At 35.7% G+C, this 121,896-nt stretch overlaps 1 protein-coding gene and 1 long non-coding RNA gene across 3 annotated transcripts, besides 2 other annotated features; both read right to left on the reverse strand.

The window, feature by feature from the left end:
* Window positions 1–42,835: 42,835 nt before the first annotated feature.
* On the reverse strand, window positions 42,836–96,950 carry LINC01945 (long intergenic non-protein coding RNA 1945). Of its 2 annotated transcripts, none has more exons than NR_146485.1 (7): window positions 96,838–96,950; window positions 96,359–96,525; window positions 63,161–63,283; window positions 53,991–54,037; window positions 53,459–53,630; window positions 52,779–52,880; window positions 42,836–43,393 (listed from the first exon to the last, which is right to left on the reverse strand). It is a non-coding gene; the product is annotated as a long intergenic non-protein coding RNA 1945 (long non-coding RNA). The 2 variants fall into 2 exon arrangements; NR_146484.1 differs by having other exon boundaries at window positions 96,359–96,541.
* Window positions 73,304–73,805: an enhancer, noted in NCBI's record as "NANOG hESC enhancer chr2:132771827-132772328 (GRCh37/hg19 assembly coordinates)". NCBI's record gives its function as "activates a minimal SCP1, AML or CMV promoter by ChIP-STARR-seq in naive H9 embryonic stem cells {active_cell/tissue: H9 hESC(naive)}" and the evidence as "EXISTENCE:reporter gene assay evidence [ECO:0000049][PMID:30033119]".
* Window positions 74,735–75,291: an enhancer, noted in NCBI's record as "NANOG hESC enhancer chr2:132773258-132773814 (GRCh37/hg19 assembly coordinates)". NCBI's record gives its function as "activates a minimal SCP1, AML or CMV promoter by ChIP-STARR-seq in primed H9 embryonic stem cells {active_cell/tissue: H9 hESC(primed)}" and the evidence as "EXISTENCE:reporter gene assay evidence [ECO:0000049][PMID:30033119]".
* Window positions 85,419–100,772, reverse strand: LOC124908048 (extensin-like). Its single transcript, XM_047446884.1, has 4 exons — window positions 100,634–100,772; window positions 96,838–98,006; window positions 96,359–96,525; window positions 85,419–88,228 (listed from the first exon to the last, which is right to left on the reverse strand). Exons 1-2 carry the CDS (start codon window positions 100,770–100,772, stop codon window positions 97,048–97,050), a joined length of 1,098 nt encoding a protein of 365 aa, XP_047302840.1. The 3' UTR covers window positions 85,419–88,228; window positions 96,359–96,525; window positions 96,838–97,047.
* Window positions 100,773–121,896: the final 21,124 nt, after the last annotated feature.

Here is a 121,896-nt window from a genome sequence, read left to right on the forward strand (position 1 = left end):
ATTGTATTTGTAGCCAGCAAATATTGTAAAATTTGAATATATCATACTGAGATACAGGTTGAACATGCTAGATTTGAAAATTTGTAATTCTGAATGCTCAGTTTAAAACTTTTGAGTATTGAAGTGATGCTCAAACAAAATGCTGAGTAAAATGCTTAAAGTATTTCAGATTTGGGATGCTCAAACAGAATAATGCAAATATTTCAAAATCCAAAAATCCCTAAAATCCAAAACACTTCTGTTCCTTAGCATTTCAGATTAAGGATACTTATCCTGTATTAATTTTCAAACCGTTTGGCTAATTTCAGATCAATTTGCTAATTATTTGCAATTTAAAACCATGACAATATTTGTACACAAAACTTACCTATGTAGTGCCTAAGATGAAGAATAAGCCTAACTGGGTTTGAAATCAGGCAAATCTCTTTCAATAGCTGTGCAAACTTGAGCAAATTATCTCTCTGAGTCCAGTTTCTTTACTCATCCACATAATAGGATAATAATGGTACCCACCCATTTTATTGTTGTGAAGATCAACTTAATTTTTATATATCTTTGGTATGTCAATTAGGACCATTCCTGGTGGATAGCACATTCTCAGTGTGTATGTGTGTGTGTATGTGTGTGTTTATGTGTGTATGCATGTGTGTGAATATTGCTTAGAATTTTAATTTATATATATATTTACATATGTAAACAATGCTTGTTGAATAGTAAGTCCTTATTTGACTGAAAAATGGAAATATAAAGCAACTGTTAATAATGGACCCATAAGCCAGGGGTGGTGGCCTACGCCTGTAATCCCAGCACTTTGGGAGGATGAGGTGGGTGGATCACCTGAGGTTAGGAGTTTGAGACCAGCCTGGCCAACATAGTGAAACCCAGTCTCTATTAAAACTACAAAAATTTAGCTGGGCGTGGTGGTGGGCACCTGTAATCCCAACTGCTATGGAGGCTGAGGCAGGAGAATCACTTGAACCTGGGAGGTGGAGGTTGCAGTGAGCCGAGATCACACCATTGCACTCCAGCCTGGGAAACAAGATCAAAACTCCGTCTTAAATGATGATACTACTACTACTAATAATAACATACCCATAAAAAGGTCACTGCTGAAATTCATATGAAGAAAAATGCATAAACCAAGGCAGTGGTCATCAGAGCAGCATGAAGTACATCAGGAAAGAGACTTATTTTTTCTTTTCTGAAATTGGACACCACTTAAGAACCTTAAAATCACACGAAGTTATATTCAATGCTTATTCTTTACTTCAATGAATGAAAACTAGAAAAGAAAATTGAAAAGAGAATGCAGAACGGCACTTACTCAAATAGTTTTGATGATTTCTGCTTCACTGGCTGATTTTGTAGTAGGTGGCTGGAAATTACAGTGGGATCTTTAAATAAGTTTAAAGTCATATCTCTGACTTACCCTGAGTAATTTTTGACACAGTAAAGCTGTTTTTTTTTTGGTAGGCTTAAAAATTCCACTGAGATTTTTCAGTCACCCACTCACCCACTTCCAAATGAATCAGAAAAACAGAAATCATCAAAACCAGTAGAATAAATGTTGCTCTGTTTTAAGTTTTCTTTTCCAGTTCTCATTCACTGAGATGAGAGTAAACATTGAATAAAACTTCATGTTAAAATGTCCATACTATCCAAAACAGGGTATAGATTCAATAACATCCCTATGAAAATCCCAATGGCAAGTTTTTACAAAAATTGAAAACAATTATAAAATTCATATGGAACCACAAAAGACCCTGAGTAACCAAAGCAATCTTGTGAAAGAAGAACAAAGATGAAGGCATAACACTACCAGGTTTCAAAATACATTACAAAGCTACAATAATTAAAACAGCATAATAGTAGCATAAAGCAGACAGATACACCAATGAAATAGAATAGAGAGTACAGAAATAAATCCATACATATATTGTTATGTACTGTCACATATACTTGAATTTTGACAAGTGCGACAAAAATACAAAATGGGAAAGGGATAATGTCTTCGACACATGGTATTGGAAAAACTGAATAACCTCATGCAAACAATGAAATTGGATCCTTATCTTACACTATACAAAAAACATCAACTCCACATGGATTAAATTTTGTAATGTAAGACCTGAAACTGTAAAACTCCTAGAAAAAATATAGAAAAAATGCTTTATGATATTGGTGTTGGCAATGATTTCTTGAATGTAATAGCAAAAGCACAGGCAACCAAAACAAACATAGACAAGCAGAACTACATTAAACTAAAAAGCTTGTGCACAGCAAAGGAACCAATCAACAGAGTGACAAGGAAACATATGAACTCAGGGAAAATGTATGTTTTTCCAAACCATGTATCTGTTAGATGTTAATATGTAAAATATATGAACTACAATGCAATAATTAAAAAAAGCAGATCAAGCCATAGGCAAAGGACTTGAATAGACATTTAGCCAAAAAAAAAAAATACAAATAGCCAACAGCTATATGAAAAATATGATAATCATCATCACTAATCAGCAGGGCAATGAAAATCAAAACCACAATCTTTTCACCTCAAACCTGTTAAGATGGCTATTATTTTTAAAAAATTCATTGATAAGGATATAGAGAAGTTGAAACTTTTCTGTACTGTTGGTGGGAATATAAAATGGTGCAACTGCTACAGAAAACATTAAGAAGGTCTCTCAAAAAAATAAAAATAGAACTACCATGTGATCCAGCATTCGCAGTTTGGGGTATATATAATAATTAAAACCAAGATCTTGAATAAGTATCTGCACTCCCCTGTTCACTGTAGCATTATTCACATGAGCCAAGATATAAAAACAACCTGAATCTCCATCAATAGATAAATGGATAAAGAAAATGTGTCTGCATGTGCAATGGAATATTATACAGACTTACAAAAGAAAGAAATCCTGTTATAGGTGACAAAATGGATTAACCTGAAGGACATTATGCTATGTGAAACAAGCCAGTCACAGAAGGACAAATGCTGCTTGACTCCATTTATACGAAATATCTAAAACCGTCAAACTCAGAAACAGAGCAGAATAGTGTTTATCAAGGACTGTGGAGAAAGGAAATGAGAGGTTGCTACTTAATGTGTACAAAGTTTCAATTATGCAAGATAAATAAGACCTAGAGATCTACTGCATAACATCATGCCTATAGTTAACAATACTATACTATGCATTTGAAAAGTTGACAGTATGTCTTAACACAACATAGACAAACAAAATATTTTCTTTGGCAGATTCACATTTTATTATTTGATTTTAATTGAAATATCTTAATTTCAAATATTTTATTAAGTGCTTTGTGTCAAAAAACTTTCTTTTTTTTTTTTTTTTGAGATGGAGTCTGGCTCTGTTGCCCAGGCTGGAGTGCAGTGGCGTGATCTCGGCTCACTGCAAGCTCCACCTCCCGGGTTCACACCATTCTCCTGCCTCAGCCTCCCGGGTAGCTGGGACTACAGGCGCCCACCACCACGCCTGGCTAATTTTTTTGTATTTTTAGTAGAGATGGGTTTTCACAGTGTTAGCCAGGATGGTCTCAATCTTCTGACCTCGTTATCCGCCCGCCTCGGCCTCCCAAAGTGCTGGGATTACAGGCTTGAGCCACCGCACCCGGCCAAAACACAATTATTCTTAAAAACAATCATCTAACAAGCAAATCTCCATTTTTAGTTAAATTGAGGCTTCTTCTTTAATAACAAAAAAAAGAGTGCACTGTGGTTGAAAAATATACAATTCTTTAGCCATATAGTGAAACCTTAATAAATGTTCAGGTTTCTTTCCAACAAATCAACAAATACAAGTATAAAGGCATTCAAGAAATATAGCTCATCATGTACATTGACTTCAATCACTTCATTTTTATGAAGCAAAGTTAACCTAGCTAACTAGTCTTTTACATACCGTGAATACTTAATATTAATTATTCAAAGATATTTCATTTAAATCACTGTTAACAAATTGAGATTAAGTCAGGCTGTCCATTTTAAAAACAGTAACTGCTGTAATAAAATATTAATCTGAGTTGGAGACTCCAAGAGGACAAAGAACATTAGAATATATACAAGTGATTTAAAAGTAACAAGCATGCATTTGTTCCTGAGCACATCTGTACTTTGAAGCTTCTACTCAGTGTTGTGTGGAACTAAAACATACTTTCCACTTACAAATGGAATAGGAGACCTGACACAATCCTTATACACATTTTAGCCTGGAAATGTGCTAGTTTCATGTTTTCCATTTCCTCTGACCTTTTCCCTTCCATCAGAACTATAAATGGTGAACAGTATGCTTATTTGTATTTGTTTTACTGTTTGAGGCTTTTTGATTTTCAAGGAAACTCATTTTGTGCATAACTTTTTAAGGCAAAATTAAGGAATATGTTTTGATGAGACAGGAAGGTATAATTAAAGGAAATAAATGAGTTTAATTAAGGGATTTTAGGATTTCAAAATCAAGAAGAGAAGTAGGAGAACATAAAAATAATAAATAAATCAGCAAATAAAAATTCCCAGACACTTCTTTGAGAGTGTTTACATATTTCAGTGAAAGTAGGTAAAATATAAAAATAGTATTTAGAAAAATCTAATATATTTATGCAAGTAAATAAAGACCAATTTATTTTTGAACATTTCAAGATAAGGAAAGCACAATATACAGAATTTCAAGTTATTTAGAGACAATAACTGCAATTATTTAGAGACAATAACAATGCAAGTTATTTAGAGACATTTTCAACGCACTAGCAAGACATTACGTTAATACCTGTTTGGGAAGTACATTTTCAGAAGACTATTAAAATAGTATTACGAGAATTTTGCTATAGATGACAACACCAAATAAGAAAATTAAAAGTAATTTGTGTTAATTAGCTCTATAATATCCATTCAATGAAAATTATAATTTATGTATAATTTCAAATAATAATGAAATAACATTATACTATAGTGTTATATAAAAACATAAGGTTTTCTAATATATAGCATTCAACTCATTGGGGTGTGGGGAGGTGAGGGGAAGCAAATTTCAGAACAATGTGTGCTAAGTGCAAACATTTGTGTAAAAAGCTTCTGTTACATGTATAGAGTTTCTCTGGAAGAATTTATAAGTGCATATAACACATATTCAAACCTACAAACACAGAGTTGTTTCTATCGGTTGATTCCTTGGTTGGCTGGAGGAGAAAGGTAAAAGAATTTTGATTTTTACTTTGTATTCTCTTATGGTCTTTTACTTTTCTTCTCAATGCACATATTACCATTTTTAACAAATAGATTAAATTTTAATAATGTTGCTACCAACATACTTGTGTTTATTTCACTGTCAAAATTGTGAATAAATTTTCAAAAGCTTAGCTTATATTTTATAATTATAGCTAACTACATATTATTAATAGTTTTACAGAACAAAAATTACAAAAATATATTAATTTCTATAAATTATATCCTCTAATATTAATTAGAAGAGCTATCTGATCAAAACACATCAGGTGATTTGTGGGGAGACAAATATATTTGCAAAATACAGCATCCTCATTAAACTGTGTATCAGGCCATTCTTGCATGCTGTAAAGAAACATCTGAGAATGGGTAGTTTATAAGAAAGGAGGTTGCATTGACTCACAGTTCTGCAGGTTGTACAGGCAGCATACTGGCATCTGCTTCTGGGAAGGCCTCAGGAAGCTTCCAATCATGGCAGAAGGTAAAGGGAGAGCTGGCACGTCACATGGTAAAAGCAGGAGCAAGAAAGAGAGTGAGCAGAGGAGGTGCCACACACTTTTAAAGGACTAGATCCCATGAGAACTCACTATCATGAAGTAAGTACCAAGTCATGAGAGATCTGCCTCCATGATCCAAACACCTCCCACAAGACCTCACCCCAGCACTGGGGATTACAATTCAACATGATATTTGGGGGATATCATTCTGAAAAGTATATCATTCTGCTCTGGCCCTTCGCAAATCTCATGCCCTTTTGACATTTCGAAATGGTATCATGCCTTCCCAACAGTCCCCTAAATTCTTAACTGATTCCAGCATTGATTCAAAAGTCCCAAGTCCTGTCTGAGACAAGGCAAGTCCCTTCCATCTATGATCCTGTAAAATAAAAAACAGGTTATTTACTTCCAAGATACAATGGAGGTATAGGAATTGGGTAAGCATTCCTGTTCAAAAAGGGAGAAACTGACCAAAAGAAAGAAGATACAGGCCCCAAGCAAGTTTGAATCCCAGCAAGGCAGTCATTAAAACTTAAAGCTCCAAAATAATCTCTTTTGATTTCGTGTCCGACATCCAAGTCATACTGGTACAAGGAGTGGACTCCCAAGTCCTTGGGCAACGTGATTTCTTAGTTATAGTTAAAAATGGATTATGGATATTTACAAAGCTAGCTCACATGTCCTTGTCTGACTCTCTCTTTCTTCTTTCCTTCCCTCCCACCCTCCCCCTTCCTTCCTTTCTTTCTCTCTCTCTTTCTTTCTTTTCCTTTTTCTTTCTTTTTCTTTCTTTCTTTCCTTTATTATTTATTTATTTCTTCTTTCCTTCCTTCTTTCCTTCCTTCCTTTCTTCCTTTCTTTCTTTCTTTCTTTCTTTCTTTCTTGCTTGCTTGCTTGCTTGCTTGCTTGCTTGCTTTCTCTTTCTTTTTTTTCTTATAATGGCTGATCAATAATTCATTTTTAGAGAAATATGAGTTGATGTATGGATTTTTAAAATTCATTGATTAGTCAATAAGTAAATACTTTGCTATCAACTGTGACATGCTAAGCATATTAGGTGAATCGTACAAAATGTTGAGCAAGATGCCCTTGGTCCCTTCCTTCGAGAGATTACATTCCCATAGGAGGGTGGTAAATTCAGAAATACATCAATATAAATCGAGTATATAGGTAGGAATCTAGACAGTGTGATACATGTTCTCATAGTTTACAGAAACACAAGAAAAGTATCTGTAACCTGGATGTAAGTGACAAAGAAAGGAAGACTGCCTATGCCGAAGGATTCTTGGATACCATTCTAGGCCTGCTTCACGGCTTGTTTCTGTCCACCCTTCACAAGGCCAGGGAAACTTTGTTCACCATCATGGGATATGGTTGAGGTATCAAGTGCCTCTAAGAAGGACCACATTATCCCCAAATTTTAGAAGGGTCTTCTGTTGAAAAGACTTCTTTCTCCAGTGCATTGTCTGGGCAACCTTTTATATATATATATATGTATATATTTATTTATCTTTGTACTAATCCTACAATGCCTTGATTAATGTAGTTTTACAGTAAATTTAAAATCAGGAAGTCAGGATCTTCCAACTTCAATCTTTTTCAAGATGATTTTGGCCATTCTTGGTCCTTTACATTCCTTATGAATTTAAATATCACCTTGTCAATTTTGAAAAAGGAAACTTGGATTTTGATAGAGAATGTACTGAATCTGTAGATTATTTTGAAAATTTTACCATTTTAATAATATTAATTTTCTTACACATAACCATCAGGTGAGGTGGCTTACCTTTTATTTAGTTTCTTTCAACAACAGTTTTTAGTTTTCAGTGTACATGACTTTGATTCTTTTGTTAAATTTATTCCTAAGTGATTTTAAATTTTAGATGTTATTTTAAATGGAAGTGTTTTCTTAATGTTTGAATTTTTCATTGAAAGTGTATAGAAATACAGCTGCTTTTGGGGTAGTCATCTCATATCTGGCAGTCTTACTGAATTCATTTCTTAGATTTAAGAGGGTTTTATGCAGATTCATTAGAATTTTCTATGTCCAAGATTATGTCATCTGCTAATAGAGATAGTTGTATTTCTTTTTTTCCAATCTGGATGACTTTTATTTCTTTTTCTTGCCAAATTGTCTGGGCCAGATCCTTCAGTACAATGTTGCACAGTCACTGTGAGAATACCCATCTGTCCTGAACTTAGGGGTAAATCATTCAGTCTTCACTATTAAGTATAATGTTGGCTTGGGCCTTTTGTAAATAACCTTTATTTGGTTGAGCTAGTTTCCTTCTATAACTAGCTTCCTGGGTCTTTTTTTTTTTTTTTTTTTTTTTTACTTTTTTGTTTTAAATAGTGTGTGATTTTGTCAAATGCTTTTTCTGTATCTATCATGTATTTTTTTGTCCTTTATTGTATCGAGATGGTATTTTACCCTGACTTATTTTTGAATGTTAAAACAAGCTTGTATTCCCGGGACAAATCGTTGGTCATGGAAAATAATCAGTTCTTTTCTATATATTGCTGGATGTAGTTTGCTAATATTTTGTTTAGAAATCTTGCATTTATATTCATAAAGTATTTTAGTGTGCAGTTTATTTTCCTATGATGGCATTGTTTGGTTTTGGTATTAAGGTAATTTTGGCCTCACAGAATAAGTTGGGAAGTGCTTGCTCTACCTTTTAATTTAATTTTATTTTTGAATAGTTTGTGAAGGATTGATATTACCATTTCATAAACATTTGGTAGAACTCACCAATGAAGCCATCTGGGCTTGGACTACCCTTTGTGAAAATAATTTTATTACAAATACAATTTCTTTAATTGTTATTGGTTTATTTAGATTTTGTATTAATTCTTGAGTCATTTAAATTAGATTATGTCTTTGAGGAGTTAATTTCATCTAGGTTATATAATTTGTGGACATACACCATTTTTAGGTACCTGAAAATTTGTTAGTGCTGCTATTCCTTTTCATTCCAATTTTAGTAATTTGAGTCTTTGTTCTTTGTTTTCCTATTTCATCTATCTAAAGGTTTGTCACTATTTGTTGACCCTCTTGAAGAATTACACATCTTTTATTTCCTGGTTTTCTCTATAACTTTTCTAATCTTTATTTTATTTATTTCTACTCTAATTTTTATTATCTCCTTCCTTCTGCTTTTTTGACTAGAATTTGCTCTTCTTTTTCTAGTTTCTGAAGATAGTCATATTATTGATTTGGATTTTTAAAAATATGGACATTGGCAGCTATACTTTTTCCTCTAAGTGCTATTTTATCTTTATCCTCTAAGTTTTGGTATGCTTTGTTTCTATTTTTTTAATCTCACAATATTTTCTCATTTTTCTTTAACTTATTCTTCAATTCATTTGTTATTTAGGGAGTTTATTAATTTTCACATATTTGGGATTTTTCCAAATTTTCTTCTGTAATTGATTTCAAATTTCATCCCATTTGGGCCAAAGAACATACATTGTATGATCTCAGTCATTTACATTTATTGTGTCTTGTTTTGTAAGCCAATGGATAGTTTAAGAATGTTCCAGGTATGGTTGTTCCATGGGTGTCTTTCAGTTCTGGTTTGTTTTTAAGATTGATCCTTGTAATCTTCTGCTTAGTTGTTCCATCTACAACTGAGAGTGAGGTACTGAAACCTCCAACTATTGTTGTCAAATTGTTTACTTCTCTATCATTTCTGTGTATTTTTGCTTTATGTTTTCAACTTATTTTTTATTTTTTGATTTTTTGATACACAATAGAAGTACATTTAGAGTAAACGATAGTCACTCTCCTTATCTCTCAAAGAGTAGATCTTATTTCTTCTACCAAACTAAGTATTTGTACCCACTAATCAACCTCTCTTTGTTACTCCTCACCCTCTATCTTTCCTGGCCTCTGGTAAACCACCAATCTACTCTCTACCTTCATGAGATCCACTTTTTTAGCTCCCATTTATAAGTGCGAACATATGACATTTGTCTCTCCGTGTCTGGCTGATTTCACTTAACGTAATGACCTCCATTTCTGTCCATGTTGCTGCAAATGGCAGGATTTTATTCTTTTTTAAGATTGAATAATATTTTATTGAGTGTATATACCACATTGTCTTCATTCTTTCATCTTTTTATGGGTGATTAGATTGATTCCATATCTTGACTATTGCAAATAGTACTGCAATAGACATGAGAGCACAGATACTTCTCTGATGTATTGATTTCCTTTAATTTAGATACATAGTCAGCAGTGAAATTGCTGGTTCTTGACCCTAACTTGGATTTAAATAATGTAAAAGAAATCTTATTTTTATCTTATAATTGGCACTTATTATCAAGTGCTGATAAAAATATTTTCATTTCAGGTGATATTAAATTCTACTCTAATGCAAAAGATAAAGGAATGGTATCAATGAAAATGACGGAGTGAGGGCATCAGCAAATTACGTCCTCCATAAAGGCAATTTTAAAAACTGGCAAAAATAATCAGGGTCAACATTTTTAGAACTTGAAAAATTAGCCAAATGCTTTGAGGAATCCACAAAGTGTTTATTCAAAAAACAAACAAAAAAGGTGGAAGTTTGGTAAGAACTGTAAGTGGCTGTACTAATTTATAGTCCCACAAACAGTAAATGAGCATCCTTCTTTATCTACATCCTCAGCAGTATCTCTTATTTTTTCTTTTTGAAAAAAAGAAATTCTCTAACTAGGGTTAGAGAATATCTCATTGTTTTGATCTGCATTTTTCTGATGATCAGTCATGTTAAACCTTTTTCATACACCTATTTGCCATTTGCATGTTTCCTAGTGAGAAATGTCTATTTAATCTTTTGCCCAGTTCTTAATCAGATTTCTTTTCTATTGGACTGTTTAAGCATCTCATATACTCTGGTTACTAATTACTTGTCAGATTGACAGTTTGCAAATACATTATTCAACTCCATGGCCTTTATCTTCAGTTTGTTGATGGTCTTGTTTGCTAGACAGAAGCTTTTTAGCTTAATGTAATCCCATTTATCTGCTTTTGCTTTTGCCTGTGATTTTGAGGTCTTAAAAATAATCTTTGCCCAGACCAATGTCCTGGAGTGCTTCCCAAAAGTATACTTCTAGTGTCATAGTTTTATATCTTAGATTTAAGTCTTTAAGTCATTTTGATTTGATTTTTGTATATGGTAAGAAATAAGGGGTTAGTTTCATTCTTCTGCATATGGTTATCTGGTTTCCTAGCACCATTCATTATAGAGACTGTCCTTTTCCCATTGTGTATTTCCAGCATCCTTGTCAAAAATGAATTGGCTCATTTGCGTAAATGTTGTAAATGCGTGATTTACATCTGGGTTCTCTATGATGTTTCATTAGTCTGTGTTTCTGGTTTTGTTTGTTTGTTTGTTTGTTTGTTTTTGAGATGGAGTCTCGCCCTGTCGCCCAGGTTGGAGTGCAATGGTGTGATCTTAGCTCACTGCAACCTCCACCTCCCAGGTTCAAGAGATTCTCCTGCCTCAGAATCCCTAGTAGCTGCGATTACAGGTGTGTGCCACCACACTAATTTTTTTTATCTTTAGTAGAGACAGGGTTTCACCATGTTGGCCAGGCTGGTCTCAAACTCCTGACCTCATGATCCACCCACTTCAGCCTCCCAAAGTGCTGGGATTACAGGCATGAGCCACCGCACCCAGCCAATGTTTCTGTTTTTATGCCAGGAACATGTTGATTTGGTTACTATAGCATTGTAGTAAATTTTGAAGTCATATAGTGTGATGTCTCCAAGCTTTGTTCATTTTGCTCAGGATTGCTTTGGCTACTGGGTTTTTTGTGGTTCTATATCAATTTCAGGATTTGCTTTCTATTTATGTGAGAAACATGAGTATTTTGATAGGGAGTGAAATTGATTTATAAATTGTTTTGGGTAATATTGTCATATGAATCAAATTAATTTTTCTAATTAATGAGTATGGAATAGTTTTCCTTTTTTCTGTCCTCTTCAATTTCTTTCATCAATGTTTTACAGTTTTTCTTGTATAAATCTTTTACTTCTTTGGTTAAATTGATTCCTAGGTGTTTCATATTCTCTGTAGCTGTTGTAAATGGTAATTTTTTTATTTCTTTTTCAGATCATTCTCTGTTGGCATATATAAATGCTACTGATTTTTGTATGTTTATTTTCCATCTTGCAACTTTACTGCATTCATTTATCTGTTCTAAGAGTTTTTTCATGGCATCTTCAGGGTCTTTTTTAAGTATAACATTATGTCATCTGCAAACAAGGATAATTCAGCTTCTTCCTTTCCAATTTGGAATATTCTTTAATTCTCTTGCTTAATTGCTCTTGCTAAGACTTTCAGTACTATGTTGAATAAAAGTGGTGAAAGTAGGCATCCTAGTCTTGATCCAGATCCCAGAGGAAAGGCTTTCCATTTTTCTCCATTGAGTAAGACGCTAGTTGTCATTTGCCATATTTGGCTCTTATTATTCTTAAGTATGCTCATTCTATACCCAGTTTGTGGAGGGATTTTATCTTAAAGAGATGTGGAATTTCACTGAGTGGTTTTTTTAGCATTTATTTAAATGATCGTACGTTTTTTGCTCTTGCTTAGTAATGTAATTATTGATTTATATATGTTGAGCCATCCTTGCATCCCTGGAATGAATCCCAGTTGATTATGGTGTAAGATCTTTTTAATGTGTTGTTGAAATTGGTTTGCTAGTATTTCGTTGAAGATTTTTGCGTCTATGTTTATCAGTGATACTGCTCTGTAGTATTCTCTTTTTGTGTGTCCTTGTCTGGTTTGGGTATCAGAATAATGTTGGCCTGGTAGAAGAGGTTGGGAAGTACTCACTCTACTGCAATTTTTTAAAAGAGTTTGAGAAGAATTGGTATAATCTCTTTTTTAAATATTTCATAGAATTCAACAATAAAGCCATAAGGTCTTCCTTTGATGGGAAAATTTTTATTATGACTTCAGTCATAATAAAGGTACTCATAATAATATTATTCACTATTGGTTTGTTGAGGTTTTCTATTTCTTCATGGTTCAAACTTGTAGGTTGCATGGGTTCAGGAATTTATTCATTTCTTCTAAGTTTTCAATTTATTAATTTATAGATGTTTGTAATAGTCTCTAATGATTATTTGTATTTCTGTGGTCTCAGTTTTTATGACTCCTTTTTTGGTTTCTGATTTTATTTAGGTCTTCTCTCTTATTCTGGCTAAAGATTTGTTGAATTTGTTTGTCTTTTCAAAAAACAACTTTTTTTAATTGATCTTCTGTATTATTTTTAGTCTAATTTTTATTCATTTCTGCTAAGATTTTTATCATTTGTTTTCATTTACTCACTTTGGGTTTTGTTTATTCTTGCTTTTCTAGTTCCTTAAGGTGCATTGTTAGATTGTTTATTTTGTTTCTGATTTCTGTAGCTAGGCATATATACATTTATAATTGTTATAACTTCCTGATGAGTTGAATCACTCATCATTTTATAATGTCTTTGACTTCAGTAACAAATTTTGTCTTAAAATATATGTGTCTGTATTAGTATATCTAGCTCTATTTTGGCCACTCATGGTATATCCCCTTCCTTCACTTTAATTTCAACGTATTGTGTCTTTGAATATAAAGTATCTCTTTTAGAGAGCATATAGTTAACCATACTTTTAACCATTCTGCCAATCTCTAAATTTTTAATTTTTGTAATATTTTTATTAAATGTAATTATGATGATATAATTAAAAATAACCAGGATAAATTCAATGGGATAAAATCAAAACTACTTGGAATGGCATATTGATCAATTAAAATCAATATTTCATAATTCTGTTTTATTTCCTTTTTGTTTTTTTTCCTTGGGGTATAATGCACATAAAATAAAATTTGATATCTTAATTATTTTACATATATCATTTAGTGGTGCCGATTACATTTGCAATGCTATGCAACCATCATCATTATTTGCAAAACTTTTTATCATCCTAGGGAGAAATTCTCAACTCAGATAGAAACTCATTAAGCAAGGTGAGTGCTCTTGTTAAAAATCGGTTTTCCATAGATGTATAGGTTTATTTCTGAACTCTCAATTTTATTCCATTGGCCTGTATGTTTATCCATGTACCAGGACCATACTGATTTGATTAACTGGCTTTGTAGCAATTGGGTAGTGTGAGTTCTTTCAATTTTTTCTTTTATTTTTCAACGTTTCCCTTCATTTGCCTTCACCCCAGCCTATGGTAGCCTCTCCTCTATTTTATGTCCCTATAATATATATTTTATATAGGTGGAATCATACAATATTAATACTTTTGTGTCTGGCTTATTTCACTCAGCATAATGTTTTCAAGGTTAATCCATGTTTTAGCATGCATCAGAACTTCATTTCTTTCTATTGCTGAATAATATTTTATTGCAGTTATATAGAATATTTTGTTTACCCATTCATCTGTGGATAGTTACTTGGGTTGCTTTCACCGTTTGACAATTATGAATAATAAATATTGGTATACAAGTACCTGCATGAGACTTTGTTTTCCATTCTTTTAGTCATATACCTAAGAGAGAAGTTGCTGGGTCATATGGGAGTTCTATTATTAACATCTTGGAAAACTGCCAAACTTTTCTACAGCATCTGCACTATTTTACATTCCCATCATCAGTGTCTGAGGGTTACAATATCTCCACATTCTCACCAAGATTTATTATTTTTCTTTTTTAAAAAAATTATATAATTATCCTGGTAGATACGAAGTAACAACTCATTGTGGCTTTTATTTGAATTTCCCTAATGGCTAAAAATGTTGGACGTCTTTTTTGTGTGCTTATTGGTCGTTTGTATAACTTATTTGAGAAACATCTATTCGGACGGAGTTTTGCTCTTGTCGCCCAGGCTGGAGTGCAATAGTGCGATCTTGGCTCACTGTAACCTCCGCCTTCCAGGTTTAAGCGATTCTCCTGCCTCAGCCTCCCAAGTAGCTGGGATTACTGACACCCACCACTTCACCCGACAAATTTTTGTACTTTTAGTAGAGACGGAGTTTCACCACTTTTGCCAGGCTCGTCTCAATCTCCTGACCTCAAGTGATTCACTCGCCTCGGCCTCTCAAAGTGCTGGGATTCCAGGCTTGACCCACCGCGCCCGGATGGTTGTGTGCATTTCTGTTGTTGAGTTGTAGGTCTTCCTTGTAGATTCTGATTATTAAACCCCTATTAGATATATAATTTGCAAATATTTTTATCCACTTCTATACGTTATTTCACTTTATAATGTCCTTTGATAAACAATATATTTAAATTTTGATGAATTTCAATTTGTCTAACTTTTCTTTTGTTGCTCATTATTTTAGTTTTACACAAAAATAGATTAAATGCCAAATTTAAAAATCATGTAGATTTACTCATGTTTTCTTCTAAGCATGCTATAAGTTTAGCTCTTATATTGGGTCAATGAATCACGTTGAAGTAATTTGCTATATGGCATAAAACGCAGACCCAATTTTATTCTTTTAAATGTAGAAATACAGTTGTCCCACACCATTGTTGCTAAGACTATTCTTTTCCCCATAAAATACACTTGGTGCTTTTATTAAAAATCAGTGTTCCATAGATGTATGGGTTTATTTCTGGACTCTCTGTTTAATTCTATTGGCTTGTATGTTTAACTGTTTGCCAGGGCCATACTGATTTGACCATCTAGTTTTGCAGTAATTGGGAAGTGTGAGTCCTTTCATTTTGTTATTTTCTTTTTCAGCATTGTTTGGAGTATTCAGATCCCTTTGCAACTCCATATGAGTTTGAGGACTGGCTTTTTCATTTCTGCAAAGGGGCTGTTGGAATTTTGATAAGAATTGCTTTGAACTTGTAGATCACTTTGGGTAGAATTGGAAACATAACAATACTAAGTCTCTCAATATTTTCATTTATGTAGGTCTTCTTTAACTTTTTTAGCAATGTTTTGTAGTTTTCAGTGTACAAGTCTTTCACTTCCTTGTTCAAATTTGTTCCTAGGTATTTTATTCTTTGAGATAATATTATACATTGGAATGCTTTATTAATTACTTTTTTTCTGCTTGTATTCATAGGAAATATTGTTCTGTAACTTTCCGTTCTTTGGATTTCTTCAGCTGACTTTGGTATAAGGATAATGCTTGTCTCATGTAATGACTTGAGAAATGCTCCTTCTTCTATTTTTTGGAAGAATTTAAGATGAATTGGTATTTATTCTTTTTTACATGTTTGACAGAATTCACCAGTGAAACATCTGATACTGGGCTTTTGTTGTTGTTGAGGAGGAGTTTTGATTACCGGTCTATTCTCCGTACTTGTTGTAGGTCTGTTAAGAATTTCTTCTTCTTCTTGAATCACATTAGGTAATTTGTGTGTGGCTAAAACTTTGTCCATTTCATCTAGGTTATCTAATTTTGAGGTGTACAGTCCATTTCACCTAGGCTGTCTAATTTTGGGGTGTTCACAGTATTTCTTTACATTTCTTTCTGTCGTTAGAGACAAGTATAATTAATAAATATAAAATATGGTATTCTCCTGTTTCCACAATGATCAAGAACAAATTCTTCAATTTTATGTTTTTATTATGTCCTCTCTCCCGAACTTCACTCCTATCATTTTCCTTTCTTGGGAATCTTGGTGAAGGAGTTTTGCAAACAACATTAAATTTCAGAATCTGATTTTGGAAATTGTTGACAAGATTCTGGCTAGTTTCAGACATTTGAAAGCTTTGTTCTGAGTGAAATAATTTACGAATCCTCATCTTTTACACTAGTTCATTGGTATTTAAAACCAATAGGATTAAGTGATGCCCCTTTGTTGGTGGCCAAAGATGAAATCTGGAATTAAAGATATTTTTACCTTTCCTCCACCATTCAGGGACCAATGAAAATTATAGATAATCTGGGATAAATCTCTCATAACGTTACTATTTGATTATGTATTACAAGCTTCCCCTGCTTTTCTCTCTCTCTGTCTCTCTGACACACACACACACACACACATTCTTTCCTAACCAGCAATCAGTGTCTTAACACAATAAAAACTGTTCTTCTTTTCACGGTCTTTAGTTCTAATGCAGAAAGATTTAACACTATGTATAGAGAGTATTTCTTTCTCGAAAAAAATGTGGCAGCATTTTTTATGATGTTGATATAGTTACCTATTTTAGAAATGTTAAGACCAGTCTTGATATAGATTTGAAATAGTAGTTAAATAATACACTAAACATATATATCCATGAATGTATTTCCTCAGGAATGTTAATAATAGAACATTTACCCTGGAACATTGGATAGATAACTCTGCGATAAAGATCATTAGACATTCGGCTGCAATGATCTTTGCCTACCTAGAGAATTTGTTCAAATGCTTATGTATGCATCTGTAGAAGATCCTGCAATGTTGCTAAACTGTTCAAACCCAAGGTGACCAGTACATTTTCCACTAAGTGAAAAATACTGAACTGGATGATGACTCAGATTTTCTCTCAATCTTAAGTCTCTATCATTTAAAATAAGTCTGGGCGTCTAGGGTTATGAGATCAAATTGTGTTTCTTTGTCACTGGAAATCCCCACTTCAAACCTTAAGAACAAGCCATTCAAAAGCTTGCACTGAGGCAACACACTTAATAGGAAAGCATGACTTTATTTTGGCATGATTCATCTTCAAATCAGGTCAGTGATTTAGATTTGAATGAGTGGATTGTTCATGGGCACCGGATCAAATTAGACTTTCATTTATTTTAAGAAATTCATTAGACCAATTATGACAACCACAGAGGGATGTCTTATGACTGAGAAGTGAAAATTATAAGAACAATAATATCCATTGTTAAGTGTGAGATGAAAATTTCTGTGTAGCTTGCTCATTAACATCTGCTTCCTTTTACAGAAATGATTTTTATGTAATGTAAATGGCAGGTAAAAAACACTGAACCAAAACATAATTACCGAGTTTATAACATTCTGGTAAATGCAAATCGTTTATAAAATAAAATCAGGTCAGAAAATTTAAAGGAAACTGAAAATACCAAATTTATTTTTTAGCATTATGTTATATATTGTGGAAATACACTAATTAGGTTTCAAATAAATAGAAACAAGAATCAAATTATTATATAGTTGGCGTTTTTATAGCCACACACTTACATTTTAGATAAAAATACTTACTAAACACTTTATGAAAAAGTGATTGGGATTTGGAGTCTGACTCATTTATATCTGACTCCATTACTGTTTTTCTTTGGGCAGCTTCCATAGATTATGGTCATCTTAATTTAATCATTGGTGAAACAGAGGCAATTGTGCTTATTTTTTTAACAATTCAATTAAAAATGATATGTGTGAAGTGTGAAGTATTTTGCATACTATGTATTCTCTTTAAACTTTAGTTAATTTAATATCATATAACATAATTAGGCACAATTTTAGAGAAAAATAATTGACATTCTTTTTTTTTTTGGCAAACCTTTCGAAATACAGCAATGCAAAGGTACACTACTCACAAAACAACTTTTCATTTGTTGTGGTTCACCATTCCCTTGTAACTTAACTCTCTCCCTCCATGAAAAGCAAAGAATACAAAAGGATTTTAACAAACAATATTAGTATTAGCTTCCTTAGAGTTTATATTTTGTTATGACTGAAATGTTCCATTCCAGCAGAAATATTTAATCATTTTTTTTCAGACTGAAAAACAACCTACTAACAAATCTGCAGCCCTCTCAGGAGTGTTATATAGTTTCAGAAATTTTTTTTAAATTTGGTTTAGCAATTCATGTTTTTTCATGCTTATCACATCCAAGCTACTGAGACAACTAGAAAAAGAAACTTTTGAGTGGCCTCATTATTTTCCCTTAGCTAGTATGTCAGATTATGGAAATGGCTTGATACTTGGCTGGAATTAAACTATCTAATAAAAAATATACATTACTATACATATTTCTCAATTCTGGTGATGTTAGTGAAAATGTTTGTACAAACAGCTCTTGTAGTACAATTATATTGTATATAGTTGAGTTGAATAATCTCATAATCTGATTACTAGGTTTATAAATCTGATTACTATGTTTTGTTTTATCATGAAGAAGAAAAACTAAACAGCCAATAACTATATAAGTTCAAGTTACCGAATGAGGTAGCACTGGTTTCTCACAAATACTATTCTGTGATTGAGTGCATATCATTCTGTCAAGACTACATTTATAAAATCATCAAAATTTATATAAATATTTTATTAATATTAATCTAAAGGAGGCTTCACAATTAAAGAACAATATGATCTCAATCACAGGTTCAAAGGGATTGAACTGCCATCAGCTTAAATTTTTCTGAAACTAAATAAAATTAGAGCTTTGTTGAGGATGATAGTGATTGATGATGATCATGATAGAATTGTTAGATGGGCCACATATAAAAAGAAAAAAAAATTAAACAGAGACTATTTGTGCTCCTTTTACAACTGTAGACAACTGTTCAACTTCCTTTTCCTTAATGTGCTGTTTATGAGTGAGTCAATAACAGCCATCACTGACTTCTGAGTCCTTTACAACTAACAAAGAAGCTGTGGTTTTCATTGATCCTACCCTTGGGTAAGCCTGTGAAATTGGAAAGTTGTTTAAAAAAATTCAGTAACACCAAAAACTGCATAAGTAGCCAAGGCTATAATCAGAAATCACATTTGCATGCAGGTTTCTCTACTGGATTAACTTGTCAAGGCTGTACTAAAAACCAACCTACACACTCATGGATCTTTTCATAGGAACTGAATAGTATCTTTAAACAAACTAGACTCAGCATCCCTGTTGTACCTTAGAACTTTGTCTAATTACTTGTAGCAAAAGAAGACAAGGTGGGACAGACCAGAGGATCAAGACCCTACACTCGGCTGGGCACTGTGGCTCATGCCTGTGATCTCAGTGCTTTGGAAGGCTAAGGTGGGTTGGATGGCTTGAGGCTGGGAGTTCATGACCAGCCTAGGCAAAATGGGGTAAACTTCTCTACAAAACAGTTCAAAAGTTAGCCAGGCCTGATGGTGTGTACCTGTAGTCCCAGCTACTTGGGAGGCTGTTGGGATGATTAGTTTGGGACTAGGAGGTCAAGGCTGCAGTGAGCCATTATCATGCCACTGTGTTCCAGCATGGGCAAGGAAGTGAAACTCTGTCTCAAAAAAAAAAAAAAAAAAAAAGACCCTACACCCTGTAGAACAGAAAACATTGCAGAGACACCACTACTTCAGATAAACAGTTGGAAACTCTAAGACAGAGTAGAGAGTACTCTAGGAAGAAAAAAAAGGATATTAGCCAAGAATACAAGGCCACAGAGAGACTATGAGTCTCTTCGTAAATGTTATAAGACAGACCAATTGAGAAAGGAAAGTTGTCCCTCCTCATTATAGGACAGGGGTGCTCAGCACTTTGCAAAAATAGGACCTCAAACATAAGGCTTACAATATAATTCAAGGGCAAATTTAAAAATTGATATGCTGCCTTCTATGCCATTGCTGATGATAGAGGATTTCATATTTGCTATAATTTAGACAAGGGGTCAGCAAATTTTTTCTATAAAGAGCCAGAGAGTAAATATTTTAGATTTTGTGAGCCATATTGTCTCTGCCACCATAGACAGTTTGTAAATGAATGGACTTGGCTGAGTTCTGATAACATTTTAGTTACAAAAACTGGAGAATGGACCAGGTTTTGGCAGTGGGCTATCCTTTGCAGACTCCTGATTTAGGTGCTAGAACATAAATTTTACTAGTCATATGATGACTTAGATCAATATTAGTTAGACTGATGTGGTCAGCATAATTCTGTGCTCGATTTTAGATCCAGTGGAAGTAAGTGCCAGGATTGGGGGCTACCACACCCTCTTTCTTCTCTGGCCTCATCTCCTACTGCCTAACCTCTTGGTTGCTCCATTCATTCACACTGGTTGTACTGTTTTTCAAAGATCCAGGCAAGATATGATTTCTTTAATAGATCTTGGTGTTACTTCTGTCCAAAACAGTCTCCTCTGAGATATCCTCCCTTAAATATTTGTTTAAATGTCCTTATATTTGTAAGGGATGCATCAGAAAACAGATTTCATCCCAGACATTCAAATGGATATAATTTAATCCATAAGATTAGAGAAAGATGTAAAAAGTGGCACAAGAGCAGGAAGCAAGGCTTAGAGGTAGAGTCACAGTACTCTGGGATGAGAGACCAAGGGGAGAGTCACAGTAGTTGAGTGCAGATTAAGAGCGGAATAGACAGTGGTGAAGGGGTAGAAAGGTGTGAGATATCTTTCTTCACACATCATAGGTCATGGCTGTCACTCCTGTAACAAAAGACAGAGATTAACAAGAGAAAAGGATAGCAATTTATTTAATCAATTTTTTACATGACACAGGAGCCTTCAGAAATGAAGACCCAATGACCCAGGGGGAACTGTCTATTTTGATGCTTAGGCTCCTGAAGAATGGGTATCCACGTAGAATGTTGACTGGACAAAAGTGTATAATCCGTTGGTAACAGACTGAAGGGGGAAACACAATAATGCCTTTCTATTCAAATATTTATTAGCCTCTTTGTGTAGGGTTTCTTCCTCCTAGGTATGGGCAGGACCTTCCTAGAATAAGTGTCTTCAAGGGAGAAGGGAAAAAAGTTAGAACGAGCCTTCTAGGTTTTATGGCTTGCTTTGGAGAAGAATTTTTGTTTCCATGATGTGCCTTGGGAAAGAAGAATTTTACTTTCTATGATCCACCTTGGAGAAGAGGAATTCTGAGTTCCATGACTGACTTCAGCAAAGAAAGAGAAGAAGGAAACAGGAGAATAAGAAGTCAGAAAGACCTTGCTTCTGAGGTCCTTCCAATCTCCTGTAGTTCAAAGTACTCAGCACACCAGGTACCAAATTTTAGGGTATTGTGTTCAGAGCCCTAACACTGACCTCGATTTGGGAAAAAGTAGTGTAGATGAACACGTGGAATCAGGTGGAAAGAAGATGTATTGTTATCTTACATCAATGCCCATCAGAGAACACCTACTGAAGAGCAGACACTAAACAACAAAGTGGATGGGATGTCTTTTATCCAGCAAATGCCAGCTAGTATCTCTCCTTAGCTGCTCATAGTGGAGGCGCTCATAGTGGATGTAGCCAAGGTGGCTGCTGGCAACCCAACAGCATAGGCTCCCTCTCATCCAGGTTTCTATTGTGGCTGCAGAATATCCATCCTGTCATCATCAGAAACCATGACCTCAACAGGACACTGTTCTATGGGGAGGCCAACCAGCCACTTGGTTGCAAGTTGAGCATTTAGGATCATTCCAAAAAGGGGAGCAGTTGGTTTTGAGTAAGGCTCATGTAAAATTTGCTTTTCTTGCTAACAATGGCTAGGACCACACTACTACTTAAGGATAGTATTGTTCACAGATATATTGACATGGGACCCTGTATTATATACTCACAGGCAAAGAAACCTGTTTTATGGTGAAAGAGGTGTGTTAATGGACACAAGACGATTGCATACTAAACCCCATATCACCCAAAGAGGTGAGGCCTGAGAAAATTTAAAGTGAAGCTAAGCATAAACTTGGAAATAATATGCATGGGATTGTAGTGTTGTCCTTTGAGATGCAGAATGTGTGTTGACCTGACGGTCATTTAACCATTAAGATAGACTGTATGAGTCCAAGAACCAAAGAGTAAAAAGTGGAGTGACCTTATTTTCATGACTCTGAGAAGCCCAGTGCTTAAGCTTCCATGAGCCAGCCAGGGACTAGTCCGGAAAATAGATATTTCTTGGGAATGTGGAAGGTTTGAGCAATCTCATCTATTGGGTTAACCCTCCTTTGCACAGTTATTTAGAAATGTAGAGGTAAATACCAGGTGAACACCAAAAAAAAAAAAAAAAAAAAAAGAAAGAAAATGGAGACGCGTTTGCTTTTATGTGATAAAACTAAGGAAATGGAAAGGGTTCAGCACAGTACTCCTTGTGTAGGTAATAATTCTTATAAATGACAAAGCCAGAAGGCATTAAGTTTTAACCATACATATATGCAGTTATGTGTTTCTCTAATATACATACTCTACATTATTTTCTCTTGCATATTGTTGATGTAAATTAACATCTTCTTTAAAATGCTCTTCTTTCTTACCATAATTAAATTTAAAAGAGAAAAAACAGTTCCCATGCCAAATTATTTTAATATGTTTACCACACTAGCAATTTTCTAGATGTTTTCTCATTGCTTTCTTCATTCTGCTTCCATTTATGCACAATATATTATTTTTATGGAAGGCCAAAACCATACTTCAGCACTTTAGCATGTGTCAAAACTTTTCCGAATATTTTTAAACAAGTAATCAATGTGTGCTATTTAATTAATCTTCATTAAATATTGGTGTCCTATGCTTTTTAAGCAAAATTGCTTAGATATTTGATATTATCAACACTAAGTTACAAAAACCTTTTTAGAAAATAAGTATGTTGTTAGAAAGTGTGTCAATAGAAAAAAATTCCATTCGAAGTCTTTCTTTTGGCTAAATGCAACCTATAATCTAAGACTCTGCCACACTACTTGTCAGAATGTCAAACATTTGCAACTGAAAAGACACTAGTTATGTAGAAAAATAAAAGTAATGAAAATGTAGCTATGTAAATCATACTGTCAGAAAAAGTCTTTTGTTGTTTTTTTACTAGCATATCATTTTTTTTGCCAGCAAATTTTATTTAGCATTAGATAATAAAATATTCATTTGCCACAAAGGAAAGCAGTGCTTTTGATCTCTTCACAGTGAAAAGTTTCTATTCTGTAATGGAGTAAAGCTCTAACTAGATTCCACAAAAGTATTATGAAAGTTTGTTCATGTCCATTTTAAATTAAAAAAAGAAATAGAGAACAGCTATTGTGGCTTGATGACATATTTTTAAATTTTTTTTTATAATTAGCAATTATTATTTTACAGTCTTTTTCTCGTTTTGTAACATTTATTCAGCCTTCTCTAAGAATAAAAAGACTAAAAGAAACGGGCCTTCATCATTTTAATATTTATATTCAAATGTGAAAAAATAAGGCTGAAACTTTTGATGATAACACACAATATTTTAATTCTGCTGCTATGCATTATGGTACAGGTCAAAATAGATTTCTAGAGCCAAATATTTATTGCAGAAAATAGTTTTGTCCTAATTCCAAGGACAGAAGTTCTAATGATATACAGACTCATCTAATTGCTATAAAATGCTAAAACTTACACACATTGAAAAAAACAGGTAGGTTTCTTAAGAGAACAGGATTGCTGGCATGTTGAATAGTTTTGTATTTTTTTGTTCTTTTATTTTTATTACTTTTGAAATTAATTGTTTCTTTCTCCCAGGTATTCACCTGGTATCTAAGCTAGTGAGTGTAATAAGAATAAATACAAGCTTGAGGCAATAAACGAACTCTGGGAAACTATAAATGCTGGCACGCCTTTACTTCTTATGAAAGCCAACCACCTGAATGATTAACTAAACCACCTCAAAGCAAGAAGAGAAATATTTATTGGAATTTCAGATGTAAAATGTTATCACAGAAACAGCAAATGCAATCCCCGTTTAGTTCAATGTACCATATCTTAATTCCAAAAGGTTTCCTTCATGGAAAGAAAAAAATAACCACTTCAGATATGTTACAGAAATTAAATCTCCAGTAACCAGTGACTTCATAATGCCAAAGTTTGTGAAGAGTGAAATTATTTTCTTCTGTTAGTGTATGTTTTAATAAATAAATGATTTTTCTTTTCATTTGGCAAGGCAGGTGAAAGAAGCATAAAATGCAACTTAGGAAAATAGAGCCAAATGAAATTTACATAAATGAACAAAAAAGCCTCCACTGTTGACCAATATTTGTGAAATAGTTTAGTATAATGTCATTCTGTTCTTGTTTCATGAGTCTCTCGGAAGAAGAAAATTATCTCACTTTATTTCCAGGAAGAAAATATTCATTTTTATTTCAGGACATTGGATTATTACAAAATGTAGGCAAGCAAACAAGTATTTTCTGGTATTATTGAGTTGGCTTTGGGGTCATGAAAACGACTGATGCAAATTAATATCACTAGAAATCATTATAAAAAGCAACTTGACCATGTCACTGTGCATAGTAGTGTTGCAGCAAAATAAATATAGCTTTGCTTAACTCTTACAGATTTTTTGTATCTTTTGACAAATAACTACAGCAGGAAACAAGGAAGGAATTCTTTTCTTTTCTTTTTTTTTTTTTTTTTTTTTTTTTGAGACGGAGTCTCGCTCTGTCGCCCAGTCTGGAGTGCAGTGGCGCCATCTTGGCTCACTGCAAGCTCCGCGTCCGGTGTTCACGCCATTCTCCTGCCTCTGCCTCTGGAGTAGCTGGGACTACAGGCACCCGCCACCACGCCTGGCTAATTTTTTGGAGTTTTAGTAGAGACGGGGTTTCACCGTGTTAGCCAGGATGGTCTCTATCTCCTGTCTGGATCTCCTGACCTCACGATCCGCCCGCCTCAGCCTCTGAAAGTGCTGGGATTACAGGCGTGAGCCACCGTGCCTGGCCAGGAAGGAATTCTAAAATAACATTTACTCTTTCTTATTTTACAACATCATGACAGGTGACAACGTGCTAGCAGCCCTCGCTCGCTCTCCGCGCCTCCTCGTTCTCCATGTCTGCTCTGGCCGCGCTCCAGGAGCCCTTCAGCCCCCCGCTGCGCTGTGAGGGCCCTTCTCTGGGGCTGGCTGAGGCCTGAGCCGGCTCCCTCTGCTCTCCGGGAAGTGTGAAGAGAGAGGCGCGGGCAGGAGCTGGGGCTGCGCGCAGCGCTGGCCGGCCGGCGTGGGGTCCGGGTGGGCGCGATCTCGACACCTGCTGGGCTTGATCGGAGGCTGGGTCCCGTGCGTGGACCGCCCTTCCCTCTTAGTGGGGTCTTTGGCCACGCTGGCGGCTCTCCGTCTCTTTCTCGCTTCCCCTCTTTTCCTCTTGATTGTCTGGGAGGAGCTTCCTCTAGGCTGCGGGAGTGCCCGGGCTAGGTGCGGCGAAGTCCTGCAGCCAGTGCCAGTGAGAGGTGAAGCCAGCTGGGCTTCTGGGCCGGGTAGGGACTTGGAGAACTTTTCCATCTAGCTAAAAGATTGTAAACGCACCAATTAGCACTCTGTGTCTAGCTAAAGGTTTGTAAACAGACCAATCAGCACTCTGTCAAAATGGACCAATCAGCTCTCTGTAAAATGGACCAATTAGCTCTCTGCAAAATGGACCAATAAGCAGGACGTGGGTGGGACCAGATAAGGGAATAAAAGCAGGGCACCGGAGCCAGCAGCGGTAACCCTCTCAGGTACCTTTCTAGGTTGTGGTGGCTTTGTTCTTTTGCTCTTTGCAATAAATCTTAATGTTGCTCGCTCTTTGGGTCTGTGCCGCCTTTATGAGCTGTAACCCTCACAATGAAGGTCTACAGCTTCACTCCTGAAGCCAGCGAGACCATGAACCCACGGGGAGGGTCGAACAACTCTGGATGGGAGGAATGAATAACTGTGGACACCACCTTTATGAACTGTAACATTCCCCTGGAAGGTCTGCAGTTTCAGTCCTGAGGCCAGCGGGACCAGGAACTCACCGGAAGGAACGAACAACTCCAGATGTGCCACCTTTAAGAGCTGTAACACTCACCGTTAAGGCCTGCAGCTTCACTCCTGAAGTCAGCGAGACCATGAGCCCACCAGAAAGAAGAAACCCAGGACACATCTGAAAATATGAAGGAACAGACTCCAGACACACTATCTTTAAGAACTGTAACACTCACTGCGAAGGTCCGCGGCATCATTCTTGAATTCAGCGAGACCAAGAACCCACCAATTCTGGACACAATCACAAAATTAAACCTCCTCAAATAGAGATTGACAGTAAATGTAATCTGTATTTCTGTTCATGCCATCATTGGTAGTGAATTATTTAAATATATAAAACATTGTCGAATAACTCGTAACAGGACAATTACCTATCTAATTTTTGCTCATTATAAAATGAAATGTAATCTCCGTCTAATAATTTAAATTGTTTTTACAAGCTGGTCTAACAGGAATGTTTCTTATTCTTCCATATGTTCTTAACAGACTTACTTTGTTTTTACTCTTTGTCATCTTTATAAAATCACAAATCTCTACATTATGTATTTATGCGAAACATACACTTCTCTTGGATTGTCAAAACGAACTTTCTCCCATAAAAAACATTGTAATATTTAGCTTTAATAGCCTCTCCCCAGAGTGAAAGAAAACCTTATTTATTTCTTACTATAAAAGCAAGAATGTGTCTATGCCTAATTTCTTTAATAACTGGGACCAGTTCTCACTGTCTTTATATGAACCGAGGTCAAGGGTTCATGAGGTTTAATAGCACATAACATTCTCTCCTAGGGAATAAAACTGTGAAAAGGTATCCTGAGTGGAAAATCCACTTTACGATTACTTTCAAGGTAGTTTTGATAGTATATTATCCTTTTCCCATCAATCAGGGATAATATAGATGTTTATATTGATTTTATTTACACTGAATTACTCTCAAATTCTACTTCATAAAAGAATGTCATAATTCATTTTGTTTTGCTTTTGAAAGCTCACATGTACATTCCAAAGCATACCTCTTATCCAAGGCAGCCACTGAAAGACTTGGGGAATCAAGTAATAAAAGGGAAATAATATTTAAATTATTTGTTAATTGAGCATTAGGTTTCTCTCAAACTTTCTCATAATGGTATATGAATTAACTCAAATTAAATATTTCAAACTTGTAGTAGTTACCAATAGTCTAAAAACCAGTCTTCTGATCATCTTGATCAGCTAAGAAAATTGAAAGAGACAAAAAAAATTATATATATTATATAGATAGATAGATAGAGCTAGAGTGAGTGAACTAACAATTGTATTTTGCTGCATTAGCAAAATATATATTGCCCAGGATGCTACTACTCCATGAGGGTAATTAATTATCTACTTTATATTTTGACTAGGAAGAGTTTCCGAAATTTTTGCTTGCTATTTCCAAATATCTATTTTAGACAGAGTTCTCCAGAGAAACAGAATCTATAACTATATAAAAATATATAGAAAGATAATTATTATGAGGGATTGGGTCATGTGATTTTGGAGGCTGAGAAATCCCATCAACTGCTGTTTGCAAGCCAGAGGCCCAGGAAGGCAAGTAGTGTAGTGCCAGTCCAAACCTCACGGTCTGAGAACCAGGGGAATCAATGGCAGAAATTCCATTTTGAGTCCAAAGTCCAGAGAACCAAATAACTGATGTCCAAAGAAAGAAAAAGATGATGTCCCAACTCAAGCAGAGACAGCCAGTTCTCCCTTCCTCTGCCTTTTTGTTCTGTTTGGGTCCTCAATGCATTGGATGAGCTCCACCCACATTGGTGAGAGCAATCTTTACTCAGTCTATCAAAATGACACCTTCACAGACGCAGCCAGAAATAATGTTTTACCCGCTATTTGGGCATCTCTTAGCCCAGCCAAGCTGACCTTAGAAAAATTAACCACCACATTTTCTATGCATGTGCACACTTCAAAGTCTCCAAGTCCTGGAGGAATGAGTTGTCTTTTCTGTAATCACGTCAGATTAATTCAATAGGGAATCTCTCTTTTACTACTAATATGTTTAGTTTGAAGCCCTGGTTAACCTCCACACAATTTTAGGAGTAGAATTAACAAATAATACAGTGAGGATGCAGAAATGGCCAGAGAGAAGTTGTTTGATGGAGTTCTAGATCCACCTTTTCCACAACCACCCCAATTATGGGCTTAGTACTTAAAGAAGATTGCAAATAGGGGAAAAACATTTTCGTCTATTCTTCCCAAAGGCTTTTGAGTATGAGAATTGGTGGATTTAAATAGCACATTAATAGCCATACATCTCTCCCACCAATCCACACTTCCTCCACCACCACTTCTCATATGGGATTCCTTTCACTGACCTATATCTAGATTCTTTCTGCCTATGTGGCTCTCAGGAAGCTTCAGGATTTTTAACAGTTTATGTATCAGGACATTGTGCTGGGCTGCTCTTGGCGATCTTTCAAGTTAGACAAACTCCAAACAAAATTTTATAAATCTTATTTTTCAATGATTTCAGACTCCTCGTTTTGAAGTGGTAACTTTACAATAATATTTATGTTATTATAATATATATCACACATAATACATAATAACATTTAACAAAATAATTGTTGCCATTTATTGAATCTATATGTATAGGAGTAGGTATGGTGTGTGTATAAACATGTAAGTATATATTAATATATACCAGGTACTATTAAACATAGTATAGGCATGCTTTTATTAATACTCAGAGCGGCCGGGCGTGGTGGCTCATGCCTGTAATCCTAGCACTTTGGGAGGCTGAGGCAGGCGGATCACGAGGTCAGGAGATCGAGACCATCCTGGCTAACACGGTGAAACCCCATCTCTACTAAATATACAAAAAATTAGCCAGGCGTGGTGGCAGATGCCTGTAGTCCCAGCTACTTGGGAGGCTGAGGCAGGAGAATGGTGTGAACCCGGGAGGTGGAGCTTGCAGTGAGCCAAGACCGTGCCACTGCACTCCAGCCTGGGCAACAGAGTGAGACTCCGTCTCAAAAAAAAAAAAAAAAATACTCAGAGCAACTTTGTAAAGAAACTATTGTCCAGAGGCAGTAAGTCAATCATGAGAAATGAAAGTTCACAGCTGTGGTAGAGATGTACGTGGCCCGGTCCTTCTGAAGAACTTCTTTCTCCAGCTACTGGGAGTGCTGCCAGCATAAAACTCTCAGCTGTCAGCTTTCTCCAGAAATTGTCCTCAGCTGAAGAGTGCAATCTTGTCAAAGAGCACTCCCTTTCTTAGGGCCGGACCTCATATGGTGAGTGGGATGATACAGTGGTATCATGGCTCAGAAATTCTTGTTCCAAATGGAACAACTCCAAAGTGTCATTCCAGCTTCCAAGGTCCCTGTGGGGTTTGCTGAGGCTTTTGTTCTTCCCCTGGCCAATCTTGATTTTTTTTTACCCCCTAAGGTGTAGATCCAGAAAGTGTTCCCCAATTAACTTCTGGCAAGCTCATCTGTGACTTCAGAGTCAGCTTCTTGTAAAACCCAACCTTCAACGGTGACCATCTAATCTATTGTCAAATCCGAGATTTTTTTTTTTTTTGTAAGTGAAAGAGTGTGCTAATTGGATGCAATGCAGGTGCAATAGGCACAGACTACAATAGTCCCAGGTGAATTGAGATTTTGTGGTCACTCCAGGTTTCAGGTAATAGAAACATGGGTTCAATACCACCTTACTAGTTGTGGAATGTTGGGCTGATTATTAACCTTGCTAAGTCTCACTCTTCTCATTTGTAAATGCAAGATAATAATACCAGCTCTACTGGAGAATTGGAATATTGGGAAGATAATATGTATAAAACGTTGATATATTGCCCAGGACTTAAATGGGAGATGTTATCATTATACTCAATTTATAGATGATATGAAGCTCAGAGAGATTAAGTAAGCCCAAAGTTCACACATCTCATTACATGGAGCAGTCAAAACTCAAACTCAGTTTTCTAATTCTAAAAACCATCTTGATAATCTATCAATTTGTTACACTATTTTTCTGGTCATTTTAAGAATTTATTATTTGAAACTCAAAACACTACTCCTTAACTATCTGATGTATTGAGTACTCTTTTGATTATAATTGACAAAAACACACACATTCAGACAAGCTTAATCAACAAAGAAATTTATTCACTCATGTAGTAGAAAACCTCAGGGGGTGCTCTGTGTACAAGCCTGGCTGCTCTCATGCCCTGCAATGGTAATGTAAGAATTTTGCCTCTCTCATTCCATATTTGTTCTATTATTTTCCTTGTTAACTTTGTTTTCAGTCTGACTTTTCTACACATTTGGAAAGATGGCTGTTAGCAGCTCCAGGCCAATATAGCATGCAATTCCAGATCTGAGAAAAGCAAAATTCTGTCTTTTCCACCATTCATACTAATCCCTTAAAAGAGTTTTTGGGTCCTACCTGGGACATGTACCTTTCTGAGGTACACTTTGACCTCTCTTCTTAAACCTCCAAATTTTTCTGCCCTTCCTCTCTCAGCTAATATTCTTGTTTTTCATTTTACAGGGAAAATGAAAGCAGCCAAAAGAGAATTTCCTGATGCTCCCACCATCAAATCCACCAGCATACCTGCATCTGAAATCACATTCTTTGCTTTCCTTCCTTTGAGAGTGGCTGGTCTGTCAGTATTTCTAGCAAAGACCACACCACATCCTATCCTCTTACCAGAGAGCATTTTCCTGAAAATGACCATTTCTGCATTCCCCCTTATGTTTTCCCCTATACTGAATCATTCCGATTATCATTTGTTTCAAATGAAGAATTATAATTCAAGTATTTCTTTTAGTGCAATGAGTGAGAGATAAAGGTTACATTTAACATTAAGATTGGTTCAGGACATAAAAGTTCTTTTTGCACCGTGTTGGAAACTATTGAAGTACTATCTTCACAGCGTAACTCTCCATACATGCACTTCATTGCTCCTCAATTTTTCTGCCTTTCTCCAACACAATACCTGGTACTGCCCTACTTTCTATTCTCTTGTATCCTTATTTTTTTCCTAATTGAGAGAGAACAGTGATGATAATTAAACAATTGAGTGAAAACCAATTCCTGCGATAGTGCTAGATGCTTAATAGGTAACATCTTCTGCTCGAGTTACTGAGACTTCACCTACTTTGAAGCTACTGATCTCAAAGAAGCTTAAGGAATAATTATGGAGGAGATAATTTTAGGTAAATTTGAATTTATAAGGAAATGTTGTCCAGGAAAATTATAGGGTCCATTTTTTACCAGGCTTGAGACATATTTGGTACAGAGAGTATTAGGGAGTGGTTAGTCAGAATGGCTGCTTTGGAAAATGAATTTAACTGTAAGAAGTCTGTTGAGTACATATAACAGTGGAATTAAATGGTGGTGGAGGTGAAAGATCAGTTCATATGATACATTTTGACTTCAAATTTCTCGTCTCTGAGGATTAAGAAGGTACCAGTGAAGAAAGGTTTGATTTTCAAAGAGAAGCAGCCAATGTCCCATGACACCATTAATAAAAAAAAATAGATAACACTTTAGAGTTTGCAAAGTTCATTTATTTTGATTATCTAATTCAAAAGTGACACAATCTTATGAGGTAGCAATTGCTATACTTTAATAAGGAATGGAAACTAAGAGAAATTAAGTGAGATTTACCTTGGATTTCCAAGGTAATCCCATAAGCGAGTCAAACCCAGGCTATAGGCAAAGAAATTGGCCACTCAGTTCTACAATATGTATGTTCACCATTGTAGAGTGCTGCTGTCTTTTGAAAAATGGCCCTGAGTGAAACATGCTGTCCAGTATTCACATTTTGTATAGTTTTTAACCAAAATAAATGAGGGCTTGCCCTATGTAAACAATAGAATGTGGCGTTTTTCTTTTTCTCTAGGAATGTGTAGTCTGTAGGAAGCCAACTTTCTGAACATGAAGTTCAAGCACTCTGAGGACTCTAAGTTTGAGGAAGCCCAAGCTAGCCATATGGAGAGTCCACAAAAAGAAAAAGAGCTATAGTGTCTGCTCTTTTAGCAATCCCACCTGAGGTGTCAGACATGTGAATGAAGATACTTTCTTGGTTGTCCAGTCTAGTTGAACTTTCAGATGACTCTAGATTCTGCTACCATCTGACCGACACTCCAGGAGATATCTCAAGTGAGAAATAACCAGTTGAGCTCAGTCAACACACATTACCATAAATAATTATTTTGGATTCCAAGTTTGGGGGTGACTTTTTGTGTAGCATTAGATAAACAAAACCCTGCTTATCTCCAAAGTTGGGGAAGGGGAGAAACAAAAGAATCACATAAGGTAAATAAGGGGCATTGCTTTGCAAACTTTGAAAAATACTATATACAATGCATGGATGTAGTGAAATACATAGAGACTCAGAAGTCATAAGCCCTGAGTTTGAAACCTCCTCTTGATATTTTCTCACTCTGTGACTCTTGGATAAATCACACTCAATTTCTCCTAGTCTAAATGTGATTATCAATAAAATTATGATAATAAGGCCTTGCTCTGTTTAGAGTCTTAGGTGAGAAAATGCGGACTGTAAATGATTTTGTGAATTTTATAAAATTATGCAGATATATTTCATATTGCTATTATTATAATTAAAAATACAGAGTCAGGATAATTTCATCCTGTGCACAAGAGGCAGATTATGTTTGAATTAATCAAATAGAATTTGAGCACAGGAGTCATTCACCCCTTCATTCAACATGCTATTTAGCACTGAGTATACATCAGAAACTGTGCTCAAATCTTGGTATCTGACACTGAAAAAAACAGATAAAAAAACTGACTACGTGGAGCTTACACTCTAACACTTACCAAATAAATGATGTCCATTTAGTTGGCTTCTATTAACATTATAGGAATCAAATTATGCTCTGATTATTCTCAGTCATCATAGTGCTGGTGGTGGCAAAGTGACAAATTTTGTGGAGATAGTGGCAGAGAATTTTTATTTTGAAACAGTAATAGAATAATTAATTGTTAATTCTTGTGAGAATGACGGAAAATTCTATCACACTGTTTGGCAAAGGGAGAAGGGGAAAGTCAGCATCACATTGTTCTTGGAAAATAACAATTTCCTAGGTTTCTCTAGTTTAAAAATAGTGAAATATGAAATTTGATGTTTCTTGCGGAAATGTAGTAAAACAGACACTCATCTGAAAAGGTTACTTCCCTCCTAGTGTAAGCATTTGAGGACTCAAACATGGATCAGTTTTCCATGAAAATAATTTGCTTTAAATTATTCCAAGTGCCTGAAAGGGAAAACTATATTATTACATAGGCCTATCACGTAGAAAAATACAAAATCCACAAAGTGGACATCTGAGTACTGCCTTTCTAGGTTTACAGCTTGAAATGTCAGAAATAATAGCATTTGAAAAGATACGAATTTAGAATGGTGTGATGTAGCCAAAGTGAAAAGTATCACTTACATGCTTACCAACAACCTGCAGGTTTGAGATAAAAAGGAATCCTGTTTCAATTCCATGAGAGATGGTGTGTCTACTATACATCATGTAAATGAATTTCTAAAAACTTATATGCTTAGAAGTTATTTCATGATTGCTAACCCTCAGAAAGAAGATGACCACAGGAGTCAGATAATTCTAAAACATAAGGGAGTTGAGGGAAAAGACATTTGTTGAATGAAATGGGTAAGGAAAGGAAATGGATCCAATTGTTTACAGCTACATTGTGTTATTTAGGAAGGAACCACTACCTTCTGAATATTGAAAAGCATTTCTGAAAAGGTCAAGTTTAAGGCTGAATCTTGATCTTAGCAAGTGCTCATGAAAATATTTTTATTTCTAGTGATATTACATTTGACCATAATATGAAGAAGAAGAGTGATAGCAATACAAATGATGATGTGAGGGCATATGCAAATTATCTCCCCCACATAAACAATTAAAAATGTGCAAAAATAATCAGAATCAGCTCTTTTAAAACTCTTAAATAATTTATTTAATAAACAAAGAACCAAAAGAGAAAGAAAGGTTAAATTATGGTAAGAGCTGTAAGCTTTGTGGTATTTTAGGCTGCTTATTCTCATCACCCTCTCTCAAGTTACACAGTCACCTTGAAAATAAATATCTCTCAATCGCTGACTACTAGCAATCTGGCAGCCTTCAGCTTAGTTCCCTGAGAATTATTGTTTGACCTGGAACATGGCTTACTGCAAGATACCACTTATAAAACTGTCTTTATTTGACCTCATTTGTAACTGGCCCATGAAAGTCTTTTTAACTAGCATACTTATTGAAAACATTGAAAGGCAACTTTTTTAAATCATGGTAGACTAAAGTGGTAGATAACAGTTAGGGCAAATAATATGGTAGCTGGAAAACTTAAAAAGCTAGGAAATATAAATAGGAGTTTTGAAGACTTCTGACATATTACTGGCACTATAAAAGGTCACTCACACACGTATGATTGTGCACATTCTAAGCACAATGCTTATTCTCAAGAAAAATATGAGAAGGCCCTAAGCTTTCACCTCCAGATGACCATGAAGCTATGGGAAAGCAGAATGTGAAGACTAAGGCAGAGTTGTCAACCAACCGGCTGGGTGTTAAAAGTGTGCCCTGAAATGCACACAGAGCCACTCAGCAGAGACCGGAAGAGTTACGGGTTCCAGGTCTTTAATGAAATTTCTGTCTATTCTTTCACTGACTACTAAGTTAAGCAAACAGAGACTTCAGTGTTCAAACATGATGACAAACAAAAACTTTAGACAATTAGTTCAGAAAAGTCACTAAAGAAACAAATGACAAAAACAAATAGCAAAATCAACAAAATTTGAAGGGAGTAAAATATAATTTTCAGAGTTGTCACATTTTTATTATTTAAAATGTTCAGTTTTCAACAAAAATTTATAAGGCATACAAAAAGTAAGACAATATGTATGGCTCACACACAGGAACAACACGCAATCAATAAAACCGTCCATGAGAAAGCTCAGGTGTTTGGCTTAGTAGACAAAGGTTTTTAAATCCACCATGATAAAAATTTGTTTAATAACTAAAATAAGCTATTTCTAAAAAGCTAAAGGAACATTTGAGAATAAATGTCTCACCAAATAAATAATACTAATAAGCAATTCTATAAATAATATATATTAATTACAGAATTAAAATGTATAATAACTGTATAAAAATGTACTAGAGTGACTTAACAGCAGATTTTAGAAAGCAGGGAAAAGAGTTAGCCAACTTAAATATAGGTCAATGAGATTATCTAATGCAAGAAACAGAAGGAAAAAGAAATAAAGACAAATGGACAGACTCAGAGATATCATCAAGCATAGCAAAATATGTATAATGGAAGTCCCAAAGGAAGAGGGAACAGAAGAGAAATGGGGCATAAAAATATGTGAAGAACAATACAAAACATACTTAAAAACTTCCAAAATTTGACAAAGAATATTAACTTGCACATCCAAAAGATCTATGACTCCCAAGTAGGATAAACTCAAGAGATTCACATTTTTAAAAAATTATAATTAAACAATCAAAAGAAAATGACAAAGAAAGAATCTGAAAACAAAAAAAGAGGAGCAACTCTTCATGTGCAAAAGAGTCTGAATAATTTTTCACTGATTTTTCATTAGAAACCATGGAAACCAGAGGCAGAGAGATGACATTTTTAAAGTTTTGAAAGTAAATGACTATCAACGAATAATTTCATAACCAACAAAACTATACTTCAAAAATGAAAAAGAAGTGAAAATATTCTCACTTATTCTCTGAAACCAAAACTGACAGAATCTCTTACTAGCAAAGTTTCCATGCAAGAAATATTAAAAGAGGTATTTCAATATGAAATAAAATTACACTTGACAATATCTAGAGTCCATATAAACAAATGCAGAACAATAGAAAAAGCAAAAATTAGAAATATATGAAAGAGAATGTAAATTTATTTTTTGTAACTATTTTCTTTTCTCCTACCTGATTCAAAAATAAACTGCATAAAGCAATGGTTATAAGTAATACAATGAATAAAGATGTAATGAATAAAGATGAATACAGTGAATTCATACATTGAATAAATATGTAATATGTATAGTAATACAACAAAGGAAGGAGAGAACAATGCTATTTAGAATCAAAATTTTTGTATGCTATTAAAATTAAGTTGATAGTAAATCTAACTAGATTTTCAAAAATTAAGATACTACTTGTAGCCCATCAGGCAACCCTAAGAAAATAACTTACAAACTATAATAAAATCAGTGATAAGGGGATTAATACAGTGCATTAAAAATATCTATTGACTAAAGAAAAGGCAATCTTAGAAAAATAGAGAAATAAAAAAGCAGAAGACATATAGAAAACAACTGGTAAACTGGCAAACATAAATTCTATATATCAGTAATTACATTAAATGTATATAGATTACAAACTCCATTTAAAATAGAGTTTGCAGATGGGTTTAGAAAAAACATAATCCAACTATCTGTTTTATTCAGCAGACACACTTTATATTCAAAGACACAAACAGTTTGAATACAAATGACTGAATAAGATAAATCATTCAAACAGTAATCAAAAGAGACCTGGTCATAATAACACACAAAACAAACTTCAAGAGATAAATTGTGATTAGTGAGAAAGAGTATTTTACAATTATAGAAAGGATTAATACATCAAGAAAACATAACAATAAGCACATATGCATCTGTCAAGATAATCCCAAAATACATGAAGGAAGAAATAAAGTAGGCAATATAAAACTTCCCTCCACCAATACGCACATAATCCCTAGAATAGATGGCTTTACTGATACATTCTACCAAATGTTTAGAAGAGTTTACACTAATTCTTCACAAACACACTCAAAAAATAGAAAAGGAGGGATTATTTTCCAACTCTTTTTATAAGACTAGTAAAACCAGACAAATACATCACAAGTAAAACAAATTAAGAATCCCTATTTTTTTTCCCAAGGTGGCAGATTAGAGGCTTTTATGATGCCTCAGCCACTTGGAAGTAGTAAAATAGTGCATAAAGATCAACTCTGTGAGCTTTAATTCAAGAAGAAAATGGGAAACCATCAGAATTGTGAAGGGCACTCCAGATCCTGTGGAGAAAGAACACTGACAGACAGTCCCCATGATGGTATCTGTCTGGTAAATGTGATTGAAGCTCCAGGAGGATATGAGAGAAGCAGAGAGCCTCCCCATGTGACTCATTTTTCCAGTGGGAACTCAAGCGACCCAGGTCGAGAAACAGCACTGTCTTTCTCCCAAGCCCTAGAGCCAGCATGGGGAGAGGCTTGAAGATGTTGTGAGGGAAAGACACTGGGAAAAACTGCAGACATTTTCCCAGACCTGGGACCAAGAACAGCATACCATTTTTAATCCAGGCATACAAAGTCAGGCATTCTTTGGCAACTTGGCAGCATGACCACTCAGGAATTTTATTCTTGAGGCAGAGATTGGGGGGGCCTGCTCTAGAGTGGGATAAGGGCCTCCACAACCAGAGCTATGGAAAGCACATCCAGAGAGGACACTGAAATTGTGCTTTCCCTTGTCACAAGCCTGGGGCAGGAGGAGTGCTGCTACAGCTGCAGTTTCTTCCGGGTAGTGAGATTTGCAGCCAAGGCCAGCCTAGTGACCTGGAATTGGTCTGTGTGTGCCATTTCTAGATGTCTCCATCTGCTCTACCAAGATAATAGTGCAGTGAGTTCCTCTGCTCAAACCTCAGGCAAAAATTCAGGCATTTGGCGCAGCCGCTTTCCTGGACTAGCAGCCTTAGCCACTCAACTCTTCATGAACATAGATTGTGGTGCAGAGCAGCCCCCTACACTTTATGCCAAGGCAGATCTCCAGGCATTAGGAGCATCTGTTCACTGGGTTCAGAGCCTAACCTGCTCCACCCTTCCTGTACAGAGATCCTGGTGCAGTGGGGCTTTCTCTGCTCCATACCCAGGCAGGCCTCCAGACATTTACTCACTTGAATCAGCAGCCTGACTCACCACTATTCTTTCTGTTCAGAGCTACTGGTGCAGGGAGGCCTTCTCTGCTTCATGCCTGGGCAGATCTCCAGGCAGTTAAAGCACCTGTTCTTCTGGTTCAGCAGCCGGAGCCACCCAACCTTCCTGGACATAGATCATGGTACAGAATGGCCCTCTCTACTCCACACTCAGGCAGACCTCCAGACATTCAGAGCACCAACTTGCCTGGATCAGCAGCTTGATATGCCCCACTCTTCCTGGTTAGAGGTCTTGGTGCAGGGGCCTTTGCTGCTACATGTTCAGGTAGATCTCCAGGCATTCCAAGCTTCTGCCTGCCTGGTTCAGCAGCCTGAATCACCCCACCTCTTCTGTGCAGAGATCTTGGTGCAGTTGGTTTCCCTACTCCTAATTCAGGAAGGTGGGTGCTCTGAATGCCTGGAGAACTTCCCACAATCCTGTTGTATTAGTCTGTTCTCAGACTGCTAATAAAGACATACTTGGGACTGGGTAATTTATAAAGGAAAGAGGTTTAATTGACTCACAGATCCACATGGCTGGGGAGGCCTCACAATCATGGTGGAAAGCAAAGGAGAAGCAAACACGTCTTACATGGCAGCAGGCAAGAAAGAGTGTATGCAGGGGAACTCCCCTTTATCAAACCATCAGATCTCATGAGTCATGAGACTTATTTACTATCACAAGAACAGCATGGGAAAGACCCACCTCCATGATTCAATTACCTCCCACTGGGTTCCTCCCACAACACATGGGGATTGTGAGAGCTAAAATTCTGGATGAGATCTGAGTGGGGACACAGGCAAATCATATCATTCCACCCATGGCCCCTCCCAAATCTCATATCCTCACATTTCAAAACCAATCATGCTTTCCCAACAGTCCTCCAAAATCTTAACTCATTTCAGCATTAACTCAAAAGTCCACAGTCCAAAGTCTCATCTAAGACAAGGCAAGTCCCTTCTGCCTATGAGCCTGTAAAATCAAAAGCAAGTTAGTTACTTCCTAGATACAGTGGAGATACAGGCATTGTGTAAATACAGCCATTCCAGATGGGAAAAATTGGCAAAATGAAGAGGCTACAGGCCCCATAGAAATCCAAAATCCAGCAGAGCAGTCAAATCTTAAAGCTCCAAAATGATCTCCTTTGTCTTCATGTCTCACATCGAGGTCTCACGGATGCAAGAGGTAGGCACCCATGACCTTGGGCAGCTCTGCCCCTGTGTCTTTACAGGGTACAGCTCCCTTTCTGGCTGCTTTCATGAGCTGGCATTGAGTTTCTGCAGCTTTACCAGGTGCATGGTGCATGTTGTCAGTGGATCTACCATTCTGGAGTCTGGACGATGGTGGCCCTCTTCTCACAGCTCCACCAGGCAGTGCCCCAGACAGTGCTTGACTCCACATTTCCCTTCCACTCTGCACTAACAGAAGTTTTCCATGAGGACTCTGCCCCTGCAGCACACCTCTGCCTGGACATCCAGACATTTCCACAAATTCTCTGAAATCTATGTGGAGGTTCTCAAACCTCAATTCTTGATTTCTGTGTACCTGGAGGCCCAATGCCACATGTAAGCTGCCAAGGCTTGAGACTTTCACCCTCTGAAGCAATGACCTGATCTATACACTGGCTCCTCTTAGCCACAGCTGGGATGCAGGGGAGCAAGTTGGGAGAGTGCTCAAAGCAGCAAGGCCCTGGACCCAACCTATGAAGCCATTTTTCCTCCTAGGCCTCTGGGCCTGTGATGGGAGGGGCTGCCATAAAGACCTCTGACATGCCCTGGAGATATTTTCCCCATTGTCTTCATGATTAACATTTGACTCCTTATTACTTATGCAAATTTCTACAGCCAGCTTGAATTTCTCCTCAGAAAATGAGTTTTTCTTTTCTATCACATCATCAGGCTACAAATTTACCAAACTTCTATGATCTGCTTCCCTTTTAAACATAAATTTCAACTCCAAACCATACCTTTCTGAATAAATAAAACTGAATGTTTTTAACAGTACCCAAGTCACTTCTTGAATGCTTTGCTCCTTAGAAATTTATTGCATCAGACGCCCTAAATCATCTCTCTCAAGTTCAAAGTTCCACAAATCTTTAGGGCAGGGGAAAAATGCTGCCAGTCTCTTTGCTAAAGTATAACAAGAGTCACCTTTGCTTCAGTTCCCAACAAGTTCCTCATCTCCATCTGAGACCACTTCAGCCTGGACTTTATTGTCCATATCACTATCAGTATTTTGGTCAGAGCCATTCAATAAGTCTCTAGGAAGTTCCAAACTACCATGTCATTTTTTTTCTATAAAACCAGAAAAAAACTATTAAATAATTCATATGAAACTCCAAACAGCCAAAATAGCCAAAGTAATCTTAATCACAAAGAACAAAGCCAGAGGCATCATGTTTGCTGACTTCCAAATATACTATCAGGTGATGGTAACCAAAATAGCATGGTACTGGTGCCAGAACAGCATGGTACTGGTACAAAAACAGACACATAGACCAATGGAATGGAACAGAAAACCCAGAAATAAAGCTGCACACCTACAGATATCTGATCTTTAACAAAGTTAAGAAAAATAACCAACAGGGAAAAGACTACTCTGTATTCAATAAATGGTGTGGGCTAGTTGGGTAGCTGTATGTAGAAGAATGAAACTCAACCCCACCTTTCACCATATAAAAAAATTAACTGAGGTTGGATTAAAGATTGAAACACAAGACCTCAAACTACAAGAATCCTAGGAAACTCCATTCTGGACATTGGCCTTGGGAAATAATTTATGACTAAGTCCTCAAAAGCAATTGCAACCAAAACAAAAATTGACAAGTGGGGTCTAATTAAATTAAAGAGCTCTACACAGCAAAAGAAATTATCAACAGAGAAAACAGGCAACCTACAGAATGAGATAAAATACTCACAAACTACACTTCCAACAAAGGTCCCAATACCCCAAATCTATAAGAAAATTAAACAAATTAATAAGCATAAAACAAATAACATGAATACAAATGAACAAAAGACATGAATAGACACCTCTCAGAAGAAGACATAAAAGTGGTTTACAAACATATAAAAAATTCTCCACATCACTAATCATCAGAGAAATGCAAATCACTGCAATGAGGTTCCATCTCACATCAGTCAGAATGGATATTATTAAAACATCAAAAAATAACAGATGCTGGCAAGGCTATGGAGAAAAGGGAATGCTTGCACACTTTCAATGGAAATCTAAATTAGTTCAGCCACTATGGAAAGTGGTTTGGAGATTTTTTAAAGACTTTAAAAGGGAACTACAATTTGACCCAGCAATCCCATTACTGGTTATGTATCTAAAAGAAAACAAATTGTTTTAGCAAGAATACATAGGCTCTCATATGTGCCTCGCAGTCCTATTCACAATAGCAGCCATGAAATCAACCTAGGTGCCCATTAATGGTGGAATGGATAAAGAAAACATGGCAAATATACATGATGGAACACTACACAGCCATAAAAAGAACAAAATCATGTCCTTTGCAGCAACACAGATGTAGCTGGAGGCCATCATCCTAAGCAGATTAATGCAGTAACAGAAAACTAAATACAGTCTTTTCTCAATTATAAATTGGAGCTAAATATTAGGTACTCATAAACATAAAGATGGCAACAATAGACACTGGGTGCAGCTAGCAGGTGGAGTGAAGGAGGAGTAGAGGCAAGGGTTGAAAAACCTGCTTTTGTGTACTATGTTTAGTACCTTGGTAAATGGGATCACTTATACCCCAAACCTTAGCATCAGACAATATATCCAAGTAACAAAGCAGCACATATGCCCCATGAATCTAAAATAAATATTGAAAAAAACTCTGATATTCCTTACAAATACAAAGAAAAGAAAAAAAAAATCCTCAGTCAAATACTAGCAAACTAAACCCAATAACTTTAAATAGGATTACAAAACATGACCAAGTAGGATTTATCCCAGATACACAAATATGCTTCAACAATGGAAAATCAATTAATAACATATGTATATTAATAAAATAAAGGATCAAAAAGGATTATCATGACAATAGTTGTGGAAAAATCTTTGGAGAAAATCCAACACTCATTCATATTAAAAAACCTATGACACTTAACAAACAATAAGACACTTAAAACACAAGCAACACGAGAAAAATATTGTTAAACTGGACTTCATTAAAATTAAAGGCTTTTGATCTACAAAATACACCACTTATAAAGGGGAAAACCAATGTATAGCAGGAACCAAAATATTTTCACATTGTGTATCTGATAAGGACTTATGCATACTATATAAAGAACTGTTACAACTAAAAAATCAAAAGACAAATAACTCAATTAAAAAATGAGCAAGTAATTTGAAAGACTTTATGCCAAGGAAGATATACAAATGGCCAATAGGCACATGAAAATATGCTGACTGTTATTAGCCATTAGGGAAATGCAAATCACAATCATAATGAGATGAAACTTCACAAATACCAGAATAACTATAATAAAAAAGACAGATAATAACAAGTGTTGTTGAGGATGTAAAAGAATTAGAACTCTCATACATTGCTTCTCAGAATGTAAAACAGTTTCTTTGAAAAACAGTTTAGAAATTCTGCATAAAATCAAACATAGAGCTGCCATAAGACCCAGAAATTCTACTTGTAGGAATATACACAAGAGAACTGACCATGTCTGTTCTATTTGTTCACACAAATACTTATACATTAACGTTCATAGCAGCATTATTCATAATAGACTGAAAGTGAAAATAATTCAAGCATCCATTAACTGATGAGTGTGTAAATAAAATGTATTTTTAAATCTAGAATTAAAACCTTGAATGTCAGTACTCAAAAATTTCTATTTTAAAAAATATATGGTTATCCATTTCATTATATTTTCTGCAGTTTTATTCCATCCATATGTGGAAAAGATAAATTGTATGAGAAAGAGGACAGAGTTCATAAAGAAAGACTAGTGTTCCACAAAACCCTTAAATTCACTAGAAGAGAAGGTCCTTGACTCAGCGACCATGAAGAAGAGTCCAATCAAGCCACTTGAAATTCTTAAACTTTTCTTCTTGCCACCTGTTTTGGATAAAATGCAAACGAAAATTGCTTATCTAGGTTCTCTGTAGTCATTCAACATAGGCTCACCAAGTTAAAAGTTTTAATTCTAGATTTTAGACTCTGAGAAATGCAAATCAAAACTGCAATGAGATACTAACACCAGTCAGAATGGCTATTATCAAAATAAAAAAATGAAAGATGCTGGCAAGGTTGTAGAGAAAAAGAGATGCTTATACACAGTTGGTGGGAGTGTAAATTAGTTCATCCATTGTGGAAGACAGGGTGGTGATTCTTCAAAGACCTAAAGAAAGGAGTACCACTCAACCCAGTAATCCCATTACCTGTACTAGTCTGTTCTTATGCTGTTAATAAAGATGTATCTGAGACTGGGTAAATTATAAAGAAAAGAGGTTTAATGGACTCACAGTTCCACATGGCTGGGGAGGCCTCACAATCATGGCAGAAAGAGAATGAGGATCAAAGTCACATCTTACATGGAGGCAGGCAAGAGAGAACTTGTTAACTTGTGCAGGGCAACTCCCATTTATAAAACCATCGGATCTCATGAGATCTATTCACTATCAGGAGAACAGCATGGGAAAGACCTGCCCCCATGATTCAATTATCTCCCACTGGGTCCCTCTCATGAAACATGGGAATTACGGGAGCTATAATTCAAGATGAGATTTGGGTGGGGTAACAGCCAAACCTTATCAATACCCAAAGGAATATAAATTACTCTATTATAAAGACACATGCATGCATATCTTCATTGCAGTACTATTCACAAAGCAACGACATGGAATCAATCTAAATGCCCATCAGTGATAGACTGGATAAAGAAAATATGGTACATATTCATCATGGAATGCTATGCCGTAAAAAGAATGAGATCATGTCCTTTTTAGGGACATTATGGAGCTGGAGGCCATTATCCTTAGCCAACTAATGTAGAGACAGAAAACCAAATACCACATGTTCTCACTTATAAGTGGGAGCTAAATGATGAGCACATATGGACACAGAGGGTAACAACACCCATGGGGCTTTTCACAGGCTAGAGGGTAGAGGGAGAGGATCAGGAAAAATAACTAATGGGTATTAGGCTTAATACCAGGGTGATGAAATAATCTGTACAATAAACCCCCAAGACACAAATTTACCAATGTATCAAACCTGCACTTGTACTCGTGAACTTAAAATAAAAGTTAAAAGAAAAGTCTAAGAGTTCATTAAACATGGAAAAGAGCAAAGAAGATTATAGGTAGATTAATAGTGGATAGAGAGATAATGATCAAAACTAATTTTAATAAGTAATTGAACCATTGGTTGTTTCTTGTCAACTTCCTTTCTGGAATGTAGACTTTATGAGGGCAAGCCCCATGACATTTATAAAATTATCTCAATAACCCTCTTACCTTGGAGGTGGGCACTCTCATAAATAAATAGAAGAAAGGTGAAGAAAAATGAAAAAACAATGTGTTTGAAGAAGTGACTGTGTTTCTCTGTGTGTGTGTGCATGTGTGTGTGCTGAATCTGTAGGATGTTATGAGCTTATTGATTAGCTTATTGATTATTAGAATGGGAAAGAAAATTTAGGGTCAGATTAAAATGGGCCTTGAATTATAATTATCACATTGGATATGTTTATCATTTGTAGAAAATTTGAAGTCATTTCAGGTGATTTAGCCATGATGTTTTTATTCTCTTCTTCTTTAAACTTACAATGTGATATAAAAAGTAAGGGGCCTCTCACTCAAATCACAGTGAAATTTTTAAATCTTCCTTGCCTAAAAATTAGTTGATATCAGACTTTTAAAACTTGCTTGTCATTTAACCCTTCTTCATCTTCTATTCTCCTTAAACAGTTAACCATGTCTTTAGACACGAGTCTATACCTTGAATTAAAACAAAAGGAAAATGATCAATTTTCACCAGATCCAGAATTTTCTATTCTGAAAGTGGTAAAATGAACAGGAACTCCTTTTCCATTCCATTTAGTTACAATGTAAGCTAATTTGAATTATATGGATTTTAGTTAGCTCCATATGTTATATGAATAAATTCTCGATTTGTGTGTAAAACTCGAAATCATCTTTCAAATATTGCCATCTGGAGGCATTGTAAACTTTGTTTATGCCATTGCCTTGTGCAGGTATTATTCGAGTTTGTAAACACCGTTATTAATTATTTTTCATCTGGATTGATTTTGATTTACATGAGGTTTTACTAATGTGTTCCCATACAAAACACACAATTACTCTTCACATCATATAGTTCTGGGCACCACATCAAATATGTGAGAAAAATTTCCCCAAATGTATTCTATATATGGGTTCAACTACTATCACATGTTGTTTCAGCATTATATTGAATTAGTAAATTCTCTGTGAAATGTCATCTATTTCTACACATATGCCCCTCGGGACATCTGTCCTATTTGTCAATACCACAATCTGGGCATCTGTCAAAATTACAGGCTATACCGACGTTTAGGCCCCTACATTGATTGGCCCTATCACAGGGTATGTAAAATAAACAAAGTTTAAAACATCATCAAAATGGGACCATATGTCTAAACCTATCTCATGACCCTTAGCAGAAGGAATGGGTGTTACTACGAATTGTCCCATCTTTCCAGGAACCTGAACTAGACACAGTAAAGAAGTCTCTTGCTAAATAAATGGGTCCTTCTGGTTCTACAATAGGTCAATGTAGATATTAGTCTGCTACCTTATGTGTACTTTTTATTTTCTGGCAGCTGACAAATAAAATTACCTCAAACTCTAAGATGAGAAAACTAAAGTTTGAAAATCCAAATTTCTTATGCCATCTTTGAATGAATTGCAAATGTCTTAAGCCATCTCTGAATGAATGACATTCAGAAACAGCAAAATATTGACATGCTTACCTTCAAGTATCCCTGTTATCTTCAAGCAACCCTGTTCCAACAGCGAAATTTTAGCCCTGTGAAACAATCCCCAGGGACTGTGAGAATATGAATTGATTTTAAAGGATGGCTGGTTAGCTGACAGGGTCTCTGCTTTCCAAAGCATTGCCAATTCGGTGTTCAACTGCTCATAGGGGTTATTTTAAACTAACCCAACTGACGGTATAACAGTCTTAGGGTTTCTGAACCAACTTGCTTATATGAGCAAGGAATGAAATTATAAGACAGACACGGAGGAATTCTGAAAATTCCTTGTGGACAAAGAGGAGTTGGGCAGAGAAAAGCTTGTGCACTCACTCTTTCAGACTGTGTGAAAAGAAATGAAGTCCTTTTTTACTTTTATTTTATTTTCAAGTCATTATTTTTCAATTGTACTCCTTTGGTTGCTAGTGAAGTAAACATTGTTCCCAAGTGACTTTAATTTCCCCAAATTACAGGAACTATAAATAAACATTCACAAATTCTGCATTTATATTACCAATTCAAGTAAGATATTTTTATACAATCATGTTTAATTTGGGTTTGTTTATTTGAATACATTTCATGAACATCTTAGTTCAGCTTAGCATTTTAATGCTACTGAAATGTTTTATCAGAAATAATGGGGCTAATTATGAACTCATGATAGGTCACCAATTTCTGGATTTTCTCCCAAATCACCATCAAGTCTGTGAAAAGAGCCGTTGAATCATTTGTTTTTAAACATAAACCAAGCAAACCTTTCTAGGAACTGAAAACTATATTTTCTCATTAATGTGATCATTTCAGGAATTTTGCTAAATAGGGGGTCAATATAAACCAACAAAAATTACCCATACTCACCATCAAGAGGTAGTCGTGGTAATTTATTTTTGTATTTCCTTCAATTCTTTTCTAAGCTTTTTTTTTCAACTTTTATTTTAGAATTGGGGGTATGCATGCAGGTTAGCTGCAAAGGTATATTGAGTGATGTTGAGGTTTAGAGTATGAATCAATCTTTCACCGAGGTAGTGGGCATAAGATCCAAAAAATAGTTTTTTAGCCCTGCCTCTCACCCTCTTTCCATCCTCTAGTAGTCCCAGTGACTATCCTTTCCACCATTATGACCATGAATACACAATAGTTAGCTCCTGCTTATAAGTGAGAACATGCAGTATTTGGTTCTGTTTCCTTGTTATCTTGCTTAGGATAATGGCCTCCATATGCATCCATTTTGCTGCAAATAACCTAATTTGGTTCTTTTTTATGACTGTGTAGAATTCCAGTGGTATACATGAGCCACTTTTTCCTTATCTACCAGAAGATATTTTTAATAACTACTTTAGTGGAGAATGAAATCACCTTTGGTCAGAAAAGATGGACTCTCAGCAAAATTTTAGAAAAAGATACAGAAGGAGATTTGGAGCATGTGAAAATGCATAAAATAAGAACACCATTGTCATAATCCAAATTGCAGGTTAACCAGATTGCCAGCAGATCCAGTTTATTTTGATTTACAAGAAGTAACATACATTTCCCATCAGATTATTGGCAAAAATGTATTTATTGCCAACCTTGGCCACATTTTGTCTTTGAGTTTTCTTGATAAAGTTCAGGTGTTGAAAATGGAGTAGGGGTAAGAGGAACAATCTCAAAATCAGAAAGCAAAATGAATTTCTCTTTCTTTTTAAATCTGCCCTTGGGACAGGCCTGAGTTTTTAAGCATAGTAGGTTCAACAGTGGATCTCCAAAGATATGTTCAACTGGAATCTCAGAATGTAACTTTATTTGGCATAAGAATCTTTGTAGATGTAATTAAGGTTAGCATCTCAATTTGAGGTCATGCTGGATTGAGATAAGCATGAAATCCACCAATGAGTGTCCTTATAAGAGACAGAAAAGGAGAATACAAAGAAACATAGGGAATAATGACATATGAAGACAAAAGTAGAGACTGGAGTTATGCTGCCATCAGCCAAGCAATGCCTGGGGCCACCAAAAGCTGGAAGAGGCAAGGAAGAATTAAAATTTTTCCCTAGGGCTTTTGGAAGGAACATGGTCCTCTGACACTTTGATTCCAAACTTCTGGTTTCTACAACTGTGAGAGAATAAATATCTGTTGTTTTAAGCCACCAGCTTGGATGTAAATTATTATGGCAGCCTTACAAAACTAGAAGACTAGATACGTGCTCTTATTGTTAAACCCAACCAACCAACCAACCAACAGACAAACAGCATCCAACATGATCTAATGTTTTCTTCATATCCCTCATGACGAAAGGAAGGTACATAGAAAGAACTGGAATTGTCCTGAGTTAATCCACTCACTGACACTCTAGCCCAAACTTGAGGGGAACCATCCAAATCATAGTGAGTAGGTCACAGGAGGATGTCACATGTCACAGGAGGATACTAATCCCACCATTCACAATGTCTTTGCCCAGGGAATGGGGTCTGTTATGAGGCATTATACCACCTGGGCCTACACTAGGCAGGGATTGGCCTGAAAGCACATCCTTCATATATCTTCTGCTGCCTGTAGCATGTATGATGCACTCAAAATCTTAAGAGTCCATGGCTTTGCATACAGGTATAAGGTTTTTTATATAAAGGATGGATAATGAGGATGTTATTAAAGCCACACTGCCCCAGGCTGGGACACAATTTGAGAACCCAGCACTGCACATCTGAGCCTAAACACAAAAATTGGCCATCCTCTGTCAAGCCAGTCAGCAAGATGTTACAGGCTGCAGTTGTTATGTGGGACTTAAAGACAGAAAATTTTCAGTGGCAAGGCTTAAATAGGAAAATGTTTGGGAGGCCGAGGTGGGCAGATCACAAGGTCAGGAGATTGAGACCATCCTGGCCAACAAGGTGAAACCCCATCTCTACTTAAAAAAAAAAAATACAAAAAATTAGCTGGGCGTGGTGGTGGTGGGCACCTGTAGTCCCAGCTACTCGAGAGGCTGAGGCAGGAGAATGGCATGAACCTGGGAGGTGGAGCTTGCAGTGAGCCGAGGTCGCACCACTGCACTCCAGCCTGGGTGACAGAGCCAGACTCCGTCTCAAAAAAAAAAAAAAAAAAAAAAGAAAGAAAAAGAAAAAATAGGAAAATGTTCGTTGAAATCTTGCTAAAGTCTTAGAATGCAATCTGACTAAAATCATAAATAAATACATAAACAAGCAGACAAACAAATTATCCCTGCCCCTGAAAAGCAGTCAATCAGAAGTTCTTTGTGCTACACTCCTACTAAGAGGAGATAATAGCTAATTGGTATTTACCCTCATGGTAAAAATTCCCTTAGTGCCTTCAGAAAATATTACCATTTACCTAAGAGAGAGTTCAACAAGTGCTCTAGGATGCAAGTGGAGGCAACACAGGCTGAAGTACTATTGTGTCCTGCCTCAGCATCTGCTCTCCTACTTCTGTGAAAGAGGATGCAGCTGTCCTGATGCTCTGGCTTTTTCTACAGGGGAGACAAAACTAACTGATGGTCTTATCCTTCTTTCATGTATAATATGCATAAGAGGAGATTTTACATATTTTGTGTATTAAAGGGCTTTGACCATGCACTTCATTTCCAAGGTGACAGTAGTTACCTTGTGAAATGATAATGAAACCACAACAACAAAAGTCAGCAGTGAGGATTAGCAAAGAAAAAACTGGGACCAGGAGTGGAGGTGCTGATTGATGTAATGTAGTCACCATGTACACGTTGCTATGGAAATTATGCAAAAATGAAAGAAAAAAGGAACTAAGTAGTTGTATTGAGAAGATAGAAATGACATGGCATGTCTCTGGTAACATTATTGAAGAGATTTCTTCCATTTCCTGAGACAAGCATCTAGAATAGTTAAAAATGGGAAATTAAGGGGTTCAGTCAGAAGATTAAGTTAGCATTACAAATCTCTCACAAAATAAGAATCAGCATCTCTCCTCAGTCTCCTGATGAAATTTTTTGGCACTGTGTTTACATCTCAGGTTCAGAAAGATCACTTGCAATCCTCATGACTAAGCTAATTTCACTGACTTGGTTAAAAGGATATTTTCCATTTTTTTTAACAGCACAGTCTTTGCTAAAGAATGGCTCCCAGGGTTTAATCTCTTATCCTAATTCGAATCACACAGTCCATAATTTCCTGGTATCCAAACAAATTCAGTGGGCAGGCATGAACAAAATTTGGCCATAAACACTAGTAATCACCATTTTGTTTCAAGCTTTAATAAGAGGTTGTGGCTACAATGCTACTTGCCAATGGAGAGAAGTCCTCATATCAACCTCGGCAGTGGTTATGATTTATTTAAAAAAGAAAGAAACCAGGAGCCATCTCGGTAAAATTAACTGCCTGTGGTATGAACTTTGATCAGCCTACCAGAACCACCATCTAGCAACAAAATCCTTGGGTAAATCGAAAATGTTAGAATAAAAAATAAAGAAAATACAGGCAAAGAGAGAGAAAGCAAAAATATTCTAAAACTCATGTCAGAGTTAATAGTCTTTAGCAGTGAAAAAAACCTTTTTTTCCTTGAGGGTTAATTAGTTGCTTCACTTTCCCTTGTCTAGAAAAGATTGCTGTAGTAATTATTATTAACACTCTTAATAATAATGGTAACCAGTAATAATAACTGAGCCTTTTTACATCCCAGGGTTAGTATTATAATTGGTGCCTTATGTATTAATTCTTCTGATCCTCACCAGAGGAAGCTCACAAAGGTAACTAACTGGCTAAACCTCTCATAGGCAGTAGGTGATACAGCCTGAAGAACCCAGATGGTTCAGCTCCTGAATCCTTCTTCTTACCATTATGTTCTGCCACGTCTCACATACCAGTGGGAATCCACACAGCAGATGACCCTTAACTTTGTTCTGTAAAAATTCCATAGTAGGTAAAATAAGCTATCACCCAAGGGGTTTCTCTACTCTCCAATACAGAAAATGGACATTAGCCTAGTGATACCAAAATGCTACTGTTCTTCGTGTGAAATCCTAGCCAGTTGAAACCATTAAAGGGGACAAATGTCACTGAGCATCTACTGGATGCCAGACATTATTTCATGCATTTCAATGTGATTTATCTCACTTAGTCAAAAAAAAATATATATGGTAAATTTGAAGAATGGTTAAAGAAGTGGGTGAACAGCCTTGGCATTTTCTCAACACTATAATTTTTTTGGTTGTTTACTTTGTTTTTTCTTGTAATTAACTAATAATAAAAAGTTCAATAACAACAGCTCACTTTTTTGAAGAATGGTTAAAGAAGTGGGTGAGCAGCCTTGGCATTTTCTCAACACTATAATTTTTTTGGTTGTTTACTTTGTTTTTTTTCTTGTAATTAAGTAATAATAAAAAGTTCAATAACAACAGCTCACTTTTTTTTTTTTTTTTTTGAGACAGAGTCTCGCTCTGTCCCCCAGGCTGGAGTGCACTGGCGAGATCTCAGCTCACTGCAAGCTCCACCTTCCAGGTTCACACCATTCTCCTGCCTCAGCCTCCTGAGTAGCTGGGACTACAGGCATCCGCCACCATGCCCGGCTAATTTTTTGTATTTTTTTTAGTCGAGACGGGGTTTCATCATGTCAGCCAGGATGGTCTCGATCTCCTGACCTCGTGATCTGCCCGCCTCGGCCTCCCAAAGTGCTGGGATTATAGGTGTGAGCCACCGTGCCCAGCCAACAACAGCTCACTTTCAAAATGTATGTTACTCTTTAGAATGTATTCAATCACTAATTTTTGCTATGTGCGAGTTGTTCTTATAGTGGCCAGAGTCCCTCTTCAAATAGGTGATAAAATATCTTAAAGTATGTGAATATTCATATGTCTCAAGTTCAGTTAACAAACAAATATAATTAGATTAAGCCTTGATATTTCTAATAGACTTCTCTAATAAATGTATTTTCTTAATTTCTACTATTATTAATGCTTTTTATTTAAAATTGAGGATGTGATACATAAGAAATAAATATAACTAGATAGAGCCTTCATATTTCTAAGTTTTCTCTAATAAATATATTTCCTTAATTTCTACCACTATTAATGCTTATTTAAAATTAAGCATGTGATAACTATTTGTTGCCACCTCATACAAAATAAAATAATGTAATATTAATTATGCTTATTGTGCATGTGCTTTGTGTCGACTTACGGTGTAAGTTGTCTAGTAGCTCAGTTAGCCCCCACTTGCCAAACTATGTAGTCATACCAATTTTTTTTTCAGATGGATAAAGGGAGGCAGGAGGGTTTTGTAACCACAGAGTTCATCATCAGAGGTGAACAGGACCAAGATTTGAACCTGACAGTTTTTCTTCAGAGTTGGAAATCTTAATCTCCATACATACTTGAGGTTTTCGGATGCTCACCAAATTTTCAGTTATCTAACTTAAATACGGACAATGTGAAGGTCACAAAATTACTTTCAGTCATCTCTAAGATAAATCTCAGAGAGATAAGCAATTTTTCAGCAGATGAAATATAATTAAAACAAGAGATTACGTACCTTCTGGTCCTGTTGCCAAGAGATCACTGGTTTCCCCCAAGGCTTGATCTATTCATGAGGGCAGACGTTGGAATACTTCGAATTTCTCCTCATCTAGGTAAGCTTCGGGATGCATTATGGCAACCAGAATAATTTTATTCAAGAATAGGAAAGGCCAGCTAGTTTAGCACACTTAGACATGAAATTTACTATTATCATATTTAATTCAATCTTATTTCTTTTCTATTTCAATTTACAGATAGAAATTATAGAGTAGTTTTATAGGCTGACCTGTGTAAACTCCTTCTCATAATTTTTTAATACAGTCCTGAGGATTCTATACAATAATGTAATTGTGTTGCCTGCCATTCAATGAGTAATTGGCCTTCAGGTTTCTCTTAATGATGGTAAATAAGATGTTACGATTTCCTTTGTTTTCTGTAAGATATTTAATAATGAATGTCTCAATCTACCACAATGTTTAACTTTGGGGAACAAGATCTGAAAAAAATATACTCTTAAAAACTTAAATGTTGAATTATTCCTTCACATGTAATGTCCTGACACTGATGTTTCTACCAGCATACAGGGAGTAAATATTCAAAATGATTGCATAAATGTATACAAACTAGAGGCTAGGAACTGGTAAGCCTTGTCCAGATGACAAGACACTCTTTGCTAAAATTAACATTCTCTCTCACCTCAGAGGTTTCATCATTGCTATTGTTGTCAATATTGCTGTTTATTAAAACTGTATTCTGTAAATTACCAGTGAGAGTGAGTGGTTTTAATATTACTTTAGTGTCCACATAGAAATTCTTCAGTGATGAGAAGACCCAAAAGATTGCTCACTGTACAGGGACTCTTGGCTAGCTAAAAAAAAAAAAAAAAAAAAAAAAAAAAAAAGCTAAATATTTCCATTGCTGAGATGTAAACGAAGAATTCCCAAACATTTGAGGTATCTGTTTAATGTCTAAAATAAGAAGTTGAAACCTTTCACTAACAACTTGTGCTGTGAAACACATAAGTTTAAATGAGTAATTCAACAGTTACTGTTTGGATTTACATAGAAAGACTTTTGCCAAAGCCTGTGCTGAACACATATCAAAACAATTATGCCTAGCATGTACACAGTGATAAGAATGTTTTCTTTTGGCATCCACTAGAGGAGAAACTTAGAGCAGCACCACTTTCTGCCGCTACCCTTGGGTCCATGCTGCGGTAGTTACTTACCTGAATTGTCCTCGGAGTAACTGCATTTCCTTGTATATGAAATGGACCTAAAGTAATGGATTTGCCCATTAGTGAATAATATTAGAAACAATTTCAATTGTAATGCAATTGCTGTTCAGTTCCATGCAATTTCTGCATAGAAACACAACTGAAAGAAAAATGACAACCAATCAACCAGTAAAACGGCAATAAATACTTTTTAGGTGAGAAAACGTCAAAAGAGTGTGGATTTGGAAGTCCTTCCATTGTGCTAATTATCGATCTTTTTTCTCTCTCTGAACACTTGTCAACAGTCATTAGGTTTATACAATTTTCTCTTTTTAATGCATCAAAAAATCACCAAATAGGAAGAAGTAAATCTGTATAACGGGACATCTAACAATTGGTTTTAAAATACATAACCTACAGTCTAAAATAAAGAAGAAATATATACATGTGAAGCTTTTTTTTGACTGACTATATTATAAAATATGCTAAAATTGTACTGCAAATGAACTCTCCTCACCTCCCAAATAATAACAAAACATACAGTGAAACAAAATTGTACAAGTTTATATTAAGGCTCTCAAATTTAAACTAAGCATAAAAACTGAGCAATTTATCTTGGGATTCTAAAAAATAAAAATGAATCTAACAAAATTCAAATTGATGATACCCGACATGTTGTCATAATATAACAAAGTTTACTCTCTGAAGAAATATCAAGTTTTAAAAATAAATAGGAACAAAACCAAGCATCATCTAAAGGCCAGTTTCTAGTTTTCTCAGCACCATGGGTAACTTTTGTAAGAAATGAGATAATCCTGTAGTCCCAGCTACTTGGGGGGCTGAGGCAGGAGAATGGCCAGAACCCGGGAGGCGGAGCTTGCAGTGAGCGGAGATCGCACCACTGCATTCCGGCCTGGGTGAAAGAGCGAGACTCCGTCTCAAAAAAAAAAGAAATGAGATAATTAGATTTACCGCAAATGAAATTTTGATGAAGTGCTATTGAAGTATAATATTCTATGAAATCCCTTGTTACCTTGAAAGGAGCTAAATGACAACTGCTTGATTATCATGGGACAAAGATAACTTTAGGTTTTTTTCTTCTAAATTGTGGATAGTGACTATTTCGGTATTTTCTGTAATGGTATTTTCTGTAAGTGATATTACCCAGCTTTTAGGTCCACATCTTAGCCAAATCACTTCCTGAAACCTGACTTACAACAAAAACCTTCTTTGTTCTTCCTTAGCCTGTGAATAGTGGCAGCATTTAAAATTAATACCATGCAATTACCTTCTGTTCTATGATAATCTTTCATATTTTCTCTTGTTTTCTCAAACTCTTCATAACTCTTAGGTCAAATTTCATGCACTATATAGTTCCCTTCCTTTTGTATCACCTTTATGTAGCTAAGATTATAGTAAGTTGTTAACAAGAATTTATAGATTTATCGGTCAAATTATTAACCGTTCAACAAGAAGACCAAAGCCAATGTAATATTTTTAAAAGTAGGGATTAAGAAAATTACCTTTGGTATTATCCTTAAAGAGAGTTTTAGTCCTTATTTTCCAATACATACACTCAACTATACCTCCCGTTTTGTAAGAAAACCACCTGCATTAGGGAACATTTCTTAAATTGTTGAAGTCTTAACATTGATACATTTAACTATTTACTTACAATCTTTGGGAATATTATAGAGGATATTCACTAAAGATAATTAAAGAGATTGTACTCCACATGTCAGATGAATGGCTTTAAAACCTTAGTAGAATTCACCAGGATTTTTGCTTAAAGTGCAAATTTCTCAGTTAGTTCCAAGTCCAGAGATTCTGATTTAACAGGCATAGAACAGGACCTGGGAATCTGCATTTTAAATAAACTCAAGGTCCATCTTAAATGCACTCAGAAATAAGTGATTTTACTACTTGAGAAATGTAACTTGAGGAGTTTAAAATCTGTGAAATCTGTGATAAAAATTAATTATGTGGCTGGGCATGGTGGCTCATGCCTGTAATCCCAACACTTTGGGAGGCCAAGGCAGGCAGATCACAAGGTCAGGAGTTCAAGACCAGCATGGCCAATATGGTAAAACCCCGTCTTTACTAAAAATACAAAAAAATGTAACCAGGTGTGGTGGCTGGTGCCAGCTACTTGGGAGGCTGAGGCAGGAGAATTGCTTGAACCGGGGAGGTGGAGGTTGCAGTGAGCCTAGATTGCACCACTGCACTGCAGCCTGGGTGACAGAGTGAGACTCCAGTTCAAAAAAAAAAAAAAAATTAAATATGTGCTTTGGCACTTTAAAGAGAAGTAAATAAATGATTCGTGTTTGGCTTCTATTCTGTCCATCTCTGCTAATTTTCTTTCTTTCTTTATTCACCTTGGCTGGTCTGTGTATTTACATGTAACTTTCATGAAAACTCCATCCATCTTCATCAATACACATAATACATACCTTGCAAGGCCCTTTTTAGAAGTCCTATTCAAATATTTCTGAGCCAGATGAATCAGTCTGTGTTAGTCTGTTTTCATGCAAATAAAGACATACTTGACGGGTCATTTATAAAGAACAAGTGATTTAGTGGACTCACAGTTTCACATGGCTGGGGAGGCCTCACAGTTTCACATGGCTGGGAAGGCCTCACAATCATGGCAGAAAGCAAAGGAGGAGCAAAGGCATGTCTTAGATGGCAGCAGGCAAAAGAGCTTGTGCAGGTGAACTCCCATTATGAAACCAACAGGGACTTATTCATTACCATGAGAACAGTATGGGGGAGACCGCCCCCATGATTCAATTATCTCCACCTGGCCCTGCCCTTGACATATTGAGATTATTACAATTCAAGGTGAGATTTGGGTGGGGACAGAGCCAGACCATATCACAGTCCCATAATCTCTTTTGTAGTGATAAAAATCACAAGTCTGAACCATTCATGATATTTTCTTATACTATAATTTATGAAAGACTTACGGAAGATTTTTTTGTATCTCCTCCACCTTCACTATTGCAATGGATTAAATGGTTGTTTTTCTCCCCCCACCCAAATTCATATGTCAAAATCCTAACCCACAATGTATGGTACTAGGAGGTGGGGTCTTTGGGAGCAAATTACATCATGAGACTGGAGCCCATGTGAATGAGATTAGCACCCTTATAAAAAAGACCCCAGAGAACTCTCTTGCTCTTTTTCTATTGTGTGAGGATATAAAGAAAAGACGGCAGTCTACAAGTCAGAAGAGGGTCCTCACAAGAATTAATCCATGCTGGCACTCTAATCTCATATTTCTGAACTCAAGATCTGTGAGAAATAAATTTCTGTTGTTTATAAACCCATCCAGTTTACAAAGTGCCTAGTCTATGGTACTTTGCTCTGGCAGCACAAACTAAAACAACTATATTTTTAAGAAAAAAAAAATGCATGAACATACATCTATAAAAGTCTTCAACCTGATAACTCTGAAATAACTTTTACTTTAATGGTATTCATATAAGAAAGAAATGTATGAAGCCAAAATAAATCTCAAAATTAAGGGGGAATATTACTTACCAAAATGCATGTTTGCTTTGCCAAAGCCTGAAACTTTTTTCTTTTTAAGCAAATTGAAAACCTCAAAGATTTCAATATTTTTTATTACTTATCCCAGCAAAATCATTCAGACCACTTATTTTTAAAATTATATAGTCACTGATTTATTTCACTTTTATGCAGTTAGGATAGGAAGTGGAGGTCAATTGGAAAATATAATTATAGGAATAGGACCATCATGAAATGATTTTTTAATTTATTACCATTCAGAGCATCTATACTTGTTTGTCACACATTCAGAAGAATGGAAGAAAGGAGGGTAGAGAATGAGTCATATGCATTGAAAATTATTATTCAGTTTCAAAATGAGTGCCCAAAACTATAGACACTGTAAGACACTGAATTTGAATATTTTACATTTCATTCTTCTATTAAAATTCATTTCATTGAGAACAAAAAGAAAACAAGAAAAAATAAGAAGATAAGCATCTTCAGAGAAACAACTACAGCCCGAAACCATGAACTGAGAAGCAAACCTTCCAAATACTGTTATATTTCAACTAAAACAAGGAGTGATCAGAGTGAATGCTTTCACATGTATAATCAGTACATGTTCAGGATGGTCATTTTTTCCAGCTATCATTGCCACTACTCTGGGAGATGTAACTCAAAAACTATTTTTCTTAAAATTGTTAGATTTTATGGAATAATGTGACCATGATATTAATAAAAGTAGGAAAGTCACTATAGAGTAACTCAGTGTTGTCTAACCATAAAATGGAAAGAATTTGAAGTTGTAAGAGAATTCAGGCTGATGTACTCTATTCATTTCATATACTCTGAGTTCCAAACAGAATGAAGCTCACAGAAGTGGAGAGGAGCAAAAGAGAAAAGCATTAACCAGCATGTGATAATATAGAGATTAGAAATGTAGATTTAGAAACCTAGGAATCTAAATATGAGCCACATTACCTTTAGAAAAGTGAATGCTGATAGGAGGAGAAACAAGTGTCCAGTACTTAGGGAGTAAGGAAATTAGTGTGACAGTATTCCATTACAAAAACATGGATTTAAAAAAAGGTACAAACTGCAATGCCACACCGCTCCTGCCCCAGAGGATCCCTTAGCTAATACCTGGATCTGTTCTATGAGGAATGCAGAGAGAAAAAAATCAGTAAAATATATATGCCTGGTGTTCTATTTTCTAAATATGAAAATGAACAAAAAGCATAAACAAGATGCAGTTGCTAAAACTAAATCACAAGTAGAATTACCAAAGTAATCAGAGAACAAATTGAAGTTAACTTAATCTCAATTTAGAAATTGAAGTGAACAACTAAGGAATTATATAAAAAAGAAATACATAGGCACTATACATCAGCAATTACATCCAGAAAAATAGTGAATATCTAGAAGAAACCACACAAAAGTAAATTATATGAAAAGACAAAGGCATAATAAAAATCCTTAATATGGCATTGGTAAATATAGATGCATGACAATGGAGACTCAACCTCTGCCTACTTGATGTTTTGAAGAATAAGAAAGAACATTAATACTGGAAACATTACTTGTTGAAAACTTCAAAGAGATAAAATGACACTTGAATCTATAGATTAAAATAGCATTCTGTTTTTTAGACAAAAATATAGAGATACTGATCATCACTAAGACTGACTTTGATTCACTTACTAGATTTGAAGAATAAAGCAATAGGATAATTGTCATCTGGGCAGTTAAACAAGTCTCTGAGAATTCAACTGTTGCCGATAAAGAATTAATGATTACCAGAATTATGCAACTTTTGTAAACGTCTAGAAATCCAGAACAAGTATATAAACTGTTTTTATTGCATGAAAAAAATAGGCAGCCCAAAACTGTCATTTCTGAGAGAAAGAAAACAATATATACCCTTTATTGTGCCAGCATACTTACTGAAAGTGATTTCCAGCCTCCAGCATGGTATGAGACAATCCGAGAGAGAATATCATGATTTGCTGAATTTAAGAGCAAGATATCAAAGTTTATGTAGGCCAAGGTGACTAGAATCATCAAGGCAGACTGACAGAGAGAAGAGGGCTGCACAGAGAGAGAACTGTGGAGATTTACATAGAGGTTCTCTGGAGTCCTTGAGTGAGAACTGAACTGTGCCTACATAAAGTAAAACTCCATGAGATAGAAAAATGAGTCTTCATTAGCAATGGGCCAGAGAAATTCCTGGAGGTCATATGGGCCTTAGAAGAACCCGTATGTGCTCCAGCCAGAGTGAGAAACTTATAATAGCAGATAGAGTTCTCAGAATAATCACACCTTAGTAGCGGGGTGAATCAGTTCTAGAGTCAAGGCTCTGAAGCCATTATAATCACATTTAAAAGCAAACAATATCACCATTGATCTCAGATAACTTAACTGCATTTGAAAACAAAGTTCATCTCTCTTTAAAGAAATAAAACAAAATCCAGATCCTAACAATGTAGAATTCAGAATTTCCCTTAGACATTAAAAAAATAACAGAAATGCATATAAACAAAAAAATTGATCCAAAACAAGACAAAAATTAATCAAAACAGACCAAGAAAAGATAGAAATTATGGGATTAGAAAATATTAAGCAGCTTAACAACACACATAATTGAAATCCCAGGAAATGGGGGCAGGGCAAAAACTACTTGTAAAGGTAGTGGTTGAGATATTTTTAAAACTTGGTAAAACTATAAACCAACAGGTAAAAGAAGTGCAGTGGACTCAAAGCAAAATGAATAAAAGGATTAAGTTGAAGAAAGTTGTTTTTAAAAAGAAAACTTAAAAACAGTTGGAGAAAAAGAGATGTATTACTGACAATGGAACCAATGTAATAACTACTTTTTATGATAAGCATGTATATCAGAAGACAGTAGCGCAACATTCTATTACTTAAAGCAAGAGAAACAAGTCAACCTGGAAATTCATTCAAGTGAAAATTCTAAAAAAATCAAGAAATTTACAAAAATGAAAGCAAATAAAGCTATTTTGACAATAAGTAGCTGATAGATTTTATCAACAACATACTGGGACTGAAAGAAATGGTAGACAAAAAGAAAGTAACAGGATGATAATGTACTTTTTTTATTATTATACTTTAAGTTTTAGGGTACATGTGCACAACGTGCAAGTTTGTTACATATGTATATATGTGCCATGTTGGTGTGCTGCACCCATTAACTCGTCATTTAACATTAGGTATATCTCCTAATGCTATCCCTCCCCCCTCCCCCCACCCCACAACAGGCCTTGGTGTGTGATGTTCCCCTTCCTGTGTTCTCATTGTTCAATTCCCACCTATGAGTGAGAACATGCGGTGTTTGTTTTTTTGTCCCTGCGATAGTTTGCTGAGAATGATGGTTTCCAGCTTCATCCATGTCCCTATAAAGGACATGAACTCATCGTTTTTTATGGCTGCATAGTATTCCATGGTGTCTATGTGCCACATTTTCTTAATCCAGTCTATCATTGTTGGATATGGGGTAAAGGATTCCTATTTAATAAATGGTGCTGGGATAATTTACATTTTTAAAAAGAAATGATTCATGTTAGAAATAATACATAGGGCAGTGCATGGTGGCTCACGCCTGTAATTTCAGCACTTTGGGAGGTTGAGGTGGGCGGATCACAAGGTCAGGAGTTGGAGACCAGCCTGACCAACATGGTCAAACCCTGTCTCTACTAAAAATACAAAAATTAGCTGGGTGTGGTGGCACGTGCCTCTAATCCCACCTACTCAGGAGGCTGAGGCAGGAGAGTCTCTCGAACCCACGAAGTGGAGGTTACAGTGAGCCATGATTGCACCACTGCACTCCAGCCCGGGCAACAGAGCAAGACTCCATCTCAAAAAAAAAAAAAAAAAAAAAAAGGAAAAAGAAACAATACATACAAAAGACATTTTTTCATGTTTTAAGTAATGTTAAAGGTAATGGATTATTTAAAACCAAAATAATAATTATTTCTGTGGTATTCAAAATATTTATAAAGAAAGGAGGAAAACCCTATGACAGTAGGGCAAAGAACTGTAGAGAGAAAATGGATAGACAGTTATAATATTTGTTTTTTTATTTGAACATTTATTTTAAATTTATGGAACACATGTACAGGTTTGTTACATGGATATATTGCGTGATGCTGAGGTTGGTGGTACGGTTAAGCCCGTCGCCCAGGTACTGAGCATAGTACCTAACAGATAGTTTTTCAACCCCGGTCTCCCTCCCTCCCTTCCTCTCCCTCTAGCAGTGTCCAGTTTCTATTGTTGCCGTTTTCATATCCATGAGTACCCTGTGTTTAACTCCCATTTACACGTGAGAACACGTGGTATTTGATTTTCTGTTTCTGCATTAATTCACTTAAGATAATGGCTGCAAGTTGCATCCATGTTGCTGCAAATAGATGGTTTTGTTCTTTATTATGGCTGTGTAGTATTCCATAGTGTATATGTACCATATTCTCTTTATCCAATCCACTGCTGATGGGCACTTAGGTTGATTCCATATCTTTGCTATTGGGAATAGTGCTACAATGAACATACAAGTGCATGTGTCTTTTTGGTATATTTTCTTATGGATATATAACCAGAAATGGGATTATTAAGTCAAATGGTAGTTCTGTTTTAAGCTCTTTGAGAAATCTCCAAACTACTTTCCCCATGGGCTGAACTAATTTACATTCCCACCAACAGTGTATAAACATTCCCCTTCTTCTATAGCCTTGGCAGGAACTTTTCAATAAAATATATTATTAAACATTTTTGGAGCTTTTATTAATAGCCATTCTGGCTAGTGTGAGATGATATCTCATTTTGGTTTTGATTTACATTTCTCTGAGATTAGTGATTACGAGCATTTTTTTCATGTTTGTTAGCCACTTGTGTGCCTTCTTTTGAGAAGTATCTGTTCATGGTTTTGCTCATTTTTAAAATTATTTGTTTTTTGCTTGCTTAATTATTTAAGTTCCTTATAGATTCCAGATAAGAGACTTTTATTGAACACGTTGTTTGTGAATATTTTCGCCCATGCTGTGGGGTGTTTGCTTATGCTGTTGATAGTTTCTTTTACTGTGCAGAAGCTCTTTAGTTGAATTAGGTCCCACTTGTCAATTTTTGTTTTGTTGAAATTGCTTTCGAGGACTTAGTCATAAATTCTTTCCCAAGGCTGATTTTCAGAATGGTGTTTCCTAGCATTACTTCTAGGATTCTTATAGTTTGAGGTCTTACATTGCAGGATTATAGGTTGCTGGGTTTTAGTATCATGGTAATGCTGGCTTCAGAATTGCAATATTTTAAAACTATATAGCAGGTATTATAAATATTATTTGAAGGTTGAGTGTTTTAAGTTAAAAAAAATGTACAGATGGTACTCTTTATGCACATCAGTGCGGGGCCTTAGTAACCACTGTGCAAGTTGAAACTGGGCAAAGTTATCTTAATAATTACTGGAAAAACATAAACTTGTTCCTGCAATCATTAAAAACACTTGTCAGTCAGGTGCAGTGGCTCGCACTGGTAATTCCAGCACTTTGGGAGGCCAAGGTGGGCAGATCACTTGAGCCCAGGAGTTTGAGACCAGTTTGGGCAACATGACAGAACCCTGTCTCTACAAAAACTACAACAAATTAGCCAGGAGTGGTGATACGTACCTATAGTCCCAGCTATCCAGGAAGCTGAGGTGCGAGGATCACCTCAGCCTGGTGGTCGAGGCTACAGTGAGCCTTTTTGATACCACTGCACTCCAGCCTGGACAACAGAGTGAGGTCTTGTCTCTAAATAAAAGAATAAATAAATAAACACATTTGTCAAAATATTAAAAATGTCTTACTGTTGGTTATATATGCATAGAAAAGTAAAAACCAAAAAACAACCCTAAAACTAGTATTTACATAGTACACTATAATTTAAAACATTGATAATTAAAATACATGTTTTATATATTTCTTTGAAATGTATTCAGATTAGTTTGTACAGTATTTGTACAACTTCTCATCATGTGACTCTCAATATTTTTTATGCTTTGGTGAATTGCCATACTTCTTTATAAATTTGATTATTTGTCCAACATTTTATTGTTTGTGCGTTCATTGTCTTTAAACATCTTGGAGAGTTTCTTCAATGTAATTTTTTTTCTCAGCATCACATCTTCTGGGAAAACTTTCGTCTTTTCCCTGCAATCAGCTTCTTCATTTAAGTTGTAAATATGTATTCCATAAGTTCCCCTGACTGCACATATGAAATCTCTTGGATGGTAGTTGTGTCAGCATTCTCGCAATTAACTATTTCTTCTATAAATCCATCAAGATCCGATCTGAATTCACTTTCGGTGTTGACACTTTCATTTATTTGCCACACTTTCATTTTTGTTGGCTGATTTTCTGTCGTTTATCAATTTTTGTGTAATGTCACGTCTTTATCACTGAAAGACAAAGAAGCAACACTACTGTATGCTTTCCTATCTCTGTATGAATACAAAACAGATACATAGTAATTGATTATTGATAGATATTGAGAAAAGTGACATGACTAATCATGGATCTTGATGCAAATCTGACATTTACCTAATAGTTTTATGGACTGAAGAGTTAACAGAAAAAAATTGTACTTCAAGCCATTAGTCCCAATTAATACACTGCTGTACCTACACTGTTTTGTTTTGGGGCTTGTGCTATGTAACTAAAGCATGATAACTAAAGCCTTTGCATATCAAAACTAAGGAAAACAAGAACTGTCTATTTTATGAGCCCTATATCAATCATTAAAATTAAAACAATGGAATGGTTAAAAGCTAATAGTGGAGATAAAAGCGGATCTTAAAAACTAAATTTTCAATTCAAAAGAAGGCAGAAAAAGGGGGAAAATGAACAAAAATGATGAGACATTTAGAAAACATATAGCAAGAGAGTAGTTATACACCCAATCATATTGATAATTGCATTAAATATAAATTGACAAAATATTCTTATTAAAAGGCAGAGATCATAAGACAGGATTAAAAACCCTGACTCAACTATATGCTCTTTATAAGAAACTTACCTGAACCAAAAAAAAGAAAAACAAACAAACCAAAACCCACTAAAACTGTGAAGAGCAAAGTAGGCATCAGAACAGGAAATATCACTGGGGATGAAGAATAACATTTCATAATGACAAAGGGGAAAATACACCAAGAAGACATGTAAATAATAAATATGTATGCACACAATAGCATTACTTCAAAATACATAATATAAAACCTATTAAAACTGAAAGGTAAAATAGTAAAACCACAGTCATCCATGGGGATTTCAACAGTCTCCTGCCAGAAATTTTTAAAATTTGTTAAACAAAAAATTGGTAAGGGTAGAGAGGATCTTAAAAATACAATTAGCCAACTTGATCTAACTGAATCTTTTAGAATAATCTAAGGATGAGGGATGAGGTAGCAGAGAAAGAAAAGGCAGACATCAATGTGACATTACTGTTTCAAGGCTATGAGAATACACCAATAATTGTGTGTGTGTGTGTGTGTGTGTGTGTGTGTGTGTGCAGATGGTAAGCTCAATCTTAAAAATGTTGAGTTTTAACTGAAAATTCATTATTAGGAAAGATAAGAGGAGATGATATCTAGTGAGAGGCTGTATGACTGAACTCTAAGAGAAAGGTCACAGCAGAAATTGTGTACCTGACAGCTCTAGAAGGAGGTCAGTCAAAAGTAAGTCAGTGATGAATTCTCTGGTGTAAAAGCAGAGGAATGAGGATTAGATTTAAAACACATGGAAGCAGAGTGACTTATGATAAAAACATGAGCTTGAAAATCCTGCAGAGAGGGCTTTAAATCCTGGGTATGATATCCTGCTTGTGTAGGCAATAGTGATAAAAACACAACAACAAAGAGAGGTAAAGAGCACTTTCCTTTGATATAAGTAAAGGGCACGACTTATTGCACATATATATATAGGTATTCAACTGAGATTCAACATGTTTCTCTCATTGAAACAGCAAGCTCTCCAGGCCTTCATGTTCCCAGTGAGGTAGGTACCCTTCTGATGATTATACTCACCCTCCCTCATTGCAAAGCTCCCGTTGTTATTGTCTTGGCTCTGGATTCCCTCAAAAATAGACTATGAAACAAATATCTGGGGTCAGATACTTTAATCAGAAATTGAGTGAGAAAGCACAGAAGTGGAGAAAATGAAACAGAACACGAAGCCAGTGTGAATGAGTAGTTACTGCTATGTGCTCAGTAATGACGGAGGTATGGAGATTGTCTCAAAATAACTTTACAAAGAGATGGGGATGCTGGAATCCCCATCTCTTATTGCTTAAGGATTACCTTAGAATCATTAACTCTCCACCCCTAACTCCTTCTTTGTTCCTATGTGTGGTTGAGAAGCACTGGTTAGCCTCAAGAAGCTTGCAGGCAGGTCCACAAATCAGAAAGACAGGCATGATGTGGGGAGCTCTCAGTTAGCTGGAAACAGGTGAATTTCAGGTGAACACATTGAGTCCAGGACATAGAAGACAAGTCATCAACAATATCTGCTATAGCCAGTTTTCTTTTTCTATAACACATATACTTTTTATTGGGGGTCCCCAAGTCCCCCTTTGGTTTAATGATTCACATAACTCAAGAAAGCTGATTTTTTTTGTGGTTATAGTTTCTAACAGTGAAAGAAACCAGATTAAAATAATCAGAAGCATAAAAGCACATAAAGTTGAGTCCAGGACAAACCAGATATGAGCTTACAGGTGTCCTTTCATAGTGGGGACTTCACACTGACTAATTTTCTTTACAATCATGTGAGACAACATGTGTGAACTTGTTGCCAACTAGGGAAGCTCAGTCAGTCTTGAGTCCAGGGTTTTTATTAGGATTCCACCACATATGCATCGAGCATCCTGTGACTGAACTTAGCTACTTAGTTCCCAACCTCCCTATGCCCTGAGAGGTCATATTAATATGGCATTACACAAAGTCATAGGCATACAGAAACAGGTGCTCACAAGAAATAACGTTGTTAGCATCAGCTATTTGGTATGACCTACGTTTTCAAGTATACAAAGACTCTCATCAGGCAGCATATACCAAGGGCTCATAGGTTGTCATCTCCCAGGAGGTTGTCAAGGGCCAGTGCTGAAGACCTTTGGAATGCGCAAGGTTTTGGAAAGCCATGTCTGCAGAATTAACCATTACACACCTTCCAAGAATTTTTTTTCTCTTTAAAAATGTTTTTTGATCTTTGACAATGTACCAACCAAGACTGAGTAATTAGTAACAGCAGTGTACTCCTGAGTACTTGCACCTGCAAGGAGAAAAAGGACAGATGCACTTACATAGGACAGATGCAAATAGACACCACTATGACAAGTAAAGCTGGAATAATCAATAAATTCCTAAAGACAAAGTGGGGCTGGTCAGATTGGGAGACCGCTGACAGCTGCAGAAGTTGGGAAAGATCCATCATCTTGAAAACTTTTTCCCCACAAACCCACTGCGATCTCTCAAGCAATTGGTAAGGAATCCAAGAGAGTCTGTATATGACACAGATCAGGGAGAGCAGAACACTTGGGAGGTGACCAGGTCTTGGGGGCTGAGCCCTTATGAATGGGATTAGTGCCTTTATAAAAGAAGCTCAATGGAGTTCTTGTGTGCCTTCCACTATGTGAGGACATAGAAAGAAGGCACCATCTATGAACCAAGAAATGGGCTCTCATCAACACTGAATTTGTGAGCATCTTTACCTGAGATCTTTCAGCCTCAAGAAGTGTGAAAAAAGAAATATCTGTTGCTTTTTAGTCACCCGGTTTATGTTATTTTGTTATAAGAGTCCAAATAGACCAAGATATTCCATTCCACTTAATATGTAGGGGAAGACAACAAAAACTGCCACACTTAGAATACTCCTGATACTGGAAGTATGAAAACAGGAAAAACAAAACAAAACTGCTCTTGAAGGTGAAGGAGGAATATCACTGAGCTCACCAACACAGCCAGGAAAAGAACAGAAGTGTGAGAAGGCTACATTCCTGAGACCCTGAGAAAAAGTACCTGCATAAGACTGAGATGAAATTACCTACCCTAGTTATAATTGAAATCCCAAAAAGAGGAAAAAATAATGGAGCAAAAGAAATATTTTTCAAAATAACTGCCAAAAATATTCTAAAAGAAGTGACAGAAAATCAAACTTCAGATATAGGAAACTCAGAGAATGTCAAATAGAACAAAAATAAATAAGAAATACATCTTGAAAAATCTTTAAGAAATCAACTCTAAATTTTATATCTTGCTCCAAATATATAGAGATATAAATAGGTTAGCATGAAGATATGGAGAAAGCCATATCATGGAAACACTAAAATAAAGCTGTGGAAGGACATTGATATTAGACACAACAAAGTTCAGAACAAGAAATAGTATCAGAAATGAGAGATAATAGATAATATAATAATTCTCAAGATGTGAACATCCTACTAATTAGGGTATGCAGCTAACAACAGAACCTCCAAATACATGAGGTAAAACAGGAAAGAAATCAAAGGTGAACTAGAAAAATCCAAAATTATATTTGCAGACTTCAACACTTTTGTCTTAGTAATGGACAGACTAGGCACAAACTCAGTAATCCTATGGAAGATAAGAACAACAATATCACCAACAAGACACGCAATCTTCAATGGCAGACACGCTTTCAAGTGAAAAAAAAAACAGTATGGCATATTTTCTAACAAACCCAGAATTTCTAATATTTGCGGTCTTCCTTCCATCTTCCTTTCTCTTCTCTTCTTCTTTTCCTTTCTTTTCCTTTTTTCTCCTTCCTTCCCCTTATTCTTCCTTCCCTCCTCCCTCCCTTTTTTTCCTTCTTTTCTTATTCTTTCTTTCCTTTTTTCCTCCCTTCCTCCCTCCTTTTCTTCCTCCCTCCCTTCCTTTTTCCTTCCTTCCTCCCTATTTTGTTTGCCTTCCTCCCTTTTACCATTCTCTCTTCCTTTCCTTCCTCCTTCCTTCCTCACTTTTTCTCTTTCTTTCTTGAGTTCTTGCTTTCTTTTTTCTCCCTTCCTCCCTCCCTTCTCTCATTTCCTCCTTTTCTTTCTTCTTTCTTTCCTTCTTTTTTCTTTCTCTTTACAACTCATATTATTTAAAAAAAATTAAGACAGGCAGAAAAATAAAGAACACTTTAATCTGCAGGTAAATAGATTATGTCTGCTGTAGACAAAATAATGGCCTCCCAAAAATGTTCATGTCCTAATTCCCGGAGTCTAACATACAAATATGTTATGTTGCATGGCAGTGGGAAATTAGATTTCAAGTGAAATTAAGGTTCCAAAGGCAGCGGGGGCAAAAAGCCTAGGCGGAGGGGGCAAAAAGCCGCGGCGGCGGGGGCAAAAAGGAGCGGGGGCAAAAACCCCACAAAAACCCGCGGCGACGGGGGGAAAAAACCGCGGCGGCAAAAAGCCTCAGCGGCAGGAGCAAAAAGCCGCCGCAGTGGGGATAAAAAGCTGCGGTGGAAAAAACCCGTGGCGGCAGGGGCAAAAAGCCGTGGCTTCGGGGGCAAAAAGCCACAGCAGCAAAAACCCTCAGCGGCGGGGGCAAAAAGCTGTAAAAAGCCGCGGCGGCGGGGGCAAAAAACCGCGGCGCCAAGGGCAAAAAGCCGCGGTGACGGGGCAAAATGCCGCGGTGGCGGGGGCAAAAAGCCGCGGCGGGAAAAAACCGCAGCGGCGGGGGCAAAAAGCTGCCGCAGCGGTGACGAAAAGCCACAGGGGCGGGGGCAAAAAGCCGCAAAAAGCCCCGACGGCGGGTCAAAGAGCCGCAAAAAGCCCCAGCGTCGGGGGCAAAAAGCCGCGGCTGCCGGGGCAAAAAGCAGCGGAGGCAAAAACCCGCGGCGGTGGCTGCAAAAAGCAGCGGCGGCAAAAAGCCGGGGCGGCGGGGGCAAAATAGTGGAAATGGGGTAGAAGGCCAGCACAGCTTGGCATTCCTGGACTGTGATGTGGAAGGAAAAGTGCAGCGCAAGACAAAGATGTAAGTAGGCTTGACTCAGTGCAGCTAAGAACTCAGATGTTATCTTGATGTTAACTATCAGCTGATTTTTTGTATTTTAGTAGAGAAGGGGTTTTACCACATTGGCCAGGATTGTCTGGATCTCCTGAGCTCATGATCCACACACCTCAGCCTCCCAAAGTGATGGGATTAGAGGCATGAGCCACAAAGTGCTCAAAAAATCTATTAATTAAAAAAGTGTATGTAGCCGTCTTCAATCTACCATGTCCATTAGCAGATAAATACTACAAGCAAAATAACAACAATGAAATAAACATAGACTTAGAGTAGATACTCTGATTTAATAAAAATTTGAAAGTAGACCAAATTACGATTAAAAAAACTCTGTTACTATTGAGGATGAGGGTTAGTGTTTGGAAAGGGGCAGGAGAAGTATCACTATTTTTAGTAATGTTCTATTTTCATACATGGCTATAAGCAAATATATGTGTTTCATTAATCAAGGTATCCATATTTAATCATTGTACTTTTCTGCATGTATGATATATGTCAATAAAATGTCTTAAATTATATACAGCAAAAATAGACAAAACCACAAGAAGACATACATGAATGTTAAACCTAGAGAGAAATTTGAATATAAGTAAGTCTCTGAATGACTGCTAGAACAAACCAAAAAATAATCAGGATGGAGAGGTTTGGAACAGCATGATTAGCAAAATTGACATATCTGTCTTTTAATATAGGCAGAAACATAGATTAAAAAAGGACTTGTCTCAGAGTATGATTTCTGAAAATAGTGGAATCAAGTTTGAATCTAGTAAGTACATATAAATAAATGTCTTAAAACTCTTATGTTAGCTAATTAAGAAATTATTGTAATAGATATTAGAAAATATTTTAATACATTGAGTGGATTTCACACGCTAAGGAAATGATCTTACTTGCATTTGATAGTTCAATTACATACATATATACCTATAGGTAGTTTAAAATATTTCTAATAACCTTATATACTTTTAAAAAGCATTGATATCTGTTTGCACTATCTGGTCTATAGAATACACATACCAAACATGATTATAGCTCTTCTGCTATAAACTTCAAATGTCTAATTAATACAAAAATCTAGAATGAGAAGAGTTCTTTGCAATTTTTTTTTTTTTTTTTTTTTTACCAAATAGAATATAGGAAGGATAGCTGCAAATATACCTGACACACTTATCTGTGAGTATGGTGGTAGCCTTTTTATTTTATTTTTGAGAGAGGGTCTCAATTTGTCACCCAAGATGGAGTGCAGTCATGTGATTAGAGCTCACTGAAGCCTTTACATACTGTGCTCAAGCGATTCTCCCACCTCAGCCTCCTGAGTAGCAGGGACTGCAGGTGCATGACACCATACTAGCTAATTTTTGTAAAGATGGGGTTTCACCATGTTGCCCTGGCTGATCTCCAACTCCTGGACTCAAGAGATCTGGCCACCTTGGCCTCCCAAAGTGCTGGGATTATAGTTTTGAGGCACCGCGATCAGCCCAGCCTTAAAAAAGGCTGACTAGAGATCTTTATCTATGTATATCTATATCTATCTATAAAATAAACGTGTTTATTATATAAAAATATATATTATTAATATTATATAAAAATTTTTTTTCAAGGTAGAAATATATAAAGAGGGTGCATGTAGAGCCTGGGTCATTGTGTAGTGAAGCTCAAGGCCTCTGAAGAAATGCCCCTTGCCTCTTTTGTCTGGGCTAGAATCCAAGAAGGGAAAGCAGCAGATGCACTGGTTCCCAGGTTCTTGGCATCCTACAGAGAGAAACATGTTTGAGCTAGGATAGCGTTAAACACCCTTCTTCTCACTCTCCTGTTTTATGTAGTGAGCAGAGACTAGCTTCATGAGAACAGACTGTGACAGTCAAGGCTGTCTGTTATTTTGTGCAGCATTAATTGAGAAATTCTAGCACCTGAAGACCTCTGGGCCATTTGAGGGTAGGTGCAGGGAAGGAAAGGGAAGTTTGCATCCCTCCTGCTGTGGAGAGAACCCGTGGGAAGCACAGACCTTGTCCTAACTAAAGGCAGACCCCCTTGCTAACCAGCTTCTCATCAGCCAACCCTGGGTGAGTTTCCATGTCTATTTACTAAATAATCCTTATTGCTTTTCTTCATAGGGGCAAAGTATGGTTTACAGGGAATATTGTTCCTTTGAACACCCATTGTGCAAACTCCTTCCTGTTGTGGGAAAACAGGCTTCCATATGTGTCTTTTTGGGAAACACATTGGCAATTTCTATGTTTTTACTGCATCTATTTCTTGGATATGGGAACTGAATAGTGCCCATCAAAGGCTCACCTGATGTTGGATATTGATCTGAGAGCACGGAAGGACAGAATTCTTTCTTTGTTCCTGGGCAGCCGTGGTTGAGGGATCATTTTGTGGCAGCTACAGTGGCAATGATGGAGGCAGAACGGAGGGCTCAGTACCAAGACAAGGAGAGACTTGGCCTCACAATGGCAGCATTGCAGGGGTGCGTTCTACAGAGCATTTGCTCACATGGTTTTGGGCATTGTCTCTAACTACATTGCTTCCCCAATAGGTTGACCCATTCTAAATAACTCCTTTTCTCTTTAAAACAGAAAACTTCATTTGTATGACTTGCAATTGTAAATGACACGAATTGGCCAGTTATCATTCAAATTCCCTGTTACTTAATCCTGCCTTTTTCTAACGTATGCAACTTTCCCCTAAAAAACTGGACACTTCGTTGCTTATTCATTGTCTTTACACATTTTAAAATGTTGCTTTATGCCCCCAATCCCTAACTACATTTTCGATGTTTTGCAAGTGGAGTCCATGTGTTCTTGATTTACATGAAGCTCAAAATAATGGTTATAGTAACTAGTACTTCATAATTAAGCAAAAAGCTCTTATTGAAAAATGACAGAACTATACATAGAGATGACAACATGGAGAGATATTTCCTGAGATCACAAAGTTATGGTATGGCAGAACTAGAAAGTTGAGTAGAGACTCTGTTCCCAATCATTATTTCTACCACCAGCTTTCTATTTTGATGTTAATAGTGTTCTTATGTGGGAAACCCTACATATTTGCCAGTGTTTAGTTCATTGACAAATATAAAGAACTTCAAGAACACTCTAATCTTTTAAAAATAAAATATCTATAATTGGCCATATGAAAAAAATTGGTACTTGACATATACTGAGATCGTTTTATTTTGTGCTAGACAAATGAAGTCATAGAACAGAATGTGCTTTAAATATTATGAATAGTGCTTGCGTGTGTGTGTGTGTGTGTGTGTGTGTGTGTGTTTATAGATGCATATTAGGCTGCTGAAAAGTTTGACTATTCTTTCCAGGAGAGAGACTGCCAACTTTTGAACCTAATTAGTACAAGTATATTGCTTCTTCATATTTTTATTAAGGCAAAGAGAGTCTAGTTAAAAATAATTCAACTTATTGTGGAAATGCTATAAATTGCTGTGAAGTGAGTTGCTGGCTATGGCTTGTCAGAGCGAATATATTGTACAAATCTTAGGGGAGAATTAGTGCTTATGCATTAAAATCAAATCATCTTGCAGCACACTGAGAAAAAGGTTAGATTTTTAAAATAATTTCAGAGTCATGAAAAGAGCAAATATGCTCAACAAAGAGCCTAGCAACCCTCAATGACCAATTCCCCTTTTATATAGTTTGGTATCTGAATTAGAATCCCAGAATCTACAAATTCCTCTGGGTGTGGGTGCTGCATTTTGAGGATTTTATAACACTGCCATCACCAAGCTCTCTTTTGATATTCAATTTAAGGAGATAATTTACGGGCAACCAGAGAGCATACACCAAAGTAGGTATCTATCTAGATAGACAGATACATCTCCATATCATTGACAGGATACTTTCTGGCCGAGCGTGAGTACAACCTATGGGTGTGGTTGGAGAGAACATGTGTTCCACCTGAATGGCAGATCAAGATTATTCCTTCTCATCTGCTGCAATGGCTCAATGTGTTAAGGAGAGGAGTGAGACAGCAAGAACTGCATTCATTCAGTCATACAGACCAAAAGGAGGAATGTCGCCCAGCCCTCTAAACTGACCCAGAACCCAGCTCATGTCTCAACTGCTACCTCTACTACTTAGAAAGAAGTAACTCCGCTAAAGCAGGGTTCTGGACAAATATATTTTTATTGATCATATACAAATAGATGAAGATGGACTTGGATGTTAAGAAAAATAATACTATACAAAATCAAGAGTAGACAGTCACCCCTAGACTTAAATTAAGAGTGTGTACATTAGATAATTTAATCCAATGTATCAGGTAAAAACTTGAACAAACGTTTTGGCCTCTTCCATAAAATTCAGGGAAGCATGTCCTCCACAAAACAGAATCAAAATATAAATGAAAGACTGGCTTAAGATGAAAGGAAACCTTATAAATGAAAAGAAGCCAGATGAGAGGCACTTAACTGAGAATGAAAAAAAACTGAGTGGACAAAATAATTATGAGAAGATGAATCTTCAAATCAGAAAGAGGGAAAAAAGCTCATTTGATACTATGGGAACTCAAAAGAGAGTGAACACAAATGTGAAAATTCCAAGAGTACAGAAAAGTAGCATAACTAAATTAAGAGCATGAGAAAATGTATACAATTCTGAGTAATAAGAACAGAAATCAAAAGTTAGTATTGTATGTTTTAGTAGAGCAACACTGAAGACGAATGAAAACAAGAAATAATATTAAATATGAACATATGGAGAACAGAACAATATTTTTAAAATTTTTAGTTTCTAAGTTTACCTGAAATTTTAATTTTGGTTTCTTATGTAATACCAGAGTTATTAGGAAGATATTAGCTAATAACACTATTTTCAGTGGTATTTTAAGTATTTGTCCTAGAAAAATTTCTATTTTTTAAAAATGTATATTTAAAAATACATTAAATGTGTATATACATCAATCATATGTATCGATTTCTGTTTTTTTTGAATTGCAAATGAAATTTGTATTTTTGTGTTCCTGGAATAAAATAAACTTGAATGGATTGTGATATATTATTCATGCTGTAATTCAATGTATTTGAATTCTTTAAGAATGTTACATTTATAGTTAACAGATATTGACCTATAAATTTTCTTTCATATAATAATGCTGTGAGACAATATAAGAAGAATTAAAATTTAAATTCATGTATTCCTACTTTTTCCTCTGTTCTCTAACTGTAATATATTTTAATTACAGATGGAGGAACAGATAGATGTTAGATAAATAGGTATATAATAGATCATCCAAAATTCTTATTGTTTTATGTAGTCAGTATTTACCTCTGTTTTTCTACATGTTTATCCTTCCAATTTAGTTCATTACTTTCTGCACCTTTGATGTCATATACATAAACAGGAAATAACACATGGTGGCCGGGATGTAGAGAGAGCCACAGGACTTGTGAATACAATCCACAGGCAAGGATGTGGCGATTCCTTTTGCAGTATTGGAGGGAATGCCAAACGCTATGTTTGCTGTGGAAAAGAGTATGGTAGTTCCTCAAAACATCAAAATGGTATTGCCATATGATTCAGCAGCGCCACATCTCAGGATAGCAAAAGAATTGAAAGCAGAGTCTTGAAAAAATATTTGCACATCCATGCTTGCAGCAGCGTTATTGGCAATAGCTAAAACGTAGAAGAAATTGAAGTGTCCAACAACAGATGAATGGATAAGCACAATATGATATATACACACAATGGAATATTATTCAGCCTTAAACATGAGGGAAATATTCTGACATATGTTGCAACTTGGATGAAACTTGAGGATATTATGCCAAGTGAAATAAGTTAGTCAGTGAAGGACAAATACAGTATAATTCCATTTGTATTAAAGTGGACAGAATCATAGAGATAGTACAATGATGGTTGCCAGAAGCTGTGGGGAGGAAGAAATGGGGAAGTATTGTTTAATGGGTATAGAGTTTCAGTTCTACAAGATGAAATGAGTTATGGAGATGGATGGTAGGGATGGCTGCACAATGTTATGACTATATTTAGTACCACTGAACTGTACACTTAAAATCGTTAACAGAGTACATTTTATTTTATGTGTATTTTACCACAATAAAAAAATAAAATACCTTAGGAACATTTTCCTGAAAGAGTCCACATAAAATTCATTTTAATGCATGTGTTTATGCATAGCTTTCTATTTTTCTCTTTTCTATTTATATTCCAAATTAGAATATAATGCTAATCAAGCATAGTGGCTGTGTTTCTTGCTTCGTCTAGTCTGCAGGTAGCATACAAATGTAATAAACTACTTATTCATGTCACATCTATTTATTTTCTGCCTTATACCAAGCTTGTGGGATTCTCTTAAATACAACATTTTTATACTTACACCTAGGCAATACCCATTAGCATCGCCTTCCTAAATCAGGGGAAATTGAGCCTCTGTAAGGTGGAGTAACTTACTAAGATACAAAACTCAGCATTAAAGTCTGTATACTTCAATATCCTGCCCTCTTCTCATTTGTCTTTACTGCCTTTTATGTATGTGTTAGATGTTCAATAAATTCTCTTTTTTAAACTGAATTTAAGCCGTGGAGCAGTGTTTTGTTGAACAATAAATATGATATAGGACACTCTTCCTCCCTTTCATTTATGATCCAGTTCATGAAAAAGAGAAATTCTTTCATTGTGCTAGAAGCTTAAAATAATGAAAATGCCACTTTCTACATTAAACAGAAACTGAAGGGAATCAAGGTGAATTGCACGAGACATAGAAAACAAGTGGGAAAGAAATCTAGTATAATTTGCCCTTTTTGTACCTTTATTATTTGGCGTTTGAGTAAATGTTTCCCCCAAATATCTTCCCATCTTAATTCATGTCTATGAAGTAGACATTTATGTCTCACCTTGTCAAGAAGGGCAAACTCTAACATAAACATTTCCCAAAAATGCTTTCTGCTAAAACGTAAGCTCAGTCTGGCTAGAAATGAAGCTCACTTCATAAAGATTAATTGGTAGCTAATCTTTGCATGCTGTTCTCTGAACCTGAGTGAAAGCTGTCCATCAGGCATACAGGGAATGACGGAAAAGGTGACAACAGAAGATGAATGCTATGTCACTAACCTTCAAAGATGACCTGCCTTTTCTTTCAAATTCTTGATATCTTAAGACTTCATTATTTCATCTCTCTTTGCCCTTGGTTCAACATTGTGCTATACCAAAACTCATGTAAAACAATGATCTAATGTAATAAAAATGGCATTTTTCTTTCATGTAGATGCAAGCTAACTGGCATTTTTACAATCAACGTATTTCCTTTGTCAATTTTTCATTCTGTATTGGAAGTAATTGATAGGTATTTCTGAAGGGATGAAGGTGTTTCTGTGTTCATTGTGATCCAAACTATTTTTAGACCTAGGGGCATTTGTAAAACAATTTGTGCCAGCTGACCAAGGACCACTGTGGCAGAAAGCAGCAAACTTGCATAAGATGTCACTGCCTCATAAGTTGGCTTTGAAAACTAGGGGCTTACTCTATAGTCTTATGAATCAAAGACATTGATAGATGTAGTATAAGATTACAATCATATTTTCCTTTTGACAGTCACATTATAAAGCATGATGTATTGCAATTAATCTCAATTAGCTGATCACAATTAAAATTAATGTTTATTATTGCTGATAAACAATCATGAATCTCCTGTTCTCAAATGTGCAAGTAATTCTTGTAATTTTAATACAAATTTGCATATTATTACTAATTGATTTAATCTCATTGGATTTGGTTCATGGATCCAATTTATTAAAATATTGGTAATGGGATAATGATTTGTCTCTCCATTTCATGTACGCTAAAAGCCACAATTCTTACAATGGTCTGCAAGCCCATCATGATCCGCTGCAGGTTAACCACGAAAATTCTTTTATTTCTTCACCCTTGATCTTACCAGTGGTCCTGGCCACCTCACTGTCCTCTGGACATGCATGTTTGCTGCTGTCTTATGACCAAGACTCTAGTTAATTTCTTGGCTTGGAAAGATAGCCCTCCATATATCCATTGATCAGCTCACTCAACTTCCTCAAGTCTTTACTGAAACCTCACATTCTCGATGAGACCTATTCGGTATTTCAAACTGCCTCCCAGCTGCAACATTCCCAAACCCCGTACTCTTCTGTGTATTTTTGAAAGGATTTATTGAGATATAATTTACATAGTGTAGAGTGCACACATTAATGTCTACAAGTCAGTGGCTTTTAGTATATGCACAGGTAAGTGGAGCCATCATCACAATGAATTTTAGAGCATTTTCTTCACTTCAAAAAGAAACCCCACCTTCTCTAGCTGTTAACCTCCTATGCACCCATCCCCTACTCAATCCTAAGCAACCACAAATCTGTTTTGTCTCTATAGATTTTCCTATTCTATTTTCATCTAAATAGAATCATACAATAGGTGGCCTTTTGTGCCTGGCTTCTTTCAGTTGGCATAATGCTATCAAGGTTCATATATGTATTGGTACTTTATTTCTTTTTATAACTGTAGAACATTCAATTTCATGGATATAAAATTTTGTTTATCCAATAATATTTTTATTGACATTTGAGTTGTGTTCAGCCTTTGGCTATTTTAAATACTGCTGCTAAAAATACTTGTGTACAATTTGTGTTTGAACACCTCTTTCCAATAATCTGGGTGTATACCTAGGAATACATTTCTGGGTCATATGACAATTCTATGTTTAATATATTTAGAAGCCATCAAACTGTTTTCCAAAGTGGCCAGTTCTAGCCATAGAGTATCTAACTGTGGTTTTGATTTGTAGTTGCCTGATGAGTGATGCTATTGAGTATATTTTTATGGGATTATTGGCCGTTCGTGTAACTTCTTGGGAAACACATCTATTCCTATCATTTATCAGTTTTGAGTTGGGATATTTGTTACTGAGTTAAAACAATTTTTCTATATTCAAGATACATATATATATATACAGACATATAGACACGTGTTTTTCAAATATCTTCTCACAATTTTTGAGCTGCCTTTTGACTTGCTTGGTTGTCCTTTGAAACACCAATGTCTTTAATTTTTAAGAAATTTTAAATATCTAATTTTTATTTTGTTGCTCATGTTTTTGGTGTTACAGCTATTTCTTTGCTAGATCCAAAATCCTGAAGATTTTCCCATATGCTTTATTCTAGCTCTTGCATGTATGTCTTTAATTCATTTGAGTTAATATTTTTGTATGCTTTGGGGTAAGGGTTCGAATTTATTATTTTGCAAGTGGTGATCCATGTGTACGTTGTTGACCCAGCTTGTTCAAGACTGTCTCTTCCTCATTGAATTGCACATGGCACCACTGTAAGAATCCATTGACTATAGATACATAGTTTTATATATGGACTCTCCATTCTCTTCCATCAATCTATTTTTCCTTCATCAGTATTGTGTTGTCTTGATTACTGATGCTTTGCAGTAAGGTGTGCAGCACGGGGGTGTGAATTATCCTATTATGTTTTCTTTTTTCAAGGTTATTTTGGCTATTTTGAGTCCCTTGCGATTCCATGTGTATTTTAGAATCAGCTTGTCAGTTTCTAGACAGAAGTCTGTTGGGATACTTTTAGGGATTTCATCAAATCTGTAGTTCAAATTGTAAAGTACTACAATATTAAATCTTCCAATTCATGGCTATAAGACATTTGCTAATTATTTAGATCTTCTTTAAACAATAATTTTTAATTTTCAGAGTAAAATATTGTATCACATTTTCCAAATTAATTATTATTTCTTTTTTGACGCTATTGTAAATTGAAATGTTTTCTTAGTTTCATTTTGGGGTTTTCATTGTAGATGTGTGCAATTGATTTTTCTATATTTATCTTGTATGCTGTAATATTGCTGAAATAATTTACTAGTTCTGTCGTTCAGTGGATTCCTTAAAATTTTCTATATACAAGAATGTTATTTGCAAATAAAGTTTTATTTCTTTCTATTCAATATGGGTGACTCATTTCTTTAGTTGCCGATTTGCCATGCATAAAATCTTTAGTATAATGTTGACTAGAAGAGGTCAAAGTATATATCCTATTCTTATCTCTGACCATAGCGGGAAAGTATCCTTTCTTTTACCATTAAGTTGCATGTTTGCTGTTGGCTTTTCACAGGTGCCATGTATCTGGCGTAGAAAGTTCTCTATTCCTGGTTCATTGAGTTTTTATTTTTATTTTTAATCATTAAAGAATTTGGATTTTGTTAAATGTCTTTTCTGAATCTATCGAGATGATCATGCAATTCTCGTTTCTTATTCTATGGATAAGATATATTACCTTAATGGATTTTGGGCTGTTTAACCAACCTGGGATTACTTGTATAAATTTCACTTTGTCATAGTTTATAATTCTTTTATATGTTGCTAGATATGATTTGTTAGTATTTTTTAAGGAATTTTGCATTTATACTTATAGTAGTTTTATTTTTCTATGCTATTTGGACTAATTTTTGTATCAAGGTAACACTGGCCCCACAGAATAAATTGGGAAGTGAATATTTCTCTTTTTTAAAAAAGCTAGTCAAGAATTAATATCAATTATTCAATACTAACAAATATTGTTATAAATTATTAATTTCTCTAATTTTTATTTTCTTCCTTCTGCTTGCTTTAGTTTTGCTATTTTTTCCAGTGCCTTAATGTGGAAGGTCATCTTATCTCATCCTTTCATTTGTCTTTTCATTTTCTAAATAGTGTCTTTTTAGCATCAGGTGAGCTCCCCAGGTTGGTAGTACTCCATGTTTATTGCTGTACAACAATGACAGGTAATATGTCCTGAAGACAATGGAAACTTAACATTCAAAATCCTCCTAGATTCCACCTTATATGATATGTCTCTTCCTTTAATTGGTCCTAATTTCTACCCTTTCTCTATTATAAACCATGAGTACAATGGCATTCAATGAGTTCTGTGAGTCTTTCTAGTAAATTCTTGAATCTGAGGGTGTTCAGGGGAAACCCCTGAAATGGCAGTTGGTGTCAGAAGTGAGAATCGTCTTATATGGCCTCTTCCTTTGAACTTTGCAGCTGGACCCAAACTCTGCATAATTTGGGCCAGAAGTCTCGTGTTGACTTTGCAGCCTAAAGTACCTTGTAGTTTGTCTAACCCTCAATAAATTTGCTTTCATCAAATATTGTATTTGTTACCGCAAAATTACCATCATGTTTTTTTTCTCCAAATAACTAACATTGGGAGAAATAGCCAGCTGAATCTGTAACTCAACAGAAACAAGTGATCCATATACCATATACCATGTAAGTGGCCATTTTGCCTCCTTCCACCACATCTTAGCAACCTCAACCATTGCCATGAGCCACTGTAGGCCTACCGGCTACAAACAAACAAGTATCTTTTAAAAACACTTCATACTCCCATTTGATAAATTTCCCAGCAAAGAGATGTCTACTTTAACTCTATGCAAGTGGCTCATATTCACGAAGTCTGGAGATATTATTCATGTAGTGTGAGAAAATCATCCCAGCGATGCCAGCACATTCTCCTTCCCATAATCTGCTTAGTTTGCAAACATATTCAGGCCATAGGTGAGAGATTTGTATTTCACAGTACAACAATTTTATGGAGGGCATTGAAACTTAGATTGAGCATTTTAGTACAGTCACACATCACTGAATGATAGGGATACGTTCTAACAGATGCATCCATAGGCAATTTCATCATTTTGCAAACGTCAGAGAGAATATTACAAACACCTAGATTGTACAGCCTACCACGTCTGGGTTATACGGTATAGCCTCTCTCTCCTAGGCTACAAACCTGTGTACTACATTACTGTACTGAATACTGCAGGCAATAAGAACACAGCGGTAAGAGTTTATGTATCTAAACATACTTAAAACATAGAAAAGCATGTAAAAATATGTATTATAATCTCATAGGCCCACTTTTGTATATGTAATCCATCTTTGACTGAAATGTTATTATGCATGACATGACTCTATGACAAAAATAAAATAACACACTGTAAAAAATTACATATGTATCAAACATATTAATATAAAAATAAAAATATTCAGTGTAAGAATTTGTAATGATCACAAAATGTTCACAGCTTATATTTTAGTACAGTTTCAAATGCCTAGTGCAATTACTATTTATTTGTGTATTTTAAACATGTATATAATAAATATTTTTCAGGTTCAACAATGTATATCAATCCAACTGGCTTTTATAAATATTAGTTAAAATCAATTAGTAAATTCATATATATATACACACACGTGTATCAGTGTGTGTGCATGTATGTGTGTGTAAATGTAATTGTATGTGTGTGTAAATGTAACTGGATGCATCCTAATATTTAGCCTTACCTACAAGATTTCCAAGATTCATTTATTATCTTTAGATGATGTGCACTTAAAGATTTGCCAAATAAAACTGTAACCGTGGAAAATATCAAGATGTTATTAAATTCATCTTGTGCACGTAATTGTTTCTCTACATTTATGTTTCTTGCACAACTTGCAGTAATGCTCATGCACAAAATAATTTTCTAAATAAAAAATAAAAACATTTTCTCAGTCATTAATTCTTAATAATTATTTCTCTCTGATAATTATTGTGAATTAATTCTTAATTCTTAATTATAGAATAATGTTGCCTTTCAGAGTTCTGAATCTTTTGCATGTTGTATACATTTCACTAACTAGAACAACTTCTGGAATATTGGCATTAATTAATGTCACTCAGCAATTATTGATTTCAAAGAAATTAAATACCATTCATATTCTGAATCACAAGGGTGCTTTGGCATCTAATTTAATCAAGCTCTTTGTATCATCATCTACACTTTAATTACTTAACAAACATTTCTCTGTGTGAGAAAGATTGAGCAGGTTATTGTGCTTTGTTAAGATGCAACTTTTGCTTAATCTAGAGATAGGCAATGCTCTCTATAAGGGACAAAGAGAAAAATGAAAGAGCAATAGAGACGTGACAGGCATGGAAAAAGACAATACATTTATAAAACAAATAGGACCACAGATGACAATAATGGGGATCAAATCTTGAGATACTGACTCAGTTTATAACCGCACTGTATAATAGAGCAAATCACTTGTTAATTTTTTTAAAAATGGAATTTAATTTAAGATGAATACAGTGTTTTAAACAAGACAGGTCATCTTAAAATAAAATAGTGGAATAAAGTGATAAAACCAATGTAAAAATCATAAACAATTTATAAAGAATTTTTGTCATGTAATTTAATATTTTTATTTAAAAATCACCAAAATCAGAATAATTTTATCTTAATTAACATAATCATCAGAAGTTAACTAATTTTTACTTTATAATACTACGTTTAAAAATCTTTATATTTTTAATCATATATGCTTATATATAAAATAGACATAGGATATATATTTAATGTTCCCAATATTATATTGCAATTGTTCCTATGGATGTGGTTTTTCAATAGAATTAAGTACTTTTAAAAAGTTTCAATCTCAATGATATATATGTTTGATTTTTCTTTGACAAAGCATACATATATTGATAGGTAATAATATGAAAATCTTCTAAAGACATTACAGGAACATGAAAATGTAATTAAATACTCACTAATTTGTAATGTTTTATGTAAGCGGAACACATTTAACTGAAAATTGCTTTTATATAATAAACGAGACTAGAAACATTTTAACTAACGGAGTAAGTCTTCAAATTGATAATCTGAACTATACAAGAGGAGAAACTTCAGGCACTCAAATATTTGAAATGATACAAAATATTTATATAAACTATTATTTAACAATTTCTGTTTGTAGAGTGCTATAATCAATATAAATGACATCTCAAGTCTTTCTATCGCTTTGACCACATTTACCTCCTAATTTTAATTACTAATATGTTGGAGCAATGCATACAACTAGATTCTGATCTTCCTTTTTAATGAGTAAAAAATATGTCCTTTGAGACAGCATTAAAGAAAGAGCACCTTGTATAAATTCAATGCCAAGAGACAAGATATTCTTGATTCTGAAGTCTTGTTCTTTTATACAACAATGTAATTAATAATAAGAAGAAAAGCAGGACATAGATGTGGAGTCTATTTTAATCAAAAATTGTCTATAGATTTTGATGATAAAATTTAAAAATCTACTATATTTAGTCAGTTACAAAAAACTAGGTTGTGGGAACATATTTGGTCAATAAAACACCCCTACCAAATGCTAACAAGAAAAAGTTATGTACCACCTTTCTTCTCTGCAGATGGCCTGAGATGGGTTAATTTGAAAGAATGTTTCCAAACCTGAGGTGACCCCTGAGAACAGCATAATCCACTGCTGTCTCCCACATTCAGTTTCTCAGTTTGTGCTCTTTTAATCTTGGGGGGAGGGAAGCCAGTCCTTTAAAGCAATCTTCAGCATGATGGCAGAGCCAAGGAGTGTGGACAGGTGGCACGGTGTCTGACTTAGTTCCAGCAGCCACTTGGGTTTCTCTGGGTTTTCTCTGCCCTAGGGATAGCACCACTATTGAAAACATGTCTTTGTGACATTCTCTATGCCAGGAACTCCCAACACATTTTCCTTGAAACTGATGAAATGAATAAAAATAAACCAAGAGGTGTGCTGTTTGTTTCTGCTTCCTCCTTTCTGCAGCCCTTCTTGATCATCTAATATTTTTAAATACATTGTCGATCACCAAAAGGAGCATAAGGGGTATATTGATTTGTAGCTGATGTATTAATAGCCGAGCCCCTATTCCTTACCTGTAGCTGCTGGGAAGAAAACCATTCTTAACACTCTACAAGGTCTCATCTCCAGAATTTGCACCTGTTTCTAGCTGAGGACTTTCTCTAGCAGCACGGGAGCTTGATACTGGGCATGAAGTGGGAAGAAAAGGTGAGGGTTACTAAGAAGAATCTCCCTGGATTCAGTGATGTAATTCTGAGGCATGTTCCACATAGCTTCCCATAGAATTAAGCCCAGATATCTAACACAGGAACTTGCCTGTTAACACGTGTGGTACTGGCTTTTCTATCTTTCCTGTTTTATTTTATTCTCTCTTCCTTGTCTCACTTTCGCTGTGTCCTCACTCCTGCTTTAAGAATACCCAAACAAATACATTCATTTATTTTTTTAGACTCTCAGAACACAGTTGATAGTTGAACTTGTAACCTATGATAATCAGCTTGGATGCTATACTGAAAGGAAGATGGTGAACTCACCATGTCTAATTAAGATAAAATTTAAAAAATATATTGATTCATGTCCAAAGATTTAAAAAACCTAAGCGGCAGTGTCACAATTTCTTCTTTTTAGTTTACATGGTTTCTTAAATGCCTACAATTATTTTAAAGGAAGCCTTGGGTTTAGAGAAAATTGAGACATACGGAATAAATTACTAACCCATTTCTCCTTGAAATCCATTAGATGCTGATGATTTTTCACATATACTTCTGAATTGAAAAGCTAGTTGCGAATTATTTTTATAAGCATATCCTTATGTAATATTTTGTTTTTAACAGTAAGTTGAAGATTTAAAGATTAAATTATTCTATCCAGAGAATAATTTAATCTTTAAATCTTCAATTTACTGTTAAAAACAAAATATTACATAAGATTTTAAAACAGGTCCCATATTCTTTTGAGTCAATTAGAATATGTTTGTATCAGTCTGTCTACAGTTTTACACCTGTCAAAATGTACTTGAACTACAAGTACCTTGAACAATTTTCACATTTATTATTCCTCTGAAAATGATTAAAAGAATTAGAGTGAAATTCTGATTGGCATAATTTGGGAGAGAAATTATTCCTTGGAGATCAACCTCTGCCAAGATAGTTTATAATGACATTGAGACTTTTTGATTTACAAAGTTTGTTATATAAAAAATACTAAGACGATGACAGATAATACACACACTTTAATTAAAATTGTACTAAAATTAAATGTCTAAATAAATTAGAAGGGTACGTGGTACATCTAATTGTATGTTTATATATTTCATTTGTGTATTTTATTCCTAGGGTTGCTTTTGCTTTAGTTTGTAACACGTTCTTATTTTTATGATAATGTAGTATATGCTAAATAAAGAAAAATCAGGAAATAGAAAATGAAGAAGAAAACATTAGCTATTGTCAACCAAATAAAAATTGTGCAATCTCTAAGCACATGAACTATGTATTATTTGTACAGCATGTACAATGTTTATGCTTCACAGGGTGAGGTAGAGACTGCAAAACATTGAACCTGGGACAAATAAGAAAGTAAGGAAATTTTCACAATATATTAATATTATAGAAAATGTTGAACTTAACAGTTAAGATACAAGTAGTGAAAAATGATAGTATTTAAGGAGATCTAGAAAATTTAATCTATATCTGTAATGTGTGAGAAGTATTAGAATAATGCTTGTATTTCTGGATTGGCATCGATTTCTATTGAGACTGGAAACATAATAGAAATGAGGGAAAAAGAACTTAAATTGTGGATACTTGAGTTTTATACCTAGGAGTTTGAGAAATACATTTTGTTACTATCAAAGCAGTTGGCACAAGAGTGTACAAAATTCCCTAATTGTGTCAACGTGGAGAAGACATAGACAAACAGAGAATAGCAAAATAGAAATAGCAAAAAAGCACAAATAAATTTTACCTGTATTTTTACATAAAAGCCAATTAGAGTAGGAAAACATGAAATTTGTGTTTAATCAAAATTTTTCTCTTTCTTATAGTCTAGTGGATTATATTACTGGAAAAAAATTGAAGCATTGGTATGTTCACAAAAAAAAGTAAAATATAAGGTCAAAACCATGGGAATGCAGGGAGCAGACAAAATATACCTAAACACCGAAACTGATTTTGCCCTACGGACATGTACCAAAATGAATGAGTGCAGATTCCTACTGTCATACATCACATAGGACAGTAAAGAAATACATAGTTTTTCCTAAGATAGGGCATCACACAGGAGCTCCTCCCTAAAGCTAGGACCAAAGTTTCTATCCTCAGTATAAAGAAGAATCAGAGGTAAATTAGTCCCATTTCACATTCCCTGGAAATGGCAAATAAAAATGATTGAGATTGGACAGATTTAAAGAAATTCAATCATTAATGATTTACAGCAATTAATTTAAAAATTGTTTAAATGTGCAGTCCAAACATATGTCCAAACACCTTTAGGCCAAGAATTAATATAATGTGGTCCCAGAATGGTGGTGCGTTTAGTAGACTCACAAAAAAATTCAAATTCTCTTTGGCAAATTTTCTTCTTACTAATCCGCAAAAGTGCACAAAAATAATTTTCAGAGAAAAATAAATATTTGTCATTCAGAGGCATCTAAGTACACAAGGAAATGGTATACCACCGTTTGAAAGGAAAGCAGAAAAAGAGTACAAACAGATCCACAAAGGTTCATTAGTAGAAATATCACTGTTAGATTATAAAGCACATTTGCTTTAAAAAATTTTTTTTAAAAAAGAATATATTTTAGGAGACTAAAAAATTGATGTAGAAAATTTGTAAAGTAGCTTGTATAAAAATATAGTATTTTAAATTAAAAACTCAAAAATGAACTCATCAGATTAGACATGGCCATGGTGAGAGTTAATAAATATTTCACAATGCATCACAGAAAATTTAAAAAAATGCAAAATGTGGACAGAATCATGAAGAGACAAGGAAGATACCGTGAGAAAGTGTAGCATGTGTTTAGTGAGTGTTCTCATAGAAGAAGGGAACTGGGAAGGGACAATATGTGATGGTATTTTGGCTGAAAGTTCTCTAGACTTTTGTAAGACACTAATCCGCATATTGAAAAATTCCATGCATGCTAAGCAAGCTACAATGGAGATAAACCTACACCTACGTATCTCCTAGAGAAATAGCAAAGAATCAGGAAGGGAAAAATATTTCAATTAGCACTAGAAAAATCAAATTACCTTTAATCATATTGAAATCGGAAAGAATGAAAGGTAAAATAAAAAATATTATTTGTTAATAATAATAATGCCATTCTGAAATTCTCAACCAAGAAAAATATTCATCAACCTATGGCTAAATAACATATTTAGAGAGAAAAAACAAAGCACCACCAGCAGAATTCCACTAAAGAAACTAAAAAGAAACTCTGAAAACATGCTTCAGAAAGGTTGAAGTTCTGAAATCAAAGAATGAATACAGAGCAAAATAAACATACAGGTAGATCTAAATAAAAAATTAGGTGTTGAAACAAAAAGATATTTAAAATTAGATAAGCACTGCAATATGTATGTTAGGAAGCAAATTATTAGGGCTGAAGTATTCAATGACCCCTTAATTGTCTGACAAGAGCAGAAAGGTGAGTATGACTTTGCAACTTTTTTTTTTTTTTTTTTTTTTTTGAGGAGGAGTCTCACTCTTTCACCCAGGCTGGAATGCGGTGGTGCCATCTCCGCTCACTGCAACCTCTGCCTCCCAGGTTCCAGCAATTCTCCTGCCTCGGCCTCCTGAGTAGCGGGGATTACAGCCGCGTGCCACCATGCCTGGCTAATTTTCGTATTTTTAGTAGAGACGGGGTTTCACCATGTTGGTCAGGCTAGTTTCCAACTCCTGACCTCGTGATCCACACGCCTCGGCCTGCCGAAGTATTGAGATTACAGGCGTGAGCCACTGCGCGCGACCGATTTTGGAACTTTAATAAATTCAGTGGACATTATGCATTTCTCTGTTGTATCTATGAAAACAATAAAAATAAAAGTCATAATTTAAAAACAAGAAGACAGAAACTGATAGGAGAAAATGACACATTATATACATATATATATACAACAAATTAATAAAACAAATTACGTATAAATGATCAAAGATTAACTTAAACCTAAGTAGACAATGTTTTTGTTAAAATACAAAGATTGGCAAAATTAAAAAAATCCGTCTCTATCATAGTTACAAGACAGGCAACTAATATATAAATTTACAGAAACTTTGAAGTTCAAACAATACAGATACTGTGTATATATGATATACATACAAACATACTACATGAATATAATTTTTTAAAAAGTTGCTATGTAGACAAAATAGAATGTAAGTTAGAAACATTTATTAAAATAAGTTAGTCTAACCAGTGTGATAAAAGTTTTAAGTTATTAAGAAGATGTGATGACTTAAATGTGCATTAGCCTGATACATATATACATATATACACACACACCACACACACACACACACACACACACGTATTTAGATAGTCAAATTATATAAAGCAAAAATATCAGAAAGTAAGTAGAAATGGATAAGCCCCCAAATCATTAGACATTTCAAACACACATCTTTCAGTAATAGATAAAAGAAAAAATTAAAAGAGTAAGTTTTAAAAGAAGCTAGTGGATTTTAAAAAGGGCAAATGTTATATAAGGAACATGAATATTATAATTCATGTTATTTTCATGTTCATACAGAATACTTACAAAAATTAACATTTTCTAGACCATACCACAAATTCAAACAATTTTCACGGAAATAACGTGACACAGAATATATTTCCTAAACAAACAGCAATGAAGGTAGATATCAATACAAAAAAGAAAGCTAGAAACATAAGTCTAATAATATTGGTTGGAAGCTGTTTTAATTAATATTGAAATATTTTAAAGGTGAATAGTCAACACAAATGAACCAAACACTTTTGTAAGGCCACTAAGATGCATGTGTAATGTGTAATGCCTCCTTTTATAAGGAGTAAATCTGTAACATCACCTGGGCTATTTGACAACTGCAAAGTGAATGTGAGAAGGAGAGAAACAGTGAGAGAGAGAGAGAGATAAAACCAGTAAAATAAACATAAAGAATGAAGGAGATAGCCGGGCGCCATGGCTCATGCCTGTAATCCCAGCACTTTGGGAGGCCAAGGCAGGTGGATCACCTGAGGTCAGGAGTTCGAGACCAGCCTGGTCCAACATGGTGAAACCCACTCTCTACTAAATATACAAAAATTAGCCTGGCATGGTGGCATGCACCTGTAATCCCAGCTACTCAGAGGCTGAGGTGGGAGAATTGTTTGAACGTGGGGGGTGGAGGTTGCAGTGAGTAGAGATCACGCGACTGCACTCCAGCTTGGGCGACAGAGCAAGAGTCCGTGTCAAAAAAAAAAAAAAAAAAAAAAGGAGGAAATAGTACATGAAAAAGCAGAATTAAAGCAACTGAGTATATATTTAAAAATGCAACAGCTCACTTTTTCAGAAAAATATTAAAATATTAAATCTAACAAATATCTAGGTAGACTGATGGAGAAAAATACAGAAAATGCACAAAAAACCAATTACCTGGAATTCAAAGGTTACAAAACGTAAGCAGTTGTAGGTTTTAAATAAGCAATGACTTTGAGTTCAACCATGATGGGGTATATTGAAAAGAATCTCTCAGAAAAAAAGAAAAACTGTTATAAAGCTATGTAGAAAATGTTAAGCACTATTAAAGTCTTCCAATTCTACCAGTTATGGAGTTATTGGTCTTGGACTAACTCTCCTGAAAAGAAAAAAAACAAAACAAAACCTAAAAACCTGGATAAAATGGCCTACCGTGGGCACTGGCAATGCAACCAAGCAGGTAGGACATGGGTGCTACTTTCTCTTTGTCAGAACACAAAGCATTCATACACTCTTCTCACCCTCACTCTCACCTTTTAATCTTAGATCTACTATTAAATGTATTCAACTACTATCAATCCTTTGGTCAAAATTTCTTTTCTCACATTTTGCTTGATGCACTTGGATAGACTGTTCAAGAAAGTGTGAGTACTGAATTCCTCAAACTCTTGCATATTTAAAATTACATTTTTGAACCTTGATGCTTGAAGTGTAGCTTGGGTAACAGGTGGGCTTTAAGCCGATTTTGGCATGCAAGGGGTTGAGTTTATTAGGCATCAGCACCTCTGAAAATCGTGGGGATGCAGGCTTAATTTCAACACTATTCTAAATACTTGAAAGATATATAATTCCTTAATAAACTCCTTTGTCTACAAATGGTTCACATTAACTCAATATCCATGATTAAACATCTATAAAATCAAGGCACTGTTATTTAGTGGAGACTTGCTGGCTATTCTATGAGAGGAGGTATTGTTATTTTAATCTCATCCTCTCATAAAAGTGTATCATATTACTCATAACCAGCCCTTCATATTCTATTCCTATTTTGGTATTTTAAAATAAGATATCTTTGAAACTCTTGAATTCAAATAGAGAATCTGAATAGTTTTTAAAATGTCAATGAAATGCCATTTCTTCATGCTTCAACAACTAAAATTTGACTAAAGTGCTTCTCTTCAAACTTTCTGTAACATTTTTTAATCTAAATTCTAAGAACGATCACAATAGGTTTCAACCACAAATGTGAGAATATTGTAAATGTTCGGGTGGAAAAATTTTTAAAATAATTTTGTAGTAATTTTTGAATCATAGTGACAGTGCGCTAAATTTTTTTAAGTCAAATATTACTGTAGACATTTAAGTCAAGATTCTAAGAAACTGTTCTAAAGTCCAAAATTTAGTTTCATATACAATGATATTATATATATATTTGCATATAAAATTAATATATGTGAGCCATGTTTCAAATAGTTGAGAGATTATATCAAAGATTCTTGATTATATAAAATGCCAATTACTTATAGGCACACGTGCTTTAAATAATTACAAAGGCAGCTGTGGTTGATTCTACTCTTGCTACTGGCATTTATATGGACATACTATTATGGTCTGAAGAATATTTAGGCAAATTTATCCCTCATACGATCAGAAGAACAATGCACGATAGTTTATATCTGAAAGGAAAAAAAATCTTTATATGGTTCTGAAAGCCTAAATCATTAACAACTTGGATAATAATTAGCATAAAAATACACAAACATGCCCTCTTCCTAGCGGTAAGTACAGAGTGACAACAGAATCAAAGCATGTGGCTATGTGCATGTTTATATTTCAAGACGCAGAGCACTCTATTCCTCTTCTCTGCCCTTTCTAGATGGCACAATTCCTCATGAATCTAAGTGCTGTCATAGGGTGGATTAGGGTGACCTGCCATTTGTATGCAACCGATCTCTATTTTGGAAGTAATTAATGTAAAAATATATTTTTAAAAGATAATTTCAAATTTCAGGGCAAACTAGCATGGTTTCACCCCTTTCCTTTGTAACATTTTTCCTAAGGTTGGAAAAGTAAGGTAGGCTTTAGTACGATTTTTAATAACAAGTTTTCAAAGTGAGACGCAAAATGGTGGCGCCAACACATTTCAAGTCTGCTACATTTTGAATACACTTATTGGAGAAAAGACCTTCTCATCATTTTTCTCTTACAGGAAAGGAAATAACATGTACAGTTGACCCTTAAGCAACACCGAGGTTGGGGTGCTGGCCCCCCTGCACAGTAGAAAATCCACTAAAACTTTGACTCCTCCAAAACTTAACTACTAATAGCCTACTGTAAGCCTTACAAATAACACAAGCAGTCAATTAACACATATTTAATGTTATATGTCTTATATACTGTATTCTTAACAAACACGCCAGAGAAAAGAAAAAGAAAATCATAAGGAAAATATATTTACTAGTTATTAAATGGAAGTAGATGATCAAACAGGTCTTCATCCTCATCCTTTTCATGGGCAGGGTGTGGAAAAGGATGTAGAATTTTTGGTTTTGCTAAGTGGACCCGCACAATTCAAACCCCTGTGGTGCAAAGGCCAACTGTATAGCCACTGAATAGCAATTTATTTCTAGAAATTAACCTCACTAAAATATTCTTAGAAAGATGCCAAGAAAAAAATGAATAAGTATTTTTGGTACATCTATTTCATCATTTCATTTCCTCATTTCATCATTTCATTTCATCATTTCATTTCATCATTTCATCATTTCATCATTTCATTTCATCATTTCATCTCAACATTTCATTTCATCATTTCACTTCATCTCATCATTTCATCATTTCATTTCATGATTTCATCTCATTTCATCACTTCATTTCTTCATTTCATTTCATCTGAACATTTCATTTCATCATTTCACTTCATCTCATCTTTTCATCATTTCATCTCATTTCATCTCATCATTTCATCTCATCTCATTTCATCTTTTCATCTCGTCATTTCATTTCGTCATTTCATCTTTTCATCCCATTTCATCATTTCATCAATTCAACATTTCAATTATTTCATCATTTCATCATTTGACTTCATCATTTCATAACATTTCATTTCATAATTTCATCTTTTCTTTTCATCATTTCACTTTGTCATTTCATTTTGTCATTTCATTTCCTCATTTATCATTTAATTTCATCCTTTCATCATTTTATCTCATTTCATCCTTTCATTTCATTATTTCATCATTTCATCTCATCATTGCATTTTGTCATTTCATTTCATTTCAACATTTCACTTCATCTTATCATTTCATCTCATGATTTCATTTCATCTCATCATTTCATTTCGTCTTTTCATCTCATTTCATCATTTCATCTTTTCATCTCATTTCATTTGATCATTTCATCAATTCATCATTTCATCGTTTCATTATTTCATCATTTAATCATTTCACTTCATTTCATCATTTCATCATTTCATATCATTTCTTCATTTCATCATTTGATCTTTTCATTTCATTTCACCATTTCATGATTTCATTTCATTTCACTTCATCATTTCATTTCATTTCACCATTTCATCATTCCATCATTTCATTTCACCATTTCATTTCATCATTTCATTTCATCCTTTCATTATTTCATTGCATCATTTCATCTCATAATTTCATTATTTCACTTCATCTCATCATTTCATCATTTCATCTCACGATTTCATTTCATCTCATCATTTCATCACATTTCATCTCATCAATTCATCTTTTCATCTCATTTCATTATTTCATCCTTTCATCTCATCATTCATCATTTCATTTTATCAATTCATCATTTCATTTCATATTTCATCATTTCATTTCATTTCATCATTTCATCATTTCACTTCATCATTTCATTCCATCATTTCACATTTCTTCATTTCATATCATTTCATCATTTCACTTCATCATTTCATTTCCTCATTTCATTTCACCATTTCATCAATTCATTTAATCATTTCATCTCATTTCATTTCATCATTTCACTTCATCTCTTCATTTCATCTCATGATTTCATCTCATCATTTCATCTTTTCATCTCATTTCATTTAATCATTTCGTTTCATTTCACCATTTCATCTCGTCATTTCATTTCATTTCATCAATTCATCATTTCATTTCATTATTTCATCATTACACTTCATCATTTCATTTCATCATTGCATATCATTTCTTCATTTCATCATTTCATCTTTTCATTTCACCATTTCACTTCATCATTTCATTTCCTCATTTCATTTCACCATTTCATTTCACCATTTCAGTTCATCATTTCATTTCATCACTCCATTTCATCATTTCATCATTTTCTTTCATCTCATTTCATCATTTCTTCATTTCATCATTTTATTTCATCATTTCATTTAATTTCAGTGATACATGTATTCAAGTGCTAATGTGATGCCCAGGAGACACCCTATTTCCCTTTGTAAAACACCTCCTTCAACAAAAGGCAACCTCTCATGGCTGGCTAAGTCTACAGGGATACCAGCCTCTCTTCAACCACCCAATTTGATTTAGAACCTCAAACAGCACCTCAGTTTCATAAAAACCTAAAACATAAAACACAACACTTGGTTGTAAGTGAGCCAACAGTTTGTCTCTTTCTCTGCCCAAGGCTTAAGGCCGTGTTTCCCCAACTACGTTCAGTGGAAGAAAAGATCCCCTGGACAAATAAGTTTGAGAACTGTTGTTGCAGGACTTCTCAGAACCTTTAAAACACAAATCCTCATCCGGAGGGATCTTCAGGAGGGAGATGTCTGATGCAGCACAACTTTCTTTCACAGGAGCATCCTGCAGAATACAGTATGAGATGCAGAAAGGCTGCAATGAGTCTTTTTAATGGCCCGGGCCTTGGTGGGGGTGGGGTAGGAGCTCTCCAGATAGCATCTAATGAGTAGGAACATTCAGGTTGCTTTTTTTTTTCCTTATTGGCAAACCTGTGTGCACACCATGAATGAAGCTGATCTCCCTTATCCATATCAAAACTAAACCCAAATTAATTGGCTAAATTGGGAATCAACACCTCCAGGAGCTACGCAGAAGAAAGCCCCACCACACTTTAAAGTAGCTTACCTCATATTTGACGAAAGCAAAACACTTATGACCAGTGTGCTGCTAATACAAGTCTACAGATAACGCTGCATGAAAAATTAGTTTTCCCAATCGTAGCTGGCATAGTCCACATTTTGCATTACACTTTCCCCCCTTGTTTTAAATTTTAAACACAGGTCTTTTTCTCTTCTTTTTTTAAATTTTAATTTAATTATACAAGACAGAGTCTCAGTATGTTGCCCAGGCTGGTCTTGCACTCCTGAGCTCAAGCGATACATCCGTCTCCGCCTCCCAAAGTGCTGAGATTACAGGCCTAAGACACTGTGCCCGGCCTTAAACACAAATCTTAATTCATTCTTACAGTTATCCTGAGGTTAGAAAAATGGAAGGGGAAGAAAAATGGCAAGCAGGTAGGTTGACTTCGGCTTCATTATTTGAAAGGACAGTTTGCTCAGTTAAAACACACTACTGCCCACAAAGGCCAAGACAACAGAAAAATACAGACATATAAATAGATTTTATATGTGACAGCAGTTTCAATGGAGACTTTTTCAATGCAAATGACAAACAGCTGTGCTTGGGAATAAATGACAAGGAATTTTTTTTATCTCAACAGCTGTCCTGAGAGCACATCTCTACATCTCTACCTATATTCTGGAATCAGGGAGAAAGCCAAAACGGATGACAAGATACTAGATCAGCCGTGTCCAACCCTTTTAGTACAAGGACTTTTCCGCCTATCTGTGGTGGTGGGTATCATGAAAATTATGCACAAACCTTTTTTTTTTTTTTTTAAGCTCATCAGCTGTCGTTAGCATTAGTGTATTTTATGTGTGGCCCAGGAGCATTCTTCTTCCAATATGACCCCGAGAAGCCAAAAGACTGGACACCTGTGCACTAGATCAAAAGGCTACTCCTTCTGGAAGCAATTATAAAGAATTTCTGACATTATCTTGACATGAAAACCAATGGATAGTGGGACAGAATGCAAAATCTTCAAGAATTTTTCTTGTTGGTTTTTTTTTTTTTTTTTTTTTGAGTCAAGGTCTTTCTCTGTGGCCCAGGCTGGAGTACACTGGTGAGATCACAGCTCAGTGCAGACTCAAGTGCTCCTCCCACCTCAGCCACAGTAGTAGCTGGGACTACAGATGCGCACAACCACCCCTGGCTAATATTTTATTTTTTGTAGAGATGGGGTCTCACTATATAGTCCAGGTTGGTCTCAAACTCCTTGACTCAAGGGATCCAGGACAGGATAACAGGTGTGAGGAGCCACCACACCTGGCCATGTGCATGAACTTTTAAGACAAACACAAGGCCCCACAAAAGTTAAGGTTTTCCCACCTAATTTCCAGGGGATCTTTTGGTGCAAAGCTGAGAAGCCCTTAAAAGTACACAGACAACTCCAAAGATTCAAGAGAGTTCATTCGGGGTGAGCCAGCCCACTGGGCAGACTGACCTTCAAAAAAGGCCCACCCATGACACACACCAGATGGCTCTCCAAGAATCTCTTCAGTCCTCAGGGTCCCTAAGGCACTGGACAGAGCTAGGAAAGCAAACCCATTTGCTTCTCCCTGCAGGAAACCCCTTGAGGTCAAGACCCCACAATCAGACAAGGATGGAGTGGCTCACCTTCAGTCAACAGGCCAGACTCAAGGTGGTATAATGTCTTAACCAAGGGTGCAGTCCTCCAGGTCTGACTCCCAACTCAGTTCTCCTTTAATAACCACACTTTGTTAATTCTCCTTAACAGGAGTTCCTGACAAGTCAGTTCTCCCTCAGACCTTCAGTGGCCTCACCTAGAAGATGAGAGGGCTGGATCAGATGGAAATTCGGGGAGTAAGGGAATGTCGGCACGCAGCCCACCTCCCCCAAGGGACCCTGGAGCCTCCATCCCAGTTCCCACCATGCACCCGCCCCACAAATCCTGCCCAAGGTGAGGGCTGGTCCCGGGTCCTCCGGGTGCCGCAACAGCGAGGGAAGGAGGGAGGGGAAGCCTCCAAGGGCGCGACGCAGGCTCAAGGATGCAACTCGGCCAGGAGTGAACTGGGGACCCGAGGGAGGTATCCGGGCTGCTCCTCGAGCCCAGCCCGGGTCCCCGAACCCCTTACCTCCAGGGTCCGTATCTCCTGCTGGGTGAGGCCGTTGGACACAGCGCACTTGGTGCGCAGCCCGTGCAGGCTGCCGATGGAGATGCCGATGAGCTTCTGTAGCTGCCCGCACTGCTGCAGCGTCCGGCTGGCCGCGGCCCCTGCGCCACCCCATCACCCCCGCCCCCGCCCTCCTTCTTCTCTCCCATAGCCTCCCCGCGCAGCGCCGCTCTATGCAGGCCACAGTGGCCAAGGCGGGGAGCCCGGGGCGCGGGCGCCTAGGCAAGGAACCCCGGAGACGGGAGAGCTGGACCAGGAGCGCCCCTCGGCGGTGCCCTTACCAGGACGCCAGTAGAGCTGGCAGCCGAGTCTGCCGCTCCCGCCCTCAGAACCGCGGCGGCGGGGACAAAAAGCCGCGGCGGCGGGGGCAAAAAGGCACGGTGGCTGGGGCAAAAAGCTGCAAAAAGCACGGCTGCGGGGGCAAAAAGCAGCAAAAAGCCGCGGCGGCGGGGGGAAAAAGCCGCGGGGGCAAAAAGCAGCGGGAGCGGGGGCAAAAAACCACAGAAAGCCGAGGCGGCGAGGGGAAAGAGCCGCGGCGGCAGGGGGCAAAAAGCTGCAAAAAGCAGCGGCGGCAAAAAGCCGCGGCGGCGGGGGCAAAAAAACCGCGGCGGCGGGAGGCAAAAAGCCGCGGCGGCGGCGGGGGCAAAAAGCTGCAAAAAGCCGCGGCGGCGGGGACAAAAAGCTAGGGCGGCAAAAAGCCGCGCTAACGGGGGTAAAAAGCCGCGGCGACAAAAAGCCGCTGAGAGGGGGCAAAAAGCAGCGGGAGCGGGGGCAAAACACAAAAAGCCACGGCGGCGGGGGCAAAAAGCTGCAAAAAGCCGCGGCGGCGGGGGCAAAGAGCCTCGGCGGCAAAAACCAGCGGCGGCGGCGGGCGCGAAAAGGCGCAAAAAGCCGCGGCGGCGGGGGCGAAAAGCCGCAAAAAGCAGCGGCGGCGGAGGCAAAAAGCCGCGGCGGCCGGGGCGGAAAGCCGCAAAAAGCCGCGGCGGGGCAGGGGCAAAATAGGAGAAATGAGGTAGGAGGCCAGCACAACTTGGCATTGCTGGAGTGTGATGTGATAGGAAAAGTGCAGCCAAAGACAAAGAAAGATGTAAGTTGGCTTGACTCAGTGCAGCTAAGAACCCAGATGTTATCTTGAGGGTATTAACTAATAAGCAGTTTAAATCAGAATGGCACATTCTGATTTGTTTTTTATATTCACATTTGGCAGGCATAGATACTGTTTGAAGAGAGTAAAGTCAGTAGATAGAGGTAACAAACTTAAATATGTGCCAAGTCTAGAAACAAGAGACTAGGGGGATAAGGACCTTTCAAAAGAAAATGCAAGATTTGAAAACTGATTGGCTGGGGGATGAGGAAAAGGCACGTCTTTAAGGTCAATCCCTGTTTTGCTTTAAGTTGTTAGGGGGTGGTTTTATCACATATTGTAGAATATGTCATTTCAGTTTTGAACATCTTGAGTTAAATTGTCCTAACATATTTTATGAATTTGATTTTCTTCCCTGGGAAGCTAGTATTTCAAAAACTTAAAGAGTATAGATTTCCAACTTGTATCCAATTTATAAAACTATCTCTAGGCTGCTGGTTTCAGGAGGAGGCTCATGAATATTCTATTTGCAGAGAATATATCAGGAGTTAACAACAGCGTCAGTATTTGTGGACGACCAGTTAACTAAGCCACCTCTTAGTGTATTTAGATAGGAAATCTTAGCTGAAGATATTCAATAATGAACCAACAGTGACTAAAAAATTCAATATTTAAGTATATTTCATTGCAATTAATTTGAATTTAAGTAGCCATATACAGCTAGTATTTACTACATTGAAAAATGCAAACAAGAGGAAAAAATTAATAACCATCCCTAATACCACATGCCAAAATCCTCATCAATTTATTCTAGCTAAAGGAGTTGATCAGAAGCACCAATTTAAAGCACCAATCACTGTCGTTCTCTCAGAACCATCTCTTCTCTGAACAAAACAAGTAGAAGAGTTAATAGTGAATCTGCATTTTCCTTGCCTATTTTAAGGTTTTGATGTTGACACTAATTTGTGAAATCCCTCCTGTGGTGTGATATTTCGTTTTCCTTGCTTTTTGTTAGGACAAGAATGCTTCAGCTCTTAATTTAAAATTATGTTTCTCCCTCCCAGGTGGAGTGAACTTAGCATGCATTCTCTGACATATCCAAGTTTTTGTTAATATGAATTTGGGGGGAAAAGCATACTTAATTAGCTAAGACTTCTTATTCTAGGCTTGACCCTGTGTTCGACATCTTTTTAATTTGTAGTTGCATAGGCTGCTCTCTGACACTGGTTAGTGATCTGGAAGCTATATTAACGTTAGGAGAGGTGGTGTATGAGCACTAGAGGTATCCTTGCAAGGGAAGACTTGTCTTATGTCAATACGTCTTTTTTTTGCACACAAGAAAGTCAATGTTTGAGTCTTCTAAAATCTTCCTATTTCCAAGTTGCAGAGTACAATTGATTCCTAAACAACGATCTAATTTTTGACTCAGAGACGTGGCAAGGTAGTGAATCACCATTATAATTTAACAATCTTCAAGATAAAATTATTTCTCTGATATTTAGATTTTGCCCAATTATTAAGATATTTGGGTGTTTCGTTAAGAATGGAAGACTCTAGTCTCTTGAGCAGAGACTATAAAGGCCTCAGATGATCATTTATAATTTTATGCTCTTTTCTTTAACACCTTCAACACAGTTGGAAGCAGCCAATATTCCCCAGTGTTGTTGTGTTTTTTAAACCAAATGCATGGTTCAGTGGTAGAAAACTGGGCTGATCCAAGCTGTTTTCAGTAAACACTTCATTTCAGGTGACCTATTTCATATTAAATAATCTCTAGATCCTGTCTTCAAAACTAACTAGATCAGATAACCTACCCTAGATTTTCCCCTTTAGGGTCTGTTAGCTGCAGTCACTTTTGTGAAAATGATTGCGATGAAAAGATAGAGTTGTAGATGGGGAAAATGTTTTGACTAATTTAAGCATAGTGGTATTTAATATGAGAATTTAAGTTACACACATTTGAAAATTATAATGGAGTCTCTTGGCTGAGCTTTAAAAAAAATAGCGTTTAGGCTAAAAAGGGAACTGCTACCTCTCCTAAAATCAGAAAGATGTTACAGTAATTCTCCATTCTCTAGAATTATCAGGAAGCACCTTTGTGATGATTTACTTTTGCTCTTGGGAGTGTGAGCCTGTGTAGTCGTGGAACCGTCAATTAGAGTGATGGCTTTCTGATCCCAAAGTCATTCGTTCTGAAAACAATATTTTTCATAAATTTGAATGTGAGAAGTTTTGATCTTGCCATTCCCAAGTAACTCTCTTAATAAGAGGCATCAGCATGCTTCAGTGACAGCTGTCACCTTCCAGTGCTGAGAGTCATCTTTGAGTTCTCCATTTCACTCCCTACACTCCAATTTAGCTGCAGTTCTCTTGGCCAGTCCTATGAAATACATCCATGGCCTAACGACTTCTCACCACTAATACCACTCATACTTACAGCATTCTCACCTAAGTCACTACCTTTTTTCTCTGGATTACAATAGCCTCCCAATTTATTTGCTCACATAACCTATTTATTCTACACAGTGCACCAGATACACCCCTTTGAAATGCAAACGGAATCATATTATTCTCTGGTGAAATTATCTCATATATTCCTATCGCATTTAAAATTAATTCAGAATAATCCCATGATTATCAAAACCCTATGTGCTCTTCCACAACATGATTTACTTCCAAGATATCTCTTCTTCAACTTTTTTTTCACTGTACTGAATTGGTGACTAAAAGTCATATTTTTGTTTTTGCTTAAAAAGTCTTGACTTGTAAATTTTTCAGTTTCTCCTTTATCCACAGGTAACTCTTTCCTCATAAGGCGAATTGCTTGCTTCCTTGAGTTCTGCTCTCAAAGATACCCTTCATGTTCTACCTAATATTAATAACTTTAATCATTCATTATTCCATTACTATGCTCTATAGTGTATACAATTTCTGTTCTTTGTCCTGTTATTAACTAAATTATTTATTTGTTCCAGTAACGTATTCCATAAATATTGTACACATAAAAATTATGTTATTTTTATTGCTGTATGCTCAGCTGCCCAATAACAGTTTGAGGATTAACATATTTGTTAAATGCACAAATACATTCTTTCACAAATATTTAATAATTTTATATTAAACTCCCTATATACTTACAGTATGAATTAGATAATTCAGAATAAACATTCCATTGGAAAAAACTAAACAATTTGTTATAAAACATCCTTAAAAGCATCAGAAGGTTAATACAGACATGAAGAATTACAGGACCAAATTAAGAACGGTATGGAAGCCTGTTTGTGAGGCTTATGTTTGGGTTATCTCTTTACTTAGAGTGACTATAAATCTCAAAAGAGAACTAAAGGGAGAAATAACCATATCTACTAACATGGTAAGGGTATTTAAACATCTCTTAGTAATTGAGAAAATTGAAAGAAAAGAAAAAAGAAAGGGAGAAAGAGAAACAGAGCAAAAGGGATAATGAAGGAGAGAAAGAAGAAGAGAAAGGAAGAGGAAGAAAAGTAAAAAGGAGGAGGAGGGGGAGGGAGGAAGAAAGAAAGGTGAAAGGAAAGAAAGGTAAAGTTTTTAACAGCATAATTTATCCTTGTAGAATATGAATGTTGGTCTATTTGATGATGTCCCACAGATTCCTTAGTCTCTGCTCATTTTTTATCTGTTTCTCAGAATCAATATTTTCCATTTTCTTATCTTCAAGCTCATGACTTTTTCTGTGTGTGCAAATATACTCTTAAATCCCTCTGGTGATTTTTAAATTTTTATCATTGTAGTTTTCCACTCCAGAATTTCTGTTATCTCTTTGTTGATATTCCTACTTTTTAATATTTTTTTCTGATTCCTTCATTTCTTTGTTTATGTTTTCCTTTTGACATTTGACATTTGAGTATAATTAAGAGAGTTGTTTTAAAGTCTTTGTCTAGTAAGTTTGATGTCTGGGTTTCCTTAGAGATATTTTCTGTCAATTTATTTTGTCCCTTTGAATGACCCATACTTTCCCGTTCTTTGTATGCCTTGTAACTTTTTTTGAAAACTGGACATTATAATAATTATAATTACTATGTGGTTACTCTGTAAATCAGACCCCCCCCTACAAACATACTAACGTTCTGTGGTTTTAAATTTTATTTACTTATTATATTGTTAAGGATTTTTTTTTAGTGAAATTTTCCAAAGTGATTAACAAAACTGTTTGCTTTATAAGGTGTGGTCACCCAAGTCTTTTTGTTTCCTTAACAAATGTTAAGATAATGTTTTGACTGATTTTCTTGTATGTCAGGAACTAAGCAAACAGGCAAATACAACAAAAACAAAAAGAAAAACAAGTAATCATTATCCAGCAAAATAGGTCTCTAGGCCATGCAGACTGGCTTTGTGCTGGGTTCTTTAAAGCCGGGACAAAGTGTGTGTTCACTCTTGCACTGAGTGAAGTTCAAGTTCACTCTTGCACAGAGCCTGCACTGAGGGGAGGGATCAGCGAAGGTAAAAGTGTAGGGTCTTCTTATGACATTTGTCAGCATGTGGCTTAACGTATGCATACATGTGACTTTCTAGACTCTCCCATGTACGTGAATGATTTTGAATGTCTTAGTTTTCCATATACTCTACTCCAACTTTTCTTCCTGTGCTGAAGGTGATCTACTATATGTGTAAACTCTAATTTTTGCCCTAAGCATCTGTGGCTTGTTAGGTCTCCTTGTAGAGTTTCTTAATAATGTCCATTCCTTATCTGTTCTGTATCCTAGCAACACACACAAAAAAGCCTTTCATTAGTCCTTTAGGTATCCCCCAGACCAGTCAGAACAGACACATAATAATTTGAGGGTAAGATCTTCTCTTGTTCCTTTGGACGATGGACCAGGTTTCCTCACTGGGAACGTGGGCTTCTGACACTTCAAAACAGCCAATTTGCTGGGGCAAAGGCAAGTTAAAAACGTCATAAAGTTTTCAAGTTGTCTTGTTCTTGAGTCTGCTTTCACTTGGTTGTTGTAATCTTTTGACCATTTTCCAGAGTTTTGGCAAAGTTTATTCGGACAGTTTCTCTTAGTTGTGTGATGTTTCTGTGGGGAAGTGAAAGATTGCAGTTGTCTCCACTGCCATTTTGCTGATGCTCCTCTTTTGTCAATTTTTGCTTCATGTTCTTATGCTTTGTTATTAGTTCATGTATTAGTTTTCTAGGGCTGCCATAACCAAGTAACACAAACTGGGTGCCTTGAACAACACAAATTTATAGTCTTATAGTCCTGGAAGCTAAAAGTCTGAGACTGAGGTGTCAGCAGGGATGGTCCCTTCAAGGGCTATGAGAGAAAGTCTGTTCTGTGCCTTGTTTCTAGCTTCTGGTGGTTTAGTGGCAGTCTTTGGCATTTCTTGGCTAATCTCTGCCCTCATAATCACATGGTACTCTCCCTGTATGTATGTCTCCCTCTACTCAATTTTCTTCTTTTTATAAGGACATCAGTCATATTGAATTCAGGCTCATCTGATTTTATCTTAACTTAATCACCTGCAAAGAACCTATTTCCTAATGAGGTCATATTCAGTGGTTAGGATTTCAGCGTCTATATAGATGAAACAATTTAGCTCATATTTGTGCATACATGATTGTAATAGCTATGTCTTCCAAAAGTGCTGACCCCCTTATTACTACAATATAAATTTTTAAAATCCTATTCACATTTTTAATAGTCTATATCGTGTGTTATGAGTATAATGAGTTCAGTGTTCTTATGATTGCTCTTTGCATGATATTTTTTGTCATCTTTTTACTTTCAATCCATTAGTATCCTTGCGTCTCAGCGTATATTGGGATCACTTGTTTTAATCCAGTCTGAGAATCTCTGCCTCTTGAATGGATTTTAATCTGCTCACATTTAATATTATAATTGGTATAATTCTATTTATGTCTGCCATTTTACCGTTTGTTTTGTGTATTTCTCAAATATTTTTCTTTATTGCTTTATTTTGCAATGAATGAATATTTTCTAAAATATGGAACTTTAGATTACTAATGAATTATTTTAGTATATATTTTTGGGAATTTTTGTTGTTGTTGTAAGTTTACCATATAGGTATATGGAAAATTAATTATTCAAATCATCTTCCAATTTATACTAGTAAACTTTTAGTAATACATAGAAACATCATTCTTATACAAATCTCTTATATTTCCTCCATTTTAAAGTATTATCACTTTACACATTATATCTATTAAAGTTACAAAGCCAACAATACATTTTAGTAATTACTACTTTACCATCTAGAGTGATTACCTTATCACAATACATTTTTCTTCCAACTACCTCCTCTTTGATGTTACTGGAAAATATGTTATAGATATATTACATTTCTACATGTCAAATACTCAGCAATACATTATGAGCATATTATTATTATTATTATTATCATTAAGACGGAGTCTCCCTCTGTCACCCAGGCTGGAGTGCAGTGGCACAATCTCTGCTCACTGCAAGCTCCATCTCCTGGCTTCATGACATTCTTCTGCTTTAGCCTCCGGAGTAGCTGGGACTACAGGCACCTGCCATCACGTCCAGCTAATTTTTTGTATTTTTAGTAGAGACAGGGTTTCACTGTGTCAGCCAGGATGGTCTCTATCTCCTGGCCTCGTAATACGCCCACGTCGGCCTCCCAAAGTGCTGAGATTACAGGTGTGAGCCATCCTGCCTGGCCATTATACGCATATTATTTTATAAACAATTTATGATAAAGAGAAAACATGGATTTCTACTGTCTTTTATAATGTTAATATTACCTATACCAGTGCTTTTTTAAAAATGTGGATTCAAACGACTGGCTTGTGTAACTTGCTTTTAGCCTTAGGAATTTATTTTAGTGTTTTTTTTTTTTTTTTTTTTTTTTTTTTTTTTTTTTGTATGGTAGGTCTGCCAGCAACACCTTCAGTTAATATTTCTGTTTATCTGGGTAAGACTTTGTGTTATCTTCATTTTTGAAAAATAATTGCTGGATAAGGAATTGGTGGCTGACAGTTTTTTTTCCTTTGCATCTTTTGAATATATTATTCTACTGCCTCTTGCCTTCCATTGTTTCTGTTAAGTCAGCTGTTAATCTTACAAAACCTAGGTGTTCAAAAAATAAACATGTGCATGAATATTTATAGCAGTAATATTCATACCGTCAAAAAGTGGAAACAATCCATATGCTTGTTTACTCATAAATAGACACCCAATTTTCAGCTATAACAAAGAATGAAGTACTTATACATGGTATAATATGGGCGAAATTTGAAAGCATTATGTTAAGTGCACAAGAGGACAAATATTACTTGATTTTATTCACATGAAACACCAGGAATTGGCAAATTAATTGGGATATAAATCAGATTAGTGGTCATTAGGGCTCAGGGAAGCAGAATAGGGTGTAACAACTTTATGCATAATGGGTTTTTAGAAGGGACATGACGAAATTTTCCTGGAACATTGTGAATATACTAAAAGCAAGTGCATTGTGCATTGTATGCTTTAAAATGGTTGTTATTAATTTTATATTATGTGATTTTTTACCTTAAAAAACAAAAAAGAGAAAATAGCCTTACTCTATATACAATAAATTCAAGATGTGTTACAAATTTATATGTGAAATCCAAAATAGTATAATATTTAAGGAATAGCTGAGTAGAATAACACTAAAATTTAACATAATGAAATATTTCCTTAAAAAAGAAAAAAGCACAGTAATTAAAAAGGGAAATATAGTTAATATTTTTTCTCTCCATTAAGCATGCCATTAACTGAGTAAAATATCAAGCTGCAATATGTAAACTGCATTTTCTAAAACCATAAAGAAAATAAGAAATGAAAAGGGATTGGGGAAAAAAATCCAAAGGTACAGTCAACTACACAAAAAAACCTTAGTCTCATTAATCAGTATGAAAATGCAAATTGTAACTGAAATAAGATAAAACTACAATTCAAAGAGAAAGCCTAAAATTTCAACCCCCCAAAAATTCTGGGTTTTGGAGAGCTGGGATGGAATAGGGCTGCTAACCTTACAACAATGAAAGAACCAAACTAACTTCAAAGTCATGACTTTATTTTTATAGTAACCAGGTTGCGAAGAACTGAGTAAAAATGTGAGGGAAAACAAGCAACTGCAAGGAGAAAGAGGACAGATGCACTTACATAGGACAGATGCAAATAGACACCACTATGACAAGTAAAGCTGGAATAATCAATAAATTCCTAAAGACAAAGTGGGGCTGGTCAGATTGGGAGACCGCTGACAGCTGCAGAAGTTGGGAAAGATCCATCATCTTGAAAACTTTTTCCCCACAAACCCACTGTGATCTCTCAAGCAATTGGTAAGGAATCCAAGACAGTCTGTATATGATACAGATCAGGGAGAGCAGAACACTTGGGAGGTGACCAGGTCTTGGGGGCCGAGCCCTTATGAATGGGATTAGTGCCTTTATAAAAGAAGCTCAATGGAGTTCTTGTGTGCCTTCCACTATGTGAGGACATAGAAAGAAGGCACCATCTATGAACCATGAAATGGGCTCTCATCAACACTGAATTTGTGAGCATCTTGACCTGAGAACTTACAGCCTCAAGAAGTGCGAAAAAAGAAATATCTGTTGCTTTTTAGTCACCTGGTTTATGTTATTTTGTTATAAGAGTCCAAATAGACCAAGATATTCCATTCCACTTAATATGTAGGGGAAGACAACAAAAACTGCCACACTTAGAATACTCCTGATGCTGGGAGTATGAAAACAGGAAAAACAAAACAAAACTGCTCTTGAAGGTGAAGGAGGAATATCACTGAGCTCACCAACACAGCAGGAAAAGAACAGTGAGAAGGCTACATTCATGAGACCCTGAGAAAAAGTACCTGCATAAGACTGAGATGAAATTACCTACCCTAGTTATAATTGAAATCCCAAAAAGAAAAGAGGAAAAAATAATGGAGCAAAAGAAATATTTTTCAAAATAACTGCCAAAAATATTCTAAAAGAAGTGACAGAAAATCAAACTTCAGATATAGGAAACTCAGAGAATGTCAAATAGAACAAAAATAAGAATTACATCTTGAAAAATCTTTAAAAAATCAACTCTAAATTTTATATCTTGCTCCAAATATATAGAGATATAAATAGGTTATCATCGAGATATGGAGAAAGCCATGTCATGGAAACAATAAAATAAAGCTGTGGAAGGGCTACATTGATATTAGACACAACAGAGTTCAGAACAAGAAATAGTATCAGAGTTGAGAAGTAATAAGTAATATAATAATCAATTCTTAAGAAGATGTGAACATCCTACTAATTAGGGTATGCAGCTAACAACAGAACCTCCAAATACATGAGGTAAAACAGGAAAGAAATCAAAGGTGAACTAGAAAAATCCAAAATTATATTTGCAGACTTCAACACTTTTGTCTTAGTAATGGACAGACTAGGCAAAAACTCAGTAATCATATGGAAGATAAGAACAACAATATCACCAACAAGACATCCAATCTTCAATGGCAGATACTCTTTCCTTTCAAGTGAAAAAAAAAAAAAAAACAACAACAGTATGGCATATTCTCTAACAAACCCAGAATTTCTAATATTTGCGGTCTTCCTTCCTTCTTTCCATCTTCCTTTCTCTTCTCTTCCCTTCCCTTGCCTTCTTCCTTCCTTTCTTCTTTTCCTCTTTCTTTTCTCTCTGGTTTTCTTTCTTTTCTTTCTTTTTTCTCCTTCCTTCCTTCTCTCCTTCTTTCTTTCCTCATTCTTTCTTCCCTCCATCCTCCCTTCCTTTCTCCCTCCCTTCTTTTCTTCCTTTTCTCTTATTCTTTCTTTCTCACTTTCTTGCTTTCTTTCCTTTTTTCTCCCTTCCTTCATCCCACCTTTTCTTCCTTCATCCCTCCCTTTCTTTCCTCCTTTTTCCTTCCTTACTTCCTTCTTTACTTCCTTCCTTCTCCTCTTTATTTTCTTTGTTTCTTGCCTTTTTCTCTTTTAACATTCTCTCTTCCTCCTTTCCTTCCTCCCTTCCTCCTTCCTTTCTTTATTCTTTCTTTCTTGTTTCTTTCTTTCTTTCTTTCTTTCTTTCTTTCTTTCTTTCTTTCTTTCTTTCTTTCTTTCTTTCTCTGTCTCTCTTTCCTTCTTGTGTTCTTGCTTTCTTTTTTCTCCCTTCCTGCCTTTCTCCCTTCCTCCCTCCCTCCCTTCCTTCTCTGATTTCCTCCTTCTTTTCTTTCTTCTTTCTTTCTTTCCTTCCTTTGTTCTTTCCTTTCTTCTTTTTTCTTTCTTCTTTTCTTTTCTTTCTTTCTCTTTACTACAATTCATATTATTTAAAAAATTTAAGAGAGGGAGGCAGAAAAATAAAGAACACTTTAATCTGCAGGTAAATAGATTATGTCTGCTGTATACAAAAGAATGGCCTCCCAAAAATGTTCATGTCCTAATTCCCAAAGTCTAACATACAAATATGTTAGGTTGCATGGCAGTGGGAAATTAGATTTCAAGTGAAATTAAGGTTGCAATAAAATGATGGAGAGATTATCTTAAATGGGTGGGATCAATGAAATCACAAGCTTCCTTATAAGTGAAAGAAGAAGGCAGAAGAAAGGCAACCATGGAGGTGGTGGCATGAGAAATTACTCAACATCACTGACTTTTAAGATACAAGAATGAGGACCCAGCGCGGTGGCTCACGCCTAATCCCAGCACTTTGGGAGGCCGGCGTGCGTGGATCACGAGGTCAGGAGATCGAGACCATGCTGGCTAACATGGTGAAACCCCATCCCTACTAAAAGTCCAAAAAATTAACTGGGCATGGTGGCACGTGCCTGTAGTCCAAGCTACTCAGGAAGCTGAGGCAGGAGAATCGCTTGAACCCAGGAGGCAGAGGTTGCAGTGAGCTGAGATCGTGCCACTGCACTCCAGCCTGGGCGACAGAAGGTGACTCCATCTCAAAAAAAAAAAAAAGATATAAGAATGAGGTCATGTTCCAAGGAATAAAGGTGGCTTCTGCATGCTGAAAAAAATCAAGTACATAGATTCTGCCACAGAGCCCTCAGAAAGACTGCAGCCCTGCCCAAAACTTGATGTTAGCCCTGTGAGTCTCATTTAAGCCTTCTGAGCTCCAGTACTGTAAGATTACCAGTCACTTTACTGTAAGATATGAAGTTTGTGGTAATTGCTTACAACAGCAAGAGGAAGTTTATATAGTAATTGTATCACGAAAATGAGAACCATAATTTACAACTGCTTTTAATACTGCACTTGGATGTTTGAAATCACGTACATGGAAATGATCAGTATGTGTATGAGGGAAGATAGCAAATTGATGCCAAAATAACGCAAATGCAAATCTTACACTCATTTCTATGTAGGTTTCATTTAATCTTTGAAATTAAAATGAAATTAAAGGATTATGATATTTTGATGAAATTAGACTAAAATGAACAATAACAAAATAAGAACTTACATATATTCCTTATATGGTCAATAATGAAGTGATAGTGGAAAAAAACAAGGTCAAATGAAGGTGATGATTTAGGAAGTTGGAAAGATAGCTTAAAATACAAAATGGTGTATAACTAGTGAACACTTAGACACACTGATTGATGAACTTCAGCTTTTGGCTTGATGAGAGCATAAAATGAGAGCAGCTGAGGTTTGCAAATTTGTAATCTGCTTGTGGAAAAACAGGGGAAAACACATCTCAGCCTAATAAGATTTATCTACTAAAGAGTCAAGAATTGATCCATTTGTCCTTGTAATTCAAAAGCTAATTCAAATACTGATTTGATGTATTGTGTGAACAATCATTGCTGATTATCATCGCATACCTGGCATTCTCTTTTATCTGATATCTAAAATATTTGGTAATTCCTGGACTTTCTCTTTTCAAACCCAGTATGGATTAATTTCAATCTTAGAACAGTTGTCTTTGAGAAATTCTTCCCTCTACTGCATCTGTGAATGGGCATAGCATGGTTACCTACATACTGTCGCCCCAGAGAACATTTGTTGAATTAAAGCCAAAGTTTAAAGCAACAGCTTTAACTCACTGGTTTTACTAATGTTTTCCTCCCCATTAGCCACAACAATATTGATACCCTCACACCCTTTAACATAAAGCTTGGTGTTGTCTATTTTTCACGTGCTGTCATCTATATGATCTCAGTATTTTAAAAATCAGCTTCCAGCCCATATGGTGGCTCATGCTTGTAATACCAGCAGTTGAAGAGGCTGAAATGAGAGGATTCTTTGAGCCCAGGAGTTCAAGAGCAACCTGGGCAACATAACAAGACCCAGTCTTCATCAAAAGTTAAAAAAAAAAAAGGTGGCCATGGTGAGGTGCACCTGTTGTCGTAGCTATTTGGGAGGCCAAGGTGGAAGGATTGCTTGAGCTTGGGAGGTTGAGGCTGCAGTGAGCAGTGATTGCACCACTGCACTGCAGCCTGGGCAACAAAGCAAGACCCTATCTCAAAAAATATATATAATAAAAATAAAAATCAGCTCTCATTGATTTCTACATAAATGTGAACAGGTGATGTCCATATAGACATAAATAATAATATATCTGACAATGGTCCATATGATCTTCAAAATGTAAAATGCCTATCTGTGTAATTGACTGGTTAGTCTCATTAATGAATATAGATTCAATTCTACTTTCTTGTTCTAGATAAATTATATAATCTAGCTTTTCCTTTCACTCATTTACTGATAACAACAGGAAGAATGACAAGATATCTATTTTGGAAAATTACTCTGGTAGGAGTAAAGATGAAACAATGATAGAATTGCATGGAAAACTAGAAAAAAGTATGGTCTTCTGATATTATATCACATCATATAATAAAGCCCTCATACAACTCAGATATTTTATCTAAAAATGTTATTTTCATCTTAGGAATGATCACAGCATGAGACTAGAATTGTATTACAATGACTCTCACAAGCACATGTGCTAAAAAGGAGAGGAAAACATCATTACTGATATTTTAAACATATGTTTTACTTTCCATCAACGTGAACCTCAACTTGATATGATGCAGATTGAAGGAAATCACCCATAATTCCATATGAAGAAGGCCTGTGATATTTTATGGGAAAATAAATAGAGAAAATGCTAACAGAAACCCTATTAAGCATTAAGCTTTATGGAGCAAAGACAAATCCAGTGGTGAAAGATACACACTCGAGTTCTGTTTGTTGTCTTGGAACAATACGGTTTAGAGGTGACTGGTGGGTGAGGAGAACATATGCGAGTTCACCAAACAGAAAAGCTGAATGAGGCAATGCCTCTTTCTGACCATATCTCTTACTCAGATAACTATATAATTTATTGTCCAGTAAAGGGTATATTTAAAAATCATATTAAAAGTCATGCAATGAAGTTGTCCAGGGAAATCAAGACTTAAGAGTCTCACTCTGACAATAATGAATGGGGGGGGTTCCCTCAAGAAAGACTAGGACATGACTCCACACTGGCAGGTAGTAGTACCAGAAAAGAACCCATGGAAAATCTTTACCTTATGCTTGAGGTAGGGACCAGGCTAAAGTGAAAGCCAGACATAAAATTCAATCTAAAATATATCCAAAATTGAAGAAAATATGTGTTGTACAGGCATAGAATGTCTTTCCTGGATCATTGAAATAGTAAGATAAATTCAATTTTTTACATTGTTTTATTTTCCTCCAGTTAGGGCTTGAGGTTTGTCTCTGGAGAGAGACTGTCAATTGGAGCCCTGCCTTTCTGGGGTTCTGGGCAGGGGGTTGTGGATGCTTAACATGTGCCTTTCACAGGACACTTCCTTACCCCAGCAGTGGCCAGGTGTGCATCCCACGAGCAGGCCTCCCTCTCACAGAAAATCTGTTGAGACTAGGAGATGCCTGGTGGCTGTTGCGTGACCTGTGTCCTGTGTATTTCTGACAAGAGCCACTCTCAGAGACCCTGGCCAGGAGGAGAGTTAGGTTCCAGTGTAGGTCAGCTCAGACACATGGAGGCCACAGGACCAAACATGGGAAATCACAGAAGTAGTTTTATTACTCACAGATCCAGAGAGAAGAGGGTAGCTGAGAAGAGGGTTTAGCTGTGTCCCCAGCCAAATCTCATCTTGAATTCCCACATGTTGTGGGAGGGAACAGGTGGGAGGAAATTGAATCATGGGGACAGGTCTTTCCCATGCTGTTCTTCTGATAGTGAATAAGTCTCACAAGATCTGATGGTTTTATAAAGGGGAGTTTCCCTGCACAAGCTCTCTTGTCTTGTCTGCTGCCACGTGAGACCTGCCTTTCACCTTCCACCATGATTGTGAGGCCTACCCAGCCATGTGGAACTGTGCACCTATTAAACCTCTTTCTTCTGGAAATCACCCAGTCTTGGGCATGTATTTACCGGCAGTGTGAAAATGGACTAATACAGTAGCACACCTCATAGGGCTGAACAAAATGAGGAAGATAAGTGGGGAGCAAGAGAGAAAAAAGTGGTCTGTGGGACTCCAGCCTTTATTGAGCCCAGAACATTACCCAAATAAGTTTTCCACGGGGCTCTGGTCAGTGGGGTGAGAGCCAGTAGGCACATTTCTTGGCTGCAGCTGCAACTGAGCAGGTCACTCTGGCGTGTGGGGGCTGTCCATGTGGGCTGTGAGGTCTGTGGGGTGAGTCAGGTAGGTTGTATCCAACAGTTCCACAACGGCTAGTCACCAGGAGGAGGCAGCTGTGTAGGGTCAATATCTGGGCCAGCCACACTGAGGAACTGTGAGGGTTAGAACTGGAAATCATCAAGGGAATCTGAACCCAGCTACCATATGAGAGAGTTCAACTTACGTTCAATGTGAATGCCATGGCAATATTAAAAGGTAAGAATTCGCTCCATACGTGTTTGAGGTAAATAGGAGAAACCTAGAATTTATGTAAACAGTGAGAAGATTGGATGCGTTTTCCGTCACATATTTTAATACTAGCAGCATATTATATATGTCAATCCATCAGGCATTCAGAAGTACTTGCTTATGAAAACTTTTTGCACCATCAGACAAAAGACAAGGGTAGAAGACATTTTTAACCCTACAAACACTAGTAAATTAAAAACAGAAGGACCTTTATGTCCTAATATGTCTATGTTGTGAAAGGCTGCCCTGTGAAATACAGGATTTCTTAAACATATTTTAAAAATCATAGCTGTCAATATTTTTTAGAAATCCATTTAAATTTTCTCTTGCTTTTTTACAATTCCTATTTATTTATTTAGTGGTTCTGTTGATTTTGATGTATAGCCTAAACTTTATATTTCTTTAAAGTATGTTTTATACAACTTTATGTAAAATGTTTGAGTATCTTCACGTTCTCACCCTGTCCTTTTGTTTTGCTCTTATATGGTGGCCTTGAGTCTTTTCTCTGGCTTTTCAAACCTAGTAAGACTAAGACACCAAAGTAACTTTGCCCGTGGTTTCGTAATGCCTTCTAAAGCACATCCTAAGCTCTCGTGCATACAGGGGTCTCCTTTGAGCTCTATGCTTTTGAGATCCCATATACCTAAATTCCAGTACTCCAAATCAGTACTGCTCAGTTTTAGTTACTAAGTTTAAAAATGTATTTTAATAACAAGTTAGTTTAGTTCACTCTTGCTTCTTTCTTTACTGCTGGTATACATGTATATTCCTTTAAATAAATCTTGGAATTTATTTAAAAATTTTAAATTATACTAATGAAACTGTATATTGTTGTGGATTCATAGGTGAATTTGGAAAGAATTTGTCTTTGTGATACTAAATCCTTTTTATCCAAGAATCATATGTGCCTTTATATTTATTCCAGTCTATATTTATATCACTGAGTAAATATATAGAAATGTAGATACATACAGCTGTAGCTATAGATAGATACAAATATAGATATAACATGTTAAATCTATATCTATCCCATATAACATATATGCATGTTATATGTGTGTGTATATATATATATGTTTGTGTTATTAAAGAGCTCCCTTAAAATTTTTCTTTTATTTCCTATATAATTTTAGGTTGAGCTTGAATTTTCTTTGTACAAACAAGCAAATATTTATACTAGTTTTAATACTGAGGTTTAGACATTCTATCTTATATTAGCATTGAATATTTTCACAATTATAAATATTATCTAATATTAATAATGTAACTTAAAAATATTTAAAATTTTACCTTTGAATTATTTTATTGTTGAATTTAAATTCCTTTAAGTATGACAGTAAATTTCTATTTTATGCTTTCTCTATGCATATGAAATTAATCTATTCACTTCTCTACCTTTATGTAGTAACATATGAAAATCAGGCCTCTGTTCTTCTAATGGACATACACATGTTTGCATATAGAATATCAGACTCTTTATAGTATTTAAAATCTTTAAAGACGTGAATATGACCTTTTAACAAATATATTTTAGCGTGTACTGAGAATCCCCTATTTATTTTTTATTTGGGCTAATCAATATGATTATTAATATTATTGGATTACCAAATTTGGAATCACACTTTCATCCCCAAGGTGGATATTTGTTTTATTTTTTTGCCAATTTCTTGTCTTACTGTTTCAAATACTGTTGGATATTATTTTTATTTTATTTGGCATTTTAGTATCAATATTTGTAAGTGATGTACTCTACATATTTTTTCTTCAATATCTGGTGGGTTTTATAATTACTGCTATATTGGATTTGTAGTAGACATTGAGAAAAATTATTCCTGCATGTTTTATAGCTGTATGAAGGAAACTAATATATTTTACCCCAAAATATATTTCCTTGATATATTTCAAAATGGCTATTGAGAAGGGCTGGAAATGCAAACATAGCTGCAAAGCTGTCTTGGGGAGATTTGCATCAGTAGAGAATCTGCCTTGATGCAGCCAGGCTTTCTCTGAGATCTGTTCCCTTGTCTGGATCTAGGAAAGATTAACTGAGGGTCTGAGGTCTGCAAAGGTCTGAAAGAAACATTTTCTGTCTATTATCTCTGAGGACTGCTCCCAGTGAGGTTTCACCTACGTAATAAGTCCACTGTTGCTAGCCAGGGTCCTTTTCTCACATAACTTTTTTTTTTTTCCTCTGTGATCCAAGACCCCATTCTTTCTGTAAACTTCATGTGGTAGTTAAACTTCTGCACCCATCGTGTGTCTGGGTCTTCATTCTAAGGGCTCCAGTGTACACACATTGCAGAAACCTGTATGCCTTTTCTACTATTTATCTGCCTCCTGTTAGTGATTTTCAGGGAAACTTCAGAAGGCAAAAGGGACATTCTCCTTTAGCCCATACTCAGACAAAATCCCCCAACATTTAACTGATTCCTAATAGCTTAAAATCACTTTGAAAACTCCACATATTTATAACTTTTCTTCCCTCTATGATTTCTGTTCAGCTTGGGTTTTGTTTTTTATTCCATTTACTTCATCCTCGAAAGACCTATTTTATGTCTATTTATTCTCATTTATTGACATTGAGAAAAGAAAATAACTTTCATGTGAGAAACGCAAGTCCTTTTAAATAATCAGGCCCAGAGAGATATTCAGATGAGACAGCAGTTCTGTTCTGCTCCTCTTTGAGCTGTGTGTTCATCTAGGCTGCCGCTGTTGCCACAGTAGCTATAAATTAACCAATAACGCCACACCAGACACTATAATCCACACCCAATAATAGTGTAACAGTGTATAGCCAGTCACTAATAAATGTTATTTCCATAAGCCAATGAGAATTTGTGACAAACCTCTTTGCATCATCCCACTTCTTGTCCCTTTTTTGCCTTTAAGAAACTGCTTGTTGCAAAGCTCCAAAGGGAGTTCATATCCAAGGATACTTGGGTCTGTTCCTTCCAGGCAGCTGTCCTCATTGTGGCTCAAGTAAACTCTTTGAATTACGTTTTGTGCTTCAGCCCCTTCCACTTAGATTAACAACATGGATTTGTGTCACCATGTACAGCAATTAAAATGTTTACACTTTTCCCCTCGAGGGCACTGATGTGTTTTCCTGAGCACTTGGAATAGCTACTTAGTGTTTACTTTCTAGAATATGGTTTCTCAACCTTGGTGCTACTTACCTTTAGGACCAGAGGATTCTTTGTTGTGGGAGGCTGCCCTAGCAATGCTAGGTGTTTCGTTTGACCTCTAAATTTCACACCTCCACCAGTCTTGACATCCCCACAATAACCCTAGACATTGACAAATGTCTCCTGGGGAAAACTCCACCAGTTGACAGCCAAAGTTCTTGAAATATTGGAATCGTCAATTGAGTTTTTATGTTATCCAAAACAAATATTTTTCTTTGTTTTTAAACATCTACTTCCATCTACTTATCTACTTATTTTTACTTTTATTTATAACTTAATTCCATCAAGGAGAGAGAGTGCATTTTGTGTTATGCTAAATTTTTGAAGAATGTATTGATTTTTTATGGCCTGATATATGGATGATATGTAGATATTACATGTTTGTATTATCAAATTTCAGGGTGATAATAAAATAAATACTTATAATATTTATATTGTCACTGTATATTAGTTATTTCTTTCTTCACTACAGGAGTTTTTCAACCTATAGGCTATTTTTCAATTCTAGGTTATCCAGTAGATTTTGAAATGTTATGATTAAATATCTACTTCTCAAGCATTCATCTTTGCAAAGGAATCAATCCCAAGCTCTTATAATGCACATCATATAAAGGGCAGATTAGTCAATATATGGTTCAGAAATAATTATGTAATATTTATAAGAAAATTAAAAATTTAGATCCTTAACTCAGATAACAATAATCCAAATTAAAATTTGATTTAATTACATAATTTAAAATGACACCAGAATACTAGTAAAAATGTAGATAAGTTTATATAATCCTTTTTAGCTGTAGAACTTTATTAGCATAAATTCAAATACAGGAACCAAAGTAAGATTGAGACCTATAGTCAAAGGTTAAAATGTACACATTATAGGGGCATGATTAAACTAATTTAAAGCATAGTAACATGGAGAAATATTGCAAAACATACATTTTACTGAATTAATTGTTAATATCTAATCATTACATGAGAACAAAGGTAAAGAGTAGCTACACACACACACACACACACACACAAGTGCAATATTTTCAGTAAACGTGATGTTCAGCTACACTACAAATCACACCTATGTTTTCTCCACAGAAAAGTAAAGATTAAAAATCACAATAATATTTATTGTACATATGGAGGTAAAGATACTCAAAATATTACCCTAAAATACTTTTTTTTTTGAGATGGAGTCTTGCTTTTATTGCCCAGGCTGGAGTGCAATGGCACAATCTTGGCTCACTGCAACCTCAGCCTCCCAGGGTCAAGTTATTCTCCTAGCTCAGCCTCCCAAGTAGCTGAGATTACAAGCATGCACCACCACACTCGGCTAATTTTTTATATTTAGTAGAGACGGGGTTTCACCATGTTGGTCAGGCTGGTCTCGAACTCCTGACTTCAGGTGATCTACCCACTTCAGCCTCCCAAAGTGCTGGGATTACAGGCATGCGCCCGGCCAACTTTTTGACATATTTCAAGATGGCTACTCGGAAGACTGGAAATAGCTTCTTCTACAAGAATAGCTGAAAAGCTGTGTTTGTTGGGGAGATTTGCATTTGTAGAGAAAATCTGCATTGATATAGACAGGCTTTCCCTGAGATACTCCCTTGTCTGGGTTTAGGAAAGATTAACTGAGTCTGGCACGTTTACATTTCTAAAAACCATTTCCTATCTTTACTTCCCAAGAGGAGGGCTGCTCCCTGTGAGGTTTCATCCATGTAACAAGACCACCTCTGCTGCCAGGCTCCTCTTTCTTCCTTGTCGTCACCTGCCTTCTGCAAAGCCTGATTTAGCAAAGTACAGCTCTGTGTTTTCTGTAACCTCAAGACAGCATAGGCGTGTTGACTACCTTGCCTTTCCTGGAGTTTTTATACATATACAGTATATATTTGTATATCAATTTATAATATACAAATATTTGTATATACATATTTATGTATATTATGTAAACTCCAAGTGCATACTTGTGCACGTAATTATATCTGTAAACCTTTTTTCCTGTTAATTTGTACATTATCAGTTTGTTTGATAGACTCAAATAATTAAAGCTTCAAGGGAAAAATTTAAACTTTCCTATAGAGAAAAGACATATATGTGACAAATAATATTTAGAGTGTAAGACGCTTTTTAAAGGTATATTTGCAATTTGTGTCAAAACATTTAAATATACATTTGTTACTTTATAAAATTTCAAATAATTTAAGCTAAATACATAGTATATGCAGAAAATTTAGCAATATTTGTATGTAGCACCTTACTGTGCATTACTGTAACCAGCTGTCTAATATAAAGAACTAATTAAGGTAGTACCTACTTTTCAAATATCGCATTTTTTCACAGACCTATTAAATAAGACAAATAACATTTAAACTTTATTTTTAAATTTGCAGAATAGTATTTTTCAGCAGATGGTTTATTTTAGCAAATTCCATCTTCACATTGTGCTATGCTTTTATGAGTTCCAGCTGTTAACGGATAATATTTTACTGCTGAATCTATCATGTGTGATATAATTGCTCATTATGTGCCTTAAAACACAAGCGATATGGTTATTTTCAACTTGGAGCAAATTAAAATCTTATCAGCAATTTAAAAAGTCTAGAGTCGTCTTCTTCTGGTTAATTTTTTTAAACTTGTATTTTTCTCTTTATGTTTTTAGTGAGTTGTCTTATCAAGGAGAAGAACTCAAGCTGATTATTCTTTTTTTTTCTCTTCCATCCACCTCGCTGGTGTGTGAATAATTTCATTTCTCAGAAAATGTTCTTTCATATCCATCTTACAAGATGAGAGACCTTTTAACATCTTCCATTCGGATGTGATACCAGTAATGGAAAATATTCCAGCTTCATGAATATGGTGATACAAATAGTTATCCGTCTAACCTCTGTCAGTGCCAAATGTTTACTTTACTCAGTGAATTACTCAGCTGACTGGTAATTTCTTCTGAAATCACTAATGAGAGGATCAGAGGTCTGGCTGTTGTCTGTACCTCGTATGACTCCCAGTGCAGACAATTGTTTCTATGGAGCACAGACAGTTGAATGGATTGACTTCCTGCCTAGAATAGTTTCTGCTGTGCTTCTTATCCTTCTTATGGAGATTTCAGATTATCTGAATTGCTTTTCTATCTTAAGAAAAAACTCAACAATTCTCCCACCTGAGAGGAAAGTAAACTTTAGTAAGTTAGCAGAAGCAATCCGTAAAGTTTTTACATTGTTTGTTGTAAAATGCAGCGTTGGTGTCTCCATCACTAACCTTTTCTATCCCTCATTGCTGTTTCTTTGACTGCAATAGGATACCTCTAGGCAAATCTGTATTCCCGAGACAGAGTGCCCTTTCCGTTAGCTATAAGTACACTCAATGGTAGGCTGAAATGATAGTTTTTATCTATGGTGAAATGGAATCATATCAGTGATTTTTTTAAAGGAATTTTAACTCTTGCTATGGTTTGAATGCTTGCCCCTTCCAAATCTCCTGTTAAAATTTGATCCCCAATGTTGCAGGTGGGGCTTACTGGGAGGTGTTTGGTCATGGGGATGGAACTTCATGAATGGATAATACCCTCCCTTAGGAATCTCAAGCTATCCTCCCTCCTCGGTGCCCTCAGGAATGAATGTACCATTCTTTATTCAACTATAATTCCCCCACCCATCCCTTTTGAGATATTAATTAAATGTATGTTACACTGCTGCATATTGTCTCACGTATCAGTGAGTTTCTGGCTTTCTTATTTTAGTTTACCCTTTGTCCTTTAGTTTGTAAAGCTTCTAATTTTTCTATATATTTTCTGATGTTAGGGTAAAATACATGACTTATTCTATCTCATGGAATTTTTATTTAAAATATTTATTTTTCATCTATACGTGTCACATTTTTCATTTTATAACTTCCATTTTTCTCCTATGTTCAATTTTCATTTAAGTACTTTGACATATATATGTATTTATCTATATGTATTTATAAAATATATTTACTTTAAGGACCTTGAAAATTCCTTCTTCTGTCATTTATAAATGGCTTATTTTTATCCTGTTAATATATATCTTAATAATATATATCTTCTGGCTTCTTTGCATGTCAGAGTTTTTTTTGGGGGGGTATTTTGATGTTATGCTATTGAATATCTAGATTTTATTGGCTACCTTTGAACAATGTTGTGGCAGGCAGTTCAGTAACTTCAGGATGAGTATTTTTCTGTTGTTGTTTTAAATCTTCTCTTTAAACTTTGTTGAGTTAGTCTAGAGCCATCTGTAATTTGGAGCTAAATGAGCACTGTCACTAGGGCATAACCTCCAGTGGTCTTTACTGAATATCCTGGAGGTACAGAGGGGATTCCCTTCTCTGGCTGGTCAGAGCTAACATGTCTTCCTGTCATGTGACGCCAGGGAAGTGTTCTTCCAACTCCCTGGTAGAGTCCTTTGCTGAGCTCCTTAGAATTTCATCCTATGTACATTTGGCTTAGGGACTTGGGAGAAACCTTAGGCTGATTATTGGTTCCTTTTTCTGTAAACGTTCTCTTCTACTACACATTCCAGCTGCTTAACATTTTGGTTTTTATCTGGTTCCTCAGTGCAATGACAATGTCTGCTCTCTCTGGGATTCCTCTCTACTGCTGTCACGGAGAACCTGGGAATAAAGCAGGACTCATTCTGGCTCCTTCTTTTCTCTTGCGGAGCACAGTCCTGTGCTGCCTGATGTTCAGTATTTCAAAAAAAGTTTCATATATTTTGTCCAGTTTACTATTCTTTAACTCTAAAAGAGTAACTCCAGTCCCAGTTACAGCATCATGTTCTGTAACTCTACTCCTTGTTGCTTCATTCTGCCATTGTCTGGTATGATTGCCCCTTTCCCTTCTGTAATCAGGCCAAGAGCATAACATAATACTAGTTATAACTGCACAGCTTGCCTCCGTTGTGTAAAAAAATCACTGAGACTTAACTGTGTCCAACTTTTTAAATGTGAATATAAGTACAACTAAAGCTATATTTTGTTTAATATTTGCATTGCATGCTTTTCCATTATTTAGTTTCAAAATATGTGAAATATAAATATAAATTATAAAAACTTTAAGAGAGTACATTTAAAAAATCTGGTCTGATTATGTTTTAACTGGTTTATTACAACATGCATTCTTGAATTCAGGGTCTAATATAATTGGTACATTTGTCTATTTGCAAAAAAAACTTGACAATATTTTAAAATTAATTTATCCAACTCACAACTTATATGCTTCTGCTGTTGTATGGAAGATGCATTTTAAACTTTATGAGCTAGCATTCTGTTATACAGTCGATGTCCAATTAAATTTCTCTCTATGTTTATTTCTTTCATTAAAAAAAGCGTTCTTCTAACTGCAAACTTTCATCAGGGATCATAGCTCTTCTACCTGAAGAATAATCTTTAGTATTTCTTATCCTGTGGGTCTGCTTGGGATAAATTCTTTATTGTATCTTTGCTTTTGATGGATATGTCCACCAAGTAGACAGTTCTAGGTCGGCACTTATTTTATTTCAGGACTTGAAAGGTATCAATACCTCACTTGTTGGCTTTCATTGTTCATTTGAGAAGGTTGTTATCAGTCAACTCTTTCTCTTTATAGTTAGCCCAATTTTTTTATCAAGTGCTTTTGACATTTTTCTTTTACTTTTCAGAAATTGTCCCATCATGTTTCTAGGTGTGTCCTCTCTGTGTGTTTTCATTTGGTTTGCAAAGCCTCCTGAACCTGTGGATTAATATTATTGGTCAATTTTGATAAAACCTCTAACATTGCCACTTAAAATGCTGTTCAGACCAGCTGTTTTGTCCTTCTTAGATTTCAACGTGTTAGATTATTACTGTATGCTTTATATTTTTTAAATAACCTTTCTCTACTTTTTTTTTAGTTGGTTAATCTGT

This window comes from Homo sapiens, chromosome 2 (assembly GCF_000001405.40).
Source record: "Homo sapiens chromosome 2, GRCh38.p14 Primary Assembly".
NCBI classification, from domain to species: domain Eukaryota; kingdom Metazoa; phylum Chordata; class Mammalia; order Primates; family Hominidae; genus Homo; species Homo sapiens.

Excerpts from the sequence above, each read along its gene's own strand:
- LOC124908048 (XM_047446884.1), bottom strand. The coding sequence starts at position 100,772 with ATGAGGAAAGAGTTACCTGTGGATAAAGGAGAAACTGAAAAATTTACA. Across the intron at positions 98,007-100,633 it reads GAAGAAGAGATATCTTGGAA|ATAACATCTGGGTTCTTAGC; the intron begins GTAAATCATGTT and ends AATACCCTCAAG.